The sequence below is a fragment of the Bufo gargarizans genome, chromosome 3 (assembly GCF_014858855.1).
Source record: "Bufo gargarizans isolate SCDJY-AF-19 chromosome 3, ASM1485885v1, whole genome shotgun sequence".
Taxonomy (NCBI): Eukaryota; Metazoa; Chordata; class Amphibia; order Anura; family Bufonidae; genus Bufo; species Bufo gargarizans.
Genome location: NC_058082.1, coordinates 168,272,950 through 168,417,128, shown reverse-complemented (window position 1 = coordinate 168,417,128; position 144,179 = coordinate 168,272,950). Strand labels below are relative to the sequence as shown.

Here is a 144,179-nt window from a genome sequence, read left to right as displayed (position 1 = left end):
CCCCTACAATTCCCAATTTAGCAATTTCATAATTTAGTGGTTTCTGCTATATCAGAGCTATTTGAAATCTATCCCTAAAAGGGTATATAATATTCAAGGTGCACATTGGGTCATTCAGAATAACTTCACACACACCCGCTACTGTGTATTTCCAAGTCTAATTCTGTCACTAAACCCATACCTGTCACCCAGCGCCTAAATACTAGGCCTCAAATTTATATCCTGCTAAATCTCTCGTTAGTGCTGTAGCTGGGCGAGTTATTTAGTGTCCGTTCAAGCACATTTCTTGTTCTGGGTTGAAATACAATTCCCAATTTAGCAATTTCATAATTTAGTGGTTTCTGCTATATCAGAGCTATTTGAAATCTATCCCTAAAAGGGTATATAATATTCAAGGTGCACATTGGGTCATTCAGAATAACTTCACACACACACGCTTCTGTGCATTTCCAAGTCTAATTCTGTCACTAAACCCATACCTGTCACCCAGCGCCTAAATACTAGGCCTCAAATTTATATCCTGCTAAATCTCTCGTTAGTGCTGTAGCTGGGCGAGTTATTTAGTGTCCGTTCAAGCACATTTCTTGTTCTGGGTTGAAATACAATTCCCAATTTAGCAATTTCATAATTTAGTGGTTTCTGCTATATCAGAGCTATTTGAAATCTATCCCTAAAAGGGTATATAATATTCAAGGTGCACATTGGGTCATTCAGAATAACTTCACACACACCCGCTACTGTGTATTTCCAAGTCTAATTCTGTCACTAAACCCATACCTGTCACCCAGCGCCTAAATACTAGGCCTCAAATTTATATCCTGCTAAATCTCTCGTTAGTGCTGTAGCTGGGCGAGTTATTTAGTGTCCGTTCAAGCACATTTCTTGTTCTGGGTTGAAATACAATTCCCAATTTAGCAATTTCATAATTTAGTGGTTTCTGCTATATCAGAGCTATTTGAAATCTATCCCTAAAAAGGGTATATAATATTCAAGGTGCACATTGGGTCATTCAGAATAACTTCACACACACCCGCTACTGTGTATTTCTAAGTCTAATTCTGTCACTAAACCCATACCTGTCACCCAGCGCCTAAATACTAGGCCTCAAATTTATATCCTGCTAAATCTCTCGTTAGTGCTGTAGCTGGGCGAGTTATTTAGTGTCCGTTCAAGCACATTTCTTGTTCTGGGTTGAAATACAATTCCCAATTTAGCAATTTCATAATTTAGTGGTTTCTGCTATATCAGAGCTATTTGAAATCTATCCCTAAAAGGGTATATAATATTCAAGGTGCACATTGGGTCATTCAGAATAACTTCACACACACACGCTTCTGTGCATTTCCAAGTCTAATTCTGTCACTAAACCCATACCTGTCACCCAGCGCCTAAATACTAGGCCTCAAATTTATATCCTGCTAAATCTCTCGTTAGTGCTGTAGCTGGGCGAGTTATTTAGTGTCCGTTCAAGCACATTTCTTGTTCTGGGTTGAAATACAATTCCCAATTTAGCAATTTCATAATTTAGTGGTTTCTGCTATATCAGAGCTATTTGAAATCTATCCCTAAAAGGGTATATAATATTCAAGGTGCACATTGGGTCATTCAGAATAACTTCACACACACCCGCTACTGTGTATTTCCAAGTCTAATTCTGTCACTAAACCCATACCTGTCACCCAGCGCCTAAATACTAGGCCTCAAATTTATATCCTGCTAAATCTCTCGTTAGTGCTGTAGCTGGGCGAGTTATTTAGTGTCCGTTCAAGCACATTTCTTGTTCTGGGTTGAAATACAATTCCCAATTTAGCAATTTCATAATTTAGTGGTTTCTGCTATATCAGAGCTATTTGAAATCTATCCCTAAAAGGGTATATAATATTCAAGGTGCACATTGGGTCATTCAGAATAACTTCACACACACCCGCTACTGTGTATTTCCAAGTCTAATTCTGTCACTAAACCCATACCTGTCACCCAGCGCCTAAATACTAGGCCTCAAATTTATATCCTGCTAAATCTCTCGTTAGTGCTGTAGCTGGGCGAGTTATTTAGTGTCCGTTCAAGCACATTTCTTGTTCTGGGTTGAAATACAATTCCCAATTTAGCAATTTCATAATTTAGTGGTTTCTGCTATATCAGAGCTATTTGAAATCTATCCCTAAATGGGTATATAATATTCAAGGTGCACATTGGGTCATTCAGAATAACTTCACACACACACGCTTCTGTGCATTTCCAAGTCTAATTCTGTCACTAAATCCATACCGGTCACCCAGCGCCTAAATACTAGGCCTCAAATTTATATCCCGCTGAATTTGAATACAATACATTGGGCCAAATAATATATTTGTTGTTGTGGTGAACCATAACAATGAGAAAAACATCTAGTAAGGGACGCGGACGTGGACATGGTCGTGGTGGTGTTAGTGGACCCTCTGGTGCTGGGAGAGGACGTGGCCGTTCTGCCACATCCACACGTCCTAGTGTACCAACTACCTCAGGTCCCAGTAGCCGCCAGAATTTACAGCGATATATGGTGGGGCCCAATGCCGTTCTAAGGATGGTAAGGCCTGAGCAGGTACAGGCATTAGTCAATTGGGTGGCCGACAGTGGATCCAGCACGTTCACATTATCTCCCACCCAGTCTTCTGCAGAAAGCGCACAGATGGCGCCTGAAAACCAACCCCATCAGTCTGTCACATCACCCCCATGCATACCAGGGAAACTGTCTCAGCCTCAAGTTATGCAGCAGTCTCTTATGCTGTTTGAAGACTCCGCTGGCAGGGTTTCCCAAGGGCATCCACCTAGCCCTTCCCCAGCGGTGAAAGACATAGAATGCACTGACGCACAACCACTTATGTTTCCTGATGATGAGGACATGGGAATACCACCTCAGCATGTCTCTGATGATGACGAAACACAGGTGCCAACTGCTGCGTCTTTCTGCAGTGTGCAGACTGAACAGGAGGTCAGGGATCAAGACTGGGTGGAAGACGATGCAGGGGACGATGAGGTCCTAGACCCCACATGGAATGAAGGTCGTGCCACTGACTTTCACAGTTCGGAGGAAGAGGCAGTGGTGAGACCGAGCCAACAGCGTAGCAAAAGAGGGAGCAGTGGGCAAAAGCAGAACACCCGCCGCCAAGAGACTCCGCCTGCTACTGACCGCCGCCATCTGGGACCGAGCACCCCAAAGGCAGCTTCAAGGAGTTCCCTGGCATGGCACTTCTTCAAACAATGTGCTGACGACAAGACCCGAGTGGTTTGCACGCTGTGCCATCAGAGCCTGAAGCGAGGCATTAACGTTCTGAACCTGAGCACAACCTGCATGACCAGGCACCTGCATGCAAAGCATGAACTGCAGTGGAGTAAACACCTTAAAACCAAGGAAGTCACTCAGGCTCCCCCTGCTACCTCTTCTGCTGCTGCCGCCTCGGCCTATTCTGCTGCTGCCGCCTCGGCCTCTTCCTCCGCCTCTGGAGGAACGTTGGCACCTGCCGCCCAGCAAACAGGGGATGTACCACCAACACCACCACCACCACCTCCGTCACCAAGCGTCTCAACCATGTCACACGCCAGCGTTCAGCTCTCCATCTCACAAACATTTGATAGAAAGCGTAAATTCCCACCTAGCCACCCTCGATCCCTGGCCCTGAATGCCAGCATTTCTAAACTACTGGCCTATGAAATGCTGTCATTTAGGCTGGTGGACACAGACAGCTTCAAACAGCTCATGTCGCTTGCTGTCCCACAGTATGTTGTTCCCAGCCGGCACTACTTCTCCAAGAGAGCCGTGCCTTCCCTGCACAACCAAGTATCCCATAAAATCAAGTGTGCACTGCGCAACGCCATCTGTAGCAAGGTCCACCTAACCACAGATACGTGGACCAGTAAGCACGGCCAGGGACGCTATATCTCCCTAACTGCACACTGGGTAAATGTAGTGGCAGCTGGGCCCCAGGCGGAGAGCTGTTTGGCGCACGTCCTTCCGCCGCCAAGGATCGCAGGGCAACATTCTTTGCCTCCTGTTGCCACCTCCTCCTTCTCGGCTTCCTCCTCCTCTTCTTCCACCTGCTCATCCAGTCAGCCACACACCTTCACCACCAACTTCAGCACAGCCCGGGGTAAACGTCAGCAGGCCATTCTGAAACTCATATGTTTGGGGGACAGGCCCCACACCGCACAGGAGTTGTGGCGGGGTATTGAACAACAGACCGACGAGTGGTTGCTGCCGGTGAGCCTCAAGCCCGGCCTGGTGGTGTGTGATAATGGGCGAAATCTCGTTGCAGCTCTGGGACTAGCCAATTTGACGCACATCCCTTGCTTGGCGCATGTGCTGAATTTGGTGGTGCAGAAGTTCATTCACAACTACCCCGACATGTCAGAGCTGCTGCATAAAGTGCGGGCCGTCTGTTCGCGCTTCCGGCGTTCACATCCTGCTGCTGCTCGCCTGTCTGCGCTACAGCGTAACTTCGGCCTTCCCGCTCACCGCCTCATATGCGACGTGCCCACCAGGTGGAACTCCACCTTGCACATGCTGGACAGACTGTGCGAGCAGCAGCAGGCCATAGTGGAGTTTCAGCTGCAGCACGCACGGGTCAGTCGCACTACAGAACAGCACCACTTCACCACCAATGACTGGGCCTCCATGCGAGACCTGTGTGCCCTGTTGCGCTGTTTCGAGTACTCCACCAACATGGCCAGTGGCGATGACACCGTTATCAGCGTTACAATACCACTTCTATGTCTCCTTGAGAAAACACTTAGGGCGATGATGGAAGAGGAGGTGGCCCAGGAGGAGGAGGAGGAGGAGGAGGAAGAGGGGTCATTTTTAGCACTTTCAGGCCAGTCTCTTCGAAGTGACTCAGAGGGAGGTTTTTGGCAACAGCAGAGGCCAGGTACAAATGTGGCCAGCCAGGGCCCACTACTGGAGGACGAGGAGGATGAGGAGGAGGTGGAGGAGGATGAGGATGAAGCATGGTCACAGCGGGGTGGCACCCAACGCAGCTCGGGTCCATCACTGGTGCGTGGCTGGGGGGAAAGGCAGGACGATGACGATACGCCTCCCACAGAGGACAGCTTGTCCTTACCCCTGGGCAGCCTGGCACACATGAGCGACTACATGCTGCAGTGCCTGCGCAACGACAGCAGAGTTGCCCACATTTTAACCTGTGCGGACTACTGGGTTGCCACCCTGCTGGATCCACGCTACAAAGACAATGTGCCCACCTTACTTCCTGCACTGGAGCGTGATAGGAAGATGCGCGAGTACAAGCGCACGTTGGTAGACGCGCTACTGAGAGCATTCCCAAATGTCACAGGGGAACAAGTGGAAGCCCAAGGCCAAGGCAGAGGAGGAGCAAGAGGTCGCCAAGGCAGCTGTGTCACGGCCAGCTCCTCTGAGGGCAGGGTTAGCATGGCAGAGATGTGGAAAACTTTTGTCAACACGCCACAGCTAACTGCACCACCACCTGATACGCAACGTGTTAGCAGGAGGCAACATTTCACTAACATGGTGGAACAGTACGTGTGCACACCCCTCCACGTACTGACTGATGGTTCGGCCCCATTCAACTTCTGGGTCTCTAAATTGTCCACGTGGCCAGAGCTAGCCTTTTATGCCTTGGAGGTGCTGGCCTGCCCGGCGGCCAGCGTTTTGTCTGAACGTGTATTCAGCACGGCAGGGGGCGTCATTACAGACAAACGCAGCCGCCTGTCTACAGCCAATGTGGACAAGCTGACGTTCATAAAAATGAACCAGGCATGGATCCCACAGGACCTGTCCGTCCCTTGTCCAGATTAGACATTAACTACCTCCCCATAACCATATATTATTGGACTCCAGGGCACTTCCTCATTCAATCCTATTTTTATTTTCATTTTACCATTATATTGCGAGGCTACCCAAAGTTGAATGAACCTCTCCTCTGCCTGTGTGCTAGGCCTAAATATATGCCAATGGACTGTTGCAGTGGTGGGTGACGTGAAGCCTCATTCTCTGCTATGACATGCAGACTGATTCTCTGCTGTCATGAAGCCAGATTGTCTGTTACGGGACTTCTCTGCTCTGCCTGTGTGCTAGGCCTAAATATATGCCAATGGACTGTTGCAGTGGTGGGTGACGTGAAGCCTCATTCTCTGCTATGACATGCAGACTGATTCTCTGCTGTCATGAAGCCAGATTGTCTGTTACGGGACCTCTCTGCTCTGCCTGTGTGCTAGGCCTAAATATATGCCAATGGACTGTTGCAGTGGTGGGTGACGTGAAGCCTCATTCTCTGCTATGACATGCAGACTGATTCTCTGCTGACATGAAGCCAGATTGTCTGTTACGGGACCTCTCTCCTCTGCCTGGGTGCTGGGCCTAAATATATGCCAATGGACTGTTGCAGTGGTGGCTGACGTGAAGCCTCATTCTCTGCTATGACATGCAGACTGATTCTCTGCTGACATGAAGCCAGATTCTCTGTTACGGGACCTCTCTCCTCTGCCTGTGTGTGTGCTGGGCCTAAATATATGCCAATGGACTGTTGCAGTGGTGGCTGACGTGAAGCCTCATTCTCTGCTATGACATGCAGACTAATTCTCTGCTGACATGAAGACAGATTCTCTGTTACGGGACCTCCCTCCTCTGCCTGGGTGCTGGGCCTAAATATATGCCAATGGACTGTTGCAGTGGTGGCTGACGTGAAGCCTCATTCTCTGCTATGACATGCAGACTAATTCTCTGCTGACATGAAGACAGATTCTCTGTTACGGGACCTCTCTCCTCTGCCTGGGTGCCGGGGCCTAAATATCTGAGAATGGACTGTTCCAGTGGTGGTTTCAAAGGAAAGGACCGGCACTTCGCTGATGTAGATCACAATGTAGATTTATTCAGTCACATATTCAAAATGGCATAGTGACGCGTTTCAGCACAGATGTGCTTTCATCAGACTGCATAAAACATCTTACACTCCAGCTATTTATACATAAATGAAACACAAAGGAACTGACATCATCAAAGAAGCTCCGCCTCCCTCATTAAATAAAATTCGCATATCAAATAATCGCAATGAAAAATTCGCATTGAAAAATTCGCAATTGAAAATTCGCAACTGAAAATTCGCAATTGAAAATTCGCAATTGAAAATTCGCAACTAAAAATTCGCAACTGAAAATTCGCAATTGAAAATTCGCAAAAAACATATCCACTCTATACTGGCGAAGATTTTCAGTCACATAGTCCATTCTTGCAGTGATTAATCACGCTGAAGAAAAAAAGAAATATATTTATCAGATTGCATAAGGCCGAATGCCTTATAGGAAGCAGGACACATTGTACTCACGATTGAGGCCCCTGGTCTCCATTGTCTGAAGACGATGGATCCAGTAAGCCTCCCTTTTCAATAACAATTTATTTCTGTCACCCCCTCGACGGGGTAATGATACACCTTCAATAATCTGATACCTCAACTGCGAGATGTTGTGTTTTTTATCATAAAAATGAAGGGGTATTGGGAGTAATAAATTCTGTTTACGGATAGTAGATTTGTGTTTACTTAGTCTGTCCTTCATTCTCATTGAGGTTTCCCCCACATATAGTAATCCACATGGACATTTAAGAATGTAAACCACAAATCTACTATCACAAGTGAACGTGCCCCTTATTGGAATATTTTCACCTGAGTGAGGGTGGGAGAAACATGAACCCTTTATAACGCTGGAACAATTGACACAGTTTAAACAAGGAAAAGTGCCCCGTCTAGGTGTAGATAAAGTACTCTGTCCTCTTTCTATTTTATTACTTCCCACATCCGCCCGGACTATTTTATCCCTAATATTTTCTGCCCGTTTATAGCATATCATGGGTGGCCTCTGGAACTCTCCTATCCGTGGATAGGACTTAGATAATATGTGCCAATGTTGATTAACAATAGTCCTAAGGCGCTGGGACCAGGGATGGTATTTAATCACTAAGGGGATCCTTGTTTCTTTCTTAGTTCTATCTGGTGGTGTAATCTCAGCTTTATTACGCTGTATTTTCAATAGATCAGGGGGGTAGCCTCGCTCTCTAAATTTATTGGTCATATCGTCTAATCTTGTTTGACACATATCCCTATCACTAACGATCCGTCTAACCCTCTGGTATTGCCGCCCTGCTTCTTACTAGAATTGTTCCAGTGGTGGGTGACGGGAAGCCAGATTCTCTGCTATGGAACCTCTCTCCAATTGATTTTGGTTAATTTTTATTTATTTAATTTTTATTTTTATTCATTTCCCTATCCACATTTGTTTGCAGGGGATTTACCTACATGTTGCTGCCTTTTGCAGCCCTCTAGCTCTTTCCTGGGCTGTTTTACAGCCTTTTTAGTGCCGAAAAGTTCGGGTCCCCATTGACTTCAATGGGGTTCGGGTTCGGGACGAAGTTCGGATCGGGTTCGGATCCCGAACCCGAACATTTCCGGGATGTTCGGCCGAACTTCTCGAACCCGAACATCCAGGTGTTCGCTCAACTCTACTGCTGAATCCTACCTGAAACTTCAAGCAAGAAGTGTTTTGAACTTTAATTATACACTTGAAGTCTTACATTTTTGTTGTTGCATTATATGCCTGTTCTCTTTATGTTTTTCAGGTCCTCGGACATCAAGCAAATTACTGTTGTTTATTTGCAATCATATAACTACCGTTATCGTTTAAATAGTGACACTTTCAACACCAGACGGGGAGTGTGCTGCTACGCAGTTAAATCTATATAGTTTATTCGTTAAACTATTCATATATTCAATATTTTGTCATATGCTCTCATCTTGTGGTTGTTTTTGGTAATGCACTTTTTTTTCTGCTCATCATCTGTCATTCATTTCTTTGCTCCACCCCTTCTTCTGTGTACCTCACTTCCTGTTTTCTTCATTCTGCTCCTGGGATTCAACAGGTACACTTGTATTCTCATGCAAGCTTGCAAAAGCATCATCTTTTGACAACACAACAACACACAACATCAAAATCCATCTGCTTTCTGCTGTACTCTGTTATTTGGCTACAGAATAAAGCAACTTACACGGTTAAACTCGGTGTTGGTGAGTTCAAGCTATCTGATAAGGATTGTCCGCAGTGATTATATCTGCTCAAACAGGCAAGGCATAGAGGTCTCACTAGGGATAAATCGCTATTACAACAATCCGAGAAGAATCCGGTTTCCGTTATGCAGGAGATAACAGAATCCATAACGGAATTCAGCCACAAACCTAACCTGAAAACTTCAAGTTTGCTCATCCCTAGTCACCAGCACTGTGATCAAGGAACCACCTGGACTACTGAGCTACAGACCATGGGCCTCCAGCCTTTGACCAGAGCACCAGCCTCGAGAGAGAGAGAAAGAAAGAGAGGGACAACTAGCTCAGGCCTATCCTTAACATCACACCCTTCCTCTGCCAGGGAGGAGTCTGGAGAAGCCAGTCCTATGCCTTGCCCATATTGTTTTGCATCTGAATTCCTCCCGTAAAGAAGCACACTGATTGTTGATTAGTCCTGCACATCAGCTTGGAGGAATTTTAGCCCATTCCTCCATACAAAACAGCTTCAATTCTTATGTTGGTGGCTTTCTTCCCATGCCCTGCTAGCTTCAGGTCCTTCCACAACATTTTTATTGGATTAAAGAGGACCTTTCACCTGGAAAAACATTGTGAACTAAGTATCATGACATATACAGCGGCGCCCAGGGATCTCACTGCACTTACTATTATCCCTGGGCGCCGCTCCGTTTTTCTATTATGTCCTCCAGTATGTTTCGGGGACTTGGTTATAGTAGGAGGAGACTGCCCTTGTTCTGCTGGGCGTCTCCTCCTCCTAGGCTGTAGCGCTGGCCAATCGCAGTGCAGAGCTCACAGCCTGGGAGGTAAAAAACCTCCCAGGCTGTGAGCTCTGCGCTGCGATTGGCCAGCTATACAGCCTAGGAGAAGGAGACGCCCAGGAGAACAAGGGCAGACTCCGCCTACTATAACCAAGTCCCCTAAGTCTCCGCCTACTATAACCTACTAAGCGAAGATACCGGAGGACATAACGGGAGAACGGAGCGGCGCCCAGGGATAATAGTAAGTGCAGTGAGATCCCTGGGCGCCGCTGTATATGTCATGATACTTAGTTCACAATGTTTTCCCAGGTGAAAGGTCCTCTTTAAGGTCAGGACTTTGACTTGGCCATTCCATAACTTTAACTTGAATCTTCTTTAACGATTTTGTGGTAGAATTACTTTTGTGCTTAGGGTCATTGTATTGCTGCCTGACCCTTGTTCTCTTGAGATTCAGCTCACAGACATTTCCTGGTATTTTCCTTTATTTTTGGCTGGTATAATTCAGAATTCATTGTTTCAACAATGATGGCAAACCCTCCTGGTCCAGATGCAGCAAAACTGGACCAAATCATGATCCTATCACAACCGTGTTTCTGGAAAGGGTTGAGGATTTTTATGCTAGGATATTGAGTATTCCTTTAGCCAAACATAACGCTACTTCAAAAAGTTATATTCTGCTCTCATCTGTCCACAAAACTTTGTTCAAATGGCCTTTTGGGTTGTCCAGGTGATTTTTGGTGAACAGCCGACAGCAGCAATGTTCTTTTTGGAGAGCAGCGGCTTTGTCCTTGCATTCCTGCCCTGCACACCATTGTTGTTCGGTGTCCTCCTAATGGTGGACTAATAAACATTAACATTACCTAATTAGAGAAAGGCCTTTAGTTGCTTATAGGTTACCTTGGGTTCCTTTGTGCTTTTCACATGATCCTTGTAGATCGGCCACTGCTGGAGCGTAATAATGATCTTAAATTTAATCCATTTGTACACAATCTGTCTGAATGTGGATTAGTGGAGTCCAAACTCTTTAGAGATGGTTTTGAAACCCTTTCTACCTGAGGATCAACAACTCTTCTTCTGAAATCACCTTTGTTCATGCCATGATACACTTCCACAAACATGTTTTGTGAAGATCATACTTTAATAGATCCCTGTTTTTAAACTCCTTCCTGACATACAGGACACATGTAAGAGGCATGCTGGGTATTTAACCACCTGACTGTTTTGCCCAAGTCCAGATAGGGCAGTGGGAAAAATACTTAGCTGGGCTCCAGCAAAATTGGAGGGGGAGGTAGCAGCTAGAAACATGGCATTCCAGGCTTTCATACAAGACCAAAAGGACAGCTAAAGTCCAAGCAACAGAGGTGAAATCACTGTTAGAAATTGAGTCGTGAATAATCCCGGGTAAAACCTGCTTTTACTTTCACTTTCAGCTGCATTCACAGCATCACAAATTCTATCAGGGCTGTCATTCTGGTATTGTCTGAAAGCTTTCAAACAATACAAAGCCTATATCTCTAGCTGGTACCAAACCAGATATATGAACAGTTAAAGCAGCTGACCCCTTCCCTTCAGTGTAGAGGAGAATGATGGAACAGCTACAGAGCTGGCAGTCTGAAGGAGGAGAGAAAAAAAAAATTGTAAAAATATATAGAAATGTGACATTATCATCATTGTAGTGACCCAGATGATAAATTATATTATTTTTACCACACCGTGAACTCCTTAAAAAATTCCACAATATAATGTAAACATTGCAGGTTTTTTAATCTTTCCCCATAAAAATAAAATAAAAGTAATTTAATACACTATAAATACCCCAAAATGGTTCCTAAAAATCTACAACTTAAGGCTACTTTCACACTTGCATTCGGGGTTCTGCTTGTGAGTTCCGTTTGAAGGCTCTCACAATCGACCCCGAACAGATCCATACAGCCCCAATGCATTCTGAGTGGATGCGGATCCGCTCAGAATGCATCAGTATGGCTCTGTTTGGCCTCCATTTCGCTCAGCAGGCGGACACCCGAACACAGCTTGCAGCGTTTTCGTGTACGCCTGGCCGTGCGGAGCCAAAAGGATCCGTCCAGACTTACAATGCAAGTCAATGGGGATGGATCCGTTTGACGTTGACACAATATGGTGCAATTGCAAACAGATCCGTCCCCCATTGACTTTGAATGAAAAGTCAGGAGTCCCTATTAATATACCATCGGATGGGAGTTTTCTCTAATCCGATGGTATATTTTAACTTGAAGTGTCCCCATCACCATGAGAACGCCTCTATGTTAGAATATACCATCGGATTTGAGTTGGATCTGAAAACTCATATCCGACAGTATATTCTAACACAGAGGCATTCCCATAGTGACGGGGACGCTTCAAGTTAGAATATACTGAGAACTGTGTACATGACTGCCCCCTGCTGCCTGGCAGCACCCGATCACTTACAGGGGGGCTGTGATCCACACAATTAACCCCTAAGGTGCCGCAACTGAGGGGTTAATTGTGCAGATCTCAGCCCCCTGATCGGGTGCTGCCAGGCAGCAGGGGCCAGACCCCCCTCCCTCCCCAGTATTAAATTCATTGGTGGCCAGTGCGGCCCCCCCCCCTGCCCAGTATTAAATTCATTGGTGGCCAGTGCGGCCCCCCCCTCCCTCCCTCCCCAGTATTACATTCATTGGTGGCCAGTGCGGCCCCCCCTGCCCTCCCCAATATCATTGGTGGCAGCAGAGAGTTCCGAATTTTAGAAGCATTATACTTACCTGCGCTGTCTGTGGCCAGCCGGTCGCTCCTCCTACTGGTAAGTGACAGGTCTGTGCTATAAGCAATGCGCCGCCAAGACCTTTCACTTACCAGTAAGAGGAGCGCCCGGCCGGTCACAGACAGCGCAGGTAAGTATAATGCTTCTAAAATTGCTAAGTAACCATGGCAGCCAGGACTGCAGTAGCGTTCTGGCTGTCATGGTAACCGATCGGAGCCCCAGCGATTAAACTGGGACACTGATCAGAACTCTCCGCTGCCACCAATGATGGGGGGGGGGGTGATTTTAATTAGGGGGGGCCGCACTGGCCACCAATGAATTTAATACTGGGGGGGGAGGGCCGCACTGGCCACCAATGAATTTAATACTGGGGAGGGAGGAGGGCAGCACTGGCCACCAATGAATTTAATAGTGGGGAGGGAGGGGGGGCCGCACTGGACACCAATGAATTTAAAACTGGAGGGGGAGGGGGCAGCACCTGATCTCTTACAGGGGGCTATGCTGCGCACAATTAACCCCTCAGGTGCGGCATATAGAATATACTGTCGGATCTGAGTTTTCACAATGTGAAAACTTAGATCTGAAAAAGCTGTCTAATGCAGACGGATCCGTCCTGAACGGATGCAAGCGTTTGCATTATAGGAGCGGATCAGTCTGTTCAGATACCAGACGGATCCGCTCCGAACGCAAGTGTGAAGTAGCCTTAGGCCTCATGCACACGGCCGTTGTTTTGGTCCGCATCCGAGCCACAGTTTTGGCGGTTAGGATACGGACCCGTTCACTTCAATGGGGCCGCAAAAGATGCACTCCATGTGCTGTCCGCAGCCGTGGCTCTGTTCCGTGGGCGGCCAAAAAAATATAACCTGTCCTATTGTCCGCGTTTTGCGGACAAGAATAGGCAGTTATATTAATGGCTGTCCGTGCCGTTCCGCAAATTGCGGAACGCACACGGACGCAATGCGTGATTGGCGGACCGCAAAACGCACAACGGTTGTGTGCATGTAGCCTATTCCTGCAAAATAAATAAAAAAATATTTTGAAGAAAAAAAATTAAAAAGTTATGACTTGCTAGAACACAAAAGGGGAAATATTATTGGTTCCGAAGGCTAAAATATCATTAGGTCACTAAGGGGTTAAAAAATGCATTTGTGTCCCCCGAGTTGCGCGCCAACAAGATTCACAGCAGACACACATTAAAAATCTACAATAAAAAAAGTGACTTGCTGTTTTACACCCAGAAGCATTGTTCGTGATCATGGCATGCTCCCAGGGCCCGAACGGGTCCCTCATGCAGAGATTGAGGGAGCCTTTCAGTTGGTATGACCTTCTGAATGCTCTGAGGCCTCCCACATCAAACTTCCTATGAAGCCCTGCATAATGGAAAAAATATATATAATTTTGCCAATTTGCCATTTTTTTTGTCGCTTCACCTCCCCCCAATTTTTTTTTTAAAATCTTAGTGATCAAAAAGGATTACACACATAACTAAAACTACAAATCACCTCGCTCAATGTTATATATTTTTTTGTATTAAAACAAAAGAAAGACTACGCCCTTAGGTGCGGTCGGATCGCACAGGCAGTAGGCGGTACTGCACCTGCGCAAGATTTCAACCGGACTAACTGAAGATTTCAGGTGCGCGGCTTGAATAAGTTAGCCGACGTAGCAGAAGGGGCGGCGCCGTTAAACTAGGCTGTGGGACGATACTACATAGCGAGGCGGCGTGCTTGGGCTCTAAATAAAGGCGGTCTAGGCAATGCAGGGGGGGGGGGCAATACTGGGCTCAGAGGGTGAAGAATAACGCCCCTCTGGGCACCTTCAGGGTACATTTTCATAATACAAAGCATGAATATTAGAAAGAAAACCACTGCAGGAGATAAGGTATTTTATTAAACATGGCAATGGTGAGAGCTTAATATGGTCAAACCAGGTGACCGATTCCCTTTAACCCCTTAGGGATCAGAACCTTCTGCCTGCTCAAATCATTGAGAAGGCACCTAGGCTAAATGCGCAGGGGGGTCCCATGATTGCCCCCTGGATCTCACAGGCCCCGGAAGCTGTATGAGTAATACACACAGTATTACTCATATAGCCAATGCATTCCAATACAGAAGTATTGGAATGCCTTGTAAAGGAATATACCCACAAAAGTTCAAGTCCCAAAGTGGAACAAAAAAAGAAAGTTATTAATTAAAAGTTTTAAGTAAAAATAAAACAAAAACGTAATTTTCCCCAAATAAAGTAAAAAAAAAAAAGGGTGAAAAATAGGGGAAAAAAGATATATCTATCTATCCATCCACACACACACACACACACATATATATTGGGTATCGCCGCGTCCGTATCGACCAGCTCTATAAACATGTCACATGACCTAACCCCTCAGATAAACACCGTAAAAAATAAAAACTGTACTAAATAAACCATTTTTGTCACCTTACATTACAAAAAGTACAACAGCAAGCGATCAAAAAGGCGTTTGCCCACCAAAATAGTACCAGTCACCTCATTCTGCAAAAAATTAGCTCCTACCTGAGACAATCGCCCAAAAAATAAAAAATAAATATGGCTCAGAATATGGAGACACTAAAACATGATTTTTTTAGTTTGAAAAAAGCTGTTAGTGTAAAACCTACATAAATAAAAAAGTATACATATTTGGTATCACCGCGTTCGTATCGACCGGCTCTATAAAAATATCACATGTCCTAACCCCTCAGATGAACACCATAAAAATGTTTAAATAAAAACCGTGCTAAATAAACAATTTTTTGTCACCTTACATCACAAAAAGTGTAATAGCAAGCTATCAAAAAAAAAAAAATCACACACACCCCAAAATAGTACCAATAAAACAGTCATCTCATCCCGCAAAAATTATACCCTACCCAAGGTAATCGCCCCAAAACAGAAAAAATTATAGCTCTCAGACTATGGAAACACTAAAACATGATTTTTTTTGCTTCAAAAATGAAATCATTGTGTAAAACTTACAGAAAAAATTAATAAATACATATTCGGTATCGCCGCATCCGTGACAACCTGGTCTATAAAAATATCACATGATCTAACCTGTCAGATGAATGTTGTAAATAAAAAATAAAAATGGTGACAAAAACAGCTATTTCTTGTTTATCTTGCCTCACAAAAAGTGTAATATAGAGCAACCAAAAATCATATGTACCCTAAACTAGTACCAACAATACTGATACTCTATCCCATAGTTTCTAAAATGGGGCCACTTTTTTGGAGTTTCTACTCTAGGGGTGCATCAGGGGGGCTTCAAATGGGACATGGTGTAAAGAAAAGAAAAAAAAAAAACAAAAAAAAAACAGTCCAGCAAAATCTACCTTCCAAAAACCGTATAGCATTCCTTTCCTTCTGCGCCCTTCCGTGTGCCCGTACAGCAGTTTACAACCACATATGGGGTGTTTCTGTAAACTACAAAATCAGGGCCATAAATATTGAGTTTGGTTTGGCTGTTAACCCTTGCTTTGTAACTGGAAAAAAAAAATTAAATGGAAAATCTGCCAAAAGTGAGATTTTGAAATTGGCTATTTTCCATTAATTCTTGTGGAACACCTAAAGGGTTAACAACGTTTGTAAAATCAGTTTTGAATACCTTGAGGGGTGTAGTTTCTTAGATGGGGTCAATTTTATAGAGATTCTCCTCTAGGGGTGCATCAGGGGGCTTCAAATGGGACATGGTGTCAAAAAAAAAAAACAGTCCAGCAAAACCTGCCTTCCAAAAACCGTATGGCATTCCTTTCCTTCTGCGCCCTGCCGTGTGCCCGTACAGCAGTTTACAACCACATATGGGGTGTTTCTGTAAACTACTAAATCAGGGCCATAAATATTGAGTTTGGTTTGGCTGTTAACCCTTGCTTTGTAACTGGAAAAAAAAATTAAATGGAAAATCTGCCAAAAAAGTGAAATTTTGAAATTGTATCTCTATTTTCCATTAATTCTTGTGGAACACCTGAAGCGTTAAAGTCTGTAAAATCAGTTTTGAATACCTTGAGGGGTGTAGTTTATAGAATGGGGTCATTTTTGGGTGGTTTCTATTATGTAAGCCTCGCACAGTGACTTCAGACCTGAACTAGTCCCTAAAAAACGAGATTTTTGTATAACTTACCAGTAAAATCTCTTTCTCGCTCTTTCCTTGGGGGACACAGAAGACCTTGGGTATAGCTCATCTCCCTAGGAGGCGTGACACTAAGTGAAAACTGTTAAGCCCCTCCTCCACAGCTATACCCTCAGCCTGGAGAGAGAGGCTGCCAGTTGCGTGTCCAAGTAGTGAAAAAAGGCAAAGTCCAAAAATGGAACCAACAAGCCAACTACCCAACGGGTAAAACAAACTCGGAAACCGTGTAGAGAAAAACAAAGAATGGGTGGGTGCTGTGTCCCCCAAGGAAAGAGCGAGAAAGAGATTTTACTGGTAAGTTATACAAAAATCTCGTTTTCTCGCCCAGTTTCCTTGGGGGACACAGAAGACCTTGGGACGTTCAAAAGCAGTCCAAAAAGGGGAGGGACCACAGCACCAAGGCGAAGCACCCTAAGGCACCAAGAAACCGCCGCCTGCAGACCAGGCAGCCCAAGGCAGCATCTGCCGAAGCCAGAGTATGCACCCTGTAGAACTCCGCAAGGAAGACCAGTGACCGCCTTGCACAAACGCATGGCCGAAGCCAAATGCCTCCGGCCTAGGAGGCACCGACCGCTCCAGTGAAACAACGGTGACACCAAAAGCAGAACCCTGCCCATGGTGTGGTAACCACAGCAATAGCCACTGTGAGAAAGCGGAGGAAAGCCACCCTGGAGGCCGCCAACCCTTTGCGCGGACCTCCTGGAAACCCAAGAGACCGAACGTCGACAAGAGTCGGAGATCTCCAAGTAAAAACCGCAAGGCCCAAACAACGTCCAAACCGGTGAAGTGTCCGTTCCCGGGGGTGGGAAGGGGAGGGCGAATGCCTCGTTAAAATGAAAGACAAACACCACCTTCAGAAGGAAGGAAGAGACGGGATGGAGAACAGCCCTGTCCTGAGGAAAGACAGAAGGCACGAAACAAGAAGGGCCGCCACTCAGGCACCCGTCAGAGACACAACGGCTACGGAAACACAACCGTACAGGACAGAAGGAGTAGAGAGAACTTCTGTAACGGCTCCAAGGGAAAGATTGGAGTGCCAAGAGCCCAGTATGTAATTCCCAGGGCGGAACCCGAGGGCAGTACAAGGGAACCCCAAAGCCGCTGCACGGAAGAGGGTCTTGACAGGCCCAGAAGGCCGGGGAACGCTGAAAGGGGAAGGACAGTGCTGACACTTGACACTTCAAGCAACAGAGTCCCAGTCCCAGATCTAGGTCGGACTGGAGAAAGACAGAACCATGGAGAGAGAAAGGCAGAGTGGGGGAACGCCCAGCTGCCCACAGAACCCCCGGTAAAAACCCTAAGTCCTACAACAGATCCTGGACGAAACACGGCCAGGAGCGAACACTAGCGAGCCCGCTAGAGTCGCCTGGGCAAGCGGGTGAAAACCCAATGTGATCAGGCGCAGACCAGTAATACGGGCAGAACTGTCGGCAAAACTGGTCCCGCCGGCCCCCGAGCAACGTTGTCCCGTATCCACCCGGAGTGGGGGGAGCAGAAGGACAGACGGAAGGAACCGAAGGGTCCGCCCAGCAACCGCCAGGACAAGACAGGCCAAAGTCCATGTCGATGTAGCCACCACAGGAAGACGTCCTACAGTCCCGGTGTGGGAGATCTAAGGGCAATCTTGACCGAATGGAAGTCCTCCCAAGTTACCGAGAAGGTAAGACCATAGCAGGACCATTGCCCAGAATGGAAAATAAAGGGAGGACAGAACGCGGTAGACCCGGTAAATAGGCACACAGCTAGAACAAGGGAGACCGTACGAGGCCAAAAGGAACACCGGAACCATCCACATGAACAACCATGCTCTCCCCAGAGGGGAGGGCAGTGAAAGAACAGCCTCTGAAGCGTGGCCGGGACAGAAGCCACATCGGAGTGATCGGTACCGAGCCGAAGCCAAACAGAGTCGGCGATTAAAGGCAGTCGAGACAGAGGCCGGCATAACACCCTCCAACCGAAAGGAGGAGTGGGCAACAGGGAAGCCATAGGACAGCTAAAAGGCAGAACCCCGCTACACTGAGGCGCCCGGTACACTGCCACGCCGAAGACGAATACCCCGAAGAACCCAAGGTGGAAGTCCTCCGGACCTGGGTAAGCGAGCACCCAAGAGAAGTTGGGTGACCATGAGGAGAAAAGCGGCCCCAACCCGGTAGCGGACCAGCCTGAAGCGCAGAGGGCGCCAAAAGAAAAGACTCATACCGCACGACACCCGAAGAGGAGGAAACAGTAGTAGGCGAGGGAACAGCAGTCCCGCCAGAGCCAACGCAGAAGTCGAGTGGCACTGCAAACGGCACTCTCGACCCAGTGACCGCTTGCGCCGGGAAGCAAGTGCGCGGGAGAACGAATGGGTACGTATCTAAGAACCACAAACACTCCCCAGGTGGAAAGGCCAACGGACATGGAGGATGCCGACACAACGGGACCACAATATACAGGCCAAACCAGAGAACGAGCACCACCCAGCTCGGTGCAGTAGAGAGCAAGTAGAGCCCATCTACTTATATCTAAAGTATACACCTTTGAATACAATGGCATTCTTTTAATGCTGGTATGACAACACCCAGGGGTTATACAGGTGGACAGAATGATCTCCTTAGAGAAGAGTGCAAGGCCCGTGACAAGCACCTTATCCCAAAAGAAAAAAGTATGTCGCAGAAGGAAGTGAGGCATACGCAAGCAAGCAGTGAGAAGGCCAACCCACCTATGGGAGGAGAAGGCATACACGGCCCAAACAACGGACAGAGCGCACCAGAAATTCCGCTCACTGCAAAAAAATTGTCACCCAGTGAAAGGGATCAGCCACAGAGTCCAACAGTATCCAGAAGGAGACCATGCACATGGCCGCACAGTACCCAGCAGGAACGCAGGAGGTCCGCCCAGTGAAAGGGGGACATGCACGGGGTTATCCTAGCATTAAGCGATTGCGCAATAACCCACCCAACACCGAATACTGTGGGAGTGCAACTACTCCGCAATGAAGGGGAACATGCAAGAGTCCCGCACAGCATATCAAGGACAGCCATGGGTCTCGTGAGGGTGCAAATTTCCACCCATGGAATGAGGAGGGCTGTTTATGGCCCGCAACACATCCGGTGAAAGTGCAGTATTCCGCCCAGAAAGGGGTGGGGCCATGTACACGGCCGTCATTGCATCCAGTGAAAATGCAAGCACCCCTCCAAGGATGCGGGTCATGCACATGGCCAGCAACGCACTGGCGAGAAAACAACCACAGTCAGTGGCGTTGAAAGAGAACAACCACAGTCAGAGGGTATGTGCGCATGCCGCCTGAGGAAAGGATACATGCCCACTGCTGGCAGCGAATCCAGTCAGTGCAGCACACCGCCCCTGGAAAGGGGGTCATGCACATGGCCGGCAGCGGATCCAGTGAGAGCGCAGCATACCACCCAAGGAAGGGGGTCGTGCACATGGCCGACAGCGAAACCAGTGAGAGCGCAGCATTCCGCCTATGGACGGAGGTTATGCGTATAGCCGGCAGCGAATCCAGAAAGTGCAGCATTCCGCCTATGGACGGAGGTCATGCATATGGCCAGCAGCGAATCCAGCGAGAGTGCAGCGTTCTGCCTATGGACGGAGGTCATGCATATGGCCGGCAGCGAATCCAGAGAGAGAGTGCAGCAGCCCTCCATGGGACGGAGGTCTGCAGCACTCCACCCATGGAAGGAGGTCATGCATATGGCCGTAGCGAATCCAGCGAGAGTGCAGCGTTCTGCCTATGGACGGAGGCCATGCATATGGCTGGCAGCGAATCCAGAGAGAGAGGGCAGCAGTCCTCCATTGGACGGAGGTCATGCGTATGGCCAGCAGCGAATCCAGAGAGAGTGCCGCATCCCACTTATGGAAGGAGGTCATGCATATGGCCGTAGCGAACCCAGCGAGAGTGCAGCGTTCCGCCTACTGAAGGAGGTCATGCATATGGCCGTAGCGAATCCAGCGAGAGTGCAGCATTCCGCCTATGGAAGGGGGTCGTGCACATGGCCAGCACCGTCTGCGGTAAAAGAGCAGTATTCCGCCTACAGAAGGGGGTCATGCACAAGGCCAGCCCGCAGCCAGGGAGAGTGCAGTATGCCGCCTAGAATGGGGGGTCATGCACATGGCCAGCACCGTGACTGGAGAGGGCGACTAATTCTGCCTATAGAAAAGGCGGCCTGCACCTGGCCAGCGCCGTATCCCAGGAGAGCGCAAGGGTCCGCCTAGAAGGGGAACATGTACCTGGCCAGTGCCACGGAGCGCAACATGCCGCCTATGGAATAGGGGCAGGCATACGGCCAGCGCTCTAAGGTCAGGCTGCAGCATCCTGCGCAGCCAACAAAAAAGATACAGATATGTCTTATATATATATATATATATATATATATATATATATATATATACACACACATACAGTTTAGTTTTATATTATTTCTGTATTTATATTTTTTATTAAATTTTTATTTTTTATTTATTATTCTAAAACACAGCCTCTTTGAGGTAGGAAGGGGCCACCATATAAGGGCACAGCCTGCGCCGACGTCATCGTCTATGCTAGGTGGATTAGACAGGCCATTTCCTTAGGGTCTCCTCCAGATGGGAGCCGTCGGCATCCAAGAGGTTAACAGGGATCCGACCTGAGGGCGGTACAGCGATCTCCTGGGGGCGGGGGAACCTCCGGCGGGAAGAATTCGCGCCTGGAGAGTGCCCGCCCCCTCCAATCGAGGCCGGAACTGTGCGGCCTAGTAGGCCGCGAAGCCGGGGCCTAAATTTTTGCGGTGCCCGGAGGTACCGGCCGGGACCTGGAGGGAGCGGAGCGTGCATAATACCGGCCGCGGGAGCCCACCCCGCGGGCCGGAACAGTCAGGGGGCCCGGGAAGGAGCCGGAATCCTGGGACAGAATCCCTCTGCGGCGCCCAGCCGACCGGAAAGACAGCCTCTCAGAGCACCAGCGGTCGGCCAGGGTATGCTGGAACACCGCACCAGTCATTCCGGCCGCGGGTGCCCACCCCGCGGACCGGAAACAAGGGCCCTACGCTGCAGCCGTCAGGAGAGGGCCTCTGGCCCTGAGCAGCGCACCGGTAAGGCGATAGGGGGGCGGGGGACCCTGTGACCGGGTGCCCGTAAAGGATAGAGGCAGCTCCCTGGGCGGCATGATAGGGACGCCAGCATAACCCCTCAGTGGGCACCTATTGTGGAGGGGAGGAGAGGGAGCTAATAAAACAAGCTAGGATGGGGCCAGCCTAGGACCAGCAGGGACCAGTATGGGGGTCAGTCACGCAGGAGACCTGGGTGGGGGGAGGGGGTCGTAGGGCTGGAGAAGCCACTCTCTCACCACAGCCGTCTTCACCCTCGGTCCGTTCCAGCAGGGTCGCCCCTTCAGCTACTGGCACCGTAGTGGCAGGACGCTGGAAGAGGGACTTGGCGTGCAGGCGACCCTTGCGCTGGCGGGATGCAGGGGAGCTGGGCTGCCCTGGTCCACCTTGCCTTCTGTGGGGGAGGCAGCAGTGCGGATGACCGGCACTGGCGCAGCTCGACCCCGGGAGAAACAGAGAGGTCTAGTGCGTCTCTGTTGTCCCGTAATGTCTGGAACAAAAAGAAAAGAAAAAAGTAAAAATCAAAATTTAAACAAGGAGAAAACAGCCCTGCAGAGCAGGGAGTGTCTTGCCTCCTTGGACACTAAGCAAAAACTGGCAGCCTCTCTCTCCAGGCTGAGGGTATAGCTGTGGAGGAGGGGCTTAACAGTTTTCACTTAGTGTCACGCCTCCTAGGGAGATGAGCTATACCCAAGGTCTTCTGTGTCCCCCAAGGAAACTGGGCGAGAAATTGGGTTTTTGAAAATTTCTGAAAAATTTCAAGATTTGCGTCTAAACTTCTAAGCCTTGTAACATCCCCAAAAAATTAAATATAATTCCCAAAATGATCCAAACATGCAGTAGACATATGGGGAATGTAAAGTAATAACTATTTTGAGGTATTACTATGTATTATAGAAGTAGAGAAATTGAAACTTGGAAATTTGCAATTTTTTTTACAACGTTTTGGTAATTTTTTTATTTTTTTTATAAATAAAAAAAATTTTAACTTCATTTTACCAGTCTCATGAAGTACAATATGTGACGAAAAAACAATCTCAGAATGGCCTGGATAAGTCAAAGCGTTTTAAAGTTATCACCACTTAAAGTGACATGTCAGATTTACATAAAATGGCCAAGTCCTTAAGGTGAAATAGGGCTGAGTCCTTAAGGGGTTAAAGGGATTTTGGGGAGTACTATATTGATGACATATCCGATCGGTTGCAGGTCCAACCCCAGCACACCCACCAATCAGCTATTTGAAGAAACCGCACTCTGGTGAGCACTGCAACCTCCTCACAGATAACCAAGAACGGCAGCCGTGTTTGGTATTGCAGACCAGGGTCACTTCACTTGAATGCGACTGCACTGCAAACAGGCCATGTGACCAATTAAGGCAACGTCAATGGCCAAGGAAGAGGCCATGGCACTCACCGATAAGATATTTATGACCTATTTGGAGGATAGCCCATCGATCTTGAACTCCCGGAAAACCTCCAAAAGAAAAGAGCATTTGCTTTAAGATGCAACATGTGCCAAAATTCTGCCACAAGGTAAGCCAACCAATAGCGTAAACTTCAATGAGTTAAGATGTCTAAAGATGTAGATTTATTAACCAGCATGACTCACTGTTCACTTTTTATGAAGTATAATAAATGGAAACCTCAAAATTCATAAAAAATTATAAAAGCAAAAATACAAAGAATTTGCCATATTGCAAAGATTTAATGTGAAATAAAGCTGGTCTCCCTAATTTCCTGCATGTAAATTGGTGTTTCTACACCAGGAAATCCACTCATTGTTGCTCCTTCGGAAGTTTCTGAAAGGTTCTACTGAATCATTACCGGTTCTTCTGACATCAGAGATGGATGGGTGGTTTTCCCAGTATGGATTTCACTTTCAATGCTGGTAATTACTTTCAGATTTCTGTAGAATTAGCAGCGCCATTTATGCTACATTGCCAACGAATATTTGATAGGACATCTTCTTGCCATGACCACAATGCAATATTTGAAACACATATATTAGTTGCATACAGATTTCTTTCTTACCCACCCTTGAATGGAGAGTGATTATAGCACTACGGTATGCTACATTAAAGCATAAATGTTCAGGCCCTGTTCATTCCTTTCTTTATGAACCCGATGTACATGCTAAATATGCCCATAGGCTTCAAATGCCCAATGCAGGCCAAGAGCATCATGTTGGCACCTATCCGGCCAGTACATATCGTACAAAGAAAAATATTAAAACAGATATGAAATAGTGCAGCATACATCTTTCCGCACATGTACGTTTAGAAGATGCCAAATATTCAATACAGTTTTCAAACCAGCACCTGGATCTGAATACTTTTGCAATTAAAGTTTTAAAAAAAATGTAGTAAAGTCACTTGAGTTATTCAATGAAATCTATCTGTACAGCGCCACCTGCTGTTTGCTTATTTCTAATTTCTCTGCCCTACTCACTGAGGACAGCGAAATTAGGTCAACTGCAGCAGAAAGAACACACCCCTGAGCCAGGACACACAATATAAGCTGACAGCTTGAAATAAACCTAGCAGAACAATTGGAGCAATAAATGGGGCGATCTCTGGTTCCATATGAGGTACAGGCCTGGCCCTAGCTTTGTTAGAAAAAGGTTGTCATGTACAATATGATGACTGCTTGTATTTTTTATTTTTTTTTACACTAATCATGGTAGAACCTCTTAGTTGATGGGGGGCATAGGTCACTGTATGGCAACCATCACTTGCCTTCATTAAATGCATTCATCAAGAGCTCATTTTTAACTCACTTTTTTTCTCCCCCAAAAGGTATATGTAGCCTTTAATGTGACCTTCCATTAACTTTTTAATGCATATGTCCAACTGTTCAATGTTTCAGTACTTTTTGCACAACTTTGTTCTCTAACAAGGAGCTTAACGGCAAAATTCACAACAGGTGTTTGATCCATGAATCGCCCAATAAATTTCCTGGTTCCATTAGAATTGGTATTTAAACAGTCCTCCTCATCATGCTGTTCACATTTTGACATCATGAGACCAACACCTAACACATGATCAACAGTACCTCGCCATTGCAAGACTTCAAGCAGGATGTTCTCAGAAATAAGTGGCCATTGAGCTTAAGAGTGTCACAGAGTGTCATTAGGTTGCAACAGAGATACTGGAAGAGTCACAGAAAGGCATAGAAGTGGATTTCCTTTGGCCACATCCCACACTGATGACCGCTTCATTGTGAACAATGCAGACCCTGCAGGACCAGATGATGAATGCCACACAACTCCAGGCACATTTGAGGGAGGTGAGAGGCACATCAGACCATTTGAAACCATTAGCGTCATCGTCTTGCATGGGCCAGAGAGTATCTACGCTGGACAAGGGGCCAGTGGGCCTCATTGGTGTTCACTGAAGAAAGTTGATTCATACTGAGCAGAAATGATGGCCGTCAACTATGTTGGAGACCTCAAGGAGAGCGCTATGCCTCAGCCACTGTTGTCACCAGACAAGACTCTGGTGGTGGTGTTAGTGTGGGCAGGTGTGTCTAGTCAATATAGAACTGCCCTACACTTTGTACCATTCACAATGACAAGCCCATACTACTTGAATAACATCATTAATTCAGTCATTGTGCCTCTACATGAACAACACAGGCCTCATCGAATTCGCATCATTAGGGAACAGCTGCTGGATACTGGGGAACCTCAAATGGAGTGGCCTGCATATTCTCCAGACCTGAATCCCGTTGAAAATCTATGGGATCAGCTGAGTCACCATGTAGAGGCTCATAACTCTGTAACCCAAAACCTCAATGACCCAAGGGCAACCCTTCAACAAGAGTGGAATGCCATGTCTCAGCAGACAATAAGTCAACTTGTGAACAGCCTGAGACGCCGTTGTGAAGCTCTGATTGATGATCAAGGCCACATGACAAGTTGAGACTGACATTTTTGTGGAAGTATTACCACCACTGTTGTTGGCTTTGGTTTAAATAAATAGTTTGAGATGAGGAAATTACCATTGCACGATTCTACTTAAATGCCCTACTTTCATTATATAATATCACTGTAGCGTGAGATTTTTACATTTTCTATAAATTTCCCCCGAGGAGGGATAAAAGAAGCTGGAGCCCTAGTGAAGAGCTCTGAATCCAGATACTGCTCCCTGTACACAGTATTCTATCCTCTTGCCACCTGGTCATTGGACAGAAACATGGCTTTCATCTGCCAATGAACTTCCTAGTGTGGCATTCTGAATCCAGCCTTGATGACTGACTAGTGTGGCAAAGGAGAGGAGAGAGCTGTATAGGTGAAATATCATACTGTCAGCAAATACAGGGGGACACATTGCAGCATTCCATTAGTTAAACCTGCAATTGAAGGCTCAAAATGAAAATTATACAGAACCTTAGCTACAGCATTTACACAAAATATAGACATCCAACAGAACTTCTGTTCTGTGAAGAGACTATTGAGGTGAAGTTACAATTGGTAAGTCTTTGACTTGCTTTTACTCTGAACAGCATACACTATAAAGACTGTGAAGAGATGAGTGCACAGGACACCTTTTTAAACATCTCTAAAGATGAAGACTACAGTATATTTGTCTTGTACAAAAAAGGTGAATGACCCATTCTATAGAGGCATCGATAATTATCGTATTATGTAGAGAATCCCTCAAAAGGCTGCACTCTGGCAGAACAGCAGCAGAGAATGGCAATGTGACCATTATATTTTGAAGTCCTGGTTCTCACGCATGGTGCAAGCGCTCACTGCTCATTTTTTGCCCCTAGAGTGGCCACACAACTATACATGTGGAGTTCCAGGGAAAATTAAAGCTCCATAAGGTCAGTGACCAAAAATAAAAAACTGTTTATACCAATTTACATAAAGCCTGAATGTGAAAGAATATCATTTTTTCCAGTGCAACACCAGTCGTACTATTTTACATCATGGATATGTAAAATGTTACAAAGGCAAAAACGCATACAGGACTGGGATCTACACAGGCAGCTGGAGAAAAAAGGTGCTCAACCATATGTACAGTTTACACAAGGACCTAAAAGTAGATGGAATATACAAAATATGCAATCATCTACAAGTAACTGGTGTCAACATTTTGTATTAAAAAAAAAAATCCATCATAAAACATGTATACTTTTACTATACATAAAACAGCCAAAGTTCAAGAAATGAAAAAAAATATATAAGTATACAGTTCCTTGCAACAATTTTATAGTCGATTAGAATCAGTCTTTATGAAACAAAAACTTCAGGCTGCTTATTCACGGCAGAAAGTTTGCAGTCCTCAGTCTTATCCTGACTTAAGCCAGCCCTTCTTCTGAAAAGACGCAAGCTCAGCCTTAGAAGTTCACTGTCAACCAAAGGAGGATTTGAATACGTCTGTTTCACAGTGCCCTAGAAGAAATAAGTCAGTTTTAACCAAAAGCATTCAAAAGAATCCACATCTCATTTTAACCCTCTCTACAATATTGACAAATATTAGCATAGATGGTTTGTGATAATCTACCATGATTTATGGAAACTTCAAAAAGTTTCTGAAGTTTTGATTGGAGGCAGTCTGGGTACTGAAAGATAGCAAGGTGGGCAGAAGTGCTCAAGTGAGTCAGAAGACCCTAAACCCTCACCAATAAAAAGAATGATGATTGGTACTCCTTTAGGCCTCTTTCACACTACCGTTTTGCGGTCCGTTTTTTGCGTTCCGTATACGGAACCATTCATTTCAATGGTTCCGCAAAAAAACTGAATGTGTTCCGTATGCATTCCGTTTCCGTATTTCCGTTTTTCCGTTCCGTTGAAAAGATAGAACATGTCCTATATTTGGCCGCAAATCACGGTCCGTGGCTCCATTCAAGTCAATGGGTCCGCAAAAAAAACGGAACACATACGGAAATGCATCCGTATGTCTTCCGTATCCGTTCCGTTTTTTGCGGAACCATCAATTGAAAATGTTATGCCCAGCCCAATTTTTTCTATGTAATTACTGTATACTGTATATGCCATACGGAAAAACGGAACGGAACAACGGAACGGAAACGGAACCACAACGGAAGCAAAAAACGGAACAACGGATCCGTGAAAAACGGAACGCAAAACACTGAATTCAAAATACTGTAGTGTGAAAGAGGCCTTAAGTTGTAAAATGCAGCAAGCCTGGAGCTGCCACTAGAAGGCACTCACTGCAAACATATTTAACTCTTAGGATACCAGAGGTTGTTTTCGTTTTCATTTATTTGTTCCCCATCTTCCTTGAGCCAAAACCTTTTTATTTTTGTTTCACATAGCTATGTGAGGGCTAAATAGTAAAAAAAATACATTTCTATTTAGAGAAAAAAAATAATTGAACAATTACTTTAAAAGTTATATCTACTGAGCTGTGTGGGGCTCATTTTTTTGTGGGACAATCTGTAGTTTTTATTGATACCATTTTGGAGTGTATGACTTTTTGATCACATTTCATTAACTTTTTGGTTAAGAGAAGCAATGAAAAAATGGCAAATTTTCGTTACATCATTCATCGAATTGGAAAAATATTTGTTTATTTTAATAGTATGTGGTGATACCCATGATGTTTATAATTTTAGTTATGTATTTGTTTTTATTATAAGGAAAGGGGGGGGGGGTGATTTAAATGTCAATTTTTAATATATTTTTAAACCGTTATTTTTTTACTTTTTTGTTATGATGTCTAAGCTCATAGTTGAGCCTACAAAATCCAATTGTTTTTTATTCTGAACATTCATGGATTTTTTATTTCCATTTAAAATGTCAGAATTGCTCATTTGTGTTGGGTTGGCCTGCCATCTTCTGGGCAAAATAAGAATTGCATCTTAAATGCACTAGGCCTCTTCACGAGATCCAGCATATTTAAATCAATTACCTGCATCCTCATTGGCCACAGTGCGAGCTTTCAGGTTTTTTACCCTTTAGATGCCGTGATCTCCCTTGATCATGGCATCTAAAGGCTTTAATTACTGCAAGAGTTTATTGCCGGTCATGGTAATTAGCCACGGGTCTCTGCTGTTTGAAACAGCGGGGACCCGCCAGTCATGGACATCTGCTGCACATGCGAGCAGGGCACAATGTTTGCCCATTGCGCCAGCGGCGCTGGTAGCGAAGGGGTTAAACTCCTGTTGAAATCAAAAGGAGCGATATACATTTTATAGGTGGCAAACTTCCCCTAGTGGTAGTTGCAGGCAGATCTTTTCAAGTTGAATTGGCAACCAAAATGCACCAAGGATTTCAGCTACTGAGACGACAATTCATTTACCTTCTCATTTTGTACAAGCTGCTTCCGAATTTGCAGGTCCCGTCTAGAACACAGAGCTTTACAACATGGTCCAAGATTACTTAGTAAGCCGGCTCGCTGTTGCCTCCTTAAAAGTGCAGACATATTCAGTGCTCCCTGATCATGTTCAAATAGGTTTTCAGCTTCTAAAGAACACAGATTGGTTAAATTGGTTAAAACACTAACCAAAAGGAAAGAACATCAACAATTCATAACTTTCCAATACAGTGAGAATTGGCTTTCTGCAGCCATTATGAACACTAGACATGGATTTGGCCCACTATTAACGTTACTACAGTAGATTATCTGTAATCCTTCTTAGGCTACTTTCACACTCGCGTTTTGGCTTTCCGTTTGTGAAATCAGGTCAGGGCTCTCACAAACTGTCCAAAACTGATATGTTTTGCCCTAATGCATTCTGAATGAAAAGGATCCGATCAGAATGCATCAGTTTGCCTCCGATCAGTCACCATTCCGCTCTGGAGGACACCAAAACACTGCCTGCAGCATTTTGCTGTCCACTTGACGAAACTGAGCCAAAACGGATCCGTCCTGTCACACAATGTAAGTCAATGGGGACTGATCAGTTTTCTCTGACACAATCTAGCAAAATAGAAAACGGATCCTACAGATAATACAAACTGATTCGGGGTGTGAGCTCTGCATTGCGATTGGACAGCGCTACAGCCAGGGAGAAGGAAGGCCCAGGGAAAAACAGGGCAGACTCCTCCAAGTATAACCAAGTCAGCGAAAATACCGGGGGACATAGCGGGAGAATGGAGCGGCGCCCCGGAATAGTAAGTGCAGCGAGATCCCGGGGCGCTGCTCTACACAGCCTGATGGTCATCTTACAATGTTTGGACCGATGAAAGGTCCTCTTTAAATATAGATAGACCGAGAACATTAAAAATAATCAATTCTTTAAAAATATGTTTAAATAATAAAAATCTGATTTAAACAGGTTATACAGACACAAAAAGATGCAGACATGTGTACTGTCCACATCCGTACGTCCGTTCCTTGGCCCTGCAAAAAAGATAGAACATGTCCTATTCTTGGCCACAATTACAGACAAGAATAGGCATTTCTATCATAGGGCTGGAAAACACCACTGACAAGGTGATCTCGCTCATCTCTTCTGCTACAGGTCGGCCAATGCCCAGGCTTCCTCTTCCGTCATCTCAGATGGTCACACCACTTCTCAGACTGATGCATTCTGTGGACCTGTTAGTCCAAGACACTTTCTGTTGCCCTCAAATTAGCCAGAACTGCTCATGTAAGCAGTGCTGGGCAACCAAGAGCATGGTTGGATAAGAAGGAAGTGTCTTGGACTACCAACTTACTGTGCGTATCAGGTAATCTGAGTGGTACGGCCATCTTGAACGACAGAAGTGGAGGCCCAGACCTGGCAGACTTGCAGCTGAAAAGAAGGTCACTGTGTAAGAGTTCTGTTTGTTCCCAAGTCACTTAATTATTTTTCTTGAACTAAAGAGTTGCATTAAAGAAGCTGCGATATGTATGTTGTCTAAACAACAGCAGGCCATCAAAGTATTCTATAAATGGGAAACCGAATGGTAGCTGCACAGAAAACTACAAAAGAGTAGAAAAGCAGTTACCAGAAAAAGAGGCCAGTAAGATAAATTTGCCAGACTTCTAAAAACAGGCATAATGTCCATAAAATGAAGTTACCTCTGTGCTAAAAGCTTTATAAAACCATTCTGTTCACTATTTGATGCAAATAAAAACATGTAAAAGGTTTGCTGTAAAATGAGGCCACAATGTAAAATTTCAAAATATTTCCTAAACATTAACTCCTGTAACCCAGCTCCCAGCATGATACACAGTAGCGCCTCTTTTCTCTGCTAGATTTATACGTATAGGGGCTAGAATAGCACAAAGAAAGCACACCATAGGGTAGTATGTTCCAGTTAAGCAAGACGGGTTGATAGAACTATAAAATGGAGGCTCACCTTAAAGAGTTGTGCTATCAATAGGCACAACTCTACTGTAGGTTTATTGAACTCGTGTGTCCACTTGTCAACTTATGCTGCCGTAGTATCCACAAATTCTGGAGAAGATGCCAAGTCTTCCCCAAAAACAATGTAGTAGGGATATATCAGGATAAGAATGTGGCGCAAAAACACCGTCCAGGACACTCACATGAAGAATAATGTTCTTCTTTATTTTTTACTTTTTGTCAATAAAAACGCGTTTCAGGGGTGCTCAAGACCCCTTCATCAGGTTAAAAAGACTCAATGTTTAGTGTTAAACAAGTATTTATAGTCAAACAAACCACAACAAATGAGCATCAGGGGACAGCCCAGGGGGAGGGGTGTTACCACAGGTGCTCTCCAATTTGCATATACCTTATTTTGTCATGGGTCACATGGTCCGTCACCATAGCACTCAAATCGGCAGAGTACTGACTTCGATCCCACCCGTGTCCGTGTATGCACCATGTGATCGCAAGTGCAGCGGTCACGCGGTGCGTATCCATGGAGTTGGAACGCTGACTAGCGCACTGTGTAAGACAGGCTGGGTTTTGCAGCATGTGACTTTTGTATCAGGTGACCAACACGTCATGCGGTCACTAGATGGTTAGGTTGCCTAGCAATATAGGATAACAAAACAGGACAAAACTGGTGCTATGTTCCAAACAAATCAAATTCTTCTCATGAATAGCATTGGGGGACACAGCACCATGGGACGTCCAAAAGCAGTCCACGAGGGAGGGAAGAAAACAGAAATGCAAGTCACCTAACACACAGCTGCTTGCAGAACCTTGCGACCCAAGCTGGCATCGGAAGAGGCCAAGGAATGGATCTGTTAGAACTTTTAAAAAAGTATGAAGCAAAGCCCAGGTGGCAGCCTTGCAGACCTGGGAAGCAGAAGCCTGATGTCGAACTACCCAAGAGGCCCGACTGCCTAGTGGAGTGAGCGGTCAACCGAAAGGGGGGAATCCGACCCTTTGCAACATAGGCCTCCTTGACAGCCGACCGAATCCAAGGGGAGACTGTGGCTTTGGAAGCTTGCAGACCCTTATGAGGTCAGTCAGGAACAACAAAGAGTGAGTCGGAGCGCCTGAAAGACTCCGTTAGCCGAAGATACAGGCAGAGCGCCCGAACGACATCCAGACGATGAAGGGATCTCTCCCTGGGATAAGCGGGATTAGGACAGAAAGAAGGACAATCTCCTCATTAATATGGAATGAGGACACCACCTTGGGGAGAAAAGAGGGAACCGGACAAAGGACCATTTTGTCCTGGTGGAACACAAGGTAGGGAGACTTGCAAGAAAGCGCAGCAAGCTGAGAGACCCTGCGGATAGAGGTAATCGCCACAAGGAAGGCGACCTTAAATGAAATGAAGGAAAGAATGACATCCTTTAGTGGCTCGAAAGGAGAAGACTGAAGAGAGTCAAAGACAAGGTTCAAGTTCCATGGCTTCACGGGGGGACTAAAGAGGGGAGCATGGTGAGCGACCCCCTGGAGAAAAGCCAGAGACCCAACGGACAGGGCCGAAATCTGACCCCTAAGAGAGGCCAGTCGAAGACCCTTATCAAAACCGTCCTGGAGAAAAGACAGGATCCTAGGCACAGAAAAACAGAGAGGGTGAAACTGGCCAGATTCACACCAGGAAAAATACGCCCGCCAGGTACAGTGATAAATCCTAGCCGATTGGCGTCTGCGGGTGTGAAGCATAGTCTGAATGACAGACTCCGAGAGACTGCGGGACCTCAGGACCGCGGCCTCAACAGCCACGCCGTTAAACGCAGTTGCGGTAAATTCGGGTGGAATAGCGGACCTTGGGAAAGGAGGTCGGGACGCAGGGGAAGCTGCCTCGGGACGTCGGCCAGCAGAAACACGAGGTCTGCGTACCACGTTCTGTGGGGCCAATCCGGAGCCACTAGGATCGCTGGGACCAGAGCCTCCTTGAGACGTTTGAGTACCCGGGGAAGAAGCGGAAAGGGGAGGTAAAGGAGGCTGAACTGAGACCAAGGAAAAATCAAGAGCGTCCACCACCAGAGCCTGAAGCTCCCGGCACCTGCCGACATAAGCCAGAACCTTGTGGTTCAGACGAGAAGCGAACAGGTCCACGTCTGGGGTTCCCCACCGTTGATACAGGCACAGAAACCCCTCCAGATGGAGGTACCACTCTCTCAGGTCGAAACTGTGGCGACTGAGAAAGTCCGCTGCCCAATTGTCGACCCCGGGGTATGAAGACTGCGGAAAGAGCGGGAACATGAGCTTCCACCCACCGCAGGGTCAGCAAGGCTTCCCTGAGGACAGTCCGACTTCTGGTGCCCCCCTGGTGATTCAAGTAAGCCACTGCTGTGGAATTGTCCGACTGGATCCGGATCGGGAGACCGTCTAGCAGGTCAGTCCAGCGGCAGAGAGCAAGGAAAATGGCCCTGAGTTCCAGGACATTGATCGACAGGGAAGACTCTTCCGCTGACCGCTGTCCCTAGGTAGTGGGGGACCCGAAGACAGCCCGTCAGGCTGGTGTCGGTGGTGATCACCTGCCAACTTGGCAGAAGGAAAGACCTGCCAAGGTCCGTGCGAGGTAGGAGCCACCAATGCAAGTCACGGCGGACCTCTGGGGGAAGGGGGATCAGGCGATCGAGACCAGACGGAGACTTGTCCCACCTGGAAAGTAGGGACCTCTGAAAAAGTCTGGTGTGCAATTGGGCATAGGAAATTGCCTCAAAAGGAGGCCACCATGAGGCCCAGAACTCACATGCACGTCCTGATGGGAAGAAGGGACGGGTTGCAGAGGCGAGCCACCCCCGAATGGAGAGACGTCACCTTGACCTGGGAAAGGAAGACTCGCCCGAGGAGAGTGTCAAAGATCATACCCAGGAAGGTCTTCCCAGAGGAAGATTCACCAGCCACCCGAACTGGTACATAACCGAAAGAGTAATGTGGAGGCTTGACAGGTTGTCTGCGCGGGAAGGGGCCTTCACCAGAAGGTTGTCCAAGTAGGGAATCACTGCAACTCCCCTGGTACGCAGAAGAGCGATGAGGGGAGCCAATACCTTGGTGAAGACCCTCGGGGCAGAAGGGCAGGGCCACAAACTGAAAATGCAGAGAACCCACCACAAAGTGAAGGAATCGCTGGTGGGAAGAGGCGACGGGGACATAGAGATAGGCATCCTGAATGTCTATGGACGACAGGAACTCGCCCTATTCCAGGGAGGCGATCACCGACCGGAGTGACTCCATGCGAAAATGGCAAACGCGGACAAACCGGTTAACTGCCTCGAGATCGAGGATGGGGTGGAGCGAACCGTCTTTCTTGGGATCTGTGAAAAGGTTCAAGTAAAACCCCTGGAACAGTTCCGAGCTCGGAAAAGGGACGATGACCCCTAGAGAATGAATGGCCTGGAAAAAAATAAATAAAAATTGGCCGCCCTCGGAGGACTGGGGTGGAGACGATTGGAAAAAACAACCGGAAGGGAGATCGGAAAATTCTATTTTGTAACCGGAGGAAATTACCTCCAGAACCCAAGCGTCGTCCACGTCGTCAGGCAGAGGTTGTCTTTGCGGGCTGTGGCTTAGAAGGCTTCGGTCTAGCGTGCCAGGAGGGCTTGGCCTTAGAGGGCCTAGGAGACTTTTTGTCTGAGCGGGATGAGGAGTCCCGAAAAGAATGAAAGTGCCGCGACCTCGAAGCCAGCGATGTCGATTTTGGGGGAGAAGAGAACTTTTACCCCCCGTGGCCTCGGAAAGAGGTTCCTCAAAGCGCTTCCCAAAGAGTCTACTGCCTACAAAAGGTAGAGAAATGAGAGCCTACTTGGAAGCTGCATCTGCCGCCCAGGTACGAAGCCAGACCTTGCTAGAGCGGCGTGCCGATTCCATGGAAGCATCACAGAGGTACAGAGAGCCCTGAAGAATATGAGAGGCGAGGACAGGAAGCTCATCTTGAGCAGAGTCCTGGGGCAAAGACAGGATGAGTGGTTTGGTCCAGACAACGCAGGCCTTAGCCATCCAAGACGCGGCAAATGCTGGACGGACAGCGGACCCTGCAGCAACAAAAACAGATTTGGCTAAAGAGTCAATCCTCTTGTCAGAAGAAAGGGTGGTCACCTTGGCCAGGTGCGCCACCTGGGGATCAACCTGAGGTGGTTCAGACCATAGGTTGACTGACTCCTCTGCAAAGGGAAAGGGCGTCAGACACCTTGGAGAGTTGAAGTCGTCTATCCGGGTGACGCCACTTCTTAGCCAGAAGTGCGTCGAGGTCCACATGGTTAGGAAAAACCAAGGCAGGGCGTCTGGAACGGCAGAATGACACGGTTTTCTGGGCTACGGAGGAGGGACCCTCCTGCATCCGGAGCGCGTCCCTGACTGCATTTACGAGATCATGCATGGCCGCAGAAATAGATGTGCTCTGCTCAGATGTGGCATCTGAGTCAGAGGTGTCCCCAGGAGCGGCAGAAGGACACTTTACCGGACTCAGACTTATTAGAGAAGGCTCCTCCCACAGTCCTCCCCTGGAGGGTGTGACTACAAGAAGCCCGGGAAACGGGGAGGGGGCGGGACTATCACAGCCGAGTAGGCTGGAAAAAAGCCGGGGCCTCGATTTGTGAGCAACGCCTGGGAATCGCGCCGAAGACGCCGCTGGCCGGAAACTAGAGGAAGGTGGTGGACGGGAACGTTTTTCAAGTGGCTCCACATGAGCCCAAACAATGTACTTAAGTCTGATCACAGATTCTATGACAAAATAAGGTATATGCAAATTGGAGAGCACCTGTGGTAACACCCCTCCCCCTGGGCTGTCCCCTGATGCTCATTTGTGGTAGTTTATGTTTGACTATAAATACTTGTAATAAGTGTAACACTAAACATTGAGTCTTTTTAGCCTGATGAAGGGGGCTTAAGCACCTCTGAAACGCATTGTTTTATTGACAGAAAAGAAAAATTAAATAAAGAAGAACCGCCTTATTCTTCATGCGAGTGTCCTGGCCGGTGTTTTTGCGCTAGATCGTTATCCTAATATATCCCTTTTTGCTCTGCTAATCTGTGTTCTATCCTTATGCTTATACATGTGTACTCCCAGTTTAGCCCATGAATGGGAGCCATCTTCTGTAACATGGGTGGATGCCTCCTGCACTGTTGCTTCCTAATTCGACCACAACAGTTACATAAGTTTGTTAGGAGTCTACAATCTCTCTGGCTCACAGATGCAGACAAAGGAATGGAGGGGTACATCATACAGAAAAATAAACCACAATCATGTCACATTACATGTTTCTGCCCAGTAAGGCCTGATGCAGATTACTATTTGTTTTGCGGTCCGCAAATCATGTATACAGTAAATCCGGATGCTCTCAGGTGTTGCTTTGGCATTTTTACCGGACCCACTTTCACTCCTGAACTGTATGGATGCAGAAAGAAAACGTGGATCACGGACCCACTGAGAACACTAGGTCTGCATATAAAATGTGGACAGAACATGGACCACATCAGTATTTTGCGGGCAACTAAACTGATACGGTTATGTTAAGGCCCAAGTCACATGCCTTTAAAGGGGTCCTCTGGGAAACAAAAAAAAAATGATGTCAATATAGAGAAATACAAATGCTTTTTAACTAAATGTAGATGTTTGTTTTGCCTAGGGACCAAATTAAAATGTCCACTGACCATACAGAAGGTTGTTACTGAAGGCATCTAAGATGGGTTGTATATAGATGTTTAGGGAGGCAAATCTGAGAATATTGGGCTGTTCTACAATCGGCTACTTATGCTGCATTCGCGGTCAGTGACTACAAAATCCAGTCAGACTATCACTACACAATGAGCATGCTCAGGTTTGGTACAGACGGCAGCCATTTTAGTTTACAGCTACAACTAGCCTCTAGACAAAATCAGAACACAATTATCACTAGTAAATGAAAACCATTAGCGAATAAGAATGATGTTTATTATTCACTTTTTTTTTTTATTATTCATTTCTTGGAGAACCCCTTCAGGTATGTTCACAGTGTGTCACCTAATAGGGAAGAGCGAACTTGTGTTTTACAAGCAGAGTTCAGGTTTTATTACAATTCCATTATGGATTAAGTTACCATGGGCCATAATGAAATTCTATGACGGAATGCAGAACGAATGCCTTTAAAGTATAACTGTCTTTTTTTATTTTTTTTTTGAGTATTGGATTGTGGTGATTAATATCTCCTTGGTGGCCCTATTTCAACTTCTCACTGTGTATTCAATTACCCCTTAATTCCACAGTTTTGTTCCCTGTACTGCCTACTTTTACCTGTGCTTAAAATAGGGTTGCTAGGCATGGTCCTTCTATCTGTTGAAGGACGCAGAAGCACACACAGTGTGCAGGGTCACATTGCTGACAGCCAGGGACTGTAAGTAAATTATTAAAGCCAGGTCCTCCCCAGCAGCTGATAACCGTGCCTGGGCTGTGAACACTTCTCCCTGTCCCTGCGCTTGGCAGACGTTCCCTCACTCAGCAGAGCTGGAGAATGCAGGGTTGAAGCAGCGCAGACCAGGGAAGGGAGATCTGCCATCTACTCAGTGTATAAATGAAAGCAACATGTGGTAAGAGGACCCCTTTGTGCTGCAGGAGATTAACCCTTTAGGGGGGGAGGGCTCTGGTTACTGACACTTTTGGGGGGCTATTGTTACTGGCTAGTGGAGGGCAGGCGGGATTAGCCTCAGGGTGAGGGCAGTGGTGGCCATCTTAAATGATCAGTGAAATTGCAGTTTTATGCAGATTGGTTGCTAAGGGCTGAATCTTATTAAATATGGGGTAAGTCAGTCTAATAGTAACTGATTCTGGAATATCATATTAGTAACTACATAGACCCTAATTTCAATTTTCATATAAGTGTGACAGTTATCCTTTAAATAGGCATTCCGTCATAATACTCCTGCATAACTGAAACCAGACTGATCCGTTATGCGGCCCATAGACTTCTACTATGACAGAATGCAATTCTGTCATAGAATTCTGTTATGGTCCGTGGTAACCAAATCCATAACGCAAACTTGTAAAACAAAAGTTCACTCATCCTTACCACCTAAGGCCGCATTCACACACACGTGGATTTTGACGGACCATTGTCCGTGAAAACCCAGCCTGCTTGTATTACTGTACAGCGGCGCGAAGCACACAGTCATAGCAACCAATGATGCCGTGTGCTCGTGCACTCTGCAGGGTTACAGGCAGGGTTTTCACGGACCATTAACTGCCATAGTTTATCATGGGAATATACTCATATGGACCTGATTTTTCCATGCACGGATATGGAATTTAAGTCATAATAAGACCTCTGATCAGCCCCACTTATGGCAGCATATAAGAAAAAAGGAGATTTTTGTATAACTTACCAGTTAAATCTCTTTCTCGCTCTTCCTTGGGGGACACAGACCTTGGGTATAGCTCAGCTCCCTAGGAGGCGTGACACTAAGTAAAACTGTTAAGCCCCTCCTCCATCAGCTATACCCTCAGCCTGGAGATAGAGGCTACCAGTTGCGTGTCCAAGTAGTGAAAGGATAACAACCAACAATGGAAACAACCAGCCAGCAACCCAACGGGGCGCCAGACCATAACCCCGTAACCAACACAGAAGGGTGGGTGCTGTGTCCCCCAAGGAAGAGCGAGAAAGAGATTTAACTGGTAAGTTATACAAAAATCTCCTTTTCTCGCCCATTTTCCTTGGGGGACACAGACCTTGGGACGTTCAAGAGCAGTCCAAGAAGGGAGGGACCACAAACCCAAGGCGGACCACCACCGGAGCATCAGGAAACCGCTGCCTGCAAAACCAGGCGGCCCAAAGCAGCATCCGCTGATGCATGCGTATGCACTCTATAGAACCTTGTGAAAGTGTGCAGAGAGGACCAAGTGGCTGCTTTGCACAACTGTTCAGCCGAGGCCCGATGCCTCTGCGCCCAGGAAGCCCCGACTGCTCTGGTGGAATGAGCAGTGACGCTGAAAGGCGGAGCTCTACCCTTGGCTCGATAAGCCTCAGACACCGCCAGTTTAATGAAACGGGCAATAGCCACCTTGGAGACCGCCAAACCCTTGCGCGAACCCTCCGGAACCACAAACAGGGAGTCCGTGCGCCAAAAGGATCCGGTGACCTCCAGGTAAATCTTCAACGCCCTGACCACATCCAGACGGTGCAGTTCCCGTTCTCTGGGGTGGGAAGGAGAGGGACAGAGCGACGGAAGGACGATGTCCTCATTGATGTGAAAGGCGGAGACCACCTTTGGCAGGAAGGACGGGACAGGCCGAAGCACAACCTTATCCTGGTGGAAGATCAGGAAAGGTTCGGAGCAAGAAAGAGCCGCTAACTCCGACACCCGTCGGAGAGATGTGATGGCCACAAGAAAGATGACCTTGCAGGACAGAAGGCGAGGGGAGACCTCCCGTAAAGGCTCGAAGGGGGCTGATTGGAGCGCCGAGAGCACCACATTCAGGTCCCAGGATGGAACTGGAGGGCGGTACGGCGGTACAGAGTGAGCCACCCCTTGTAAGAAGGTCTTAATTGGCCCCAGAGGGGCCAGGGGACGCTGGAGAAGAATAGACAGCGCCGAAATCTGTCCCTTCAGAGAACTGAGGCTCAGCCCCAGGTCCAGACCCGACTGGAGGAAGGACAGGATCGTGGGAAGAGAAAACCGGAGAGGTGGGATGCTCCGGGACTCACAGAACCCCAGATAGGACCTCCAAACCCGATAGTAGATCCTAGAGGACACGGGCTTACGAGCACGGATCATGGTGCGGACTACGTCCGCGGAGAAACCCCGTCGCGTTAAGACGGCGGTCTCAATAGCCACGCCGTCAAACGTAGCGAGCCTAAATGCTCGTGGAAGATCGGTCCCTGAGAGAGAAGGTCTTCCCTGGAGGGCAGTGGCCACGGTGCGTCTGCCAACAGCAACATTAGGTCGGCGTACCAAGACCGGCGGGGCCAATCCGGGGCGATCAGAATCGCGGGAACGCCCTCTGCCGCGATCCTCCGAAGAACCCGTGGCAGGAGGGGGAAAGGAGGAAAGACGTACAGAAGGGAGAATTCGCGCCACGGAAGGACGAGCGCGTCGGCGCCGTACGCCTTCGGGTCCCGTGCCCTGGCCAGGTATCGGGGGACCTTGTGGTTGAATTTGGAAGCCATGAGGTCCACGTCGGGGCGACCCCAGCGAAGACAAAGGGCTTCGAACACCTCTGGGTGCAGGGACCATTCTCCCGGGTCGATGGTGGACCGGCTCAGGAAATCCGCCGCCCAGTTGTCCACCCCCGGGATGTAAATCGCGGATAAGGCCGGCACGTGCGCCTCCGCCCAGAGGAGAATGAGGGCCACCTCTTGCATCGCAGCAGCGCTGCGAGTGCCTCCCTGATGGTTTATGTATGCCACAGCCGTGGCATTGTCCGATTGGATCCGAACAGGGTGGCCCCTCAGTAGATGGGTCCAGTGTCTGAGGGACAGAAGAATCGCCCTCAGTTCCAGAATATTGATTGGAAGTCTGGACTCCGATAGAGACCAAACGCCCTGGACGGACCGGGGAGGGAAAACCCCCCCCCACCCCCGTAAGCTGGCATCGGTGGTAATCACCAGCCAGTTCAGTGGGAGGAAGGACCTCCCCCGTAGAGGGATATGCAACCACCAGCTGAGGGAAGCCCGAGCCAGGGGAGGCAGAAGAAAGGTCCTGTCCAGACTCCTCGGTGATTTGTCCCAGGCCGACAGAATTGCCCTCTGAAAGGTGCGGGATCGGAATTGTGCGAACGGCACCGCTTCGAAACAGGCAACCATCTTCCCCAACAACCGCATGCTGGATCTGAGGGAAGGGCGGTGATGACGGAGGAGACTGCGAACAGGCCCGCAAAGGGCCAGACGCTTGTCCGACGGGAGGCGGACCTCCGCCAACTCCGTATCCAGGAGCATCCCCAGGAAGATCAGCCGTCTGGAGGGGGTAAGGGAAGACTTGGGGTGGTTGATGATCCAACCGAACCGCGTCAGGGTCTCCAGAGTGAGTCCCACACTGCCGGATGCCTGAGAGAAGGAGGGTGCCTTGACCAAGATGTCGTCCAAGTAAGGGAGAAGAAAAACACTTCTTGAACGCAGAAGGGCCAAGACAGGGGCCAGGACCTTGGTGAATACTCGAGGAGCCGTCGCCAGACCAAAGGGAAGGGCGACGAATTGGAAGTGATCGTCCCCCACTGCGAAGCGCAGGAAGCGGTGATGACATGGAGCAACCGGAACGTGGAGATATGCATCTTGAACGTCGATTGAGGCCATGAAATCCCCTCTTTCCAGGGAGGCCACCGCGGACCTGAGAGACTCCATCCGGAATCTCTGCAGTCGGAGAAAACGGTTCAGGCGCTTTAGGTCCAAGATCGGTCGCACTGAGCCTTCCTTCTTGGGAACCACAAAGAGGTTCGAGTAGAACCCCCTGAACCTTTCCGTCGGAGGCACGGGGGCGACGACACCCTTGTCCGTTAGAGAGCGAATGGCCGTGAAGAAGGCGGCCGCTCGTACAGGATCCCGCGGAGGACGGGACTGGAAGAAACGGTCTGGCGGAATGGACGCAAATTCGATCTTGTATCCGCAAGATACAACCTCGAGCGCCCATGCGTCTGAGATGTGGGCCCGCCATACGTTCCTGAACAGTAGAAGGCGGCCCCCCACCCGGGTGGGTGGGGGCGCACCTTCAGGCAGAGGGCTGCTGGCCTGTGGGAGCCCGTGTGGGCTGGGGCTTGCGCCAGGTAGATTGCGTCCGAAAAAACGGCTTCTTGCGTCTATCCTGGGCTGGGCCAGAGGAAGAAGAACCGGCCGCGGGTCTAGACCCGGTGGGCTTGCGAAAGGACCGAAAACGGGACGAACCAGCGCGACCACGGGGGGCGCCCCTCGGCCTGGACTGGGGGAGGTGAGTACTCTTCCCACCCGTGGCCTCAGATATAAGTTCGTCCAGACGGGTTCCGAACAAGCGGGAACCCGTGAATGGTAGGCCAGCCAAAGAGCGTTTGGAAGCGGCGTCCGCCGCCCAAACCTTCAGCCAGAGTTCCCTCCTGACAGAAACTGCCAGGGCAGAGGAACGGGCAATGAGGGCACCCGCATCAAGAGAGGCCTCACAGACAAATTTTCCGGCCTGGACAATTAGTTGGGCTAAGGAACGGAGGTCCTGTAGAGGGACGTCCGACCCTAACTCCCGTTCCAGTTGCAAACCCCATTCAGAGACCGCTTTACCAGCCCAGGCGGAGGCAAAGACCGGTCTAAGGGCCGAACCAGAGGCAGTAAATATGGCCTTGGAGAGGGATTCCGTACGACGGTCCTCAGCAGACTGGAGGGAAGATCCGTCTTGTACAGGAATAGTAGTGCTTTTGGACAGGCGAGCCACGGGAGGATCAACCTTAGGCGGGGACGTCCACGTGGTCACAGAATCCGCTGGAAAGGGATAACAAATGTCCAGCTTTTTGGGTGTAACAAAGCGGACGTTAGGCCGGGTCCAAGCCTTGGACACCACAGAAGAAAAATCAGCGTGGATGGGAAAGACCTTGGAGGCCTGTCTGGGGCGAAGAAAGGACACGCCGGCCTGTTCAGAGCTGGGGGGGTCATCGTGTATGTGAAAGGTATCACGGATGCTAGTGATAAGATGCCCCACCGCGGACGCCAATTTGGACGGAAGCTCTGAGTCCATGTCCACGTCCGAATCCGCCAGTTCTCCCTCAGAAGGCGTATCCCTTTGAGAGGATAGACTTGACTGAGCTCGCACGCATGGCGGAGAGAGCGAAGCATCTGGAGAAGATGTGCGCTCAACCCTTGAACGTTTCTGAATATGCCGGGCCCTGGAAGATTCGCTGGGAGGCAGGGAATCAGTGGGGGCGGCAGAAACGGTAGTCCCAGCGGGTGCGACAGGGATTGTGGCAGCCTGCGGGAGAGGCGGTCTATCCACGAGACGGCCCACTACGTGTGTAAGGCTTTCCACCGCCTGAGACAGAGACCTAGCCCAGTCAGGGGGTTCAGAGGCACCGGGGGGCGCAGCGGAAAGCGGGCCCTGCACCGGGGCCTGACATGCAAGGCAATGCGGCTCAGATTGCCCACGCGGAAAAAGTTCCTTGCAGGCGGTACAGGCATGGTACCAGGGTTTGGGGGCACCCGTGGGATCTGACATGTTGAAAAAGTGGTCGTACCCTGATACAGAGACCACAAGGGGTTGCAGCAGCTATGACCAGGAGGGTTAGGAGAGGGTTAACTGTCCTACCAGTGTCAGAAGAACGTCAGGAGTGAAGTCCAGATCAACAGCTGCAGAAAGGCAGCAACAGCAGAGAGCGTGCGTCCCAGAAACGCAATCTATGCACCAGGAGGCTCCCACGTGGCTCAGCTTCCAGAACGGAGTGAGGAAGCGCGGCAAAAAACCTCAGCAGAGGCGCGGGAAGAAGCTCCGCCCCCTACACGTTTGAATGTCTCCTGTGAAGGAGAACGTAACTCCGCCCCCAATGACGCGCGCGCGCGCGAAAAAAGAGCACGCCCCCTGCTGCCGTGACTCTCAGGTTTATGCAGGAGCGTGAGAAACAAAAACCTTTGTCCGTAGAACAAGGCCCGCAGGCCCAAGTGCGCGGCGATATGCAGGTGGGTGACCTCACCGAGCCTCCTCTGCCACAATGTCCCCCGCCGAGCCCGAACCGCCGATGTCGGGCCTAAGCCCCGCCCCCCGATCACGCACGGAGCGGCGGCGGCGGGGAGGGAGAAGGATGTCAGGAGAGTAATCCGGGCCCTATAAACAGCGTGGGGAATCAGCCATTGGGGAGCGGAAGCAGCCGCAGATGGGGAGATCTACAGCGCGCTCAAATGACGACCACGGGTGCCCCCCCAAACCCAGTGCAAATAGGGACAGGGTATGGGCTGGAAAAGCCATCTTACCTGTCTTCACCCTCAGTTCCTTCCAGCAGGGTCGCCCCTTCAGCTACTGGCACCGCAGTGGCAGGAAGCTGGGAGAGGGGCTTTGCGTGCGGGCGACCCCCTAGCTGGCGGGATGTAGGGGAGCCATTGCTGCCCAGATCCCCTATTGCTTCTGTGGGGGAGGCAGCAGTGCAGATAGTTGGCACTGGCGCAGCTCACCCCGGGAGAGCAGAGAGGCCCAATGCGTCTCTGGTATCCCTAGGAAAAAACAAAAATAAAATAACAAATTAGAGAAAAAATTACAACAAGGAGAAAACAGCCCTGCAGTAGCAGGGAGTGTCTTGCCTCCTTGGACACTAAGCTAAAACTGGTAGCCTCTATCTCCAGGCTGAGGGTATAGCTGATGGAGGAGGGGCTTAACAGTTTTACTTAGTGTCACGCCTCCTAGGGAGCTGAGCTATACCCAAGGTCTGTGTCCCCCAAGGAAAATGGGCGAGAAAAATGGATCAACCTTCACCGAGTCCTGCACAAAGTGCTGTGAATTACAGAACACATACGTTCAAATGTCCTGCACAACCCCTTGTGCCCATAAAAACGGTATGGTTTAGCATAACCTGGACGTCAGACGGGACGTCAAAAGTGTGAGTATACAGTGTGGAAAAAGCAAGACTATTTAAATTAAAAATACCTACCATTAGGCTTTTCTATTGCTTGTTGGCAAGTGTCTTTAACCCTGTTGAACAGATCTGGTCCTGCTAATTGTTTAGAGATGCCAACACGCAGCAAAACTGCGGCAGGAGTGAATTTTAACAAAGCTGCACCGGATTCTCGAGGCTCCTTTGGCTGCTTGGGCATCAAACTGGACCAGTCAACATCAATCACATCCAAAAGATCTGCATAAAGCAAGTGATAAAATATTAATCAACAGCCCATAAAGTAATAAAATGCACCATAACATTATTACAACTGCAACATGTAGATTTTTCTCTACGATTTTTGTGTGATTTTAGAATGGACTTTGAATGTAAACCAAGGGTGCGATGTGAACAAAGCCTAATGTAGTAGTCCCAAACCAGCGTCTCGGGAGCCACATCTGGCTGGCAACATGAGCCCCGTGTTCTAACCACAAGCACTGGCAATCAACATTATTTTGGATGGTATAATACTAGTGTAAATTTTCACACTCCAATAAGTACCAGCAAATCAAAGAATTCTTGTTCGTTCACATTTCATCTTTCTATTCTCCATTTTTGAATGTATGAAAGGCAGATTGGCTATAGTGAAGGAAGTACTGTGCTCAGCTGTGACAAAGGAGTGAAACAAAGTCAGCTCTATAACTAAGGGTACTTTCACACTTGCGTTAAACTTTTCCGGTATTGAGTTCCGGCATTCAAATGCATTAATGCTGGATCCGGTCCCAAGTGTTCCGGAAAAAACTATCTGGTTTTGCGGTCTGCGCATACCTTTAAAATGTGAAAAAGATAAATACCGGATCCGTTTTTACAGACGAAAACCGGAGAGATGAATCCGGTATTGCAATGCATTTGTGAGACGGATCCGCATGCGGATCAGTCCACAAATGGTATCCGTTTGCGTCCAGATTGCCGGATCCAGCAGGCAGTTCCGAAGACTGAACTGCCTGCCGGAATCCAACAACGCAAGTGTGAAAGTACCCTTAGTCAACTAACTAATATATCCAGTTGTGTCAAAATATGTAAAGTAACAATCTGCATGAAATGTCCAAATATAAGAACAAGTCTCTATTTTCCTTATCATTTACTATTTTGTAATTGTCTTGAGTACTTTGCCATTCCTTTCATAGCTGCAGCTCAGTCACTCAAAGTGACCGTATGCTTCCAGCTATCAGATTACATTACAGATTCCTAGAAGGAGGTTACCATGTGATGCTCCTTACCAGATGTCTTTTCAACCTCATGCTGGTCTTCCTTCTTTTCAGCATCATCAGCTAGAATCTCTTCCAGCTCTCCATCACTGATGGGCTCATATTCTTCTCCAGCCACAGAGTCCCCAGACTGATCATCATCGAGCTTGGAAAACTCCTCTTCAGCGCCTACAGAAGCATTGCAACCCATCTTACTCAAAAGACTTCAAAGTAAATTGACTGTACCACACCATATGCATTAAATATTACAAAGGGGTAGGGGCAATAATTACAGGGAAAATTAGCTAAACTAGCAGCTAGATCTTTTGGTGCATGCTCGGTTATTCGATTGATATAGAAGAATAAACTACCAATGCTGAATGCATGTTCAACGGCTGTTTCTTCAGACTCCCCTTCCCCTATAGACATGAGCGCTCAGCCGGGTATGCATGTGTTCTGCATTGAGAGTAGGCTACTACCAGCTCATCTTCCCCGAGAACAAAGAAATTAAGTCTTCAGGTCCTTTGCACTGCAGTCTTTTTTTTTTTCTTCCCAAATTCAACAGGCATTCGAGCACGTATGCACATCCACATGCAAGCTACCAACAGTGTAAGGCCTCTTGGCCGCAATTTGCTTCCACAACGGATCCAGACCCATTAGACTTGAATTGGTCCGTGATCCGTCCGCACCGCAAAAGAATATAGAACAAGTTATTTTTATTTTGGGTGCGGAAACATGGAGAGAAATCCCACAGAAGCACTCTGTAGCGCTTCCATGCCTGTTTTGCACCACAATTTCTGGATTGCAGACCCATTCAAGTGATCTGTGATGCGGTGAGCACATGGCTGGTGCCTGCATATTGCGGACCCGCTGTTTGCAGGCAACAGCTGTGTGCATGAGGCCTATTGCATATTAGTATATAGGTGGCTGGTAGTAGACTATGAAGTTTGAAATGCAAGCAAACGCCATAGAAAGTCAAGCTTATTGTTAGCTGCGCTCATCACAATAAATGAAGTGGTCTGTAGTCTCCAGCAGGAGGTCCAGGACACACAGGCATAATGCTTTGTAACCGACTGTCTAACAGCACTAAGGTAATTTTTCTGAAAACAGATTTAAAAAATAACTAAACTGGAGCAGGATAGAGTTGTGCTTGCCATAATGCAAAATCCATCAAAAATAAAGGATTATAAATAAAAAGACAAACAAATGCCACTTCCATTACTCCCACAAGACAGATACCAGCTCCATACTGAAACATACCGTCAAAACTCTCAGCTTTTTCTGATTTGCGACTACTGACAATATCTTGGAGGTTTTCCGTATCTTTTTCCGCCTTCTCCAGAACAGAGGTGTTCCGACTTGTGGCCTCGTAACTTTTTTCACCATCTCTCTCCTTTGGGTCACTACGTTTTTGATCTGCTAAAGAGGGGGCGTCAAGGACTCGAGCTCTCTCTTTCTCTGTATTGTCAGGAATTAATTTCTCCCTCTCTCTTTCAAAGTCTCTCCTCCGGTCTCTTTCTCGCAGCCGCTCTCGCTCTCTATTTCGTGGCCAGTCCTTATCAGATTCTCTGTCCCAGTCTCTCGGTCTCATATCCCGCCTGTCCACGCGGTCCCTTTCCTTTTCTCTGTCCCGATCATGTTCGTATCTTTCTCTTTCAGGTGCTCTCTCTCGGCTGTCAAATGACCCAGACCTGGAATTAACTTGACGGTCAGACTCAGGTGAACTCCTTCTCGAACTGTGACTTCTGGAGTCCCTTTGATCTGTAGACAAGGGAAATTTGGTAATTACATCACTGAAATATAAAGCTGTCCCTAGTATATAAGCAGCTTCCAAATTGCTAAAGATCTCAAACTGTGGAGGGACCTTAAATAAAAACATCAGGAACATTTTTGGTCTATGTAATTTACCCAACGATCCTAACCGTCACATAAAAGAGCATGTAGCCATCAACAGATTTTCAACATAAGAGTAAAAGAAAAAGGACAGCAGCTGGGATAGCAAGAAACAAATACTACAGGAGACAGACATTTTAATTACTGAAAAGCATATCAGAGGCTGCTTTTTTATGCATTGTGTGTGTGACCGACAGTCCTATACTTACTTTCAGACATAGATGACCAAAGAAAATCAGGCATAATTCTAAATAATCTCTACCACCTAACCATTTCTGCACAAAGCTTGAACAAAAATCATTGAAATATGTGCAAAGCGCTCCCTAGTGGCCTAGTCAGTAACTACACACCTGTATGCCGTGTTGAGATGTGTGGCTGCATGCCGACTGGGTGTCCTGTATGTGGAATGCACAGATTAGAGCTTTACAGATGAATAAATGGACATATGCAATATTTAATTCGTATACGCCAACAAGCAATATTGTTTCCTTATACACCACCACCACCTTCAGAGAAATAAAATTATTTTAAAGGAAAGGTAGAGGATTTACTAATGGTAACTAAACGTCAAAAACTAAAGATTTCCATCCAAATTTCCATCCAATCTTTTGATTGGACTGTTTCAACAGCCATCTTGTCTGGGGTCACCTCTGGAACACCTTCCTCCTTGGTAACTGCCGGGGCCTGACTGCCACATTAAAACTGGAGTAAAGCTGGTCTTTATTCTGCATTTAAAACTGTTGTCCGCTTTTAGGATAAAACCAGCCAACCCTCCAGATCCAGCTGCAATGAAGTACAAGTATTTACTGCCAGATCCCATGCCACCACTCTGCTTCTCCAGTCCTAGCAGCAGAAGTGACTTCACATAGACAACACGTGACTGTTGTAGCCAATCACTGACCTCCTTGGAGGCATTGCTGAGGCCAGTGATTGGCTGTGGTGGTCATGTACAGTTTACATGACTTCACTGCTGCATAGAACCTGGCTAAGTGGACCGAAGGAGCGGTTTGGGATCTGGCAGCAGGTACTTAACCGTTCTTCATTGCAGCTTAATCCAAAGGGTTGTCTGGTTTCATCCTAAAAGTGGCCAACCCCTTCAAATGTAGATTAAAGACCAACTTTACTCCACTGTTATTGGGGCAATGCCAAAATTGGACACAGCCTCACATGGGAGTGTAATATAAAAGGTGGGATGCTTAACCGCGTCTCCTCTTCATCCAGGTACTGCAGACTGAAGTAGGCCAACAGGCTTAGATTAGTTATGTCGCATTTCTCTGCCTACCTGCTTTACTCACTAGACTGTGACTAATCCAGTCTATAAAAGCAGTTTTAAGATCACAGATTCCCCAAATGTACCACCCAGGGAAGCAGTGGTCTCTCTATCTCTATCTATCTATAAAAAATTCCCCACTCCCCCTAGTGGCGATCAATTGTTCAAATCAATCATAAAATAAAAAACAGTACCTGAAGAAGTGCTGCGGCTCGGCTCTCCCCTTTTCAGTTGATCAATTCTGGATTTTCGCTCTCCAGAAGGTTCGATGCTTCTATCTTGATCTTTAGAACTGCCATGCAATAGTCTCCTCCTAACAGCCTGGTCATCCCCACCGCGGTGGACAGAGTCAATGGACGGTGAGCGTAGACGGCTTGATGTACGGCTCTGGTTACTGGATATACTACTGCTACGTTTCTGCTCAGTGGGCTTGCGAGCTGGAGGTTCTTCCACACATGGTGGTCGCGGATCATCTTTCTCATGTTTACCCTTGGTCGGCTTTTTGATGGGTTCTTCTATAGTTTTGTCAGGAAGTGAAGATTCTGTTCTTTCAGGAACGTCCTCATCTGACCAGTCACTGAATGTGGAATCTTTTGATTGGACTGTTTCAACAGCCATCTTGGCTGGGGTCACCTCTGGAACAACTTCCTCCTTGGTAACTGCCGGGGCTGTGACTGCCGCAACTGTAACTGGGGGTGTTCTAGGCCCCTTTTTCTTCTTGGCGGGCTGGACAATTTCTTCATCAGAGATATCAGATTCGCCTTTCTTTCGCTTTTTCTCCAAATTTTTCTTTTTTTGGCCCTTCTTGGGGGAAAATACTTTAGCTTCCTCTGGTGGAGGTTCTGTTGCAATTTTTTCTACTGCAGATTCTTCCTCTTTCTTTTTCTTTGCAGCTTTCTTTAGAGTTTTCTTCTTGGCTTTATCTTCATGTAGTTTCTCAGTAACCTCTCTTTCGTCTGTCTTATGCTGTACAGTGCTCTCGGTCTCTTTGGTCTTCAGACTTTCAGTATCTATCGAGTGTTCCCTCTGTTTTTCAGTAGCAGATACCCGCTCTTTAGCCTCTATCTCCTCATAACGCCTGGATCCCTCCTTCCTGTCAGGTTTACGGTCCTCCTCCTTCCAACGAGAAGACCTTTCCTCTGTAACAAGCGTGGGACTAAGAGAGCGTGTTTCTTGAGGTCTGACAACTTGACTTAGAAGTCTGTGCTTCTCATCTGAAAACAAATCACAGCAAAAACTGAATAAAGTGGAGTAAAATTAAGCTACTGTATTTATGTTGAAGGTTTTTCAATAATAGCACAATACATTTAGCTTTTTATATTACATTTATTGCTTATTCTATATTACATAAAACCCTTTTACCAAGGATGGTGGAAATTAGTTATAGATGGGTGGAATTTCAATACTTTCCCAAAACTTAAAGGGGTTCTTTAAAAACAATTCCTACTTGTTAGAATGTTCTTAGACAAACTCATCACAAAGTGTCCCACAGCTGGGACCCCCAGCAACCAGCTGTAATCTGTGTGGATACCTGCTATTAAGTGTGCAGTCTCCCTATAGCACTACCACAGCTAACTTAAAGGGAACCTGTCACCGGGATTTTGGGTATAGAGCTGATAACATGGGTTGCTAGATGGTCGCTAGCACATCCACAATACCTAGTCCCCATAACTCTCTGTGCCTTTATTTTGTAAAAAAACAAAACGATTTGATACATATGCAAATTAACCTGAGATGAGTAAGAGCTTGAAAATATGACTCTTGTCACACAAGTAAAATATGACTCATGTTAATTTGCATATGTATCAAATCATTTTTTTTACACAATAAAAGCACACAGAGCTATGGAGACTGGGTATTGCGGATGTGCTAGCGGCCAGCCATCTAGCAACCCATGTCCTCAGCTCTATACCCAAAATCCCGGTGACAGGTTCCCTTTAACCCCTTAAGGACTCAGCCCTATTTCACCTTAAGGACTTGGCCATTTTTTGCAAATCTGACCAGTGTCACTTTAAGTGCTGATAACTTTAAAACGCTTTGACTTATCCAGGCCGTTCTGAGATTGTTTTTTCGTCACATATTGTACTTCATGACACTGCAAAAATTGGGTCAAAAAAGTTAATTTTTTGGGATAAAAAAATACCATATTTACCAAAAATTTTGAAAAATTTGCAAATTTCAAAGTTTCAGTTTCTCTACTTCTGTAATACATAGCAATACCCCCAAAAATGTTGATGACTTTACATTCCCCATATGTCTACTTCATGTTTGCAGCATTTTGGGAATGATATTTTATTTTTTGGGGATGTTACAAGGCTTAGAAGTTTAGAAGCAAATCTTGAAATTTTTCAGAAATTTACAAAAACCCAATTTTTAGGGACCAGTACAGGTCTGAAGTCACTTTGCGAGGCTTACATAATAGAAACTGCCCAAAAATGACCCCATTCTATAAACTACACCCCTCAAGGTATTCAAAACTGATTTTACAAACTTCGTTAACCCTTTAGGTGTTGCACAAGAGTTATTGGCAAATGGGGATGAAATTTGAGAATTTCATTTTTTTGCCTAATTTTCCATTTTAACCCATTTTTTCTACTAACAAAGCAAGGGTTAACAGTCAAACAAGACTTTATCTTTATTGCCCTGACTCTGCAGTTTACAGAAACACCCCATATGTGGCCGTAAACTACTGTACGGGCACACAGTAGGGCGTAGAGGGAAAGGTGCGCCGTATGGTTTTTGGAAGGCAGATTTTGCTGGACTGGTTTTTTGACACCATGTCCCATTTGAAGCCCCCCTGATGCACCCCTAGAGTAGAAACTCCATAAAAGTGACCCCATCTAAGAAACTACACCCCTCAAGGTATTCAAAACTGATTTTACAAACTTTGTTAACCCTTTAGGTGTTGCACAAGATTTAATGGAAAATAGAGATACAATTTCAAAATTTCACTTTTTTGGCAGATTTTCCATTTTAATATTTTTTTTCCAGTTACAAAGCAAGGGTTAACAGCCAAAAAAAACTCATTATTTATGGCCCTGATTCTGTAGTTTACAGAAACACCCCATATGTGGTCGTAAACCGCTGTACGGGCACACGGCAGGGCGCAGAAGGAAAGGAATGCCATACGGTTTTTGGAAGGCAGATTTTGCTGGACTGGTTTTTTGACACCATGTCCCATTTGAAGCCCCCCTGATGCACCCCTAGAGTAGAAACTCCATAAAAGTGACCCCATTTTAGAAACTACGGGATAGGGTGGCAGTTTTGTTGGTACTAGTTTAGGGTACATATGATTTTTGGTTGCTCTATATTACACTTTTTTGTGCGGCAAGGTAACAAGAAATAGATTTTTTGGCACCTTTTTATTTTTTGTTATTTACAAAATTCATCTGACAGGTTAGATCATGTGGTATTTTTATAGAGCAGGTTGTCACGGACGTGGCGATACCTAATATGTATACAATTTTTTTTATTTATGTAAGTTTTACACAATGATTTCATTTTTAAAACAAAAAAAATGTTTTAGTGTCTCCATAGTCTAAGAGCCATAGTTTTTTCAGTTTTTGGGCAATTATCTTAAGTAGGGTCTCATTTTTTGCGGGATGAGATGACGGTTTGATTGACACTATTTTGGGGTGCATATGACTTTTTGATCGCTTGCTATTACACTTTTTGTGATGTAAGATGGCAAAAAATGGCTTTTTTTACACCGTTTTTTTTTTTTTTTTTTTTACGGTGGTCATCTGAGGGGTTAGGTCATGTGATATTTTTATAGAGCTGGTCGATACGGACGCGTCGATACCTAATATGTATACTTTTTTTTTTTTTTTTTAGTTTTACACAATGATTTCATTTTTGAAACAAAAAAAATCATGTTTTAGTGTTTCCATAGTCTAAGAGCCATAGTTTTTTCAGTTTTTGGGCGATTATCTTGGGTAGGGTATGATTTTTGCGGGATGAGATGACGGTTTGATTGGTACTATTTTGGCGTAAATGCGACTTTTTTGATCACTTTTATTACCTTTTTTGGGAAGTAAGGTGGGCAAAATTTCAATTTTCTCATAGTTTTTTTTTTTTTTTTTTTTTATGGCGTTCACCGTGAGGGGAAAGTAACATGACCGTTTTATAGATCAGGTCGTTACGGACGCGGCGATACCTAATATGTGTAGTGTATTTTATTTTTTTTATTTTTATTCAGTGATAAATGTTTTTTTTTTTATCTTAACTTTTTTCACTTTTTTTTTACATTTTTTTTGACCCAGACCCACTTGGTTCTTGAAGATCCAGTGGGTCTGATGTCTGTATAATACAGTACTGTACACAGATCTGTTCAGCACCATGGACAGCAGGATGCCTGAGAAGGCGTCCTGTTGCCATGGGAACCTTCCCCGTCTGCTCAGTAGTGTTCAGAACTTCGCAGACGGGGAAGGGTAAGGACGGGGCTTGGGGGGCTGCCTGGGAGCTCTCTCCCTCTCCCATCGGGGGGCTGCAAAGGCACAGCAGCCCCCCGATGGGAGAGGGAGGGAGCTCCCTGACCTGTTAACCTTTTCCATACAGCGGTCCGTACGGACCGCTGTATGGAAAGGGTTAAACGGCTGACATCGCATCACCGATGTCAGCCGTTTATACCAGGGTGCCAGCAATGTGCTGGCACCCTGGTATACCCACTAGAAGCCAACGATTATTCAAGGGGAGGCGGGCGGGGGATCGTGATCCCGCCTCCCGCACCGCCCGCCTCCCGCACCTCCCGCACCGCCTGCGACACCCCCCCTGCACCACCCGCCCACATAATATCATTCAGGGGTGCAGGGGGGGTTAATAAAAACTTAATTTCTGGCATTTTAACGTTTGATCCCCGCGGTCAGAGACCGCGGGGATCAGAATCGGCTAAAAGCGCAGCAAACCGCAGGTCTGAATTGACCTGCGGTTTGCTGCGATCGCCGATACGGGGGGGTCACATGACCCCCCTCGGCGTTGTGACAGGATGCCGGCTGAATGATTTCAGCCGAAATCCCGTTCGGATTAACCCCCGGGGCGCCGCAATCTTATTTTAAACTCATGACGTACCGGTACGTCATGGGTCCTTAAGGACTCGGGAACCATGCCGTACCGATACGTCCTAAGTCCTTAAGGGGTTAAAGGGATTTTCCAAGAATTTTCTACTGATGATCTATCCTGTGGATAGGACAGCAGTACCTGATCGGTGGGGGTCCGACATCCGGGAACCCACCAGAAGACACCAGCGCTTGCAGTTGGAACCTCTCTCCACTCAGGCCAAGAGATTAGGACTGCACCCCCCCCCCCCAAATCCCTTTATTACCTCAGATAACCCAAGAGTGTTTTGTTTGTTCTTTAAACTGGAGAAACTTACATAAAATGTTAGTTATTTTTTACCTTTGACTCAAGTTGAATTCCCAGTTAATCATACAATCTATTGACTGCTACCTTTATAACATCCAAAATATTTTTTTCAAACGATTTCTGTATAAAAAGCCTTAAGGCACAGTTGATTAATGACCTCTCAATAGATTATAGCTGCTGGCTATCACACAGACTGCATTAATTATGGTACCGTTAGCTATACATATTAGAAGCAATAATAAAATAATGCTGTCAGGACTATTAATGCTTACTCTTCTCGTCACCACTGTTATAAGCATCGCTCTCTGGGGAATGCTCTCTTCGTCTCTTCGGGGACTGGCGTGGGCTAGGACTGTTATCATTTCTATGTCGTTTCCTGTAGGTAAATGAAAAATACATAATGAGGCCCGAGGTTTAATATATAAATTTTATATAAAAAAAAAAACACCACCAGTCAGACACCCAAAATGCAACATGTACAAATGTGAAAATAAATGCTTGCGTCAGCCAAAGATATTCCTAAAAATTGTACCTCAAAGAAGCGTGCAACGGTCAAAGGCATCACCTAATTAAAACTCGGAACCATATTAAAACGGAGATAATTTAGGGGAAATTGGGAGTCAATTGGCAGACTAGTGATTACAATCTAAAATGTCTGGTTGATCTGTAGATCATAGATCTGTCTGTGTGGCAACCCGGGCATTACAGTTTCTATATACTCATATCCTAGTAAAAAATAACACTGTACTTTAGCAAAATGTTTGAAATGTCATAGTGATATCTCAAAGGCTTTGATGGGTGATGGTCCGAGTGCGGAAATCCCCACCAAGCAATCACACAGACTGTTGTCTCCTCACTGCAAGAGACAGACTAGAGATTGGTTCAAACTTTCTACTGCATCTACTTTGTGCAGCAAAGAACGACCCCTCTTTCCCTCCTACGTCTGCCGACATCCCCATACACATCAGTCGTCCTGTACCGGCAGGCCAAGAGGAACTATTGGTGGCACCCAGATCACCACTCTGCCAGCTTTGTTTTAATTCTCAGACAACCTCTTTAGGGCACTTGGCCGCAGGCGTTTTGTGGTCCACGATTCACGAATCCTGACCGAGTGCATGTCACAATATTATTTTTTTTTACTTCTGTAGAAATGTTCTATCCTTGTACGTAAAACGGACGATAGGACATGATTGATGGGGGGGTTTAAGTCCGGCACCCCACCAATCAGCTGTTCCAGGGAGCCAGAGCTCTGGTAAGCGAGGCAGGCTCCTAGCAGCTTTCCAAGGAATGCGCCGTACATGATACAGTGGCATTGTTTGGTATTGCAGCTCAGCCTCGTTGATTTAAATGGGGTTCAGCTGCAACTAGGCCAGGTGACCGATGTACAGTGAGGTCACTGGCCTCAGAAGAGACTGCAGTGCGCACAGCCTCTTCTAACAGCTGATCAGCGGGAGGGGATCAACCCCACAGATTGGATGACCTAGCCTGAGGAGAAGTCATAAATATCTTTTCCTGGATAACCCCTTTAAGCTGCTACATTTCTTGGCAGTGTGGAATAATACTCACTTAGCTTTTCTATCATCATGCAGCTCTTTTAGATTTCTTTCATCACGCACATCATCCCTTTTGTCTCTACGATCTTCTCTTCCTTTATCTTTTTCGTCCCAGTCTCTAGGGCGTTCTCTTTCTCTTTCCCTGCCTCGCTCACGGTCCCTCTCATGGTTCCTTTCACGCTCTCGCTCTCGTTCCCTTTCACGCTCTCTTTCTCTCTCCCGCTCCTCCCGCTCTCTTTCCCTTTCACGCTCTCTTTCCCGCTCTCGCTCCCTTTCTTTTTCTCTCTCCCGCTCACGAGCCCTCTCCCTTTCAGTCTCCCGCTCCTTTTCTCGCTCTCTTTCCCGCTCTCTCTCGCGCTCCCTTTCACGTTCACGCTCACGCTCTCTGGCCCTGTCATCTCTCCTATCATCTGATCTGTCCACTCTACGATCATCTCTCCTTTCTTCTCGTTCATCATCATTCCTTCCCCGATGCGGTGCAGGAGATGTCACCCTTTGATCTGTAATAAAAAAAATAAAAAAATAAAAATAAATTTTTTTCCAGACAGTCAGATAAACATATGAAAACATGAGATCTTTAAAACAGGCCTTTTTAGATAACCCTTAGGCTACTTTCAGACTAGTGTTGTTTAAAGGGAACCTGTCACCGGGATTTTGGGTATAGAGCTGAGGACATGGGCTGCTAGATGGCCGCTAGCACATCCGCAATATCCAGTCCCCATAGCTCTGTGTGCTTTTATTGTGTAAAAAAAATGATTTGATACATATGCAAATTAACCTGAGATGAGTCCTGTACATTAGATGAGTCAGGAACAGGACTCATTTCAGGTTAATTTACATATGTATCAAATCGGCTTTTTTACACAATGAAAGCACACAGAGCTATGGGGACTGGGTATTGCAGATGTGCTAGCGGCCATCTAGAAACCCATGTCCTTAGCTCTATGCACAAAATCCCGGTGACAGGTTCCCTTTAAACCTGGCGTTCAATTCAGACACCGGAAACTGCCCGCCGGATCTGGAAAAACGTGTGAAAACGGATTACATTTGAATCCTGATCAGGATTTTGATCACAATGAAAAAATGCATTGGAAAAAACTGATCCGCCATTTATGGACTAACTTTTTTTTTCACATTTTTCGTGTTTAACATGCAAAAGCCGGATCCGGTTTGACTGAACACACGGCGCCGGATCCGGCGTTAATGCAAGTCAATAGGAAAAAGGCCTGATCCAGCGTTCAGGATTTTGGGCCGGAGATAAAAATACTGCATGCTACGGTTTTCTGAAAAGCCTGATCAGTCAAAAAGACTGAAATGAAGACATCCTGAACGGATTACTCTCCATTCAGAATGCATTAGGATAAAACTGATCAGTTCTTTTCCGGATTTGAGCCCCTAGGACGGAACTCAGCGCCGGAAAAGAAAAACGCTAGTGTGAAAGTACCCTTAGCAAATGGCATGTCCACCTAAAGGGGCTGTCTCACTAAGACAACTGGTAGCAGCATTTCAGGCAATCAAGTGGCCTAGCTCCATTCCAAAAAGGAACGGTCAACCCCTTTAATACAAAAATTCCTGGAGAAATAGACCTGGAGCATCTGGCACAACAGATTTACAAGGGCTATCACACAAAAACGTATTACCCATCCAAAATATAGGTGATAAGAGTCAAATTCCTGGGGGTTCAATCACTTGGACCTCCAGGGATCCTGAGTAAAAGGGTCCCCGAGTCCCGCATGTGACTGGAGTAGTAGTAGTACTTTCACACTCCTTATCTGTAAGATAATTAAGGACTCATTCTCAAGAGTCCTTATTTTTCAAATGTCCATTCATTCCCCCATGGGTCTGAGATAGATAGATAGAGATATATATATATATATATATATATATATATATATATATAGCTGTTTCTTCATATATTCTTGTAGTACGCCTGATGATGTCTCCGGGACCCCCTCCATTCTCAGGATTGCTAGGAGTCCTAGTGGTCAGACTCCCAGCAATCTAACATTAATCACCTTACCTGTGGATAGGTAATAAATGCTGTTTGTGGGAAAGCCCCATTAATACAGTTTGACAAACTATGGACAGTCAATACAGGTAACTACAAATAGCCTTTATACATTGCTACTTAAAGAGCGCTATAAAAACATGGTAAACAGTCAGATAAAAAATGCTATGTTTGATGGTGGGAACCTCTGGAATATTTACCTCTATCCCGTTCACGTCGTTCTCGGTCCCCATGTCTACGATCAAATGAAGAATCTCTACCCTGTTCACGGTTGTCGTATCTTTCACGTTCCGGATAACTACTCCTTGAATCCCAGTTGTCATGGTAACTGCTGCTGCTGTGGCTATCCACCTGAGAACTTCTAGCCCCTCGACCACCTATTGAAAAGAAAATAATTAGAAAAATTGTCAGATAATTCAGGAGACAAAAAACTATATTGCTTGCCTTGTGTTAAATGTTAAAAGGATAACTGTTTTATTTTATTTTTTTGCTAAAGTGTAGGGCAAATGATAGGTAACAATTTTGCATTAGACTTTATTTAGCCAAAACGTTTATTTTTGGTAGAAAAACTGGGGCTGTAATGGCCTTTAGCAGCACTTTTCAAAAGAGCGTTGCTAAGGGCCATCCGTCCATTAGAAAAGACGGGCTGTGAGACGCTGTGCTGCTGACTTGTGCTTCCCTGGGAGAGAGAAGACTGGGCACAGGAGTCTTAGGAGTTAAAATTACATTTATATTCCCCCTTTTCTAAGCAATCTAATGCTCCGTAACATTCACTGACCTGCGATCCCTGTGATAATAATGACACCTTCATGTGTAAGAGGAACGTGATGGCTGAACCCGCGGACGCCAGGCCGGCTGGGGCTTAAAGGATGGCTTTTTACGCTGGTCCTGTGTGGGCGGTCTGGCTGCCGAGGCAGCTGCCGGACGGGTGCCAGAGAACCGCCGAACGGACTGATAACGGGAGGACGTTATTTCGCCTTGGGTTGTGGAAGATGTGTGCTCTTCCCACCCGTTGCTTCCGATATAATCTTGTCGAGCCGGGAACCAAAGAGTCGAGACCCGGTAAAGGGGAGGCTCGAAAGCGAGCGCTTAGGAGGAGGAATCTGCCGTCCAAACTTTAAGCCAGAGTTCCCGGTGAATAGAGACTGCGAAAGCCAAAAGAGCATGCAACCATAGTATCAGCTGCCTGAGAGATTTGGACTGCCAAGGATTGGAGCTAAGCCGCCAGGTCTTTGTGTAAATGGAGGGCCCACTCCGAGACTGCCTTGGCCACCCATGCAGAGAGCGTTGCAGGGCCGATCCACTGGCTGCAAATACAGACTTTGAGAGCGATTCAATGCAGCGGTCCACCGGGTCTTTGACAGAGAAGCCATCCACCACAGGAATAGCCGTGTTCTTTGCTAGGCGAGTGACCGGTGGGTCCACTTTCGGAGGAGAGATCCATTTTTCCACGCAATCAGCTGGAAAAGGATAGAGCAGGTCCAGCCACTTCGGAACCAGGAAGCGCAGACCTGGCCTGCGCTACATTTAGGGGCCTGCTTCGCACACAAAATGACACCCCCCTGGTGGCTAGTGGAGGGAAGGTCCTCTTATACCTGGAAAGTGTCACAGATAGCAGATACTAGACTATCCACCATGGATGCAATCTGGGAGGATTGCTCCGGATCCATCGCCACATCCGAATCCACAACCTCCCCCCTCCAACAGCGTGTCACCTAAGTGGGAGGACGCCTTTGCCTAGTCAGGTTCCACACAGCCAGAATGGTACTGTAGTTCTGTGGGCCGTAGAGGGGAGGGATGGCTCTGTGCAGGCGCCTGGCATGCAGAACACAGATGTTACCTGCCCACGAGGGAATTTTTCCTTGCACATAGTGCAGGCATAGTAGGTGGCCTGAGGGGAGGTATTGGCCGGTTCAGACGTGTGTGTCACAGCTGCTCTACGCTGGAGGGGGTAGCAATAGTCCTACCAGAAATTACAGTAACCCAGGTCCTGTATCTCACCACGCTGAGGAGAGCCGAGCAGAAGAGGGGAGGAACATTGTCGCAGTGGGAAAGATGGCTCCTCCTCCTTCAGACGCCGAGGAGCATGACTGCACAAGTGAGTTACCTCAAGCCACGCCCTCTGAATGTCCACTCTGTTGCTCATGGCAGCCCCCATGCGCCCACAGGAAACAAAATTGAGTGTCGCCATGCCATCAGGAGGGACGCGGAACAGCGTCCGAAAGCATCCCTGCAGAGCGCTGCAAACTCGATGAGGCATGAGGCATTAACTCCCACTGCCGCGGTCAAGAACTGACTATGTCAAAGCGCCACACATGCGCATGGCGGCAGTCAACTCCCGAATTGAGGCCAGGCCGCTACCCCCTCTCCAGGTCTGTTCTGGGGCTTGCAAGGAGTAGAAAGGGCTGCCGGTGGGAACATACTCACCTGTCTTCATCTGTGATCTTCACCCTTCCTTGTCAGACCAGCAGTGCCGCACCGAAGTGGCAGAAGACCGGGCAATAAAGGTGGCCCTCTTGTTGGCAGGAAGCAGGGGAGCTAGGCTGCCCTGGTCCACTTGTCTTCTTTTGGGGGGGGGGGGCAAGGCGGTGGGACAACCGACACCGGCCAGCCTCCCAGGGAGGTCTGCCTACTACGACACCAAGCTAAAAACTGATATGCTCTCTCCAGGCTGGAGGGGGTATAGCTGGCAGGAGAAAGCTAACAGTTTTCAGCCTAGTGTCGCCTCCTAGTGGCAGCAACAAGCTATACCAAAGGTCCTGTGTCCCCCAATGATATGAGCGAGAAGGAGCTGGTTACTGCAGTGCTGTACACATTGAAGTGAAGCAAAGATCAGCCATCATTTGTAAAGGGTTAGACAACCCCTTTAAGTTTGGCTTAGGAGACTGTTTATCTTGGATTTTCAGGCCATCAGGTGCCAGACAAGGGAACTTTTTATTTTGCTTCTACTCAAGCAGATAAGATGCCACTCTTTGTATTTCTAACAGGTTATACATTTAAAATTTACGCCTGCTGATTTTTTTCGGCAGATTGCTAATGAGTGTTCATAGTAACACTTGTACGCGATCATCTGGCAGACTGATACTGCTGCCAATTGCCTGATGAACGAGAAAACGCTCTTTCCATTGCACAACGGATGAAGCTGTGTTGTTCTAGTGCTGGAGCTACTGCAGAAAAGCTGGTCAGTGGGGGTACCTGGGGTCGGCCTTCACTTTCTTAGCTTTTATTAAAAAACAAAAACACTAGGCTCTAAAGTTGTCCATTAACAATGCTCTAAATGAGCGTTTCAAAGGAGAATCCATCTTCAGCATCTACTGCACACGCTGAATACTGATCAGTGCTAGGGCCCATGCACACAAACCTATTTTTTTTTCCAGGTCCGTATGCGAAACCATTCATTTCAATGGGTCTGCAAAAAATGGAAATGACTCAGCGTCCATTCCGCAAAAATATAAAACATGTCCTATTCTTGTCCGTCTTGCAGACAAGGACAGGCATTGTTACAATGGATCCACACACACAAAAAAAAAAACAAAAAAAAAAACACACAACAGGAAGCAATACATGTCATCCTTTTTTGGGGGAATGGCAAAATACATAATGTCGTGCATGAGCCCATGATCCAAATTCAAGTTCCTCAGCCTGCCTCTAGTCTCCAAACTGCTGCCTGTGGGTTTACTCCTACACTCCAAAAATATACACATGGGCAAACTGGCTTCCTACAAAATTGACCCTAATGTGCTGGGGGTCAAGCGCCTATATAGCAGCCGCTGACTTCTTTTTTTGTCTTGTACGAAATTGAAAAAATTACAGTTAAAAAAAATAATAATGTCATTGTCCCTAGGTGATATATCCGTTTCTCCCTAAAGATTATACCAATGACCAGTGCTGCTCATATTGACAGTTTGTCTCTAACTCATCGGTGCATTCATGAAATAGCTGCTGGAACGCGCAGGGGAGAAATAAAGAGACAGGCTTTCAGAGATCAGTCAGTGCAGAAATCAGGGTGACAGGGAGAGTGTTTTCCATAACTGAAGGACCGTTCATTTACCATATGTCTGTGATGAAACATCTAATTAAACATGAAAGAAATACCTTTTTCAGGGGGGTCTGGTGCACGTCCACGCGCTCGGCCATTCCGATCATTCCTGGCCTCACTTCTTGATTCATTACGGCTGTCATTCCTATCATTTCTTGTATCAGATCTTGACGCTTCGTCTTTCCCGTGACTTCTTCGGTAGGTGCGTTCATCATACTGATCATCTTTCCGGTGGGATTCACGGTTGTCTCTCTCTCTATAATCATGAGTGTCACGGGCAGAACGTGAATCCTTCTGCTCTCTGTTTTCTTTAGTGTCTCTATAGTCACGACTATCTCTAGCCTCACGGCCCTCCCTGGTGTCCCTTGTCTCTCTCCTGTCACGGTTCTCTCCGATGTCTCTACGATCACGGCGGCCGTCACGAGATTCTCTTTCATCTCTGTGGTCTCTGGACCCACTTGGCTCCCGATCATCTCGTTCTCTTTCCTTATCCTTTCTTCCTCGACTATCTAAAAGATAAATACAAAGGGTTAAAGAAGCACTCCGACAAATATCTTTATTCTCTGACCTGTTCGAAAGTTACATGATGTAAACTGCAGTGAAGGTAATTTTCTTACCAATGAAAAGCTGCCAGGAGCCTGCATCTCTCACCAAGGCTTCGGGGAATGCAGCAGCTCGCTGAAACAGCTAATTGGCGTGGATAGCAGGACTTGGACCCCCGCTGAGGTGATAATGATAACCCATCCTGAGGATAAGTCATCATTATCTTTACCAGAATAACTCCTTTAACTCACAAAGGATAAAGAATACAAAGTATGCTCCACTGAATGCTGTAAATCTGATCTCGTTCTCCCTTAAAAGCAGGGAAATCCAGAGGAAAACGATAAGTGAAGCTGGATTCTAACAAAGAACTAAGTGGGCTGCAATACGTTTGTATTAGGCACTTTGTACATAGCTAACAAAAGTGGGCTTGGTGAGAACCTGTCCGATGGTTTAGGATGCCCTTGGAGAGCAAGATATGATAGAGGGAGAAAAGCCAAGCTCTGTGATATATAGGTTTATATGATCTGGAGCAGGATATCTGAGTAAACAGCAGGACTCCTAGCAGAGACAGTGAGCTCCGATTACCCCACCAACACAGGAAGATTGACAGTTCTGCCTGAATCAGTGTATGTAGAGAAGCCAGTCAATCATCCTATGTGGGTACAGAAATCAGGACTCTTACTGTCTCTCTTAGGGCTCTTTCACACCTGCGTTCTTTTCTTCCGGCATAGAGTTCTGTCGTCGGGGCTCTATGCCGGAAGAATCCTGATCAGTTTTATCCTAATGCATTCTGAATGGAGTGAAATCTGATCAGGATGCATCAGGATGTCTTCAGTTCCGGAACGGAACGTTTTTTGGCCGGAGAAAATACCGCAGCATGCTGCGCTTTTTGCCCCGGCCAAAAATCCTGAAGACTTGCCGCAAGGCCGGATCCGGAATGAATGCCCATTGAAAGGCATTAATCCGGATCCGGCCTTAAGCTAAACGTCGTTTCGGCACATTGCCGGATCCGACGTTTAGCTTTTTCTGAATGGTTATCATGGCTGCCAGGACTTTAGCGTCTTGGCAGCCATGGTAAAGTGTAGCGGGGAGCAAGGGAGCAGCATACTTACCGTCCGTGCGGCTCCCGGGGCGCTCCAGAGTGACGTCAGGGCGCCCCACGCACATGGATGACGTGATCGCATGGCACGTCATCCATGCGCATAGGGCGCTCTGACGTCACTCTGAAGCGCCCCGGGAGCCACGCGGACTGTAAGTATACCGCTCCCCCGCTCCTACTATGGTAACCAGGACTTTAATAGCGTCCTGGTTGCCATAGTAACACTGAAAGCATTTTGAAGACGGATCTGTCTTCAAATGCTTTCAGTACACTTGCGTTTTTCCGGATCCGGCGTGTAATTCCGGCAAGTGGAGTACACGCCGGATCCGGACAGCGCAAGTGTGAAAGAGGACTTAGGAATCCTGTCCTACTTTTTACCTAAACATCCTTCCCCCAAATCATACAAAGCTATCAGAGAAATTAGAGTCTCTCGTTACAGAATTTCCTGCTTAGATAAGGCAGCAAAATTCAAATAACCAGGTTCCCTTTAAATTTAGTGTCTTAGAAATAGGGTTAGGCGATTTAAAAGAAAAAAAAAAAAAACACCAAGATGGAGCTCATACAGAGTCAATAGTGCACGTACCATCCCTCCTGTCTCTACGTCTGTCTTGGGAAGCTGATGCTCTCTCTCTTTCATGCCTTCCTTTTTCCCTGACTGGGGATCGATGTTTGGATGGACTCCGCCTCCTCTGTGGCGTTGAGGTATGGGTAGCATATGGAGAGGAAGACGAGCGTCTGGCGGATGGTGAGGAGGCTCTATGATAGTGAGGGGATAGAGACCTGCGACGACGAGGAGAAGGAGAATGTCTCTGAACTGAGGACCCTGACTGTGAAGATGGAGAGTGGTGTCTTGAGGATACGGGTGAATGATGGCGTGCAGGAGAAACAGACCTGTTGAAACAAAGACACAGTCCAGATTCACATGGTGAAACTCTCCTAGGAACGGACAGTAATGGAAAGACTATTACACTGAAGTGAATCTACACTGATTAAATGTCCTTTATTTTACATTTGGAGAAGTATACATTTTTACGTGACCAAAAATAAATAAAAATCTAAAAATATAAAGTTTGTACCTGCGGGAAGGGGAGATATGTTTATGAGAAGAGGATTTCACAGGCATTGGTGAAGATGTATGTCGTCTCCTCGAAGGAACAGGTGAATACTCTCTTGAATGGGAAGAATTGCTGCGAGAGCGTTCAGCTGGACTTGGTGACCGCTTCTGCCTGTGAGAGCTCTCAGACAGGTCCCTACTTAGAAGACAAAAGACCGAAGTACTTTAAATAAATATATAATCTCATTGACTAACAGTTGCCTTACATGTGTGTTCGTGTATTCAGATATATATGCATATCATTTTCACACTGGCCACTAGGCTTAAAATATGTTGAAGGGGTTATCCAGGTATCCAGGATAGGTCATCATTAACACATCAGAAGGGTTCAAAGTCCAGGCACCCCTGCCGACTAGCTGTTTCCGGGAGCCTGCGCTCTAGTGAGCGCAACTGGCTCCCGCAGCTTTATAAATTCCAGGATAACCCCTTTTAAAGGGATTTTTTGTGATTTTAATACTGATAACCTATCCCCTGGATAGGTCATCAGTATCTGATTTGTGGGGGTCTGACACCCAGGACCCATGCCGATCATGTTTGAGAAGGCACCCACGTCCCATAGAAATGAATGGGTCTGTGGGAATACAGTCATGTGAATGAGATGAGATCTTATGTACTTTTTAATTTTTTTACATCTAGAAATTGGGGGGGGGGGGGGAACTCCTTTTAAAGGCTATGGTTTTAATTTATTGTTAATTTGCTTCCAGAATGTAAATTTATAGGGAACCTTCTGGATTTAAGGGCTAAAAGCTGATATGCAAATGTAATACTCTGAAAAGCACCATGGGCAGGCCCTAGCCACTCGGTGCACCTAAATTCCATTCCTCTTCTCAACAAGTCACTCCTTTTCCTTGCTGATTAACAGGACCAGACATCTGTATCCTGCCCTCAACTTGCACTATAATCTCAGGCCACTGATGTGCACCAGAATTTCGTCACACACACAGTATAGGTCTTCTCTCCTGCGCAGGAATGAGATGTTGGACAGTCCATAAGCCAAATTCTGGTGCACGGAGCAGGTGCCAAATTACGGGGCTACAAGCTGGTATCTCCCCAGAAAGGGTCAATTAGTAAGTACAATTGTCAAAGACCAGAAAAATTGGATTTTTTGTACTCACCGTAAAATCCTTTTCTCGTAGTAGGCATTGGGGGACACAGCACCATGGGTATATGTCCAACTACCACTAGGAGGCACTAGACACAAAAAGTGTTGGCTCCTCCCAGGTGGGCTATACCCTCTCCACAGGCACGAGGCTATTCAGTTTGTACCAAAAGCAGTAGGAGAGAGAAGAAAAGCAAGGAACCAACAACTCCCGTACCGGGAAAGATCAAGAGACCAGCCCGGAGAAGCGGAAGTAAAAACATAGGGTGGGATCTGTGTCCCCCAATGCCTACTACGAGAAAAGGATTTTACGGTGAGTACAAAAAATCCAATTTTCTCGTGCATGGCATTGGGGGACACAGCACCATGGGACGTCCCAAAGCAGTCCCTGAGGGTGGGAAAAGAAGAGACGTGCCACCGGCTGGGCATACAGGTGCAGGAGAATGTGACCATGTGACCCAACAGGAAAAAACACGGAATGGGCAAGAGGTCTCATAACAAGGAAGAAACCTCAGAAGAAGCAGGGAAGACTGCCAGCACCCCAGGACAAATGTCTGGAAGAAAATCCCAAATGCAAGAAGGTGGCAAAAGGGAACACCAAGCGCAGCCAAGGGCTGGAGAAAAAAATTAGGACAGCACTGCGTGTTGGATCGACCCAACGCCCTACATTGTCTCAGACCCATAAACCTGTGGCCATCCCCTGAAAGGCCAGGGGAGAAAAGAAACAGGGAAGCACTGGAAACCAAACGAGTGAGGGAAGCCATAGCAAGGCTCACATGTGAAGGGAGAGGGACTCCCCTCACCGCAAGGCCAGGTGAAGAAGCCAAGCGCCCCATGTAAAGGCGAAAACCCAAGGCTGCTAGAGGAAACTGCCAACCCTTGGAGAAGGAGGGGGTTGTAGGTAAAAGCCAGGAACAAAGAACGATCGCTCCTGCGTCCCCAAAAACAGGAAACGAGGCACAAGCCTCCGAAAACAAGATAGCACTGTAAAGCGCAAGACCAGAGGAAACTCTGGGCATGTGAAGTATCATGGAAAAAAGGAACCAGAGACAGGCCCAGGCAACCTTGGCAGGAACACACTGGACTGACAGACATGGGAGTAGAAGAAGAGCACTCCAAACAGCCTAAGGAGGAAGGGGTCTACAACAGGAGGAGGTCCCTCCCGAAGGAGACCATACGGTGGAATTGCAAACCGTAGCACCAAACCACTCAATACCAGGTACTTTACGTGGGAGGATGGAAAAAAAAAGACAAATCCCAAGAGGACCTCAAATGAACAGGGACAGGGACTCCAGAAAGGAGTACCCAGATGGGGTCACAAGGAACCAGGAGCTGAACCACCGGAAGACAACGCAAGCCAGCATATCCAGGAAAGGCGAAAAGAAACCGCCATAGGGGAAGGGACATTGGCCATGGACAACTAGCCGCACCAAAAACATTGACCAGCAAACCGTAAACATTGTCCCAGAGAGGGCAAGTACAGCAGCTCGGAGGTACCACAAAACGACAGACATCGATATGCATAAGGAATGCAGAAGTCGCCATGAAAAAACCGGGGTAGCCTACATAGAAATGTAGAAACCAGCTGCGACCGGCATACAGAAAACTTCCAGGGGGGAGAAAGTACCAGACAGGTGCAGACGACAGCAAGGTCCAAGAGGACTGCCCCTTCGCCATGTAGCACAACTAAGCAGAAAATACAAGGGAATACCGAAAACACCTGGACCCAGAAGGAACTACGGGGCCCTGTCCGATACCAGAGCAATCAGCTGAAAATTCAGACAGGTGTGTGTGGCGCTCAGAGGTCCTGTCCTTGACCCGTCAGGGAGGACGTCCAGCAATGATAAAAGCCGTGGACCCAGAAGGATACCGTGAGGCGGACATCCAGCGATGACCGAAAACCACTGCCGCGGCCGATGCTCACCAGCTACATGTCCAAACAAGGTAGAAGATCCAGTGGAGATCCTTGTACTACACCAGGAATGGCCCGCTCAGCAATAGGAAACAATGTGAGTACTCCCCTATAACATGGGGTAACGCGGAGCACAGCATACCGTAGGACCTTAAAGAGAAAGCAAGAGCAACTCTAGCACAAAGGCCAACAACCACCTGGCCATGGAGTAGGAGGTTGAATGAGGACCACCCGCCGGACCAGACAGATCAGTCATATACTGGAGCTACCAGAAGCAGCACTAGACCGATAAGGTGGGGGATGGGCTGACCCACCCCTGCCAGATATGGTAACCATGCACATGCTGAACAAGGGTGACCTGGTGCTGACAGTGCCTTGAGCGGCACAAGGAGACCAATGAGGACGACAGTAACGGAGTGGCAGACGTACGGAAGAACCAAACGGATGGAACCAACATCTGCAGCACAGATTAGAACCCGTGGGCAGAAAACACCTAGTAAGAAAGAAACTGTCTGGGCCACAGATCGCACCACAGGGCCCAGCACTTGGGGTACTACAAACACACGCCTAAAATAAAGGTAAAGTGGCTGCATGTTGCCGACCAAGGAGAGTGGAAACATAGCCACAGCATCTGGGGATGCGACAGCATTCGAAGGGTACAGGTACACAACCTGTAAAGTAGAAATATGGCTGTGAAGAGGAACTTCATTTAAGATCGAAGCAATGTGGCCGCATGGTGCACCCCAGACCCAGAGAGGTGCAACAGCAACTGCGTTAACAATGGAACCCATAGGGCCGCACGGTACCACAAAGAACAAGACAGGTGCACACTACAATCAGGTAGGTGCAATGGCAACAGAAACAGGGCCGCATAGTACACCATAGAAGCCAGACAGGTGTAACGGCTGCAGCATCAAAGACGGTTCAGGAACTCTACCTATGAAGGAAGTAAGATGGCTGTTTGGTGCACACTATGATGAGGTAGGTGCAATGGCCACGGCAACTGGAGGAGGCCTCAAAATCTCGTCCTGTAAGGGAGAGAAAATGCCACATGGTACACCATAAAGCCGGACAGGAGGAACGGCTACCACATCCGGAGATGGTGCAGGTACTCTACCTGTTAAGGGATCAAGGTGGCAGGGAACAGACAGGTGTAACTGAACCGGACAGGGGCAACTCTATGGCAATAGAAAGTGGCCTCTATATCTCGCCCGTAGGGAGAAATGTTGCCGCCTGGAAGACAATAGAGCCCGCCAGGGGTATCGACCACAGCACCGGAGATGGCGTAGGTACTCTACCTATGAAGGGAGCAAAATGGCTGGGAATAGACAGGTGCAATTTCAACGGCAATTAAAGGCGGCCTGTAAATCTCGCCAGAAAGGGAGAAATAGTGCCGCACGGAACACCATAGCGCCAGCCAGGGGAATTGGCTACAGCATCAGGAGATGGCGTAGATACTCTACCTATGACGGGAGCAAAGTGGCTGGGAACAGACAGGTGCAATTGCAACGGCAATCGAAGCGGCCTGTACATCTCGCCCGGAAGGGAGAAATAGTGCTGTATGGAACACCCCAGAGCCAGCCAGGAGTAATGGCTTCAGCATCTGGAGTAGGTGTAGGTACACTACCTATGAAAAGGGGCAAGGCAGCTGTACAATTGCTCTTAACTCCCCAACCTACAGGAGGCGATAGCCGAGCTAACCGCTTGCCCAGAACAGGAACCCCCTGTAATGAGGTAGAGTGGCGAACACCACCACCAGGATGGGGACCCTGTGGAAACACTCTCAAATATGTAGAGGATAGCCCCTGGTATAGGGGAACCAGGAAGGCTTGTCAGGGACAGCCTATGGCAGTGGTGCAGGCATCCCCCTGTTAAGGAGAAGGCGTACGTATCAGAGACACCGCGTAGGTGACTCAGTATGCTAAACACGGGGACGGCTGCCTTACCTGTGCGGTTGAATACCTGTGTGGTCAGGGGAGCACCATCCGAAAATCCACTAGAGGGGATACCAACCCTGGGTAGGAAAGGTTCCTCCGTCCACATTCGTCTTGACCTCCCAGAGGGCTTCTGTATGGAGGAAGACCGCCTGATGCTCTGTTCCGAGGGAATCGGCGCAGAGGTGTCCCCAGAGGCAACGGATGGGGTGACAGGAAGGATTCGTCACCAGCCTCAGGCCTGTCCTGGGGGGGATCCGAGGATGCCGAGGAGGGGTGGTACCCCGTTGAGACCACCCGAGGGAGTACCGTGAGCTACCCCTAGCCGAACCCGGGTGCAGGTACCCCTAACTGAGCGTGCCCCATCTGCAGGGAGGACCCTGGGAGGGCAGAGGTGGCCGCAATTTGGATTGGTAGCGGCCAGCGACACCGCCAGGGAGAGGCGGTCAAGGTTCCCATGGCATTGACACGGAGGGAGCCCATTCATGGGGGACCGACACAAAGGGATTGTTCGGGGAAAGGATCTGGGAAGAGGTACTGCACCCAGCAGGGACAGGCTGACCGCACGGCAGCCATTGTTAGACCCAGAGAGGTGCAGACAGCGGACGCACGTGAAAACACGTGGCGACCGAGGAGAGGCTGGGAGAGGAGATGCTCAAAAAGCAGCCAGCAGAGGCTGTCTATCCTGACCCGGACGCCCTGTTCCCCCAAAGAGGCGCTGCAGCAGCTTGTCCCCCCAAAAGAGGTGGTCAGTAGGGCTGCAGGGGACATAAAGCAATTGAGGGGAGGGAAGGGGTTAACCACCCCCTTCAGCAGAAAAAACACGTTAGCCCAGGAAAGGGTGAAGAGATAGCCCCTCCCAAGGGCCGGGCGGGGCTCAGAAAAGCCCGGGAAGCAAGGAGGAGGGGCCGGGAAGATTGCGGCCTAGCAGGCCCAAAAGCCGGGGCCTCGATTTATTAAGGCGGCCGGGAATGGAGCGAGGGGGGCGGGGCGAACCGCGGCCGACAGAGGGCCCACCGAATCATAAAAATAGGTGAGGAGGGTAGGGGGGGAGAAGCGACACCTAGGGACAGGTGGATCAGGGCAAACGGAGCACCTGGGAGCCGGGAACGGGCCACAGAAGATGAGGCCTAGTCCCGGCAGAAGCCGGGGACTAAAGTAGCGGAGAAGCCAGGGAGAAGACTGTGTGGCCAGGGAGGAGAGAAAAGACCAACCAAGGGGGAAGAGAAGGGAGGGGAAACAAGAATATAACCCCCCCCAGAAAAAAGGGGGGGTTGGCTAGGGGGAAGATGGAGGCTCCCCAGGACCCCCAGCTAAGGTGGATCCCATCCCCCTGGCCACAGGAGGGAACCTAACCCTGGGGCAGGGACACAGGGGAGTATACTCACCATCAGATATACTCACCATCCGATGTCTTCGGGCGCAGCAGGGTCACCCCTTCGGCAGACTCAACACGGAAACCGTGGGAATGCCGGCAAGCCACTGCGGATGCAGTCCGTGGGGACTGGGTGACCGGCGATGGTACCGAAGTACGCGCCCGCAGGGGGGCAACTAAAGTGGAACACGATGGAGCCCCAGCCTGCAGCAGGTATAACGGTGGAGAACACCGAGACCTGCGGAAGAGAGAAAAAAGAAAAGAATAAAAATAAAAAACAGCAGAACCTGCAAAAAAGCAGGACAGGTCTGCCTCCTACGGACACTAGACTAAAACTGAATAGCCTCGTGCCTGTGGAGAGGGTATAGCCCACCTGGGAGGAGCCAACACTTTTTGTGTCTAGTGCCTCCTAGTGGTAGTTGGACATATACCCATGGTGCTGTGTCCCCCAATGCCATGCACGAGAAAATCACCCTGCTGCTGAATGTACATAAAGTGGTAGACTATTCAGTCATGTAACAGCTTTTTAAGAAACACTGACCTCTGTCTGTCTTTTTTGTCTCTGTGTTTTTCAACCTCTCTGCCTCTTTCCTTTCCATCTTTCCCTCGTTCCTCAATGCGTTCCTTCGCTTTATGCTTATCTTTGTGCTTCTTTGAGAGTGAAACTTCTTCTTGAGTGGGTGGTGGTGGACTTGGGGTGCGAGGTCCTTTCTTCTTGCTTTGTGCTACTTTGGAATGTCTGCAACAATAGGCATATGTGTTTCCTAGCAAGGGCATTCATACAGAGGTGTTCATGCCACCTTATATTCTTCAAATGCAGACGGATGCCAATACTGCCATCTCCTCTTTCCGCAAAAGAATGCACAAAAGGCAAAGCACGCCCACCAAAACTATCAGGTAGATATTAATAAAAAATGCTGTGATAAGCATTTCCCTTGTTTACAGGAAAAGTTCTAGTAAAGGGGTTATCCAAAGTCTAAAACATGCCTCCCAATGCGCTGGCCTCTCATATAGATTATACTTACCCAAGCTCCCGGGCACCTGCGTGGCTCGTTAACCCCGTACGGCCGCCGCAGCATCTACCCGTCGAGCAGATCAAAACATCCTGTGACCGGGGGAGCAGAAAACTGCAGGCCGCATCAGGGACGAGCCTCCCTAGGATTGCGGTTGACAAACTGACGAGACGCATTTCTGTACTTTGCACTAACCTCACTGGTAGTTCAGATGGCGGTGGTGATGTTCCTGCTGCCAACTTCTTTTCTTTTTTGCTTGTAGGATTGCCAGCTTTTGGACTGGACTTCCGTTTGGGAGACTTGCTGGATTTTCTTGGAGATGGAGACATTTTGGCTATAACTTCAGGTGAAATCTACAACAAACAAATAATTTTAGGAATCTCGGGTATACATATTATATTTTTTATATCTGACAAAAAATATATATACTAGTATATCCTCTCATGGCAGAAAAACTTCATGCAAACCCATTTTTATGTTGGGTTACATTTACACATTGTTGATATAAAGTTAATTTAAAAGAAACAGTGTTCATACAAAACCATGACCTTTAGATCTGACAACCACATGAGTAAATACCAGAAAATATTCTTCGATAATAATGAACATTAAGTAAGGAAGTAATATACTCAGTGCAGTGTTACTTGGTGCGGGTGCTAAAAATTATCTAGACTTTTCCATGTGCGTTATCACTTGTGGAGTTGTATAGTAACGGTCTCAGTCAGGCTGTGCAGTTGTAGTTTAAAGCTTACATAGTATTAAAGGCTATGGTCTTTATTAAACATTTTCAGCAGTTTTTGAGATGTTTGCAGTGTATTTGCACACTATCCTTCCAATAATTCCGGCAGCTGACGACTCATTTAAGGGAGAGTTCACATCACTTATTTTTATGTTCTACTAATACATCAGAAGAACAGAAAAAGTAATTGAAAAAAGAATGATAAAAAAAATGCATCAGTTTGTATCATTTGGCATTCGTTTGAGCAATTTTCATGAGAGATCCTTTTTTTAGACCTAAATAAAAAGTCCTGCATTCACTACTGCCATTAAGTGGCAAGTGCCTTGAGGGCAGACCCAATCCTGGCAAGTAGTCTCACTTGCCAAGCCCAACCAACACTCTGTTTCCTTGACTGACAACCCCAGCTGCTGCGATGGCGACAGTACATCTGTGAGGCCGATGCCCACAGCATCAGGATACACATAGTTTTATTCTACCCGCCTCTCGGTATGTTTGCCGTGCTGCCGCCAGACCTCCGGCCCGTCCCCATTATAATCAGTGGGGCCAGAGTAGACCTCCGTTGGCACACATGCACTAGCAGCAGCATGGATAAGGCAGGCTGTTCACCTGCCGGAGAAGGCTGCCACTAATGACATTCAGCCAGTCATTTCTCCCGTCATGCAGAAAGGTGTATATTCATTCTTCGGGACACAACCCTTTTACATCTGCGTTCTCTGAGCACATTGCAAAATTAAAACAGCCCAAATAAGCTGCCGTCCGATTCCTGCCCCATTACAGAAACCGGCTGCAAAGAGCTGAAAAACACGGTGCACAGCGGCATCAATTTACTCTTACCTCTTTTTTAATTACAATCTCTTCACGTTTTTCCATGTTTTCTTGCTCCAATTTCATTAACTCGCGTTGTATCTTCTGACGTTTCATTTCCAAAGACAATTCATGGTCATAGTCATAATTAACATCACCATTTTCTGAATCTATAAACAGAAGTCATAAGGATTGGCATACTTTACTAAATAGAATAAATTATATATATATATATATATATATATATATATATATATATATATATATTTTTTTTTTTTTTTTTTTTAAAGAACAATATCAAACACAGAAAGCAAAGCCAAGACCTACAATGCTAAAGGGTTAGCCCAACCTAAAAAAAAAAAAAAAAAAAAAAAAAGGCCATTTGTTACTTTTAAACATAAATAATACAGATATGGGGGTTATATATTAAGACCGGCGTTTTAGACGCTGGTCTTAATTCCCCTTTAGCTGGCGGTGGATGTTCAGAATTTATGCATCTCCTTTTCTAGCTTAGATTTAGACAATTTTCTACACCTAAAACAGATGTAAAAAATAAAATAAAAATAATTAAATAAAATAAATGAGACGGGCCTACCAGCCAGCCCCGTTCACTATCCACACCACGCCCCACTTTTTATTTAGACCTTGCGGGAGTGGGGAGAAATCACAGATTGCGGTGCAAATAACATTTACATTGCAATCCGTTCCAGACATAAGGCAAAAAAACGAGATTTTTGTATAACTTACCAGTAAAATCTCTTTCTCGCTCTTTCCTTGGGGGACACAGAAGACCTTGGGTATAGCTCATCTCCATAGGAGGCGTGACACTAAGTGAAGACTGTTAAGCCCCTCCTCCACAGCTATACCCTCAGCCTGGAGAGAGAGACTGCCAGTTGCGTGTCCAAGTAGTGAAAAAAGGCAAAGTCCAAAAATGGAACCAACAAGCCAACTACCCAACGGGTAAAACAACTCGGAAACCGTGTAAAGAAAAAACAAGAATGGGTGGGTGCTGTGTCCCCCAAGGAAAGAGCGAGAAAGAGATTTTACTGGTAAGTTATACAAAAATCTCGTTTTCTCGCCCAGTTTCCTTGGGGGACACAGAAGACCTTGGGACGTTCAATAGCAGTCCAAGAGGGGAGGGACCACAGCACCAAGGCGAAGCACCCGAAGGCATCAAGAAACCACCGCCTGCAGACCAGGCGGCCCAAGGCAGCAGCCGCCGAAGCCCGAGCATGCACCTCGAATAACTCGGTAAGGAGGAGTGCCAGGAAGACAGTGACCGCCTTGCAAAAAAGGAGGCACCGACCGCTCTGGTGAAAGGAACGGTAACACCAAAAGCATAACCCAGCCCCTGGTGCGGCAACCACAGCAATAGCTACTCTGAGAAAGCGGAGGAAAGGCACCTTTGGAGGCCGCCAACCCCGTGCGCGGACCTCCAGAAACACAAGAGACCGAACGTCGACAAGAGTCGGAGATCTCCAAGTACAAACTGCAAAGGCCCAAACAAACTTCCAACCGGTGAAGTGTCCGTTCCCGGGGAAGACAAACACCACCTTCAGAAGGAAGGAAAAGACGGGATGGAGAACAGCCCCGTTCCGAGGAAAGACATAAGACTCGGAACAAGACGGGTCGCCACTCAGACACCCGTCAGACACGATGGCTACGGAAACACAACCGTACAGGACAGAAGGAGTAGAGAGAACCTCTGTAACGGCTCCAAGGGAAAGACTGGAGCGCCAAGAGCCCAGTATGTAGTCCCCAGGGCGGTACCGGAGGGTAGTACAAAGGAAACCAAGAGCCGCTGCAAGGAAGGAGGTCATGACAGGCCCAGAGGGCTGGGGAATGCTGAAAGAGGAAGGACAGCGCCGACACTCGACATGCCAAGCAACAGAGTCCCAGTCCCAGGTCCAGGCCGGACTGGAGAAAGACAGAACCATGGAGAAAGAATGTCAGAGTGGGGGAACCCCAGCTTCCCACAGAACCCCAGGCAAAAAAACCCTAAGTCCTACAACAGACCCTGGACAAAGCACAGCCAGGAGCGACGACTAGCGTGCCCGCTGGAACCGCTTGGGCGAGCGGGAGAAAACCCAATGTGATCAGGCGCAGACCAGTAACATGGGCCGAAGGGTCGGCAAACCGATCCCGTCGTCCCGCATCCACCCGGAGTGGGGTAGCATTAGGACAGACGGAAGGAACTGAAAGGGTCCACCCATCATCAGACAGACGCCAGGACCCAACAGGCTAAATTCCATGTCGACGCAGTCACCAAGGAAGGTGTTCTACAGTCTCGGCGCGGGAGATCTAAGGACAATCTCGACCGAAAGGTAGTCCTCCCAGGTACCGAGAAGGTAAGTTCACAGCAGGATCATTACCCAGAACGGAAAAACGCAATCTGCACCCAGCAAGAGGACAGAACGCGGTAGACCCGGAAACAGCTAGTACTGCCAGTGAGAATGAGGGAGACGGTATGAGACCACAAGGAACACCGGAACCATCCAAGTGAACAACCATGCGCTCCCCAGAGGCAGAAGCCACAACCGGAGTGATATGCCCCGAGCGGGAGACAAAACAGAGACGGCGAGAAAAGCAATCGAGACAGAGGCCGGCAAAACACCCTCCAATCGAAAGGAGGAGTGGGCAACAGGGAAGCCATAGGACAGCTCAAGAGCAGAACCCCCGCTACTCTGTGAAACGTCCAGCTCACCACCTCGCAGAAGGCGAACACCCTGAAGAACCCACGGTGGAGGTCCTTCGGACCTGGGAAATTGAGCACCCAAGAGAAGCTGGGTGACCTTCCCGAGAAGAGCGTCCCGAACCTGGTAGCAGATCACACTGAAGCGCAGAAGGCGCCAATAGGAAGGACACATACCACACTGCATCCGAAGAGGAGAAATTGGTAGTAGGCGAGGGAACCGTAGTCCCGCCAGAGTCAATGTAGAATCCGAGGGGCGCTGCGAACAGCACTCTTGACCATGTGACCGCTTACACAGGGAAGCAATGCTGCGGGAGGACGAATGGGTACGCCTCTAGGAACCACAAACACAACCCAGGTGAAAGAGCCCACTAACATGGTGGACACCGTCACAACGGGACCGCAATATACAATCCAAACTAGAGAACGAGTACCACCCAGCTCAGTGCAGTAGACGGCAAGTAGGGCCCATCCGGAACAGGTGGATAGAATGATCTCTTCAGAGCGTGCAAGGCCAGCGGCAAGGAAGGGAGGTACACGTTCGAGCAGCCCCGAAAGCAGTGAGAAGGCCAACCACCTACAGGAGGAAAAGGCATACACGGCCCAAACAACGCACAGAACGTCCGCTCACTGCAAAACGTCACTCAGCGAAGAGGGACAGTCACAGAGTCCCAGTATCCACAGAAGAGCAAAGTGCAACCGAAAGGGGAGTTCGCACAAGACTAGTACGGCATGCGACCGAACGCAAGTAGTCCACCCAGAAAAGGGGGAATGTACCTGGCAAACACCGCAGTCGGCAAGAGTGCAAGGCCCGCCCCAACAAGGGGGGCGACGCCCAAGGCCAGTACCCACTTCAGAGAAGCAGGACATACCACATTCCGCCTAGACGGGGGTCATGCACAGGGCCGCACGGTATCCAACAGGAATGTAGAAGGTCCACCTAGTGAAAGGGGGACATGCACAGGGTTATCCTAGCATCAAATGATTGTGCAATAATCCACCCAACACCAAATTTCGTGAGAGTGCAACTACTCCGCCAATGAATGGGGACAAGTACCAGTTCAGCACAGACAAGGACAGCTGTGAATCACGTGAGCGTGCAAAAGTCCGCCCATGGAACGAGGGGCGGTCATGCACAAGGCCAGTACCGTATCCAATGGGAGTGCAAGCATTCCACCCCTGTTAGAGGCCATCGTATCCGGCGAGAGTGCAGGATGCCGCCCCGAAGGGGGGGGGGGGACGGGACATGCACATGGTCAGCATCGCAACCAGGGAGAGTGCGAGCACACCGCCAAGGATGGGGATCATGCACAAGGCCAGCAATGTGCTGGTGAGAGAACAACCCCAGTCAGCGAGAGTGTATGTATGCCGCCCGCGGCAAGGAGGCATGCCCATGGCCGGCAGCGAATCCAGTGAGAGTGCAGCACACCGCCCACGGAAGGGGGGGGGGGGTCATGCACATGGCTGAAAACAGATCCAGCGAGAGCGCAAGCACCCCGCCATGGAAGGGGGTCATGCACATGGCCAGCAACTTACCGGCGAGAGAAACAACCCCAGTCAGTGAGAGTGTATATATGCCGCCTGAGGGAAGGAGGCCTACCCAAGATCGGCAGTGAAGCCAATGAGAGTGCAGCATACCGCCAATGGAAGGTGGTCATGCACATGGCCGGTAGTGAATCCAATCCAGCGATAGTACTGCGTCCTGCCTGCGGAAGGTGGTCATGTACCTGGCCAGCACCGCACACGGTGAGAGTACAGTATTCCGCCAATGGAAGGGGGTCATGCACATGGCCGGCAGCGAATCCAGTGAGAGTGCAGCGTTCCGCCTATGGAAGGGGGTCGTGCACATGGCCGGCAGCGGACCCAGTGAGGGTGCAGCACTCCGCCTATGGAAGGAGGTCATGCACATGGCCGGCAGCGAATCCAGGGAAAGTGCAGCGTTCCGCCTAAGGAAGGGGGTCGTGCACATGGCCGGCAGCGGACCCAGTGAGGGCGCAGCACTCCGCCTATGGAAGGAGGTCATGCACATGGCCGGCAGCGAATCCAGGGAAAGTGCAGCGTTCCGCCTATGGAAGGGGGTCGTGCACATGGCCCGCACCGAATCTGGTGAGGGCGCAGTAATCCGCCTAAGGGGGTCATGCACAAGGCCAACCCGCAGCCAGGGAGAGTGCCGTATCCAACCTAGGAAGGAGGGTCATGGCAGGTACCACAACTGGAGAGGGTGACGAATTCTGCCTATAAAGGAGAACAGGCACCTAGCCAGAGCCGCAGCAAGGGAGTGCTACATGCCGCTCATGGGGGGGGGGGGGGGGGGCATGCATACAGGCAGCACTACTGAGATGAGACTGCCGCGTCCTGCGCAGCCCACAAGAAACTACTCCGTTATCCTTCCATTCCTTATAATGGTAACACAGCCTCCCTGAGGCAGGCAGGGGGACACCATACAGGGGCACAGGCTCTCTGAGGAAAGGAGGGCCAGCCAAACAGTCCCATTGGGAGCCGGCCAGTAGCCAAGGGGTTAAAGGATCCGGCCTGGGGGCGATGCTGCGATCCCCTGGGGGCGGGGGGACCTCCAGGCGGGAAGAATTCGCGCCTGGAGAAGATCCCGCCCCCTCCAACAGAGGCCGGAATTTTGCGGCCTAGTAGGCCGAGAAGCCGGGGCCTAAATTTTTGCGGCGCCCGAGGCCGCACAGTGTTCAATGTACCGGCCGGGACCCGAGCCAGAGTGGCGCATTACACACCGGGCGCGGGAGCCCACCCCGCGGCCGGAAGATTCAGGGGCACGGATGGAGCGCCGAAACTGCGGCCCAGCAGGCCGCGAGGCCTGGGCCAGAATTTGTGACGCCCGGCCGACCGGAATGCAATGACGGTCGGCCGGGGCCAGTTAGAGCATCGCTCATAAGTCCCATGCCGGCCGCGGGGGCCCACCCCGCGGGCCGGAAGAGTCAGGGGCCCGGAAAGTTGTGCCGGAGGTGCGGCCCAGCAGGCCTAAAAACCTGTGCCAAAATTTGCAGCGCCCGGCCGGATTGTACATGCCGGCCACAGGAGCCCACCCCGCGGACCGGAGGCGAGGCCTTACACCCCTGCAGTCAGGAACGGGCCCCAGGCCCTGAACAGCGCACCTGGTAAGGAATGGGGGGCCAGATAGGGAGCCGCTGGGACGAAGAGCTGGCACTCTATGACAAGCGCCCTGAGTGCAAGGCCTAATGCACAGAGATGAATGAGCAACCGCGGCACGATCCGGCCCTCAGGTGACCGGACGCCGCCCCCCCAAGGGAAGAAGGGGGGCAATGCGGCTGAACCTATTCTGATGGAGGTCAGAAGGGGAGGAGAGGGAGCAGGGAACAGCCGCCCTGCAGCACCCAGAGGCCCCAGTATGGGGGTCCAGCACGCAGGAGAAAAGGGGGGGGGACGTAGGGCTGGAGAAGCCTCTCTCTTACCACAGCCGTCTTCACCCTCTGTCAGTTCCAGCAGGGTCGCCCCTTCAGCTTCTGGCACCGTAGTGGCAGGACGCTGGAAGAGGGACTTGGCGTGCGGGCGACCCTTGCGCTGGCGGGATGCAGGGGAGCTGGGCTGCCCTGGTCCTCCTTGCCTTCTGTGGGGGAGGCAGCAGTGCGGGAGACCGGCACTGGCGCAGCTCGACCCCGGGAGAAACAGAGAGGTCTAGTGCGACTCTGTTGTCCCTTGTATGATCTGGAACAAAAATAAAATAAAAATAAAAAATAAAAATTTAAACAAGGAGAAAAGAGCCCTGCAGAGCAGGGAGTGTCTTGCCTCCTTGGACACTAAGCAAAAAACTGGCAGTCTCTCTCTCCAGGCTGAGGGTATAGCTGTGGAGGAGGGGCTTAACAGTCTTCACTTAGTGTCACGCCTCCTATGGAGATGAGCTATACCCAAGGTCTTCTGTGTCCCCCAAGGAAACTGGGCGAGAAATAGCGTATATCTGTTCGTAAATGACCCCCATACTTTTTCTCGAAACTGCACAGGTTTCCCCATTTCAGTTCCCATCTGGAAATTCTTACACAGCTGAGAGCATCCCCCATTCCTCTGTTGGCGACATGCTTAAAGGGGACTGGTTGTTTGGCTCAGTTTATTAGCTAACCCGGACTCCTCCTCTGTAACGGCTGATTTGAGAATGAGAAGGGGGCCAGATTACTTACATAGGCAAAACAATAAACTTCCTTTTCTCCTATAAAGTAAACCCCTTTAAAGGAGTGATTTCATCAGAAATGTAGTATTACATGGCACCCTTTCAATGCATCGCTCCGTTCTGGCTCATACAAGTTCCCAAAGTGTGGGACACCCACCTCTATGAGATAAATAAGCTTGTATGGAGCATATGGACAAGGAAGGTCCTCACGAGACCACATTGATAATAAAGTACGGGACTGTATACTTCTGTACCCACTTTTCCGAGTACATCTACACACCATCAACTGCCCATTAAAATATCTCACCCTCATTAAAATGAACAGAAGACTTTTAGTCTACCACAGATAGTAACCACATGGGTGTGGTCTTCACTGCAAACCAGGGACAAAGAACATGTAGCCCTCTGATGTCCCCACAAGCCCACAGCAATGTTTTTTTAGGGTCCATTCACACGTACGCATATGGGTCCGCATACGTTCCGCAATATCGGGAACGGGTGCGGACCCATTCATTCTCAATGGGGCAGGAATGGATGTGGAGAGCACTCTATCTGCTCTCCGCATCCGCATTTCCGGAGTGCGGCCCCAAACTTCCGGGCTCTATTCTTTTCCAATTGTGGACAAGAATAGGCAGTTCTATGGGGAGTGCCGGCCGGGTGTATTGCGGATTTGCAATACACCACGGACGTGTGAATGGACCCTTAGTTTGGATTTTCCGCACAGATCTGTAACCCTATTTTGCTGTGTTCACGCAAAAGGTGGCAAAATGTGCACGTTACATGTGGATTTTGATGCAGGTGTACCCTACGCTCTGAGTTAGTTCATAGCATCAAAAATGCAAAACAACTTCTCACCAATGAGAGTAGTAGTAGTACAACATACATATGGATTGCAGGCTCGTTAGACTGAAACTCAACAGAGAGCCGCTCCCTGGAATTAACCCATGGGCTGAGAACTAAACTGAGGATTATGTTCTAAGCTCACAGCTTACATGCTTCACAGCATGGAGACGGATGCAGATGACAGAGGCACCTGAGCTAGGGGAGCAGACCTAAAATGCTCCATTTGCAGCTAGCTATGAAATCAATGGGGTGGAAGTCTAACAAAGTACACTTAGAAGAATGCAAGAATCTGCAGAAATAATGGAGTCCCAAAGGTGCTGTATAACTTTTCAGCCATACTGGCTCACCTATGGTTTTAAGTCTAAAATTAAGGAGGCGACCTATATTACTGTTTCGTCAAATTAACATTACATGTGAAATACAGAAAGTATTTGCACTAGATTGTCGACTGAGCAAGTAACAGACATTCATAGAAAATGCTTAGCTCTACAATCTGGCAGTGCTCCAGACTACAAAAATAAATATTAAGGAGCCATTGGCTCCCAACCTGAAAAATGTAGGAGCCAAATTATATTTTTAGTCACCAAATTTAAAATACATATAATATAGCTGAGAAAGCTTAGGAGCATGGGGTTTTCTAAGCTACAGCCCACACAGTTAAAAGGGGTTGTGCACTCATTTCCATGACCTGTCAGGCTAGCCAGATTCATGCTGGTAATACCTAGGTGCTGGGTCCTGGCTCATTAGCTTCCAGGCCTCCACTGCTTGTCTTGGGTTTCTCCATGAAAACTTGTATCTTGATGCGGCTGCAGCCAATCACTGGCCACAGTGGAGATCTGCTCCCCTTGCATCACAGGACCATTTAACATAATGCAAGGGAAGCAGTGGTCAGTCAAATAGGAAGAAGTTTTCATGAAGGGACTCAAGATAAGCAACGGAGGACGGGAAGCAAACGAGCCAGGGCCCAGCTTTGGGGATCAGGCAAGTATGATCACCAACAAAAGTCCTGCCAGTCTCAGAAATTAGTGAGGAGTTACTTTTTTTTTTTAAAGGGGTTTCAAACCATTATTCTTCTATAGGGGACATAGAATGGGTTAAAATAAACCATCCCCACTGCACTCCTTAACAAGCCAATCACTTGAGTCGCCACTGCAACCAGTGACCACATCAGCAGGAATCACGTTGACGGGACCATCATGACAGTGGGTGGGAGGGGGCAGATTTTTTTTAGAAAATAAAACAAAAAAATATAATACTTCGGGAGCATTACTCTCAACTAGAGTTGAGCGAACACCTGGATGTTCGGGTTCGAGAAGTTCGGCCGAACATCCCGGAAATGTTCGGGTTCGGGATCCGAACCCGATCCGAACTTCGTCCCGAACCCGAACCCCATTGAAGTCAATGGGGACCCGAACTTTTCGGCACTAAAACGGCTGTAAAACAGCCCAGGAAAGGGCTAGAGGGCTGCAAAAGGCAGCAACATGTAGGTAAATCCCCTGCAAACAAATGTGGATAGGGAAATTAATTAAAATAAAAATTAAATAAATAAAAATTAACCAAAATCAATTGGAGAGAGGTTCCATAGCAGAGAATCTGGCTTCCCGTCACCCACCACTGGAACAGTCCATTTTCATAAATTTAGGCCCAGCACCCAGGCAGAGGAGAGAGGTCCCGTAACAGAGGATCTGGCTTCATGTCAGCAGAGAATCAGTCTGCATGTCATAGCAGAGAATCAGGCTTCACGTCAGCCACCACTGCAACAGTCCATTGTCATAAATTTAGGCCCAGCACCCAGGCAGAGGAGAGAGGTCCCGTAACAGAGGATCTGGCTTCATGTCAGCAGAGAATCAGTCTGCATGTCATAGCAGAGAATCAGGCTTCACGTCAGCCACCACTGCACCAGTCCATTGTCATAAATTTAGGCCCAGCACCCAGGCAGAGGAGAGAGGTCCCGTAACAGACAATCTGGCTTCATGACAGCAGAGAATCAGTCTGCATGTCATAGCAGAGAATGAGGCTTCACGTCACCCACCACTGCAACAGTCCATTGGCATATATTTAGGCCTAGCACACAGGCAGAGCAGAGAGGTCCCGTAACAGACGATCTGGCTTCATGTCAGCAGAGAATCAGTCTGCATGTCATAGCAGAGAATGAGGCTTCACGTCACCCACCACTGCAACAGTCCATTGGCATATATTTAGGCCTAGCACACAGGCAGAGCAGAGAGGTCCCGTAACAGACAATCTGGCTTCATGTCAGCAGAGAATCAGTCTGCATGTCATAGCAGAGAATGAGGCTTCACGTCACCCACCACTGCAACAGTCCATTGGCATATATTTAGGCCTAGCACACAGGCAGAGCAGAGAGGTCCCGTAACAGACAATCTGGCTTCATGTCAGCAGAGAATCAGTCTGCATGTCATAGCAGAGAATGAGGCTTCACGTCACCCACCACTGCAACAGTCCATTGGCATATATTTAGGCCTAGCACACAGGCAGAGCAGAGAGGTCCCGTAACAGACGATCTGGCTTCATGTCATCAGAGAATCAGTCTGCATGTCATAGCAGAGAATGAGGCTTCACGTCACCCACCACTGCAACAGTCCATTGGCATATATTTAGGCCTAGCACACAGGCAGAGCAGAGAGGTCCCGTAACAGACAATCTGGCTTCATGTCAGCAGAGAATCAGTCTGCATGTCATAGCAGAGAATCAGGCTTCACGTCAGCCACCACTGCAACAGTCCATTGTCATAAATTTAGGCCCAGCACCCAGGCAGAGGAGAGAGGTCCCGTAACAGACAATCTGGCTTCATGTCAGCAGAGAATTAGTCTGCATGTCATAGCAGAGAATCAGGCTTCATGTCAGCCACCACTGCAACAGTCCATTGGCATATATTTAGGCCTAGCACACAGGCAGAGGAGAGGTTCATTCAACTTTGGGTAGCCTCGCAATATAATGGTAAAATGAAAATAAAAATAGGATTGAATGAGGAAGTGCCCTGGAGTCCAATAATATATGGTTATGGGGAGGTAGTTAATGTCTAATCTGGACAAGGGACGGACAGGTCCTGTGGGATCCATGCCTGGTTCATTTTTATGAACGTCAGCTTGTCCACATTGGCTGTAGACAGGCGGCTGCGTTTGTCTGTAATGACGCCCCCTGCCGTGCTGAATACACGTTCAGACAAAACGCTGGCTGCCGGGCAGGCCAGCACCTCCAAGGCATAAAAGGCTAGCTCTGGCCACGTGGACAATTTAGAGACCCAGAAGTTGAATGGGGCCGAACCATCAGTCAGTACGTGGAGGGGTGTGCACACGTACTGTTCCACCATGTTAGTGAAATGTTGCCTCCTGCTAACACGTTGCGTATCAGGTGGTGGTGCAGTTAGCTGTGGCGTGTTGACAAAAGTTTTCCACATCTCTGCCATGCTAACCCTGCCCTCAGAGGAGCTGGCCGTGACACAGCTGCCTTGGCGACCTCTTGCTCCTCCTCTGCCTTGGCCTTGGGCTTCCACTTGTTCCCCTGTGACATTTGGGAATGCTCTCAGTAGCGAGTCTACCAACATGCGCTTGTACTCGCGCATCTTCCTATCACGCTCCAGTGCAGGAAGTAAGGTGGGCACATTGTCTTTGTAGCGTGGATCCAGCAGGGTGGCAACCCAGTAGTCCGCACAGGTTAAAATGTGGGCAACTCTGCTGTCGTTGCGCAGGCACTGCAGCATGTAGTCGCTCATGTGTGCCAGGCTGCCCAGGGGTAAGGACAAGCTGTCCTCTGTGGGAGGCGTATCGTCATCGTCCTGCCTTTCCCCCCAGCCACGCACCAGTGATGGACCCGAGCTGCGTTGGGTGCCACCCCGCTGTGACCATGCTTCATCCTCATCCTCCTCCACCTCCTCCTCATCCTCGTCCTCCTCGTCCTCCAGTAGTGGGCCCTGGCTGGCCACATTTGTACCTGGCCTCTGCTGTTGCCAAAAACCTCCCTCTGAGTCACTTCGAAGAGACTGGCCTGAAAGTGCTAAAAATGACCCCTCTTCCTCCTCCTCCTCCTCCTCCTGGGCCACCTCCTCTTCCATCATCGCCCTAAGTGTTTTCTCAAGGAGACATAGAAGTGGTATTGTAACGCTGATAACGGTGTCATCGCCACTGGCCATGTTGGTGGAGTACTCGAAACAGCGCAACAGGGCACACAGGTCTCGCATGGAGGCCCAGTCATTGGTGGTGAAGTGGTGCTGTTCTGTAGTGCGACTGACCCGTGCGTGCTGCAGCTGAAACTCCACTATGGCCTGCTGCTGCTCGCACAGTCTGTCCAGCATGTGCAAGGTGGAGTTCCACCTGGTGGGCACGTCGCATATGAGGCGGTGAGCGGGAAGGCCGAAGTTACGCTGTAGCGCAGACAGGCGAGCAGCAGCAGGATGTGAACGCCGGAAGCGCGAACAGACGGCCCGCACTTTATGCAGCAGCTCTGACATGTCGGGGTAGTTGTGAATGAACTTCTGCACCACCAAATTCAGCACATGCGCCAAGCAAGGGATGTGCGTCAAATTGGCTAGTCCCAGAGCTGCAACGAGATTTCGCCCATTATCACACACCACCAGGCCGGGCTTGAGGCTCACCGGCAGCAACCACTCGTCGGTCTGTTGTTCAATACCCCGCCACAACTCCTGTGCGGTGTGGGGCCTGTCCCCCAAACATATGAGTTTCAGAATGGCCTGCTGACGTTTACCCCGGGCTGTGCTGAAGTTGGTGGTGAAGGTGTGTGGCTGACTGGATGAGCAGGTGGAAGAAGAGGAGGAGGAAGCCGAGAAGGAGGAGGTGGCAACAGGAGGCAAAGAATGTTGCCCTGCGATCCTTGGCGGCGGAAGGACGTGCGCCAAACAGCTCTCCGCCTGGGGCCCAGCTGCCACTACATTTACCCAGTGTGCAGTTAGGGAGATATAGCGTCCCTGGCCGTGCTTACTGGTCCACGTATCTGTGGTTAGGTGGACCTTGCTACAGATGGCGTTGCGCAGTGCACACTTGATTTTATCGGATACTTGGTTGTGCAGGGAAGGCACGGCTCTCTTGGAGAAGTAGTGCCGGCTGGGAACAACATACTGTGGGACAGCAAGCGACATGAGCTGTTTGAAGCTGTCTGTGTCCACCAGCCTAAATGACAGCATTTCATAGGCCAGTAGTTTAGAAATGCTGGCATTCAGGGCCAGGGATCGAGGGTGGCTAGGTGGGAATTTACGCTTTCTATCAAATGTTTGTGAGATGGAGAGCTGAACGCTGGCGTGTGACATGGTTGAGACGCTTGGTGACGGAGGTGGTGGTGGTGGTGTTGGTGGTACATCCCCTGTTTGCTGGGCGGCAGGTGCCAACGTTCCTCCAGAGGCGGAGGAAGAGGCCGAGGCGGCAGCAGCAGAATAGGCCGAGGCGGCAGCAGCAGAAGAGGTAGCAGGGGGAGCCTGAGTGACTTCCTTGGTTTTAAGGTGTTTACTCCACTGCAGTTCATGCTTTGCATGCAGGTGCCTGGTCATGCAGGTTGTGCTCAGGTTCAGAACGTTAATGCCTCGCTTCAGGCTCTGATGGCACAGCGTGCAAACCACTCGGGTCTTGTCGTCAGCACATTGTTTGAAGAAGTGCCATGCCAGGGAACTCCTTGAAGCTGCCTTTGGGGTGCTCGGTCCCAGATGGCGGCGGTCAGTAGCAGGCGGAGTCTCTTGGCGGCGGGTGTTCTGCTTTTGCCCACTGCTCCCTCTTTTGCTACGCTGTTGGCTCGGTCTCACCACTGCCTCTTCCTCCGAACTGTGAAAGTCAGTGGCACGACCTTCATTCCATGTGGGGTCTAGGACCTCATCGTCCCCTGCATCGTCTTCCACCCAGTCTTGATCCCTGACCTCCTGTTCAGTCTGCACACTGCAGAAAGACGCAGCAGTTGGCACCTGTGTTTCGTCATCATCAGAGACATGCTGAGGTGGTATTCCCATGTCCTCATCATCAGGAAACATAAGTGGTTGTGCGTCAGTGCATTCTATGTCTTTCACCGCTGGGGAAGGGCTAGGTGGATGCCCTTGGGAAACCCTGCCAGCGGAGTCTTCAAACAGCATAAGAGACTGCTGCATAACTTGAGGCTGAGACAGTTTCCCTGGTATGCATGGGGGTGATGTGACAGACTGATGGGGTTGGTTTTCAGGCGCCATCTGTGCGCTTTCTGCAGAAGACTGGGTGGGAGATAATGTGAACGTGCTGGATCCACTGTCGGCCACCCAATTGACTAATGCCTGTACCTGCTCAGGCCTTACCATCCTTAGAACGGCATTGGGCCCCACCATATATCGCTGTAAATTCTGGCGGCTACTGGGACCTGAGGTAGTTGGTACACTAGGACGTGTGGATGTGGCAGAACGGCCACGTCCTCTCCCAGCACCAGAGGGTCCACTAACACCACCACGACCATGTCCACGTCCGCGTCCCTTACTAGATGTTTTTCTCATTGTTATGGTTCACCACAACAACAAATATATTATTTGGCCCAATGTATTGTATTCAAATTCAGCGGGATATAAATTTGAGGCCTAGTATTTAGGCGCTGGGTGACCGGTATGGATTTAGTGACAGAATTAGACTTGGAAATGCACAGAAGCGTGTGTGTGAAGTTATTCTGAATGACCCAATGTGCACCTTGAATATTATATACCCTTTTAGGGATAGATTTCAAATAGCTCTGATATAGCAGAAACCACTAAATTATGAAATTGCTAAATTGGGAATTGTACTTCAACCCAGAACAAAAAATGTGCTTTGACGGACACTAAATATCTTTCCAAGCAACAACAGTACAGCGGTAACGAGAGATTTAGCAGGATATAAATTTGAGGCCTAGTATTTAGGCGCTGGGTGACAGGTATGGGTTTAGTGACAGAATTAGACTTGGAAATACACAGTAGCGGGTGTGTGTGAAGTTATTCTGAATGACCCAATGTGCACCTTGAATATTATATACCCTTTTAGGGATAGATTTCAAATAGCTCTGATATAGCAGAAACCACTAAATTATGAAATTGTTAAATTGGGAATTGTATTTAAACCCAGAACAAAAAATGTGCTTTGACGGACACTAAATAACTTTCCCAGCCACAACAGGACAGCGTTAACGAGAGATTTAGCAGGATATAAATTTGAGGCCTAGTATTTAGGCGCTGGGTGACAGGTATGGGTTTAGTGACAGAATTAGACTTAGAAATACACAGTAGCGGGTGTGTGTGAAGTTATTCTGAATGACCCAATGTGCACCTTGAATATTATATACCCTTTTAGGGATAGATTTCAAATAGCTCTGATATAGCAGAAACCACTAAATTATGAAATTGCTAAATTGGGAATTGTATTTCAACCCAGAACAAAAAATGTGCTTTGACGGACACTAAATAACTTTCCCAGCCACAACAGGACAGCGTTAACGAGAGATTTAGCAGGATATAAATTTGAGGCCTAGTATTTAGGCGCTGGGTGACAGGTATGGGTTTAGTGACAAAATTAGACTTAGAAATACACAGTAGCGGGTGTGTGTGAAGTTATTCTGAATGACCCAATGTGCACCTTGAATATTATATACCCTTTTAGGGATAGATTTCAAATAGCTCTGATATAGCAGAAACCACTAAATTATGAAATTGCTAAATTGGGAATTGTATTTCAACCCAGAACAAAAAATGTGCTTTGACGGACACTAAATAACTTTCCCAGCCACAACAGGACAGCGTTAACGAGAGATTTAGCAGGATATAAATTTGAGGCCTAGTATTTAGGCGCTTGGTGACAGGTATGGGTTTAGTGACAGAATTAGACTTGGAAATACACAGTAGCGGGTGTGTGTGAAGTTATTCTGAATGACCCAATGTGCACCTTGAATATTATATACCCTTTTAGGGATAGATTTCAAATAGCTCTGATATAGCAGAAACCACTAAATTATGAAATTGCTAAATTGGGAATTGTATTTCAACCCAGAACAAAAAATGTGCTTTGACGGACACTAAATAACTTTCCCAGCCACAACAGGACAGCGGTAACGAGAGATTTAGCAGGATATAAATTTGAGGCCTAGTATTTAGGCGCTGGGTGACAGGTATGGGTTTAGTGACAGAATTAGACTTGGAAATACACAGTAGCGGGTGTGTGTGAAGTTATTCTGAATGACCCAATGTGCACCTTGAATATTATATACCCTTTTAGGGATAGATTTCAAATAGCTCTGATATAGCAGAAACCACTAAATTATGAAATTGTTAAATTGGGAATTGTATTTAAACCCAGAACAAAAAATGTGCTTTGACGGACACTAAATAACTTTCCCAGCCACAACAGGACAGCGGTAACGAGAGATTTAGCGGGATATAAATTTGAGGCCTAGTATTTAGGCGCTGGGTGACCGGTATGGATTTAGTGACAGAATTAGACTGGGATATGGCCAAAAAATAACCACACTATTGCTGGTTAAATGCACTTGGTGACGGGCGCAGCTTGCCCCTGATTTAGTATATGGCCAAAAAATGAACAGACTATTGCTGGTTAAATGCACTTGGTGTCACAGCTTGACGCACCACACTACTGAGGGTTAAATGCACTTGGTGACGGGCGCAGCTTGCCCCTGATGTAGTATATGGCCAAAAAATGAACAGACTATTGCTGGTTAAATGCACTTGGTGTGACAGCTTCACCCTGATGTAGGCTTTAGCCAAAAAACAACCACACCATTGAGGGTTAAATGCACTTGGTGACAGGCGCAGCTTGCCCCTGATTTAGTATATGGCCAAAAAAATGAACAGACTATTGCTGGTTAAATGCACTTGGTGTGACAGCTTCACCCTGATGTAGGCTTTAGCCAAAAAACAACCACACCATTGAGGGTTAAATGCACTTGGTCGCAGCTTGGATGCACTTGGTCGCAGCACCGCACAAGACACAAAATGGCCGCCGATCACCCCAGAAAAAAGTGACTGACAAACGGTCTGGGCAGCCTAAAAACAGTGAGTGAGCATTTGAATTTCAGCAGCTCAATGATGCACAGCTGCAGATCGATCGATTAATCAAGTGAAGTCCTTTGGAGGAGTTAATCTGCCTAATCTCGCCCTACTGTCGCATCCGCAACCTCTCCCTACGCTAATCAGAGCAGAGTGACGGGCGGCGCTATGTGACTCCAGCTTAAATAGAGGCTGGGTCACATGGTGCTCTGGCCAATCACAGCCATGCCAATAGTAGGCATGGCTGTGACGGCCTCTTGGGGCAAGTAGTATGACGCTTGTTGATTGGCTGCTTTGCAGCCTTTCAAAAAGCGCCAAGAAAGCGTCACAAAAGCGCCAAGAAAGCGACGAACACCGAACCCGAACCCGGACTTTTACGAAAATGTCCGGGTTCGGGTCCGTGTCACGGACACCCCAAAATTCGGTACGAACCCGAACTATACAGTTCGAGTTCGCTCATCCCTACTCTCAACCCCTCTGCTTGCCTGTCAGTGAATGAAAACCTTTGTTTGCCGTTTCTTGAGGAAAGATTGCCCATATTCTAGAGCTGCTAACTGTGTAACTGTGGCTGGACATGGACATTTAGTCTGTGAATGTCAACCTTGAAGTTTCCATTCACTGCCATAAAGCAGAGATGTGGGAAAGGTTGGGGACCTCCTCTGGCAGCTGAACTAGCCTGTGCTTGACCCCTTATAGGCTGCTTCAGTGCAATTTTCCCTTTTTGTAACTTTCCCACATGTCTTTGGAGCAGAAAGGAGCAGCTAAGCGCTCTCTGCCCATCACCCACATGTCAGTAAGGAGCCGGGCATCAGCGTTCTTTTCCAGAATATGCGCAATCTCTCCTTGTCAATCTGCGTGCCATGGGACTGCTGTGCGAACCCCTAGGCCGGGGGAGTCCTGCCAGCAGTAACACGGACTGACGGGAAGGCTGAGGGCTGATTGCTATCCCACATTTGAATGCGAGTTCTGGTCTTGTGGAATAATAATAGACTATATCCTTTATGATCAGAAATGGTTACTAGTCTGTGCATTGATAGGATTGTGTTGGTTTTACACCAGAGTGTCTCTGCGGGAGCTCTGTACTGCCGGGGTCGCATAGCATTATATTGATTTATGATGCTATGTAACCCTTACAGTTCTGGTATGAATGAGATAACACTGGCAGAATTAGGTCAGTGTTACCCAGTACATTCTAGACCTCTAAGGGTTACATAGCATCATAAATCAATATAATGCTATGGGACCCTGGCAGTGCTATGCAGACCAGGACAGCAGATCCCACTGACATACTGTGGTGTTAAACCAGCACAGCCAGTGCTTACACTTGTTCTTACAGGGTTTACCGATCTCTGGCTTCTCCTATAAAAGAACACTAATAAATCTGCATACGGGTGACTCGCCTTGTGTTATCAGCCGTGGACTGTGCGGCCCTAGCTGAAATGACTCCAGCAGCTCAGCGCCACAGCACAGACTCAACTCCAAACTTGCCAGACTGCCGGAAGCGGGAGCACAAGAGGCGGCAACCCAAGCAACGCCCACCCTCTATGCCAGGTTGGCTGAGGGGCGCATCTTCAACCAGCAGACGTCTGCAGTGTGTTTCTGCTGAATGAAAGCCTTTTTTTCCTTAAAGAGGGAGAGCAGCGGAGGGTCTAGGCGCAAATGGCAACAAGACTACAAAGTCTTGTCACCATTTTGCAATTCTAAGTCGCATTGGCGACCATTTTGGTCACCATCTGGCCATGTGAAGTTGCCACTGGAGGGAGCCCAGCTGTTTACTGCATACTGTTATGGACCAATTTCACATAAGCGTATTCAGTCGTGTGATGGCTGTATTTCCTGCACTCAACTCACAGGATCATAATTAAAGGGGTTGTCCGAGTTGAGTTATATAAAAAATAAAGCACTGTAAGGGCTCATGCACACAAACAGAAGTTATTCCACGTGCATTCCGTTTCAGTATATCTGCTCCACAAAAAAAAATAGAACATGTCCTATTATTGTCTACATTACGGACAAGGATAGTACTGTTCTATTAGAGGCCAGCTACATACGGAAAGCACACGGACGCCATCCGTATTTTTTGCGGATCCGTGTTCTGCAGACCGCAAAATACATATCGATGTGTGCATGAGCCCTAAATCTAATGGTCAGCAATATATACATAAGCCAAGCAAGTTCTATGGAAAATAAAAAAGTAATTTACTCATTTATTTAGTTCTGTTCTGGCCCTTTGCCGACATGCAGTTGCAGAGCTGTGCGTGTAAGAACAGTCTCTGAGGTCTACTTCATGAATACTTGTGGGTGTCAACAAAAACTACCTTTCCCCTCCCCCTACTCTGCAAAGGGAGTGAATAAAATTGCTGCCCCGTCTACTCAACTCATGTTGTATGTGTGGGACTACAAGTCCCAGCTGTACAGTACAATGACATTGCTGATACACACAGCTGTGTATCAGCAAATTTGAAACCAAACCCGGCTTTGGTTCTGAATTACTAGTCAGAACTGAAGCAGAGTTCAGTTTCAAGTTTTAAAGTGGTTTTCCACTTTAAAAATCAATTACCAAATGTATTCAATAACTTACTTCAGCTCTTTAGACCCCAAACCTTTTAATCTGTACGGAGACGAATCTCTGTACAGTATTATTCTGAAGTTTTGAACGAAGCGACTTCGGATGAGGCATCCAAAGCTCGCTTCGCTCAACACAAACCATGGCCATGCCAGGGGGAAAGTCAACAAACCCCGGACCAGAAAATGGAGACATGGGAGCCAGCGTGGAGGACTGATGCGGCAGGGAACAAGTATGATCCATTCATTAAGAGGGGAAGGTTGTCGCCACAGGTTAGAAATGATGTATTGCCGGACAACCCCTTTAATGATGTTGTGTGTTCCTGTCTGACCGCGGATCTACTGGCCCGTGTTCACAGCATTAAGCAAGTACAGTTCAGTAGACCCACGGTGAGGCAGAAACTCACAGCATCATTAGGATGCTGTGAATTCACATCAGAGGAGCAGAGTTCAGTCCAGGAGAAACAGCATCACATGGAGAATGTTTCCCGCACTGAATATGCTTATGTAAAATTCACCATACATTGAACTCCATAATAACAGTATACAGCAAGCTCCTAGGCTCCTCTCCAAGAGGGTATATGCACATGGCAGTGTCGTCTTTTCTGTGGTCTGACACCAAAATCCACGTGTTCTTGCAAACTTTGTCACACATTTGTCCCAGATGTCACCCCTTGCATAGCCAGTGATGTGCAGGTACAGCATGTCACTGCTCTAAGAAAGTAAAGACCAGCAGAGACCACCAGAGCATCAGCACTGGGCAGAGGGTTTTCGTTTTTTTACTTTTCCTGCAGCTAAACTAAATCTCTTTACTGGTGACAGCCCCATCTAACTATGCACTGCGTAGAAAAAATAAAATAAAATACTGTTATCTTTAAAGGAGTTTTCCAGGCTACAACAGGAGAATGCAATATATATTAACAAAACAGCAGCAGGGAACTAGAAGACTAATAGGATAAGGCCATTCCCCTTCCTCCTATGGGCATTGGGCAGCCATGCATGCTTCCTTGGATACTGCACATATACAAATGCCTTCATCTCTGAATCTCCAGAGAGGAGAAATACTGCAGATTTCAAACACAATGTAAATTATTAAGGGGGTTTTCCAGGTTGACCTAATATCAGCAGTGGGGGTCCACACCCAGCACCCCGACCGATCAGCTGATTGCAGCAGCACCCACTAGAACCAACACAGAGAACAGGGCCAGAAGCAGAAAGCTCTGCCTAGAGACCATGCCAGGATCCTGCAGCTCAAGTCTCATTCGTTTGAATAGGAGCAGAGCTGCAGAAAACCGACAAAGCCACCACGTACAAAACGGAGCCGAGCTTCTGCCTATGTTCTCTGCATTAGTCCTGGTGCGGCCAACAGCTGATCAATAGGGACGCCTGACTATTAATAGGCCATCAATATCTATAACCCAGAAAACCTCTAAGTCAGGGGTAGGCAACCTCTGGCTCCCAGCTGTTGTGAAACTACAATTCCCAGCATGCTCCATTCATTTCTATGAGAGTTCTTAGAAGAGCAGAGCAAGTATGCATACTGGGAGTTGTAGTTTCACAACAGCTGGGAGCCGGAGGTCGCCTACCCCTGCTCTAAGTTAACAAAATTATTACTGTATTAACCTGTACCTGGAAAACTCCTTTAAAAGGGAATCTGTCATCATGAAAATGTAATGTAAGCTGAGGACAGCATGTTATAGAGCAGGTGGAGAGCAAATTTATATATAGTTTTATGGGATAAAACTCAGAAAAATTTGTAATTTTTTATGTTGAAATTCCTGGTCATTCTGGGTTTTGAAGTCAAGGAGTCGGTCCTATCAGTAACTGGCAGCCTCCCCTCTATGACTGTGTGTACATAGATAGCTGTCAATCACTGATAGGACTGTCTCCTCGTCCTCAAAGCCCAGAACGAGCAGGAATATAAATGAATGAAAAGCAAGTTATACTGAATCTTTTCCCATAAAACTATATATCGCCTGCTCAGCTCCTCCTGCTCTATAACATGCTGCCTGCAGCTCAGACACTATGTTCACCATGACAGGATCCCTTTAAATCAAAGCAGGAAACGTGCTAATTCTAAGGAGGATGTTCTCAACGTTAAACTTCTAGGTTCCTAAACAACGAGGAACTTTTCCGCTAACTTTAGATTTGTACTCACTCTTCTTTGCACACTGGTCAACTGCATCAAAATGAAATCAACAATTTACAAAGAGCCTCAAGTAGTGAAAGAACAGGAGGAGGGGGGGGGGGGGGGGAGTCAAAGGATTGAAGACACTGAGGTACAGCAACATACAGATACAGAATATTAGGTTAAAGGGGTATTCTAGTTAGACGTTATACCCTATCCACAGGATATGGGATAACTATCAGATCGGTAGGGGTCATACCACTGGGACCTCCAAACCCCCTTGGAATGAACAGAGCGGCCTGACAGCCAATAATTTCTATAGGAGTTCCAGAGATAGCCGAGCGGTGTACTCAGCTAACTCCGGAATTCCATTAGAAATGAATGGAGAGGCCAAGCACAAGTGCAACCGGACGCTCTGTTCATTTCAGGGGCTACGGGGTTCCCATTCTCGTGATCAGTGAATGTCCCAGCGGTAGGACCCCCACCGATCTAATAGTTAACATAGTTAATAGATAACTTCTAATTGCTGGAATACCCCTTTAAGCCAGTTTGCTTTATATTAATAAAAGAATAAAAAGGTACTTTCACAGAGTTTCAAGTAAAATATAGATAATAATAAAAAAAATAATAAAAAAAAGTAACAAAGCTTGATTTAGACGGGCCAACTGAGCAGAACGAAGCGTTCCTTCCAACAGCCGACTGCTCATTCAGTGAGGGAGACCGTGTATTTACATGCAGCGATCTCCTTCACTGTACGAGGACAAGGGATGGCTTATCCTCACACAAATTCATGGTATCTGAGCAGAAGATCGCTGTTTAGACCACACGATCTGCTGCCCAGAAGCCATGTCGTTAGTGCCTGCATGAACAAGTGTTTCTCTCATTCAGCAGGTGATCGGCAACACATTTACATGGCTAGATTGTCAGGAACGACCGTCCGCAGGAACAGTCGCTCCTGATAATCTGCCTGATTCTCGGGCCGTGTAAATGCACCTTTAATGACCTGCTTTGCTCTCACCGTCTCTAGCAGCATCCCATTCACCAGCCTCTTCGTCACTTTCTGGAGTTCTTTCCTTAGTAATTTTAATATCTTCCTTTTCTCTGTGTCTTCCCCTGGAGGACTCTTTCTATAATAAGACAGCATTCCCCAACAGAAGTATTAGATCACACACTAAAAGAGGTTTTCCCACTTCTTCAAATCTGATGTCTCACCCTTATTCCAGCCACACATATTAGATGATTGTTGGCTGAATAGTCTTATCGTTCATCCCATTTGCTGTTTACCAGCCACAACTCAAGAATGGACATAAGTTGCAATACAAAACACTAAAGGTATAGTGATGTACACAGCAGTGCAATCAATAGCAACAATGTGGTACTGGCCCCTTTAAAAAGCTAATAGGTGGGTGTGCTAATCAGTCCACAGTATAAAATTAAAGGCGTTTTCCGGGATTTACATATTGCTGGCCTATCCTCAGGGTAGGTCATTAACATGAGATTGGCAGAGGTTCCTCTCCTGCGGGGGAAGGGTTCCACTTCCACGATGATCTGTGAGTGCTTAGGCCTCTTCCTAGGCCAAGTGACATCAGGATAATCAGTCACTTGGCCTAGGAGCTGCTCAGCCCCATATAAGTGAATTGGGCTTAGCTGCAATACCAAGCACAACCACTATATTATGTACAGCGCTGTGCTTAATGAGCTGAGAGAAGGCTGCATCACTACTTCCACTGCTGAAGCCTTCTTAAAAAGGTTTCTGTCACCAAATGTAACCCTATTAAACTGCTGACATTAGCGATGTGCTAATGTCAGCAGACCCTAACTGTACTATTCTTAGCCCTCTTAATGCACAATTTTAACTTTTATGATATGCAAATTAGCCTCTAGGAGCAGAGGGGGCATTGCTCTTGCACCTAGAAGCTCCGTTCTCCTACCTCATGTCACACTTGATTGACAGGGCCAGGCAGCGCTTGTCCTCGCACGTGGGGACAAGCCTCCCTAGCATCACTTGCGATGCTAGGGAGGCTGTACTTGCCATCGCAGCTCAGCCCCATTCACTTCTATGGGAATGAGCTGCTCCTAGGCCACGTGATCCATGAACTTGTAGTCATTAGCCTAGGGAAAGCTGAGTGAAGACAGCAGCGCTACTGTAAGCACCAGTGCCTTGGTAGGGGTCCCGGGTGTCGGACCTATCAGATACTGATGACTTATCTAGAGGATAGGTCATTAGTATTTTAGTCTTGGAAAATCGCTTTAAGCAACCATGTACCTAGCACCAACCCCAAGGGATTGTGCATTTAACTGTATTTTTGACTCTAGAAATTTCTGTTCCATGTCTCGGATGCACATATCACTATCCAAAATAAAGGAGAAAAAAATAATAATAATAATAATTTACAGTCTTTTCATACCCTGGAAGGAGAAGTTTGTTCTTCAGCTGTACGTTTCTGTGGCTCTGAATCTACCTCCTGGCGCTTATTTTTCATTCTATCACGCAAGTCTATAGTGGGTCGTTCTGGTGACCTGAGATCAGAAAGGTTTCATTAAATCTCCATTAATTATAAAATATTTTTTCAATGGAAAAATAATAATCACATTCGCCTTTATACAAAAAAGGTAAAAAATAATAATAAACTACCATGGTGACTTATAATCTGTTTCCTCCACCCTAAATCCCGCAAGATATAGGCAAGGGTGCACAATCTTTTCAAGCAGGGGACCACATTGTCACAATGAACCAATTCCAATATCATAAATGACTAGTTACAATTCCAGGACTCCCATCTAATGGGAGAATAAATGTGAGCAGCCACAAGACAGACATACATGTCAGTTACTAGATGGTTGGGTGCCCCTCAGAATGGTATTGAGGGCTGCATGCGGCCCCCAGGCCACAGGTTGAGCAGCCCTGAAGGAAGGGAATAGAAAATATGTCAAATATCTGGTCTTGATTAAAAGGTTTCCCTACCCCCCCAGTAACATACCGCCCGCCTCATCATCACAGATGAATGTCATGCTATTGTATTTCAGCCGAGATCACCCACCAGCAAAAATTAAACTTGGGTACACAGGGGTGGGCAACCTGCAGCACTCCAGCTGTTGTGAAACTACAACTCGCAGTATGCCTACTTGCTCTTCTCAGAACTCTCATAGAAATAAATGGAGCATGCTGGGAATTGTAGTTTCACAACAGCTGAGATAGGGGATAACAAATAGATCGTTGGGGGTCCTATTGCTGGAACCCCCATCAATCACGAGAACGGGGGCCCCACACCCCCTCCGAAACAAATAGAGCGGCCATTCATGCTAGTGCATGGCTGCTCTATTCATTTCTATGGGAATTTTCGAGAGAGCCTAGTACAGCACTGGGCAATCTCCGGAACACCCATAAAAGTGAATAGAGAGGGGGCCACTCACATGCCTGACCGGCCACGCCATTCCTTTCAAGGGGCTGAAGAAGGTACGGGTCCCCAGCGGTAGTACCCCCACTGATCTTCTAGTTATCCCCCCCCATCCTGTCAATAGGGGATACTGTAATGTAACCGGAATACTCCTTTAAACTCAACAGAACAGTGCAATCGACAACCTTAACCAAAATGACAAAAATAAGGCGACAGTACTGTATGAGCGGCTACTTACCGTCTATAAGTACTGCTATAACCTTTCCCCCTTGGAGATGGGCCATGAATATATCTACAAGTATTACCATACACACAGTTACCAGTTTTCATCCAGTTACGACACTGAGTCTGGAATAAGAAAAATCACTCAATTATTTTAGGGTTCTGTGCAGTGAAGCTGACATTATTCATCGGTAGTGAAGCAATTACTGTGAAGCCATAATTAGAAGCACTAGACAGTAAAACACATCTTTCATATAGTATTTGTTATTAAACGAGGCAGAACTTGCTCACGGCTCCATCCACCCAGACCTTTCACGTTGCTATGTGAAGCTACATGCACACGACCGTATCTTTTGCAGTCCGCAATCCGCGGATTCACAAAATATGGACATGTTCTGTATGAATACAGACAGAACATGGATGCCATCCGTGTGCTATCCGTAAATTATTATTTTTTTGCTGACCCATAGAAATTAATGGGTCCGTGTGCGATCTGCAAAAAAATCCAAATCGGATCCAAAGTACAGTCATGTGCACGAGGCTAAAGCGTTCGTTTTAGCACTGCAGATTTAGCCATCAAAAGGCGCTCTCATGTTGGTCTATGTGAACTAATTATCTAGTCGCTGCAGGGGAAAAAGCAAGGACATGGCATCCATTCCAAAGAATGGGCAACCACGTAATACATAGCTGAGCAGAGGTTACCACATCTTCAGTGGCTCTCCAAGCGGACTAATAGAAAGGCAGTGGAGGCCCAAATGTCTTCATAGAGCATGCAGACGACAGCTCTTTTAAAAAAAAGTGTATCTCGCCATTACAACCGCTCCCTGGGAGCTGTCAGCGCAGAGGCTAGTATTACCTGCTATAGGCTTCATTTATATGGCGGCAGAATAGTGTACATTTTATACCAAAGGCGGAATGGGAGGCGGAGAAAAGGAAGTTGACCATTCATAACTGGGAATCCTACTTCTCTATCACTGGCCTAATCTATAAACTAAGGGAAATACATACTAAAGAAAAGGTCTCAATTCCCTGGAAGGTCTAAGGTGGCACAAGGTGAAGCTTCACGCTTAGGGTGCGTTCACACTGCTGAACGTTTGGCATACGTGCCAGGAGAGCTCCTAGTATATGTCAAACACATCAATGGCCTCCATGAAGGCGGTAGACCTTTTTATTTTAGTATAGAATACAGTAGTAGAATTTGCAAGCAAAAATTTTAAACGTATACCACACAGTACAATTTGACATGGGAGCCTATGGGAGATGTATACCACTGCATTTAAGCACTCTCACAGTATACGCAGTGTGAACGCACTCTAACCCAGCCTTGTTCTTTGGCCATAAAACTCTTTGTAATATTTGGGGTATGTAAAAAAAAACGTGTCTGCTCTTACCTCTGCACTATTTCCTGTGCTAGGTCCAAGTCTTTCAAAAACACTTGGTCTACGTGATGTGCTATCCGATATGGTCTTGGTATTCTCTACTGTGACCTTCCGTCGGATTTTTGACATCTTGTTTTTTTTCTTTCCTATTAAAAGGTAAAGATTTTTTTCTTTAATACTGTGCATCACAGTGACATGTCAGAAGCTTTGATTGGGTGGAGGGCGGGGGGGTCCATATGTTGAGACCCCCCATTGAACACTTAAATGAAGGGGCTGAAGCACACAGCTCAGTTTTCCTCGGAGAGCAGAGATCAGAGCATCCAGGCTCATATTAAGGCTGGGTTCACACAGGGGTTGCGGGTGCGTTGCGGGAAAACGCGCAATATTTCCACTCAAGTGCAAACCGTTTTAATGCGTTTTGCACGCGTGTGAGAAAAATCGGCATGTTTGGTACCCAGACCTGAACCCGAACTTCTTCACAGAAGTTCAGGTTTGGGTTCGGTGTTGTGTAGATTTTATTATTTTCCCTTATAACATGGTTATAAGAGAAAATAATAGCATTCTTAATACAGAATGCTAAGTAAATTAGGGATGGAGGGGGTTAAAAAACAAATATAATAATAATCTCACATCATCCACTTGTTCACACAGCCCCACTAGTCGTCTTTCTTCTTCTTCGAGGACCTGGGAGGAAAAGGACCTCACCATGTGATGAGTGCAGTGACTTCACCAAAAGGTCCTTTTCCTCCCAGGTCCTCAAAGAAGAAGAAAAACAACGAGCGGGGCTGCGCGAATAAGTGGATGAGGAGAGTTAAATTTTTTTTATTTATTATTATTATTTTTAACCTTTCTATCCCTAATTTACTTAGCAATTCCCTTATAACCATGTAATAATGGAAAATAATAAAGATCAGGTCCCCATCTCGATCAACACCTAGCAACCATGCGTGAAAATCGCACCGCATCCGCACTTTCTTGCGGATGCTTGCGATTTTCACGCAGACCTATACACTTCTATGAAAAACGCACAATATAGAGCATGCTGCGGTTTTCACGCAACGCACAAGTGATGCATAAAAATCACTGCTCATGTGCACAGCCCTATTGGAGTGAATGGGTCCGGATTCAGTGGGGGTGCAATGCGTTCACCCGACGCATTGCACCCGCAGGGAAAACCTGTGTAAAAGGGGCCTGAGTCCATACAATGCTAATCCACTGCCCCGAGGACAGGCAAGCAAAGTCCATCGCAGCTGAAGGGGCACAGCCCTCAGCCGGATCACCAACGATCAAAGCTTCTGACATGTCACTATGTCAAATCAGAGCTTTTATGACATAACACACTTAAGGTTCCGGTAACATCTCCTGACACAACTGTTTTAGTAACTACTCGTATTCCCCATGTAATAATTCAATTTGCATTGAAGGTCTAGCTTGGCGTTTCCAGTTGGGAGAGTGTCCCTGCACAGTCTGACTGGCCGCATAGTATTAGACCGCACAAGGACACAACCCCAACTGGTAACATTTATCTGAACCTTCAATGCAAGAGGTTATTAATTCATTCATAACTTCTAGCAGGAATAATAAAGGAATGGCACAACACATAGTGATGACAATAGATGCTCCAGAATTGTTATGACATGGGGGATGCAAGTTAGTTACTAAAAGAGACATCAGGAGCGGTGACAGGTCCTCTTTAGAAGCGGACACTGCATCACTCATCTTGAACGGATCTTGAGTTCCACCCTGGATCACAGTCCAGAGGAAACATTGCTCCACAGCTTCTCAAGCTTCTGGGCTAAAATCTGCCAAGATGGCAGCGCTCGCATTACCGATTCCTCCACTACGGCGCAGGCGCTTAACAGTAACTAGAGGAGCCTGGAGCATACACAGATAGAGGCAGCAGCATCCCTGTATCAGCACATGCCATCATGCATCCTACGGACATGGAGGATTGCAGGTTGCTGTGTTGGCATCACCAATTTTTAACCCCTAATTTTAGCCCTAAGGACCAGTAACAGTTTTCTTGCTCCTCAGGACAGGCCATCAATATCAGATCAGCCAGGATACGACTCACAGCACCCCCACTGATCAGCTGGTTGAAGAGAACGCAGTGCTCGTATGAGAGCTGTCTTCTCTTCACCGTTTCCCTGCTCGCTGTCGACATCGCAACAGCAAGCAGGTGTGATTACAGCTCCTTCGTCCCCATCATCTTCAATGCTCCTTCCCATTGAAGTGAGTGGGGACGGAGGAGCTGCAGTTACACCTGGTCGCCACTGACATCGCAGCAGATATAATGCAGAAATTATGGTCTTGTTTTAAAGATTAGATTTCCCATATGTGTTTTACAGAGCCCAAGATATGAAGGCTTAAACTGGTACTCTAAAATAAACAGAGTGGGTGTCAAAAATGTGCACCACCGCTCCATTCATTTCTATGGGAGGACTGGAGACAGCGGAGCGTTGTACTCTGCTATCTTCACTGTTCCCATAGAAATGAATGCAGCGGAGTTGTACTTTTTCCGACCATCTGCTCTGTCCATTTCAGGAGGGCTCCACAGGGCCCCCGTTCTCCTGATCGGTGGGGGTCCCAGCAGATGTGGATAGGGGATAACTTGTTATAACAAGAATACCCCTGTTAAAGGGTTAAGGAGCTTACCAGGACTGAACTATGGACAACCTATTCTTACAACTGGTCTTGAATACTGCAGTAGCCAGCCCCAGCCACTACATAGTAGACGAGGCTTCGTAGTTCTAGTGCCAGTATTCAACGCTACGGCAAAACAGCTGATCCTCGGGGTTGCTGGAGTCAGACCTCTGCCAATTTGATTTGGAAAAGGTATAGGTCAGCAATCATTCAGTCCCAGAGAACCTCTTTATCATACCCTTCTTTTTTTTTGTATTGAAAATGAAGTATGCTGATCTGTTCTAGCCATCAAAGAGCAATATAGATTGGGGGGGGGGAGGGGGAGCTCAATATACAGTGTGTACGAGCACTGTTCTCTTGTAGGAAGCCAGAGAATAAGGTTCCCCCAGGAATTTTCTGTGAACCTCCCACACAGGCTGTTTTAGGCCCCTTGCAGACGAGCGTGTTCAAATTAGGTCCGGATGTGTTGCATCTGCGATCATAGAAAATTGTGCGAGCGCGTACGAAATTTCAGTCAGTTTTGACTGCCATTGCGTTGCTCAGTTTTTTCATGCGTTTCGCATGCGCGGGAGAAAAAACTGATTGTGGTACCCAGACCCGAACCGCTTTACTGAAGATTGGGTTTGGGTTAGGTGTTCTGTAGATTTTATTTTCCCTTATGACACGGTTTTTAATACAGAATGCTTACTAAGTGTGGCATGATGGGTTAAAAAAAAAAAAAAATAATTAACTCACCTCATCCACTTGTTCGCGCAGCCGGCATCTTATTCTTTCAGAACCTGCCAAAGGACCTTTGATGACGTAATCACGCTCACCACGTGATGAGTGCAGTAACGTCAGCGCAGATCCTGCTGAATGAAGATAGAAGGATCTTCTATGTTCATTCAGCAGGACCTGCGCTGAAGTCACCACGTGGTGAGCGCAATTACGTCAAAGGTCCTTTTGCAGGTCCTCAAAGAAGACAAAGATACCGCCTGCGCGAATAAGTGGATGAGGAGAGTTATGTTTTTTTTATTTTTTAACCCCTAGAGCCACATTTTAGCAAGCATTCTGTATTAAGAATGCTATTTTCCCTTATAACCATGTATAATGGAAAATACAGTAAATTGACTCAATTTACTAACATCATCTCGTAGCAACAATGCATGAAAATCACTTTGCGTCCGCAGATGCTTGCGATTTTCATGCATCCCCATTCATTTCTATGGGGCCTGAGTTGCGTGAAAAACGCTGAATATAGAACATGCTGCGATTTTCACGCAAAGCACAAGTGATGCGTGAAAATCACCGCTCATCTGCACAGCCCCAATAGAAGTGAATGGGTCTGGATTCAGTGCGGGTCCAATGCGTTCACGTCACGCATTGCACCCGCGCGGAATTCTCGCCCGTGTGAAAGGGGCCTAAGGATAGCCTGTACCTGCTGCTCCATAGACAGAATACAAGCTGTGTTATAAGACAACCTGCATTGTGTTCACAGATCTTTAGGCCCCTTTCACACGGGAGAGTATTCCGCGCGGGTGCAATGCGTGGGTTGAACGCACTGCACCCGCACTGAATCTGGACCCATTCATTTCTATGGGGCTGTGCACACGAGCGGTGATTTTCACGCATCACTTGTGCGTTGCGTGAAAATCGCAGCATGCTCTATATTGTGCGTTTTCCATAGAAGTGAATGGGGCTGCGTGAAAATCGCAAGCATCCACAAGCAAGTGCTGATGCGGTGCGCTTTTTACGCACGGTTGCTATAACATGGTTATAAGGGAAAATAGCATTCTGAATACAGAATGCATAGTACAATAGCACTGGAGGGGTTAAAAATAAAATAAAAAAAAAAATATATATATATATATATATATATATATATATATATATATATATATATATATATATATATATATATATATATATATATATATATATATATATATATATATTTTAACTCACCTTAATCCACTTGATCGCGCAGCCGGCATCTCTTCTGTGCAGGAACAGGACCTGTGGTGACGTCACTCCGGTCATCACATGATCCATCACCATGGTAAAAGATCAGGTGACGGACCATGTGATGACCGGAGTGACGTCACCACAGGTCCTTTGACTGCAATCAGCAAAGAAAGACAGAAAAGATGCCGGCTGCGCGAGCAAGTGGATTTAGGGCTCTTTCACACCTGCGTTCTTTTCTTCCGGCATAGAGTTCCGTCGTCGGGGCTCTATGTCGGAAGAATCCTGATCAGTTTTATCCTAATGCATTCTGAATGGAGTGAAATCCGTTCAGGATGCATCAGGATGTCTTCAGTTCCGGAACGGAACGTTTTTTGGCTGGAGAAAATACTGCAGCATGCTGCGCTTTTTGCTCCGACCAAAAATCCTGAAGACTTGCCGCAAGGCCGGATCTGGAATTAATGCCCATTGAAAGGCATTGATCCGGCCTTAAGCTAAACGTCGTTTCGGCGCATTGCCGGATCCGACGTTTAGCTTTTTCTGAGTGGTTACCATGGCTGCCGGGACGCTAAAGTCCTGGCAGCCATGGTAAAGTGTAGTGGGGAGTGGGGGAGCAGTATACTTACCGTCCGTGCGGCTCCCGGGGCGCTCCAGAGTGACGTCAGGGCGCCCCAAGCGCATGGATCACGTGATCGCATGGCACGTCATCCATGCGCATGGGGCACTCTGACGTCACTCTGAAGCGCCCCGGGAGCCGCACGGACTGTAAGTATACCGCTCCCCCGCTCCTACTATGGCAACCAGGACTTTAATAGCGTCCTGGCTGCCATAGTAACACTGAAAGCATTTTGAAGACGGATGCGTCTTCAAATGCTTTCAGTACACTTGCGTTTTTCCGGATCCGGCGTGTAATTCCGGCAAGTGGAGTACAACGCAAGTGTGAAAGAGGCCTAAGGTGAGTTAAATTATATATTTTTTTAACCCCTCCAGCGCTATTGTACTATGCATTCTGTATTCAGAATGCTATTATTTTCCCTTATAACCATGTTATAAAGGGAAAATAATACAATCTACAGAACCCCGATCCCAAGCCCGAACTTCTGTGAAGAAGTTTGGGTACCAAACATGCCGATTTTTCTCACGCGCGTGCAAAACGCATTATAATGTTTTGCACTCGCGCAGAAAAATTACGCATGTTCCCGCAATGCACCTTTTCCCGCAACGCCCGTGTGAAACCAGCCTTAGAGCAATGGCAGGGGCACACAGTACACACCTCTATATACAGGGGTCACCCAAGGAATCATAGTTCATGGGGAAAAAAAGTCACAAAACTATTTGTTCTTGTATTTAAAGGGGAATCTGCATGTTAAATCATATTGCGCATTTTTGCTGCTTGTAATTTCAAAAACTGCTCCACAGAAAAAATATAAAGTGACCTGTCCATTCTTGACATGAAATCTGCCTCCTCAATTCCCAATGAAATGGGGAGGAAGAAAAAATCCACGTCAAATCCGAATAAAAAAAAACACATCAGGAAAAAAAACTTTTGAAAATACTCAGTTTGAACATACCCTAAGGTCTGTTTCACACTTTAGGATCTCAATACCCCAAGGTCTGTTTCAGAGGATCTCAGTACCAGAAAAACTTTTCCGTTTTGTCCTCAGGCATTCTGAATGTAAAGAAATCCGTTCAGGATGCATCAGGATGTCTTCCGTTCTGGCAGCATTACGTTTTGTGACCGGACCCAAAATCGCTGCAAGCTGTGGTTTTCTGTCCGCTCATAAAAACTGAAAAAAACTGATCCAGCACCAAAAACAATGTAAGGTCTCATGCACACTAACGTTTTTTGCGTTCCGTATACGGGCTGTATTTTTATTCCGTATACGGAACCATTCATTTCATCGGGTCCGCAAAAGATGCGGACAGCACTCTGTGTGCTGTCTGCATCCGTTGCCCCGCTAAATATTTATGAGGCATGTCCTATTCTTGTCCGTTTTGCGGACAAGAATAGGCATTTCTATAATGGGACTCCTGTTCTGTTCCACAAATTGCGGAAGGGACATGGGTGGCATCCGCAATTTGCAGACCGCAAAAAACAGCACGGTCGTGTGCATGACCCCCAAGTCAAAGGTGATGAATCCAGTTTTTTTGAATCCTAAAGAAAACTGGATCCTTCACCCATTCAGTGTATTTAGTGACGGATCCGGTTTGTTACGTTTTGATTTCACACAACCACATCCTAACGGAACGGATGCATCCTGATGTGTAAAATCAGAACAGATCCGTTTAATCCCGGTATAGAGGCCCTCTGCCGGAACTCAAAACCGGAATTAACAAGGCAAGTGTGAACGTAGCCTAAGGGCTCATGCACACGGCCGTAAGTGTTTTGCGGCAAATCGCAGATCTGCAAGCCACGAATCCTAGCCAAGTGCATGCCACCATTTATTTTTTAAATTCTGTAAAAATGTCCTATCCTAGGACATGTTCTACATTTGCTGCGGGGCCGCAGAACGGACACGTTGATCTTTTGCGGCCCCACTGAAATGAATGAGTCCACATCCTAGCCACAGCGGATCGGATGCAGACAAAAAAGAGCCCTAAGGCTGAGCAGGAGGGTAACACTGCCTCACCTTCCTTATATAACAGTGTCCAGTGCATGGGCCGATAGCCCTGGACATCTGAGCATGGCTGGACCAGGATATCCAGTCCTTTATACGCTGCAGCACATTATCACCCTTAGAAATGAGTAAAGCTCTATTCACACTGACATCACAGTTGCCCATCTGACTTAGGGCTAATGCATACAGCGGGTCCAGAATACACGGGCACTGTCAGTGTGCACCTCACATCACGGATGCAGACCCATTCACTTGAATGGGTCCTCAACCCAGGAGATGGTGCGGTGCGAAATGGAGGCACGGATCGGGTTTTCTGTCCGTGCTTCCGCACCGCAAAAAAGTAGTGCATGCGCTACTTTTTTGCGGTGAAACCGCCGGATGCAGATCGCGGACCCCATTCAACTGAATGGGTGCGCGATCCACATGCAGCGGCCCCGCGGTCAGTGCCCAGCCAGCACACGGTCATGTGCAATGAGCCCTTATAAGGCCGCTTTCACACAGTCAGTGTTTGATCAGTGATTTTTAGCAGCGATAGGCCTCATGCACACGACCGTTGTTTTGGTCCACATCTAAGCCGCAGTTTTTGCGGCTTGGATGCGGACCAATTCACGTCAATGGGGCCGCAAAAGATGTGGACAGCACTTTGTGTGCTGTCCGCATCCGTTGCTCCGTTCTGTGGTCCGCAAAAAAATAAAAAATAAAATATATATATATATATATATATATATATATATATATATATAACCTGTCCTATTCTTGTCCGTTTTGCAAATTGCTGATGCCCTGGCACTTTTTTTTTTTTTTTTTCCAAAGACCCCATCTACACGTTCGTCCACTGTTGGCAGCGTTGATTTCCGCGCCTTATATTATAATAAGCCGACTCAGTTAAACTAGGCGGAGACTTGCAGTTTCGCTGGGGGTGGTTCTCTTCTCCCTGGCCGTGAGCGCATCCAATCAGAGCACACCAATCTTAGCCAGGGAGGAGCTCATGGCATCAGTGGGGGCCGCCCTATAAAAGGTAAGACCATAATTAGACTAGAGCTAAACTGATGAAAGGTCCTCTTTAAAAATGCAGCGATTCCCTCCACAGTATGGAGAGGAATGATCACTAATGCCATCACTTGCCCCCATACAGAATCATTGTTCGCCGGCAGCACAGACTGCTTACGCACAATCTGCTGCCAGCAAATAAAGATTTGGGTGTCTGCACAAACTATCCAATTAACCGATGAGCGAGCATTTTGTTCATTCATCAGGTAATTGGCGGCACCTTCACACTGCCAGATAATCACTGACGAGCTTTCCTATGAACGCTCGTTAGCGATTATTACTATTAGTATAGGGCCCTTCATTCTCATGTCAGTGATTTCCATCAGTGATTTTGAGCCAAAATCAGAAGTCAGGACTACACAGACATCAGGTATAAGGGAAAGATCTGCACCTGTTCTGTGTTTAGAGGCGCACCTGGTTTTGGCTCACAATTAGGCCCCTTTCACACGAGCGAGTATTCCGCGCGGATGCGATGCGCGAGTTGAACGCATTGCACCCGCACTGAATCCCGACATTCATTTCTATGGGGCTGTTCACATGAGCGGTGATTTTCACGCATCACTTGTGCGTTGCGTGAAAAATCGCAGCATGCTCTATTTTGTGCGTTTTTCACGTAATGCAGGCCCCATAGAAATTAATGGGGTTGCGTGAAAATCGCAAGCATCCGCAAGAAAGTGTGGATGCAGTGCGATTTTCACGCACGGTTGCTAGGAGACGATCGGGATGGAGACCCGATCATTATTATTTTCCCTTATAACATGGTTATAAGGGAAAATAGCATTCTGAATACAGAATGCATAGTACAATAGGGCTGGAGGGGTTAAAATAAAAATAATTTAACTAACCTTAATCCACTTGATCGCGCAGCCGGCATCTCTTCTGTCTGTCTTCTTTGCTGTGTGGAGGAACAGGACCTGTGGTGACGTCACTAGGGTCATCACATGATCCATCCCATGGTAAAAGATCATGTGACGCATCATGTGATGACCAGAGTGACATCACTACAGGTCCTGTTACTGCACACAGCTAAGATGAAGACAGAAAGAGATGCCGGCTTCGCGATCAAGTGGACTAAAGGTGAGTTAAATTATTTTTAATTTTATATATGTATTCAGAATGCTATTTTTCCTTATAACCATGTTATAAGGGAAAATAATACAATCTACAGAACACCGATCCTAAGCCCAAACCGATGCCAAACATGCGCGATTTTTCTCAAGCAAGTGCAAACCGCATTACAATGTTTTGCACTCCCGCGGAAAAATCGCGCGTGTTCCCGCAACGCACCCGCACATTTTCCCGCAACGCCCATGTGAAAGAGGCCTAAGGGAGCATTCACACAGCCGTATAAATGGATCCGCATCCGTTCCACAATTTTGCAGAATGGGTGCGGACCCATTCATTTCAAAGGGGCCGCAAAAGATGCGGACAGCACACCGCGGCCGCGCAAAAAATATGGAGCATGTCCTATTCTTGTCCACGGTTGCGGACAAGAATAGGAATTCTCTATATAGTGCCGGCCAAGTGCGGTCCGCAGAGTGCGGAAAGCACACGGCCGGTATCTGTGTTTTGCGGTCTGCAAAACACTTACGGTTGTGTGAATGCACCCTAACTAATGGAAATCACTGACCGAACACTGAAGTGTGGATAAAGCCTAATGGCACAGCACATCATGCTATTCAAATCTCCAAAAAGTAGGCAAAACCGGATGGACAAGAAGCTAACACAGCGACTTCAGATCCCAGCAATGCAAAGTATGCTACATAACAGGATGCTACTACCACCCACATCACACCAGTCATTATACCATCCTGTGCAGCACCAGAGCCTGTCAAATGCCAACAAAACTGCGCCAAACCAAGCCGCTCATACCATTTCCAGTTACTTATATGGTAATGGGACTGCCATCTCACGTCACTTTAGGGACCAAGCTGGGCCTTGTAGTCCCACCACCAGAAGCCACTTCATGCCTTCTCATAAACATGATGTAAACTAACAGGCCTCCAATGACTAGTGAACCTCCCCCACATACAGCAACGGCACATGTGTGGAAACTGGAAGAGCAGAGAGGGAGGACCACAAGTCCCAGCACATGTCCAGGATGTGGAAGGGAAGTAAGGAGGCACAACAAGTCGCTGCACATGACAGGGCTGTGGAGGCACAGTGAGGGGGGGACTACAAGTCTCAGCACAGGACCAGTGTGTGGAGAGCAGAAGGCACTACAAGTCCCAGAACACGACCAGTGTTTGGAGGAGCAGTGAAGAGGCACTATATGTCCAAGCACATCACAGGGCTGTGGAGGCACAGTGAGGAGGCACTATATGTCCAAGCACATCACAGGGCTGTGGAGGCACAGTGAGGGGGAACTACAAGTCTCAGCACATGACCAGTGTGTGGAGGAAAACGGTGCAAGCACTTAAAGACCCAGCACATGACAGGGTATGGCAGCACAGTAAACGGGAACTACAAGTCGCAGCACGCGTCCGGGTGTAGAGGGGGAACTACAAGTCGCAGCACGCGTCCGGGTGTAGAGGGGGAACTACAAGTCGCAGCACGCGTCCGGGTGTAGAGGGGGAACTACAAGTCGCAGCACGCGTCCGGGTGTAGAGGGGGAACTACAAGTCGCAGCACGCGTCCGGGTGTAGAGGGGGAACTACAAGTCGCAGCACGCGTCCGGGTGTAGAGGGGGAACTACAAGTCGCAGCACGCGTCCGGGTGTAGAGGGGGAACTACAAGTCGCAGCACGCGTCCGGGTGTAGAGGGGGAACTACAAGTCGCAGCACGCGTCCGGGTGTAGAGGGGGAACTACAAGTCGCAGCACGCGTCCGGGTGTAGAGGGGGAACTACAAGTCGCAGCACGCGTCCGGGTGTAGAGGGGGAACTACAAGTCGCAGCACGCGTCCGGGTGTAGAGGGGGAACTACAAGTCGCAGCACGCGTCCGGGTGTAGAGGGGGAACTACAAGTCGCAGCACGCGTCCGGGTGTAGAGGGGGAACTACAAGTCGCAGCACGCGTCCGGGTGTAGAGGGGGAACTACAAGTCGCAGCACGCGTCCGGGTGTAGAGGGGGAACTACAAGTCGCAGCACGCGTCCGGGTGTAGAGGGGGAACTACAAGTCGCAGCACGCGTCCGGGTGTAGAGGGGGAACTACAAGTCGCAGCACGCGTCCGGGTGTAGAGGGGGAACTACAAGTCGCAGCACGCGTCCGGGTGTAGAGGGGGAACTACAAGTCGCAGCACGCGTCCGGGTGTAGAGGGGGAACTACAAGTCGCAGCACGCGTCCGGGTGTAGAGGGGGAACTACAAGTCGCAGCACGCGTCCGGGTGTAGAGGGGGAACTACAAGTCGCAGCACGCGTCCGGGTGTAGAGGGGGAACTACAAGTCGCAGCACGCGTCCGGGTGTAGAGGGGGAACTACAAGTCGCAGCACGCGTCCGGGTGTAGAGGGGGAACTACAAGTCGCAGCACGCGTCCGGGTGTAGAGGGGGAACTACAAGTCGCAGCACGCGTCCGGGTGTAGAGGGGGAACTACAAGTCGCAGCACGCGTCCGGGTGTAGAGGGGGAACTACAAGTCGCAGCACGCGTCCGGGTGTAGAGGGGGAACTACAAGTCGCAGCACGCGTCCGGGTGTAGAGGGGGAACTACAAGTCGCAGCACGCGTCCGGGTGTAGAGGGGGAACTACAAGTCGCAGCACGCGTCCGGGTGTATAGGGGCACTACAAGTCGCAGCACGCGACCGGGTGTATAGGGGCACTACAAGTCGCAGCACATGACCTGGTACACTACAAGTCGCAGCACATGACCGGGTGTATAGGTGCACTACAAGTCGCAGCACACGTCCGGGGGTAGGGGGCACTACAAGTCGCAGCACATGACCGGGTGGAGGCAGTGTAACCAGCACTTCTCTCTTCTCACCGATTTTCCTTTGATTGCGGCGGCCTAAGCCGCCTGCACCAGAGTCCCGGGCCGTGACCGCTGTGTATCTGGCGGCCGCTACTGGGAGCTCAGCGGCGTCTCCCAGTGCCGCGGACCGAGCGAGCACCCGAGCACGGCGATGCCGCCCGCCGTCTCCAGCCGCCTTCCTACCAGGCAGCTGCCGCCTCGGCTCCTCCTTCCCCCTCCTCCTCTTTTTCTTCTTCTTCCACCACTGCGGCCACCTCTGCTGCTGCCGCCGCCTGTCCCGGGCTCCGGGAGCGATCGTGACGCAGCTCCGGTTACTACCAGGTGAGGGGGAAGCAGCACACGGGCCAAACACTGAGGCGCCGCAAGGCCTGCCGGGAAACACAGGACTCAAGTGGAAGCGGTTCAGCCTGCGGTCTGACTGGAGCTACTGCGCATGCGTCTTGTCAGCCGCAGCGCTTGTCGGGAAGGTACAAATATCTGGGAAGCTGCGCTGCTTCCTGTCAGCGAGCCCCGTGCTGTACGGACTGGAGGAAAAGTCCTAAAACCCCACCGGCCCGAGGACAATGGTCAGAGGCTGTTCTCTACCTGTTTGGGGGACACTTGGCATCTTTATTGTATTACCAGGTGCTGTAGTACAGTGCAGGCAGTTACAGGGTCAGTCCTGGTCTATTACAGGGACCCCGGGTTTTACTTCAGGACTCCTTTACTTAAAGGGATTGTGTCACTTCAGCAAATGGCATTTATCATGTAGAGAAAGTTATTACAAGTCACTTGCTAATGTGCTGTGATTGTCCATATTGCCTCCTTTGCTGGCTGCATTCATTTTTCCATCACATTATACACTGCGTGTTTCCTTGGTCACGGCCACCCTGTAATCCTGCAGCAGTGGCCGTGCTTGCACACTATTGAAAAAGGTCCTGGCCTATGTGAGCCCCCGTAATCCCAGCCAGCAGACAGTTTGACACTTTTTCCTATAGTGTGCAACCACGACCACTGTAGCGGGATTACAGGGTGGTCGTAACTATGGAAATGAGCAGTGTATAATGTGATGGAAAAATGAATGAGCTAGATGGCGTATGTTTAGACCGGCTGTCTAGCGCCAGATTTATCACAGGGGCCCAGGCTGGATGATACATGTGGTGCAGGGACGAACTCTTCCTGCAGCATAGAATGGCACATCTTAGGCCTTGTTCCTTTCAAGTGAAGCTCCGTCTCTTTCTACTAGGCCACACCTCCTTGTCGAGCATGTCAGAAAAAAGTGTAGAAACCCTAGATATGTCAAATGTTACTATTTTTAGGTAGATTTTTGACAAAAACACATTAGTAAATCTGGGCTATTGAATATCAAGAGTAAAAGAAAGCTCGGTGTCCAAACTTAAAGGGGTTGTCTGAGTTCAGAGTTGCACCCGGACATACCCATATTTTCACCCCGGCAGCCCCCCTGAGCATTTCATGCTCCGAAGCTCTCCCTTGCCCTGCCCTGGATCGTGCAGGGCAAGGGCTTTTTTGTTTACTTTGTTACACTGCTAGGCGGAGGCTTCCACCTAGTAGTGTTCCCGGTGATGTCACCGTCTCTGATGGGCGGGATTTCGCGCTGCCTTAGGGCTCTTTCACACCTGCGTTATGGTCTTCCGGCATAGAGTTCCGTCGTCGGGGCTCTATGCCGGAAGAATCCTGATCAGGATTATCCTAATGCATTCTGAATGGAGAGAAATCCGTTCAGGATGTCTTCAGTTCCGGAACGGAACGTTTTTTGGCCGGAGAAAATACCGCAGCATGCTGCGCTTTTTGCTCCAGCCCAAAAAACTGAAGACTTGCCGCAAGGCCGGATCCGGAATGAATGCCCATTGAAAGGCATTGCCGGATACGACGTTTAGCTTTTTTAGAGTGGTTACCATGGCTGCCGGGACGCTAAAGTCCTGGCAGCCATGGTAAAGTGTAGCGGGGGAGCAGCATACTTACCGTCCGTGCGGCTCCCGGGGAGCTCCAGAGTGACGTCAGGGCGCCCCACGCGCATGGATGACGTGATCGCATGGCACGTCATCCATGCGCATGGGACGCTCTGACGTCATTCTGGAGCGCCCGGGAGCCGCACGGATGGTAAGTATACCGCTCCCCCGCTCCTACTATGGCAACCAGGACTTTAATAGCGTCCTGGGTGCCATAGTAACACTGAAAGCATTTTGAAGACGGATCCGTCTTCAAATGCTTTCAGTACACTTGCGTTTTTCCGGATCTGGCGTGTAATTCCGGCAAGTGGAGTACACGCCGGATCTAGACAACGCAAGTGTGAAAGAGGCCTTAGCCATTTTACAGCCCAATATTGTAATGTACTTACTGTTTAAACATTATTGTATGCTTCCGTTTGTGATCCGCAGAAAACGGATCACAAACGGAAACTCTGCTGAAACAAAAAAAATTTACAACGGATCCGTTAAAAACGGACTGCAAAATACTGAAAAAGCCATACGGTTGTGTGCAAGAGGCCTTGGGCTACTTTCACACTTGCGTTCGGGGTTCCACTTGTGAGCTACGTTTGAAGGCTCTCACAAGCGGCCCCGAACGGATCCGTACAGCCCCAATGCATTTTGAGCGGATGCGGATCCGCTCAGAATGCCTCAGTCTGGCAGCGTTTGCCCTCCGTTCCGCTCAGCAGGCGGACACCTGAACGAACTTGCTTGTAGCGTTCGGGTGTCCGCCTGGCTGTGCGGAGGCAAGCGGATCCGTCCAGACTTACAATGTAAGTCAATGGGGATGGATCCGTTTGAAGTTGACACAATATGGCTCAATTTCAAACGAATCCGTCCCCCATTGACTTTCAATGTAAAGTCAGGAGTCCCTATTAGGCTACTTTCACACTTGCGTTCAGAGCGGATCCGTCTGAGACAGATCCGCTCATATAATGCAGACGGTGGATCCGTTCAGAACGGATCCGTCTGCATTATATTGTAAAAAAAAATTCTAAGTGTGAAAGTAGCCGCAGACGGATCCGTCCAGACTTTACATTGAAAGTCAATGGGGGACGGATCCGTTTGAAAATTGAGACATATTGTGTCAAATTCAAACGGATCCGCCCCCATTGACTTCCATTGTAAGTCTGGACGGATCCGTTTGCCTCTGCACGGCCAGGCGGACATCCGAACGCTGCAAGCAGCGTTCAGGTGTCCGCCTGCTGAGCGGAGCCCAAACGCTGCCAAACTGATCCGCATCCACTCAGAATGCATTAGGGCAGTACGGATGCGTTCGGGGCCACTTGTGAGAGCCTTTAAACGGAACTCACAAACGGAACTCACAAGCGGAGCCCCGAACGCAAGTGTGAAAGTAGCCTTAACCGCCTCCGGAACGCCTAACGCAGGATCGCGGTCCGGAGGCGGCTGTCCCAGGCACAGTCACGCATATACGCGTCATCTCGCGGGACGCGAGATTTCCTGTGAACTCGCGTTCACAGGATCAGAAGGTAAGAGACTGGATCTCCAGCCTGCCAGCGGCGATCGTTCGCTGGCAGGCTGTAGATGCGATATTTTTTTTTTTTTTTTTTTTTTTTTTTTAACCCCTAACAGGTATATTAGATGCTGTTTTGATAACAGCGTCTAATATACCTGATACCTGGTCCTCTGGTGGTCCCTTTTGCTTGGCTCGACCACCAGAGGACACAGGCAGCTTAGTAAAGTAGCACCAAGCACCACACTACACTACACCCCCCCCCCTGTCACTTATTAACCCCTTGTTAACCCCTGATCACCCCATATTGACTCCCTGATCACCCCCCTGTCATTGATCACCCCCCTGTTAGGCTCCATTCAGATGTCCGTATGTGTTTTTTAGATCCGCAAAACACATACGGACGTCTGAATGGAGCCTTACAGGGGGGTGATCCCCCTATATACACTCCCTGATCACCCCCCTGTAAGGCTCCATTCAAACGTCCGTATGTGTTTTACGGATCCATGCATCCATGGATCGGATCCGCAAAACACATACGGACATCTGAATGGAGCCTTACAGGGGGGTGATCATCCCATATAGACTCCCTGATCACCCCCCTGTCATTGATCACCCCCCCCCCCCCTGTAGGGCTCAATTTAGACGTCCGTATGTGTTTTACGGATCCACGCATCCATGGATCGGATCTGCAAAACACATACGGACGTCTGAATGGAGCCTTACAGGGGGGTGATCAATGACAGTGGGGTAATCACCACATATACACTCCCTGATCACCCCCTATGTCATTGATCACCCCCCTGTAAGGCTCCATTTAGACATTTTTTTGGCACAAGTTAGCGGAAATTGATTTTTTTTGTTTTTTCTTACAAATTCTCATATTCCACTAACTTGTGTCAAAAAATAAAATCTCACATGAACTCACCATACCCCTCACGGAATCCAAATGCGTAAAAATTTTTAGACCTTTATATTCCAGACTTCTTCTCACGCTTTAGTGCCCCTAAAATGCCAGGGCAGTATAAATATCCCACATGTGACCCCATTTCGGAAAGAAGACACCCCAAGGTATTTGCTGAGGGGCATATCGAGTCCATGAAAGATTTAACTTTTTGTCCCAAGTTAGCGGAAAGGGAGACTTTGTGAGAAAAAACAAAAATTAATTTCTGCAAACTTGTGCCCCAAAAAAAAATCTTCTATGAACTCGCCATGCCCCTCATTGAATACCTTGGGGTGTCTTCTTTCCAAAATGGGGTCACATGTGGGGTATTTATACTGCCCTGGCTTTTTAGAGGGGCCCTAAAGCGTGAGAAGAAGTCTGGAATCCAAATGTCTAAAAATGCCCTCCTAAAAGGAATTTGGGCCCCTATGCGCATCTAGGCTGCAAAAAAGTGTCACACATCTGGTATCGCCGTACTCAGGAGAAGTTGGGGAATGTGTTTTGGGGTGTCATTTTACATATACCCATGCTGGGTGAGAGAAATATCTTGGTCAAATGCCAACTTTGTATAAAAAAAATGGAAAAAGTTGTCTTTTGCCGAGATATTTATCTCACCCAGCATGGGTATATGTAAAATGACACCCCAAAACACATTGCCCAACTTCTCCTGAGTACGGCGATACCACATGTGTCACAATTTTTTGCAGCCTAGGTGGGCAAAGGGGCACATATTCCAAAGAGCACCTTTCGGATTTCACAGGGCTTTTTATTACAGATTTTGATTTCAAACTACTTCGCACGCATTAGGGCCCCTAAAAAGCCAGGACAGTATAACTGTGACCCCATTTTGGAAAGAAGACACCCCAAGGTATTCCGTGAGGGGCATGGCGAGTTCCTAGAATTTTTTATTTTTTGTCACAAGTTAGCGGAAAATGATGATTTATTTATTTTTTTTATTTTTTTTCTTACAAAGTCTCATATTCCACTAACTTGTGACAAAAAATAAAAATTCTAGGAACTCGCCATGCCCCTCACGTAATACCTTGGGGTGTCTTCTTTCCAAAATGGGGTCACTTGTGGGGTAGTTATACTGCCCTGGCTTTTTAGGGGCCCAAATGTGTGAGAAGTACTTTGCAATCAAAATGTGCAAAAAATGGACTGTGAAATCCGAAAGGTGCTCTTTGGAATGTAGGCCCTTTGCCCACCTTGGCTGCAAAAAAGTGTCACACATGTGGTATTGCCGTACTCTGGAGAAGTTGGGGAATGTGTTTTGGGGTGTCATTTTACATAAACCCATACTGGGTGAGAGAAATATCCTGGCAAAAGACAACTTTTCCCATTTTTTTTATACAAAGTTGGCATTTGACCGAGATATTTCTCACCCAGCATGGGTATATGTAAAATAACACCCCAAAACACATTGCCCAACTTCTTCTGAGTACGGCGATACCACATGTGTGACACTTTTTTGCAGCTAAGGTGGGCAAAGGGGCCCACATTCCAAAGAGCACCTTTAGGATTTCACAGGGCATTTTTTTCCACATTTTGATTTCAAACTACTTCTCACACATTAGGGCCCCTAAAAAGCCAGGGCAGTATAACTATCCCACAAGTGACCCCATTTTGGAAAGAAGACACCCCAAGGTATTTCTTGATGGGCATAGTGAGTTCATGGAAGTTTTTATTTTTTGTCACAAGTTAGTGGGATATGAGACTTTGTAAGGAAAAAAAAAAAATAAAAAATCATCATTTTCCGCTAACTTGTGACAAAAAATAAAAAGTTCTATGAACTCACTATGCCCATCAGCGAATACCTTAGGGTGTCTACTTTCCGAAATGGGGTCATTTGTGGGGGGTTTCTACTGTCTGGGCATTGTAGAACCTCAGGAAACATGACATGTGCTCAGAAAGTCAGAGCTGCTTCAAAAAGCGGAAATTCACATTTTTGTACCATAGTTTGTAAACGCTATAACTTTTACCCAAACCATTTTTTTTTTATCAAAGACGTAGAACAATAAATTTAGCTAAAAATTTATATATAGATGTCATTTAAAAAAAAAAATTTACAACTGAAAGTGAAAAATGTCATTTTTTGGCAAAAATTTCGTTTAATTTAGATTAATAACAAAAAAAGTAAAAATGCCAGCAGCAATGAAATACCACCAAATAAAAGCTCTATTAGTGAGAAGAAAAGGAGGTAAAATTCATTTGGGTGGTAAGTTGCATGACCGAGCAATAAACTGTGAAAGTAGTGTAGTGCAGAAGTGTAAAAAGTGGCCTGGTCATTAAGGGGGTTTAAGCTAGGGGGACTGAGTTTTCTCCAATCCGATGGTATATTTTAACTTGAAGCGTCCCCATCACTATGGGAACGCCTCTGTTAGAATATACCATCCGATTTGAGTTAGATCGTGAAACTCATATCCGACAGTATATTCTAACACAGAGGCGTTCCCATAGTGATGGCGACGCTTCAAGTTAGAATATGCTGAGAACTGTGTAATAACTGCTGCCTGGCAGCACCCGATCTCTTACAGGGAGCTGTGATCCGCACAATTAACCCCTCAGGTGCGGCACCTGAGGAGTTAATTGTGCATATCATAGCCCCCTGTAAGAGATCAGGTGCTGCCAGGCAGCAGGAGCCAGACCCCCCTCCCTCCCCAGTTTTAAATTCATTGGTGGCCAGTGCAGCCCCTCCCTCCCCAGTATTATATTCATTGGTGGCCAGTGCGGCGCCCCTCCCTCCCTCTCCAGTATTATATCCATTGGTGGCTAGTGCGGCCCCCCTCCCCCCCCCCCATCCCAAGTGTTATATTCATTGGTGGCCAGTGCGGCCCCCCTCCCTCCCTTCCGATCGGAGTCCCAGTTTAATCGCTGGGGCGCCGATCGGTAACCATGGCAACCAGGACACTACCGCAGTTCTGGCTGCCATGGTTACTTAGCAATTTTAGAAGCATGATACTTACCTGCGATGTCTGTGACCGTCCGGGCGCTCCTCCTACTGGTAAGTGAAAGGTCTGTGCGGCGCATTGCTTATAGCACAGACCTGTCACTTACCAGTAGGAGGAGCGCCCGACCGGTCACAGACATCGCAGGTAAGTATAATGCTTCTAAAATTGATAAATAACCATGGCAGCCAGAACTGCAGTAGTGTCCTGGTTGCCATGGTTACCGATCGGAGCCCCAGCGATGAATATAATACTTGGGAAGGGAGGGAGGGGGGCCGCACTGGCCACCAATGAATTTAAAACTGGGGAGGGAGGGGGTTCTGGCTCCTGCTGCCTGGCAGCACCTGATCTCTTACTGGGGGCTATGATATGCACAATTAACCCCTCAGGTGCGGCACCTGAGGGGTTAATTGTGCGGATCACAGCCCCCTGTAAGAGATCGGGTGCTGCCAGGCAGCAGGGGGCAGTCATGTACACAGTTCTTTTAGTATATTCTAACTTGAAGCATCCCCATCACCATGGGAACGCCTCTGTGTTAGAATATACTGTCGGATCTGAGTTTTCACGAAGTGAAAAATCGGATCTGAAAAAAACAGTTATGCAGACGGATCCGTTCTGAACGGATATCATCGTTTGCATTATAGGAGCGGATCCGTCTGTGCAGACACCAGACGGATCCGCTCCGAACGCAAGTGTGAAAGTAGCCTTACAGGGATAATTTACACAGTGATGTCACAGTGCAGGGATACCGCGCGCAGTGATGTCACAGTGCAGGGATACCGCGCGCAGTGATGTCACAGTGCAGGGATACCGCGCGCAGTGATGTCACAGTGCAGGGATACCGCGCGCAGTGATGTCACAGTACAGAGTAATACGAAAATGAACAAGTGTGGGATCTGTAGTGAGGTGTCCCAGATCGGGCACACACATCTGTTAAAGGGGTTTTCTATGCTATTAACATTGATGACCTATCCGGTCTCCTGTCTCTCTTCCTGCTCGCTGCTGCTATATCGACAGGAGACAGCACCCAGCGTGCTTTCTCTTCATACTGCTGATTGGCAGGGGTGCTGGGTGTCGGAACCTCACCGATCTGATATAGATGACCTATCCTGAGGATACTTCATCAATATTAAAATCCTAGAAAACCCCTTTAAAAGAACCAGCCACGTGAACAGCCCAGTTGACTTGTATGGGTCCGTTGGCTGTATTTTTTAAGAAACAGATAGCACACTGAATTACAATAGTCTTGTGTGAATAAGCACTTAAAGATCATTGATGTGCCACGTGCTATGACTTACGGTTTTCACATCTTCTTTTAGAAAATGCTGATTATTATTATTATTTACCAGATTGCACCACTGCAGAATCTGTCCGTCTGAACGTGTCTTCTCCATTGAATATCTGGGTAAGTAGGCTTGTTTTTTAAAGGGGTTTTCTGGGAGTTGAATATTGATGACCTATCCTCAGGATCAGTGGGGTCCGACTCCTCGAGCTGTGTGAAGAGGCGGCCATGCTCTTATATCACACAAGTCTGCATATAGTGGTCATTGACCTGTAGCTCCTGATAGCAATGGACATGTTGTGTTAGACAGCTGTTCACATGGTGCAGTACTGCGTGGTGGCCTTTGTTTTTGTGGTGCTGTTCTGGTGGGTTGGTGGGACCCAGCGCCATAGGTGGCATTGTCAGACAGCAGGGTTGCTGTTTTGACTCCTGGGTCCCGCCGCCTACCAGGGCATTACCGCTTTGTCACCGCACTGCGCTGCCCCCTTTTGTCAGAGTAGATCCCACTCAAAAGAGGCGACCTTGGCGTAGTGAGTGGGCTTATGCCTTTTGATCAAAGTGTACACTAATTCCTCTTGTACAGCATGCAGTATGGGGGGCTGTACACTTTAATATAGCGCTGATAAGCGAGTTAGATCAAAGCATAGCATTGTGGATGTACGATCCAGTTCTGTTTCCCCCCCCCCCCCCCCCCATGTATATCCATGCTCTTGGGAGTGCCAAGGCCTCTTCCTAGGCCATTGACATCACATTCATCAGTCCCATGGCCTAGGTCCAGCTCAGTCCTATTCAAGTTATTGGTCCCAGGCACAGTCAGTGTGCTTATTGTGCACCGGATTGCCACAGCCTCTTAAAAACAGCTGGGGTCCAACCCCCACCAATTAGATATTGAAGACCTATCTTGAGGACAGGGCCATCTATATTGAACTCTTGAAACCCCTTTAATTCTTCTCCAGTATCATACACCCACATGGCAATGTGTAATATCCCACCTGATCTGTCTTATAGGTGCCACTGTGTGCTGCCACTCATCAGCATGCCATCATGCATTGTGCGTGGCTGCAACTACTCCTGGTACAAGAAGGATCCCAACATAACGTTACATAGTTTTCCAAGAGACCTAGACACAATCAAGACCTGGCTTTTACAAACCAAGCAAGATTTTGGAAACCTAGATGAGTTTTCCCAACGTATCCTGGAGGGAACCAAAACCGGCATGTATCGCATCTGTTCTCAGCATTTCACTGCTGACTCCTATGAGCGATGTGGACTTATAACATATGTGAAAAAGGGAGCCGTTCCCACTATATTTCCTGCCCATACACCTGGCATGAACACCTCACAAAATAAACCTGTAGCACCCAAAAAGAGGAAAGCTCCGACCGTGTCATTACCTAGGGCAGCAGGGGCAGATGTAGCCGTTCTCCAGCCCATCATTGGTAAAGATGGAAACTACGCCACTGCCAGTCCATTCGTTTCAGGCATTCATTTCAGGACCGTGTCATTGCCAGTGACAAAGAAAAAGGATTCTGGTTTATCTAAAAGAGATGTCGGGACTTGTACAGACTATTTCCCTGGTCAGGTTCACAAGCAGACTAACACGGAACCTTTCTGGGGGACACAGAATAAAGAGGTTCAGTGCTGTTCACGAAAAGCACATCAAAGTATTGGACTACAGTGCAATCTGGCAGACCTGCCTCCGCTAGAGGGATGGTGGTCTGAGAGCCACGGCTCCTCTCCAGACAGAGGAACACCTCCCAACGATGAGGCAGTTGTTCCTTTATCCGTGACTCACAGGAAACTAAGTATTAATCATTAGTGTCAGCCCTTACACAGAACCTGCCTCAAGCCAAAGCTTTTCGGTGACAAATGCACCACAGTCAGGGCCAGTTTGACGTCCTCTGAAACAACCTGACAAACTACATGTCGCATCCAGAATACTTTATGACCTTATTAATTCGAAGATCTGTAAGTTGTCGATGGAGGATTGAAGCGGTGGGCGCTCCGAGCACCAGCTGTGCACCCCCTTTAAGGGCATTTGTCAGCAGATTTGTACCTATGACACTGACTGACCTGTTACATGGACACCTGGCAGCGTGTTGGTCCCATGTTCATATGTGCCCGCATTGCTAAGAAAAATTATGTTTTAATATAAGCAAATGAGCCTGTAACCTAGGGGCTCTACTGTCTGCAACTGCCACGCCCTCTGTACTTTGACAGGGCCAGGCATCATGACATTTTCCTTGCCTGGCACCGTCAATCAAAGTAGAGAGGGCGCAGCAGTTGCAGAGAGAGCAGAGTCTCTAGATGAAACAGCAACACCCCTTTTGCTCCCAGAGACCTATTTGCATATATTAAAACATCATCATCATCATGTTTCTCAGCACTGCGATCACATATGAACATGGGACCAACAGAGATGTCTTCAGCTGCCAAGTGCAGATCTGCAGACAGATGCCCTTTATCAGGTGCGCCAAGATGTTAGCCTTGTTAATCAGCAGCCTTATTCATCATTGTTTCTCTCACAGGAACCAGCTGGAGAAGACATGCTGTCTGACAGGGATGTCCTACCAATCTGCTGACTTCATGTTCTACTGTAGACTGCAGAGCTGGTGTTCTCCATGTCGAGGAGCCGTTCAGCTGGTGCCCTGAGTGAATGCTGATTTATTCCTTTATGGACATATTCAACCCTGTCGACTGCAAGAAAATGTTCACACTTTCGAGAAACACAAATAAAACCCCGATTATTTCTCTACAGCCATATATTTTCCTGAAAGTAGACATCTAGCACATTGCTAGTGGATGAAGCTTTCTAGTTCAGGCTCCTAACAACTGATCGGTGGGGGTGTGGAATGTCTGATACGATTTTTGATGACTTGTTCAAAATAAAGGTTTGTGCTTTAGTGTCAAATGGGTTTGGCGTATATGAAAGAGGGCATGGCTTACAATGCAACAACTTGTGCCCAAATTTTGGTAAAAAGAATTCTGATATAAAGTAACCCAACTAATGTGTGGTATAAACCTGCAGCAGATTGATTATTCAGCTTCAGCCACTTTGGTAAATCTAGTGCATCTTTAGCCTGTCCAGTAGTTTACGTTATCTAAATATTAGACAGTCTGCGATACAAAGTACAGCCGCTATACAATGTACAGCACTGTGCTTGGTAAGCTGCAACGCTACTGCGAGCGCCAGTGCCTTCTCAAACAGCTGATCAGCGGGGGTCCCGAGTGTCTGACCCCCACCAATCAGTAAAAAACTCTCGGAGAACCCCTTTAAGGCCCAATTGACATGCAAACTCAACATCTGCTGCATTTTCAGCAGCAGAAACCCTTCAAGTTGAATTTAATGGAACTAAGGCTACTTTCACACTTGCGTTCGGAGCAGATCAGTCTGGTATTTGTACAGACGGATCCGCTCCTATAATGCAAATGATGGTATCCGTTCAGACAGAACCGTCTGCATTATATTTTACTAAAAAAGTCTAAGTACAATTTGTATTCAGACGGATCCGTCCAGACTTTACATTGAAAGTCAATGGGGGACGGATCCGTTTGAAAAATGCACCATATTGTGTCACCTTCGAACGGATCCGCCCCCATTGACTTCCATTGTAACTCTGGACGGATGCGTTTGGCTCCGCACGGCCAGACGGACACCCGAACGCTGTAAGCTGCGTTTGGGTGTCCGCCTGCTGAGCGGAGGACAGACGGTGCCAGACTGATGCATTCTGAGCGGATCCGCATCCACTCAGAATGCATTAGGGCTGGACGGATCCGTTCGGGGCCGCTTGTGAGAGCCTTCAAACGGAACTCGCAAGCGGAGCCCCGAACACTAATGTGAAAGTAGCCTAAACCACCAGTGGGTACCCACCACAGGTTCTATCAGTGTCCTTCCAGACACCACAATGAGAAAGGCTATGTGCTTTAAAGAGAACCTTTCACCAGTTTTTACTTTATAAAAGCGATACCTCACACTGTAGCCCATTTTCCCTAGATGTCATATCGCAATTTTTTTTTAATGATATGCTCCTTCGTTGCGCCACTGTGCCCCTTGTTCTGTTTAGGCTCCCTGCATGCTAATTAATAGCATCGGAACAGGGAGGAGGAGACATCGGCTTTTCTCAGGGGGCGTCTCTTCTATCTGGCTGTGGCGCTGTCCAATCACAGCGGAGCGCGTCTCAGCCATTGAGAATAAACAGCTCACCTTCTCCCTGGCTGTGACACGCTGCACTGTGATTAGACAGAGCCAGATAGAAGAGACGCCCCCTGAGAAAAGCTGATGTTTCCTCCTCCCTGTTCCGATGCTATTAATTAGCATACAGGGCGCCTAAACAGAACGAGAGGCGCAACGGAGGAGCATATCATAAAAAAAATAGCGATATGACATCTAGGGAACATGGCCTACAGTGTGCTTTTATAAAGTAAAAACTGGTGAAAGGTCCTTTTTAAGCCTAAGGATTGTTAAAGGGGGTTCTTTTACAGTCAGGATCACTTAAAGGGTCACTAAATTTTGATAAAACTTTAGATATGTCATAGATCGGTGGGGGTTTGAGTGCAGAGACCCGCACTGATTGCTAGAACGAGGAAAGAGAAACATGCACATATCGAGCTTTCTCTCCTACCTGCAGAGGACAGAATCCACACCGGCCCATAGACTTTCTATTGAGCCCATCTCCAGCATCGTTCTAGCAATCAGTGGGGGGTCTCAGTACTCGGACCTCCACCAATCAAAACTTTTGATATGTCTCTATGATAACCAAAACAGTGACCCTTTAATAGGAAACAGTACATTTCTATAAAGGAACGCTGTAAACTAAGGTATTTACGGTATATGTGGAAGCAATAGTCGGTGTGAGTGGAAGTGGTTTTCTTCATGCAGTATAGACAGTCATATATGCAAGCCTTGCCTGTGTGATAATACGTCCCTCCATACATTTCTGGAACCTACTCAATGAGGAATTGTCCTCCACTCAAAGCCATTGGAAAACTGAAAGGCACCTCCAGTAGTGTCTTATTGTAGCCATTACTGGCAATCACTTCTCCATACCTTACAGAAACCCTACAGGTATCAGGATCAGCTGTTGCCTGCAGCTTATGACTAGCTTTTGAATGAAGCAGGAAGCACAACTGTGTTCAAAGTGTGGTCGCTGTGCTGAGTAAGGGACGGGTTCACACTTGCGTTGGGGCAGTGATGGCTAACCTCCAGCTGTGGTGAAACTACGACTCCCAGCATGCTCCATTCATTTCTATGAAGTTCTGAAAACAGCTAAGCAAGTGTACATCTTGGGAGTTGTAGTTTTACCACAGCTGGAGTTCCGGAGGTTCGCCATCACGGCGTTGGGGTATTCTGTTATAGGTTCTGTTTATAACACAATTCTCTGACTTGAATGCCATAGACTTCTATTTTGACGGATCAAAACAGAATGCCTCCTAAAGGCTTCAGTTCTGCATCCAGTTCGAGAATTCCATTATAACTGTTATAACGGAACCTACAGTATAGCGGAATACCCTAACGTCAGTGCGAACCTGCCAATCTGCCTTTGAAGTGAATGAAAGCTGTGTTTTTGTGCCATTCAAAGTGCTAGTTCTAGCGCCAGAGGTTGCAGTGAACACTGGATTCTGGCCCCCAGTGATCAGATACAGTGACATGTCATTAATATCATGAGCCAAGAAAGCCCCTTTAAAATACAGATTTTGCAGTGGAATTCAACCCTGACAATACAATGAATAAAATTTGCATCAGATGGGGCCACCTGCATTGTATTCACGGCATGTAAATTAATTTTTGTTAAGGTTTATCCAGGAATTGATAATGACGTATCCCCAAATAGCGGTTCTATTGTACTGTACCCACATGGATGATGTCAGTACAGTACAATAGACCTGTGATCTAATAGGTACGGGCTGTATCATAAATGACTATGATGCAGTCAGTTCGGTTCAGGGGAGCTGCTGTCAGTCCGGGACGTAGGGCAGACACACAGGAGCATGTTTCCCAGACCGAGAACAGTTGTGTATATTCCCATGTCATTTGTTGCAGAAATTTCTGCAACTGAAAATAAGTTCCATTAACCCCTTCCTGTATGTGGGCGTAACTGTGCGTCCAGATTGCAGGATAGTTTCTGCAATTGGGCATCGAGTTATGCCCAAACTCTTACTGGAGGTTGTGAGTAGCCACCGCGGCTTCTATGGGGTTAACAGAGGGATGGAGCTCCTTCTCTCCCCCATCGGGACCCTGCTCTGCTATGGCAGCATCCTGATGGTTACGATGGCAACCGGACACCTTACAAAGACATCCAGGCTTGCCATGGAACCTTGCCTCCCTGACAGGCCCTGTTGTAGGCAGGGTCCTGATCAGGGTGAATGTCAGTGTAAAACTGACAGTGCTATACTCTGCAATATGAGTATTGCAGAGTATAGTACAGCCATCAGCCCCACTGATCCAAGGTCCAAGTGGGGCTTGAAAAAAAAAAAAAATGTATATATAAAAATTTCAATAAAACAATAAATTGCCTTTTCCCATATCAGCTCATTTATATTTCCTAAAAAAATAAATACACATAATTGGTATTGCCGCATCCGTGACGACCTGATTTATAAAAGGATCACATTACTTATCCCACGTGGTGATCTCTGTAAAAAAAAATAAAAAATATCAAAAACAATGTTGAAATTGCCGTTTTCGTCATCTTACCACACCCAAAAAGTTCATAAAAAGTGATCAAAAAGTCATATGTATCCCAAAGTTGTACCAATAATAACTATAGCCCGTTTCACAAAAAACAAGCCCTCAGACAGCTACGTTTGCTGAAAAATAAAAATTTTATGGATTTAGTGACTATGCAAAATATACCGGTAACTTATTTTTAGTAAAAGTAGTAAAACATAAAAAAATATATAATTATCGCCATAACCGTATTAACCCATAGAACAAAAATATCAAATACGGTAAACGGAACTCCATTAAAAATAAAAAATACTGGCAGAATTGCAAATCTTGCCGACCTCACCTACTACAAAATGGTATAAAATGTGATCAAAAAGTCATATGTACTCCAAAATGGTACCAATAAAAGCGACAGCCTGTTCTGCAAAAAATAAGCCCTCACACAGTCTCATTGGTGAAAAAATAAAAATGTTAATTAAGTTGGTATTTGGTGATGCAAACTATAACGTATTTTTAATAAAAATTTTATTTAAAAAAGTTTTTTATTTTATGGATTTTCTGCTGCAAAAGTAGTAAAACATAAAAATACCTATATAAAATTTTGTCCTCACATAGCTCAGTCATTAAATAAATATGTTATGGCCCCTAAAAACAATTTCACACTTCCATGTTAGAAAATCCAGATGCCACCCCTTCCCTTCTGCTGCCGTATTCAGGAAAAATGCATAACAAATTGTGGGGTGATTTTTCTCGTGTTACACCTTTTGAAAATTGCTAATTTGGGGCTAAAGCAAAATTTTATTAGAAATAGAATGTAATTTTTCGTTTTTTCAGCGACTTGTTTCTAAATTCTATAAAACGTTTGTTGGATGAAGCAGTCACTACACCCCTCAAGGAACTGATTGAGGGATGCAGTTTCCAAAATAGGGTCACTTTTTTGGGCTTTCCTTTTTAGGGGTACCTCGGGGTCTCTTCAAATGTGACCTGACACCTGAAAACCATTCCAGCAAAATGTGCCCTCCAAAAACAATATTGCGCTCCTTTCCTTCTGAGCCCTGCTGTGTGCCCATGTAGACGTTTACGACCACATATGGGATGTTTCTGAAAAACTGCAGAATCAAGGTAATAAATATTGAGGTTTGTTTTGCTGTTAACCCTTGCTGTATTACAGGAAAAATGGATTAAAATGGGAAATCTCCACAAAAAAATGATTTAAAAAATTTTTTTGCCTCCATTTTGCTTTAACTCCTGTGAAAAACCTAAACAGTTAACAAAGCTTCAAAATTCAGTTTTGAATAATTTGAGGGGTGTAGTTTCTAAAACGGGGTCATTTATGGGTGGTTTCTACTATGGAAGCCCCTTACAGTGACTTCAGAACTGAATCGGTCCTTAAAAAAGACCGTTTTAGGACGCCGCTCTTTTACTTGGAGGCTGAATGACAATCTGCTTAATGACTAGATCTGTCTATCAGACATCTGCTCCGCTGTTGGAGATTTCATTCAGATCCATCAATCAGACACAACCTCCCCGACTATACAGTGGGAGGCTCTGAAATGTGTTCTTAAAGGTCTTCATATCACACAGAGCCAGACTAAAAAAGGAGCGCTCGCAACGACTCACCACCCTTCTTGCGGAGCTTGATAGTAGAGAAGCCCTAAACAAAAATACCCCCTCTGATCAGCTTAAAGCCGATATTTCCTCAATCCGTCAACAAATTCTTCAGATTCTTGATAAAAAAAAAACACTCTGCTTACGAGATCTGATTAAATATGGTTTCTTTGAGTATGGTGACAAGTGCGGGAAATGGTTGGCCAGGGCGCTACATCCTCGCTTACCCCTCTCTCATGTGTCATCCATTAACTCGCCCTCCAGAGGCCTAGTTCATACCCCGTCAGATATTACCTCTAAATTCAGGGCCTATTATAAGAAACTTTATAATCTGAACACTGGGAGAGGCTCCGGGTCCGAGTCCTGTCTAACCAACATGCAGCAATACCTGCAGCAATTCGGTCCGGCACGCATCCCGGTTGACTCGGCTTTAACCCTGGGTTCACACCTGAGCGTTTTACAGCGCGTTCAAACGCGCTGTAAAACGCTCAAGACATGAAATCCAATGCTTCCCTATGGGAATGGTTCACACCTGGGCGTTTTACAGCGCGTACGAACGCGCTGTAAAACGCCCGACGCTCAAACAAGTACTTGAGCTTCTTTGGGGCGTTTTGACGCGCGTTTGTGGCCATAGGACACTGCAGTCAATGACACAAACGTGCGTCAAACGCGCGTTCACTATTACAAAAACGCGCGTTTGACGCGCGTTTGGGAAACGCTCAGGTGTGAACCCAGGGTTAGTCTGGAGGACGATTTCTCGTCCCCCAAACTTTTAGGTGTCATAAAAGATCTTAACCACCTCCGGACCGCCTAACGCACGGATGCGTCCGGAAGGTGGTTGATTCATTCCTCCTGGACGCATCCGTGCGTCATCTCGCGATAGCCGAGATTTCCTGTGAACGCGCGCACACAGGCACGGAAGGTAAGCGAGTGGATCTCCAGCCTGCCAGCGGCGATCGCTCGCTGGCAGGCTGGAGATGTGATTTTTTTTTAACCCCTAACAGGTATATTAGACGCTGTTTTGATAACAGCGTCTAATATACCTGCTACCTGGTCCTCTGGTGGTCTCTTTTGTTTGGATCGACCACCAGAGGACACAGGTAGCTGTGTAAAGTACCACAAAACACTACTACACTACACCCCCCCTGTCACTTATTAACCCTTTATGAACCACTGATCACCCCCCTGTCATTGATCACCCCCCCCTGTAAGGCTCCATTTAGAGGTCCGTATGATTTTTACGGATACATGGATCGGATCCGCAAAACGCATACGGACGTCTGAATGGAGCCTTACAGGGGGTGATCACCCATATAGACTCCCTGATCACCCCCGTCATTGATCACCCCCTGTAAGTCTCCAGTCAGACGTCCGTATGATTTTTACAGATCCACGGATACATGGATCGGATCCGCAAAACGCATATGGACGTCTGAATGGAGCCTTACAGGGGGTGATCAATGACAGAGGGGTGATCACCCCCGTCATTGATCACCCCCCTGTAAGGCTCCATTCAGACGTCCGTATGATTTTTACGGATCCACGGATACATGGAACGGATCCGCAAAACGCACACGGACGTCTGAATGGAGCCTTACAGGGGGGTGATCACCCATATAGACACCCTGATCACCCCCCTGTCATTGATCACCCCCCTGTAAGGCTCCATTCAGACGTCCGTATGATTTTTACGGATACATGGATCGGATCCGCAAAACACATACGGACGTCTGAATGGAGCCTTACAGGGGGGTGATCACCTCATATACACTCCCTGATCACCCCCCTGTCATTGATCACCCCCCTGTCATTGATCACCCCCCTGTAAGGCTCCATTCAGACGTCCGTATGTGTTTTGCGGATCCGATCCATGGATCCGTAAAAATCATACGGACGTCTGAATGGAGCCTTACAGGGGGGTGATCACCTCATATACACTCCCTGATCACCCCCCTGTCATTGATCACCCCCCTGTCATTGATCACCCCCCTGTAAGGCTCCATTCAGACGTCCGTATGTGTTTTGCGGATCCGATCCATGGATCCGTAAAAATCATACGGACGTCTGAATGGAGCCTTACAGGGGGGTGATCACCTCATATACACTCCCTGATCACCCCCTGTCATTGATCACCCCCCTGTAAGGCTCCATTCAGACGTCCGTATGTGTTTTGCGGATCCGAACCGCGGATCCGTAAAAATTATACGGACGTCTGAATGGAGCCTTACAGGGGGGTGATCAATGACGGGGGTGATCAGGGAGTCTATATGGGTGATACCCCCCCCCCCCCCCCCCCCCTGTAAGGCTCCATTCAGACATTTATTTGGCCCAAGTTAGCAGAAATTTTTTTCTTTTTTTTTTTCTTACAAAGTCTCATATTCCACTAACTTGTGTCAAAAAATAAAATCTCACATGAACTCACCATACCCCTCACGGAATCCAAATGCGTACATTTTTTTAGACATTTATATTCCAGACTTCTCACGCTTTAGGGCCCCTAAAATGCCAGGGCAGTATAAATAACCCACATGTGACCCCATTTTGGAAAGAAGACACCCCAAGGTATTCCGTGAGGGGCATATTGAGTTCATGAAAGATTTAAATTTTTGTCCCAAGTTAGCGGAAAGGGAGACTTAGTGAGAAAAAACAAAAATAAAATCAATTTCCGCTAACTTGTGCCCAAAAATTTTTTTTCTATGAACTCGCCATGCCCCTCATTGAATACCTTGGGGTGTCTTCTTTCCAAAATGGGGTCACATGTGGGGTATTTATACTGCCCTGGCTTTTTAAGGGCCCTAAAGCGTGAGAAGAAGTCTGGGATCCAAATGTCTAAAAATGCCCTCCTAAAAGGAATTTGGGCCCCTTTGCGCATCTAGGCTGCAAAAAAGTGTCACACATGTGGTATCGCCGTACTCAGGAGAAGTTGGGGAATGTGTTTTGGGGTGTCATTTTACATATACCCATGCTGGGTGAGATAAATATCTTGGTCAAATGCCAACTTTGTATAAAAAAATGGGAAAAGTTGTCTTTTGCCAAGATATTTCTCTCACCAAGCATGGGTATATGTAAAATGACACCCCAAAACACATTCCCCAACTTCTCCTGAGTACGGCGATACCACATGTGTGACACTTTTTTGCCGCCTAGGTGGGCAAAGGGGCACACATTCCAAAGAGCACCTTTAGGATTTTACAGGTCATTTTTTACACATTTTGATTTCAAACTACTTACCACACATTAGGGCCCCTAGAATGCCAGGGCAGTATAACTACCCCACAAGTGACCCCATTTTGGAAAGAAGACACCCCAAGGTATTTTGTGATGGGCATAGTGAGTTCATGGAAGTTTTTATTTTTTGTCACAAGTTAGTGGAATATGAGACTTTGTAAGAAAAAAATAAAAATAAAAAAAATCATCATTTTCCGCTAACTTGTGACAAAAAATAAAAAGTTCTATGAACTCACTATGCCCATCAGTGAATACCTTGGGGTGTATACTTTCCGAAATGGGGTCAATTGTGGGGTGTTTGTACTGTCTGGCCATTGTAGAACCTCAGGAAACATGACAGGTGCTCAGAAAGTCAGAGCTGCTTCAAAAAGCGGAAATTCACATTTTTGTACCATAGTTTGTAAACGCTATAACTTTTACCCAAACCATTTTTTTTTTTTTTTTTACCCAAACATTTTTTTTTTATCAAAGACATGTAGAACAATAAATTTAGCGAAAAATTTATATATGGATGTCATTTTTTTTGCAAAATTTTACAACTGAAAGTGAAAAATTTCATTTTTTTGCCAAAAAATCGTTAAATTTCGATTAATAACAAAAAAAGTTAAAATGTCAGCAGCAATGAAATACCACCAAATGAAAGCTCTATTAGTGAGAAGAAAAGGAGGTAAAATTCATTTGGGTGGTAAGTTGCATGACCGAGCAATAAACGGTGAAAGTAGTGTAGTGCAGAAGTGTAAAAAGTGGCCTGGTCATTAAGGGGGTTTCAGCTAGCGGGGTTGAAGTGGTTAAAGAGGACCTTTCACCGATCCTGACATTGTGAACTAAGTATACAGACATGGAGAGCGGCTCCCGGGGATCCCACTGCACTTACTATGATCCCTGGGTGCCGCTTTGTTCTCCTGCTATGCCCTCCGGTATCTTCGGTCACTAAGTTATAGTAGGCAGAGATTTCAGTCACTAAGTTATAGTAGGCGGAGTCTGCATTGTTCTGCTGTAGCGCTGGCCAATCGCAGCGCAGAGCTCAGAGCCTGGAAGGTTGTTTTCTCCCGGGCTGTGAGCTCTGTGATGCGATTGGCCAGCGCTACAGCAGAACAAGGGCAGACTCTGCCTACTATAACTTAGTGACCGAAGATACCGAAGGGCATAGCGGGAGAACCGAGCGACGCCCAGGGATAATAGTAAGTGCAGTGAGATCCCCGGGCGCCGCTCTCCATGTCTGTATACTTAGTTCACAATGTCAGGATCGGTGAAAGGTCCTCTTTAAGTCTGGGAAGAGCCCAGGTCCGGATGGCCTGACTCCTCGTTTCTATAAGATCTTGGGGGAAGAACTTTCCACTGTCCTCTTGCAGGCATTTACGACATCTCCAGTATTAGCTCCTTTCCCCACCAAACTCTTAGTGCCCACATCACTGTGATACCCAAGCCAGGGAAGGACCCTTCCTTATGCGCCAACTACCATCCGATATCCCTACTTAACGTAGACCTGAAGGTATACGCTAAGCTTTTGCCATTGAGGCTACACCCATATATCCCCAGTTGCATCCATAGGGAACAAGTTGGATTTGTCCCCGGAAGGGAGGCACGAGATAATACCCTGAAATCGATAGGTATAATAAGTAGAGCGAAATTCTCGAAAACCCCTTTCTGTCTTCTCTCGGTTGACACCGAGAAGGCATTTGATAGGGTGAATTGGCAGTTTCTTTCCAAAACATTAGAGCGAATAGGGTTGGGAACTAGGATGATTCGTAGGATCATGGCACTTTACTCCTCCCCCTCGGCCCAAGTGAGGGTTAATGGAGTGCTATGCAGTTCCTTCGAGATACAAAATGGAACACGTCAGGGCTGCCCTCTCTCCCCTTTTCTGTACATTCTGTATATGGAATCCCTGGCCAATGCCCTACGGTCCAACCCTTCCATCAAAGGGATACAAGTGGGACGCACTGAGCACAAGCTGTCTCTGTTTGCGGATGACCTCCTCCTGTATCTGTCGGCTAGTAATTTTAACGTAAATGTGCAGAAATCCGAAATTTTGAACGTTAGACTACCGCAGCAGGAGGTCACCCTCATCAGGGACACCTTTTCGTTTCGTTGTGCTACACTCTATATCAGACACCTGGGAATCTGTCTACCTGCCAATCCCACTCATTTATATAAACTTAATTATAAACCTATCATTAGCTCTATTACGGGCAGCTTACAGGTACGGTCTCCTCTTCAAATCTCATGGTTTGGGAGGATTAACACTCTCAAGATGGATATCCTTCCTAAGTTACTATATCTGTTTCAAACGATTCCATGCGTCATTCCCCAAAAAATTTTGGCCAGATCTGCAGACTAGCCTCACAATTTATTTGGGCAGGTACCAGAGTTAGACTAAACTATAGTGTCTTGTCCCGCCCCAAAAACATGGGGGGAGCAGGTTTGCCTAATTTCAGTTCCTACTACAGAGCAGCGTTAGCAAATTGTGTTCTGGATTTTTTTCCATAACCGAGATAAGAAATTGTGGGTGGAGATGGTTCATGACCTGGATCCTCTCCTGGTGACAGGGGTTTTCTGGTTGCCACCGGCCTGTCAGAGACAACTATGTGACCCCAAGCATCCCTCCCTCCTTCATATGCTTGCTTCATCGTGTCCAAACTCCGACTGATCACGGCCTATGGTCCTCTAACGGTCTTAGGTAGTTGTCCTGACCTGCCGGAGGCAATCAGGCTCGTTCCGGCCTTCCAGGCCACATATCCATCCTTGATTAGAGTGCGAGGCCTCCTAGGGGACTCCGGTATTCGTCCTATGACTGACTTATCTAACATATTGAGGGGTTCCCCGGGTCAATGGTTTCTCTACTTCCAGCTCTGCAACTTCCTACGCTCTTTGGCTCCTGGATCGCAGCTATCGGCTCCCTTGACTGACTTTGAGAAGCTATGCCTTGCAGACTCCAGTCCTGGACATGCTATCTCTCTCATTTATGGCATGTTGGGTGCTAGGGAGATCAGGGATGGGCCACTCACGGCCCAACTTGCAAGAGCTAAGTTTGCTCCTGATTGGGAGAAGGACTTAAATACTTCGTTAACCGCTGATCAATGGAGCAGAGCTCTTCTGTTCACGCACAAATCCACTGCGTCATGTCGCTTGCAAGAACTTAATTATAAGATACTGATGAGATGGTATAGGACCCCTGTGAAGGTTCACCGATTTTATCCCTCAGTCTCTGACACTTGTTGGCGATGTAATTCAGCGGTGGGCACTATGCTTCACATATGGTGGGAATGCCCCAGGGTTTCCTCCTTGTGGTTAGACATCTTCGCCTTATATAACGCCTTATACCATTCTAATGTCTCTCCCTCCCTCTGATTGCTCTACTGTCCATTTACCTGGGACGGCCCAAACAGGTAAAGAGAGGGGTACTCAGAACCTTTGTACAAGCTATGAGACAGATTATTTCCCGCAGATGGAGGTCCACAGACTGCTTGCTGAGGATAACCTGGGTTTCTGCGCTAGATATCCTGGTTCGCATGGAGGAACTAGGGTCAGAATCCCATAACCAAGTACCAACTTTCTCGCACTCTTGTGAGCCATGGCTCAAATTTCAGAACTCATCCCGTTTTAATGATTGGTTAGCTACTGGGTGTATTAGGCCTCGAGATCCTATTGTGTCCTTGCAGTGTTAGGAATACCTCCTTTTCCCTCCCCTTGCCTTCCTAGCCTCTCCCCCCCCCCCCCCCCCCCCATATGTCAGTGTGTTTGTCATACCCGATTTGTCTTTCACAAGATAAACAGTTTGGGCTTATGTTAGCCTTGCTTTGTACGTGTTTATTTGAACTACTGTTGTTCTTCTCTTGAATAGTACGAACATGCTTGTCATTTCATCCTCTTTTTAAGAAATTCTGATTGAACCATAAAAAAGACCGTTTTAAAAATTGCTTTCAAAATTCTAAACCTTCTAATGTCCTAAAAAAATTAAATGACAATAACAAAATGATGCAAACATAAAGTAGACATATGGTGAATGTTACTTAATAACTATTTTATGGGGTATCACTATCTGTCGTAAAAGCAGAGAAATTCAAATTTAGAAAATTGCTTTTTTTAAAAAAATTTCGGTAAGTTTTGGATTTTTTCATATATAATGGTAAAACATATTGACTAAAATTCACCACTAACATGAAGTACGTAGTGTCACAAGTGTCTTAGAATCACTAAAAAAGCTTATCATATCATCATAAAAAAGCATTCCAAAGTTATTACAATATAAAGTGACACATTAGATTTGAAAAATGGGGCATTTGGTCCAAACTGGCTTTTGCTGGAAGGGGTTAATCTAAATGGATTTGTTTTAAAGTTTTTTTTGTTTTGTTTTGTTTTTGTTTTGTTTTTGCAGGCCCCACTGTGATATATTTGACTTTCACAGAAATGTGTACAACAAATCGGATGTGCGAGTTCCCGGAAAGTATTTCGGGCCCACAGTGGACCAACTGGCATATCTGTGTAGATAAAGGGCTGACAATGCACATCCTTATTGTGGATAAGAATAGTAATTTCTAATAATGAGTGAGAAAAATGTGTATTGCACATGTAAACTGTCGGTATTTTGCAGATCAGTAGTTTGTGGGCCGCAATACGGACACAGTCATGTGCATGATGCCTACGAAAGGAAGTTTTTCCAATTCCATTTAGATTCATCCTATGTATAAGCAGTCTTCAAGGGTGGAACTTGCAGGGGCAGACCAGGAACTTAAAGTGATAAATGATACATGGGTTTCAACATTTTTAATAAATAAAAATCTGAAAAGTGTGGTGTGCATTTCAGCCCCCTGTACTTTGAAAGGCCTCATGCACAGGTATTTTGTTTCCATGTCTGTTTTTTTTGTGTGGATAGGATAGGATGATGGGTCCAACCGTGTGCTGTCCGCATCCGTATGTCCATTCCGTAGCCACGCAAAAGAGGTAGAACATGTCCTATTCTTGTCCGTTTTGAGGAGAAGGATAGGTATTGTTACAATGGGTCCGCAAAAAAAATGATGCAATACGGATGCCAAATGGACGTATTTTTTGCGAATCCATGTTTTGCGGACCACAAAACACATACGGTTGTGTGAATGTAGCCATACCCCTAAATAAAAATCCAGTGTGTCCAATTGCCTTCAGAAGTCATCTAATTAGTAAATAGTCCACCCGTGTGTAATTAATTCTTAGTATAAGGGTTCGTTCACACGAACGCGTGATGCCGGTTGCCGTATTGTGGACCCGCAATACACGGGCACCGTTCCGTGGCCATTCCACATCACGAATGTGGACCCATTCATTTCAGTGGGTCCGAAAATCCGCAGATTCGGAACGGAAGCACTACGGAGTGCTTTCTGGGGTTCCATTCCGTGCTTCCGCACTGCCAAAAGCTAGAACTTGCTCTATCTTTTTGCGGAACGGAAGGATCGCAGACCCATTCAAGTGAATGGGTCTGTGTTCCCCATGGACAGTGCCCATGCATTGCAGACCGCAATTTGCGGTCCACAGCACGGGCTTCACACGTTCGTGTGAACGAGCCTTAACAGCTTTTCTGTGAATGCCTCAGTGGTTTGTTAGTGAACATTAGTGATCAAACAACATCATGAAAACCAAGGAACACACCAGACAGGTAAGGGATAAAGTTGTAGAGAAGTGTAAAGCAGGGTTGTGTTAAAAAAAAAATAATATGTATATATATATATATATATATCTCCCAAGCTCTGAACATCTCACATAGCACTGTTCAATCAATCATCCAAAAATGGAAGGAGTATGGCACAATGCCAAATCTACCAAGACTTGGCCGTCCACTTAAACTGACAGCCCAGGCAACCAGAGCACTAATTAGAAAATCAGCTGTCACGGCCTTTGGTTTGCGCTGTGACACTGTTGCCACGCTTCCCGCGGCAACGTGTTGCTGTGAGAGCATGCAGTGGCAGTGTCTTGGCCTTCTGGGTGATTGCCGTGACTTGGTTGTCACGCATGCTGTTGCCGGTGGTAACGTGTGGTTTGGAATGCTTGTATGTGCACTTCCCCTTTAAGTGGCTTCCTCTGTCTGGTGTTGGAAGGGTAAACTCCCTTCTTAGTTTTTTGTGAACACTGGGTTTGTGTGGGTGTGGCTGCTTGGGCTATTTAGCCTATGCTGGATCCCTGAAGCTCTTGGTTCCTCCAGCCTTGGTGTATGCTGGTGGTTCACTGTTCCTGGCTTTTACCATCTGTCCAGTGAGGGCCACCCTTGTTTTCATTCATGTTATTATGGTGTCTCTTTCCCTTCTTATCTTTTGGTTTGCGTGGGTTATGTTCAGGATGTTGTATGTCTTGTGTCGTGTTACATGGCTGGTGATGTTTGGTGTCCAGCATGTTTGCTAGACATTCCCCTGTCTCACGTTTATTGCAGCTATGAGTATCCTGGGTTCCTGTGTGGTTGTGGTTTGTGCTGGGAATCTCTCACCTATTTTGAGCCTATAATAGGGTTGGACGATATCAAAAATATTCAGACGATAACGATATAAAAAAATTTATCGCGATAACGATATATATCGCGATAAATACCCGTTTAAAAGAAAAAAAAACACAAGGAGACGTTATACTGTATGGGGGGCCACAAGGAGACGTTATACTGTATCGGGGGCCACAAGGAGACGTTATACTGTATGGGGGGCCACAAGGAGACGTTATACTGTATGGGGGGCCACAAGGAGACGTTGCACTGTATGGGGCAGCCACAAGGAGACGTTATACTGTATGGGGGCAGCCACAAGGAGACGTTATACTGTATGGGGGGCCACAAGGAGGCGTTATACTGTATGGGGGGCCACAAGGAGACGTTATACTGTATGGGGGGCCACAAGGAGACGTTGCACTGTATGGGGGCCACAAGGAGGCGTTGCACTGTATAGGGGGCCACAAGGAGGCGTTACACTGTATAGGGGGCCACAAGGAGGCGTTGCATTGTATGGGGGCCACAAGGAGGCGTTACACTGTATGGGGGGCCACAAGGAGACGTTATACTGTATGGGGGGCCACAAGGAGGCGTTATACTGTATGGGGGGCCACAAGGAGGCGTTATACTGTATGGGGGGCCACAAGGAGACGTTGCACTGTATGGGGGCCACAAGGAGGCGTTGCACTGTATAGGGGGCCACAAGGAGGCGTTACACTGTATAGGGGGCCACAAGGAGGCGTTGCATTGTATGGGGGCCACAAGGAGGCGTTACACTGTATGGGGGGCCACAAGGAGACGTTATACTGTATGGGGGGCCACAAGGAGACGTTATACTGTATGGGGGGCCACAAGGAGACGTTATACTGTATGGGGGGCCACAAGGAGACGTTATACTGTATGGGGGGCCACAAGGAGACGTTGCACTGTATGGGGGCAGCCACAAGGAGACGTTATACTGTATGGGGGCAGCCACAAGGAGACGTTATACTGTATGGGGGGCCACAAGGAGGCGTTATACTGTATGGGGGGCCACAAGGAGACATTATACTGTATGGGGGGCCACAAGGAGACGTTGCACTGTATGGGGGCCACAAGGAGGCGTTGCACTGTATAGGGGGCCACAAGGAGGCGTTACACTGTATAGGGGGCCACAAGGAGGCGTTGCATTGTATGGGGGCCACAAGGAGGCGTTACACTGTATGGGGGGCCACAAGGAGGCGTTACACTGTATGGGGGGCCACAAGGAGGCGTTACACTGTATGGGGGGCCACAAGGAGGCGTTACACTGTATGGGGGGCCACAAGGAGGCGTTGCACTGTATGGGGGGCCACAAGGAGGCGTTGCACTGTATGGGGGGCCACAAGGAGGCGTTGCACTGTATGGGGGGCCACAAGGTGGCGTTGCACTGTATGGGGGGCCACAAGAAGGCGTTGCACTGTATGGGGTGCCACAAGGAGGCGTTGCACTGTATGGGGGGCCACAAGGAGGCGTTGCACTGTATGGGGGGCCACAAGGAGGCGTTGCACTGTATGGGGGGCCACAAGGAGGCGTTGCACTGTATGGGGGGCCACAAGGAGGCGTTGCACTGTATGGGGGGACCACAAGGAGCGTTATAATAAGGTCTTATGGGAGCGAGGAGGAGGGAGAGCCGGGGCGGCCGCTGCGGGAAGTAGTAATTTTATAACTTTGTCATCAGACAGAACGCACTAGTGAAGCAGCCGCAGGAAAAGTCTCTCCAGAGACAGTACTCACACAGTACTCACACGGCGCCCGGCACTGGTGGGTGACGACGGTGATTATGTCAGATGGTGGGTGGAGACTTGACTAAGGGAGGCGGAGCAAGAAGGAGGCAGGCCAGGAGCGAGAGGAAGAGCAAGGTGCAGGGGCGGGCGGTAAGTGATCAGTCAGTTCCTGAAGGCGAGTTGGTAGAAGCGGGCGGACGCACGTTTAGAAGAGGTCAGCGCTCAATGTGCGCTGACCTCTTTGATGACGTCACAAAATACCGCGGTATTTAGGAAACGGCGATATCGCCATATCGCCGTTTTTTTAATACCGCGGTATATCGTGATACCGGTATATCGCCCAACCCTAGCCTATAATACTGTTAACATAGCAATGTGCAAAAAAGTACCTTCATTCCTGCATGTGTCCTCTTTCTTTTATTCAACTTTTCATTCAGATGAAAAAGCGATTTTTATGACATGCAAATTAAGTCTCAAGGTGCCCAGAGGGGCGTTATTACTCTGCTCTAGTGCCCAGTAACACCCCCTGCAGTGCCCAGCCCGCCTTTCTTCCCAAGCCCAGCACGCCCCCTAAGAAATAAATTTACTCCCACATCGGAGCCAAATGGCACCGCCCCCTCCACTACGTCATTTAATTTATTCACTGCACCGTCCTTGCTTCCTCCTCTCTTGGCCTCTGAAATCCCGCGCAGGCCCAGTATCGCTGAGTGCCTGCGCCTGTACGATACTCCTGCTCCAGAGGGCAACAGCGCTGATTACGTCACTGGGCTCGGCGCATGCCCAGTGAAACTATTGAGGCTGTTACACTCAGGAGCAGGAGTATCGTACAGGGGGGGCGTTACTGGGCACTAGAGCAGATTAATAACGCCCCTCTGGGCACCTTGAGACTTAATTTGCATATCATAAAAATCGCTTTTTTATCTGAATGAAAGTTGAAAAAAAGAAATAGGACACATGCTGGAATGAAGGTACTTTATTGCACGTTGCTATGTTAACCGTATTATAGGCTCAAAATAGGTGACAGATTCCCTTTAATGTTGGTGTGGACACCAGCACTTCTGCACAGGTTCCAGTTAGTGTGTCTGTGGCAGGTAAGTGTCATGCCCTGCTCAGGTTATGTGTGGAGGTCTGCCAGGTTAGCAGCACGTGTGTAGCCTTTTGTTTTGGAGTTGAGCTGTATCCGCCTCCCTTCAGGTGCACTGGGTGGGGTCGTTGGTATGAGTTTAAATTACACCCACTCCCAGTGTCCTGTGCGGGTTATAGCTTCTGTCTTGCTCAGAGGAATGAAGGATTTGCTTTTCCTGCTCAGTAACAAGATAAGTTGATTTTGTTTTTCTTGTGGTTGTCTGTCTAGGCTGTTAGAGAGACGCCTGCCCCCTCCAAGTCCTGAGGGAGCAGGCTGCCTCTTTCCCACTTTCACCAACTTAGGGATTTTAGGGAATCTTCAGCCTAGGCACAGGGACACGCTTATTCCCACCTTTAGGGTCTGAACTTGGGCATAGAAGTCTAGGGAGAGCTGGTAGGGATTTGTCAGGAGGTGACCTTTATCCCCAGCTTCTTCCCTAGACACTTGTTTGGTGGTCTTTTGTGTATCTTGTATCCTGTCCAGTGTGACATTATAACCTGCAAATACTTAGACTGCCATTTCTCAGCTGTTTTGAGATGGAGTCAATTGATGCGCTAGTTGATCGCATGCAGGGAATATCCCTAGAGGTTGCTGATCTGAGTAATTCAGTCACACGGTGTCAGAATGCTCTGGCATCAGGTGCAATAGGAGGAAGTCAAATTTATGGGGAGCCTAAAGTCGCTCTCCCCGATAGATTTGCAGGGGGTGTGGATGACTTTATCCACTTTAGAGAGTCATGCAAGCTGTATTTTTGGCTGCGTCCATCTTCGTCTGGTGATGAGTCAGAGGGTAGGGATAATCATATCCCTGCTTAAAGGGGACGCGCAATCCTGGGCCTTTTCTCTGCCGTCCGGTTCTCTTGCCCTCCGGTTGGTGGAAGAATTTTTTAAAGCCTTGGGATTAATTTATGATGACCCAGATCGGGTCTCGATTGCGGAATCTAAATTGCGTAATTTATTACAAGGTGAACATACTGCAGAGGCTTACTGTGTTGAGTTTAGGAGATGTCGTACTGAGTCAGAATGGAATGATCCTGTGTTACGTAGTCAGTTTTGTCAGGGGTTGAAAGAAACCACTCATTGAAAGATGCCCTTGCTTTTCATGAGTACCCGGATACATTGGAGAATGCTATGTCTTTGGCAGTACGGTTAGATAGATGTATTATAGAGAGGTGTAAGGTTCCCTCCGCACAAGGGATCCCTTCTGTGAGTGGTTTCATCTCTCACCTGCTCTCCAGGGTGATATGACAAGATAGCTGTCATTCAAGTAGCTGTCATTTACCGCCCCCCAGGCCCAGCCACCATATTTCTCGACCACTTTAACACCTGGCTACTACACTTTCTTTCTGCCGACATCCCCACTATCATCATGGGTGACTTCAACATCCCTATTGACACCTGCCACTCGGCCGCCTCTAAACTCCTGTCGCTCTCTTCCTCCTTCGGCTTATCACAGTGGTCTTCAGCTCCCACCCACAGAGATGGTCACACTCTGGATCTGATCTTTTCCCGCCTCTGCTCCCTATCTAACCTTTCTAATTTGCCTCTCCCCCTATCCGACCACAATCTACTCACCTTCTCTTCATTGGTCTCAGGAACCTCAAACAGCTTGACTTTTGCTTGCTTTCTGACTCTCTTCTCCCACTCTCTACCATCTGTTGCCTCCAAGACCCAGAAGCTGCTACCACCCTATATAACACCACATTAAGTACAGCTCTGGACACTGTTGCCCCCCTCACACACAACAAAATCCGGAAAATCAACAGACAACCCTGGCACACCAACCTGACCAAAAAACTCAGACAAGCTTCCAGGGCTGCTGAGCGGCGATGGAAGAAATCCCATTCTAAAGATCATTTCACCGCATACAAGCAATCCCTCCTCATATTCAAATCCTCACTCGCTGATGCAAAACAGGCTTACTTCTCATCTCTCATATCTTCCCTGTCCCACAGCCCTAAACAACTTTTTAGCACTTTTAATTCCCTTCTCCGTCCCCCAGCGCCCTCACCCTCTCCTCTCTTCTCAGCTGAGGACTTTGCCAAATATTTCAAACAAAAGATAGTCCACATCAGAGAAAGCTTTACTACACAGTCCCCACAGACCCTCTACACAACTGCTCGGTCCTCTTCTCCCAAAACCCACTTCTCTACCATTACAGAAGGTAAACTCTCCACTCTACTCTCCAAATCTCATCTGACCACCTGTGCACTTGACCCAATCCCATCCCACCTCATCCCTAACCTCACTGCAGTGTTTATCCCAGCCCTAACTCATCTCTTCAACCTATCACTAAACTCTGGTGTCTTCCCCTCTGCTTTTAAACATGCTACCATTACACCCATCCTCAAAAAACCTTCACTTGACCCATCTTCCTTGTCCAGTTATCGCCCCATATCACTTCTTCCGTATGCCTCAAAGCTACTTGAACAACATGTCCATTCAGAACTGTCCTCCCACCTCTCCTCCTGCTCCCTCTTTGACCGCCTACAATCTGGCTTCCGACTCCACCACTCGACCGAGACTGCCCTTACCAAAGTCACCAATGACCTACTCACAGCCAAAACCAAGAAACAATACTCTGTCCTCCTTCTCCTTGACCTGTCCTCTGCCTTCGACA

General features: G+C 47.5%; 1 protein-coding gene and 1 long non-coding RNA gene across 7 annotated transcripts; one reads left to right on the top strand and one right to left on the bottom strand.

Moving 5' to 3' along the window:
- Positions 1–26,366: 26,366 nt before the first annotated feature.
- Positions 26,367–112,535, bottom strand: ZC3H13 (zinc finger CCCH-type containing 13). Of its 5 annotated transcripts, none has more exons than XM_044287135.1 (21): positions 112,143–112,535; positions 99,988–100,121; positions 98,613–98,722; positions 97,385–97,496; positions 95,995–96,103; positions 73,622–73,761; positions 72,244–72,401; positions 71,577–71,774; positions 64,678–64,854; positions 64,185–64,492; positions 62,016–62,468; positions 58,121–58,297; positions 55,926–56,412; positions 54,632–54,735; positions 49,193–50,212; positions 48,079–48,123; positions 47,096–47,596; positions 45,869–46,024; positions 44,646–44,846; positions 29,092–29,255; positions 26,367–27,218 (listed from the first exon to the last, which is right to left on the bottom strand). In XM_044287135.1, the coding sequence occupies exons 2-21, from the start codon at positions 100,102–100,104 to the stop codon at positions 27,057–27,059; spliced, it is 4,899 nt and encodes a 1,632-aa protein (XP_044143070.1). In that variant the 5' UTR covers positions 100,105–100,121; positions 112,143–112,535; the 3' UTR covers positions 26,367–27,056. The 5 variants fall into 5 exon arrangements, with proteins under 5 accessions (XP_044143070.1, XP_044143072.1, XP_044143071.1 ...); XM_044287137.1 differs by having other exon boundaries at positions 64,678–64,851; XM_044287136.1 differs by having other exon boundaries at positions 112,314–112,535.
- Positions 112,536–112,574: 39 nt separating this feature from the next.
- LOC122932167 lies at positions 112,575–123,644 on the top strand. 2 transcript variants are annotated; one of them, XR_006388283.1, is made up of 4 exons: positions 112,575–112,696; positions 120,809–120,864; positions 121,750–122,709; positions 123,270–123,644. It is a non-coding gene; the product is annotated as an uncharacterized LOC122932167 (long non-coding RNA). The 2 variants fall into 2 exon arrangements; XR_006388282.1 differs by having other exon boundaries at positions 121,750–123,644.
- The last annotated feature ends 20,535 nt before the right edge of the window (positions 123,645–144,179 follow it).

Coding starts and splice junctions, on each gene's coding strand:
- ZC3H13 (XM_044287135.1), bottom strand. CDS start 100,104: ATGTCAAAAATCCGACGGAAGGTCACAGTAGAGAATACCAAGACCATA. Junction 96,104..97,384: donor AACAAACTTCTCCTTCCAGG/GTATGAAAAGAC, acceptor GTCTTATTATAG/AAAGAGTCCTCCAGGGGAAG. Junction 48,124..49,192: donor GAGCCGCAGCACTTCTTCAG/GTACTGTTTTTT, acceptor TTCCACATACAG/GACACCCAGTCGGCATGCAG.